Consider the following 144,179-nt stretch of genomic DNA (forward strand, 5'->3'; position numbering starts at 1 on the left):
GGAAGAGCTTCCCTTCTTGTTGGTTTGTAGCCTTTTCCTGGGAGAATAGCGACCTCTAGTTGCTTGTGCTGGGCAGCTGTGAGCAGACAGGGCTTCTGCTTCCTGCCCAGTTGCTTTGGGGTTTATCTCCACTGTTGCTGTGGGCTTGGCCTGGCTGGGGCTGTTCCTCCAAAATGGTGGAACCCCATTGGAGGGGGAGTGGCCAGGAGGCTATTTATCTCTGTAAGGGGTCTCTGTGCTCCCTGCTGCCCAGGGGGTTAAAGTGCCCAGAGATCCCCAGATTCCCTGCCTCTGGTCTAAGTGACCTGTCCTGCCCCTTTAAGACTTCCAAAAAGCACTCTCCAAACCAAAACAACAACAGCAACAATGAGAGACGGAACAGAAAAAAAAAAAGAAAAAAAGGAAAAAACAAGCGATTTTTTTTTCTTTTTTTTTTGTCCTCAGGTGCCGGTCCCAGGCACCCGCTCACTGTTCCTGCTGCCCTGTCTTCCTAGCACCAGGGTCCCTGTCCTTTCAAGGCTTCCAAAAAGCACCCACCCACCGGTCCCGCAGGGAAGGAACGCTCGATATTCTTTGTCCTCAGGCACTGGTCCCAGGCACCCGCTCACCAGTCCCGCCGCCCTGCCTCCCTAGCACCGGGGTCCCTGTCCCTTTTAGGCTTCCAAAAAGCACTCGCATAAAAGAGGAAAAAAAAAAGGGGAAAAACGCGCGATTTCCTCTGTCCTCAAGTGCCGGTCTCAGGCACCCGCCCACCAGTCTCGCAGGGAAAAACGTGGGATATTCTTTGTCCTCAGGTGCCGGTCCTAGGCACCCGCTCACCAGTCCTGCCGCCCTGCCTCCCTAGCACCGGGGTCCCTGTCCCTTTTAGGCTTCCAAAAAGCACTCGCATAAAAGAGAAAAAAAAAAGGGGAAAAACGCGCGATTTCCTCTGTCCTCAAGTGCCGGTCTCAGGCACCCACCCACCGGTCTCGCAGGGAAAAACGTGGGATATTCTTTGTCCTCAGGCGCTGGTCCCAGGCACCCGCTCACCAGTCCCGCCACCCTGCCTCCCTAGCACTGGGGTCCCTGTCCCTTTAAGGCTTCCAAAAAGCGCTCGCCAAAAAGAGAAAAAAAAAAGGGGAAAAACGCGCGATTTCCTCTGTCCTCAGGCACCGGTCTCAGGCACCCGCCCGCCGGTCCCGCAGGGAGAAACGCGGGATATTCTTTGTCCTCAGGTGCCGGTCCCAGGCACCTGCTCACCAGTCCCGCCACCCTGCCTCCCTAGCAACGGGGGCCCGTCCCTTTAAAGCTTCCAAAAAGCGCTCGCCAAAAAAAAAAAACCGCTCCGGTTTCTTTCCACCCGCCGGGAGCCGGGAGGAGTGGCGCTCGGGTCCTGCCGGGCCGGGGCTTGTATCTTACCCCCTTCGCAAGGCGCTGGGTTCTTGCAGGTGTGCTGGATGTTGTCCTGTGTCCTGTGGTCTCTATTTTAGGAAGATTTTTCTTTGTTATATTTTCATAGCTCTATGTGTTTTTGGGAGGAGATTTCCACTGCTCTACTCACGCCGCCATCCTGGCTCCGCCCCCTGAAATTCATTTTTAAGTATGTTTTTTGTCAATGAACAGTATTTATTATATTGGTTTGAGGTACACAACATAGTAATTCTAGTTACACACATTATTAAATCCTCACCCCAACTAGTGCAGTTACTATTCGTCAACATGAAAAATGTTACAGACGCATTGACTGTAGTCTCTGCCGCACTTCCATCTCCGTGACCAACTTATATTGTGATTGAGATTCCTGTGCCGCTGCCTGGGCCTGTCCTACACACACCCCACCTTCTCCTCCCCCAGGGTAACTGCCGTCACTGCTCAGTGTCTGTGATTGTACTGATGTTGTCTTCATCTTGTTTTGTTTTCAGACTCCACATATAACAATTTAGTTTATTGAGCCCTATATAAACAAAGATAATCATTGAACCAAGTAATCAATCTAAAAATCTTTAATGAGATATATTACTTTTTTCATAGAGGTCTTCAAAACCTGGTGTGTATTTGACAGAGCACAGCTCAGATCCACTTAGGCATGTTTCACATATACAATATCCACGTGTGGGGAGTGGCTCCTGTACTGGACAGCAGCACGGTGCTCCACAGGCATAGAGTAACAGAACAGCACCCATGCATCCAGTGGTGTCACCAAATCAAAGGAAGAGAAGCAGTTCCTATTGGGAATAAGAACAGGAAAGCACAGAGGATGTATCCTGTCAGAACTTTTGACACACATTGTCCCATCAGCTTGGACTCTGCCCAGGAACTGGAACTGACTAACATTAAAAATGTTCCACATTGCTAATAATGGAACATCTTTTCTTGATAAAAACTCATACTATCTTATTCAGATCCCACCAGCCCAATAGAATTAGGGTTTGCAATAGATGTTATTTAGTTGTGGAGGAAAAAAAAACCTCATACAAGTTATGTTTCCTGGATTGAGATTTACAAATATATAATTAATGAATCAAATATGTTTAAAAAGGTAACCCAAACTGTTAACCATTAATAGTTAACTATTAATTAACCATTAACTAGACTGAGAGACAATTTTTACTTTTTACTTTTGCTTTATGCTGTGTAAGTGTAGACATTTGCAAGAAAGTTGTGATGAATTAATCATTTTTCTTTATTTTCTGGGGAAAATTATCTTTCAATATGCTTTTGCCAGATAACAACAGATAAAATTCTTCTATTCTGTTTAGGACTTGACCTGAAGAGTTTATAAATAGGGCAAAGTAAAAATTTCATTTAATTAACATACATTTAAAGGCAATTCCCTTTTTTTATATTCTATTAGCATTTGAATATAAGGAAGATATTAAAACATACATATAAAATATGTATAGAACACATACTATCTTATTCAGATTGATTTTTGTTATTTATCCATTCTTAAAGATTTTTTTTCAGTAAAATAGTGGAACATATATTTATAATTTCAATGTTTGTAACTCATTTGAGCTATTGATATTAACAAAAATAACTATTCAACCACAGACTTCAGATTGCTTCTTAACAGGATAAAATCAGAGCAATTCAAATTAGCAACAAATTAACACAATATTTATGTTGTCAATTGCCATGTGAAAAGTCCTAGTAGAATCATTTATAAGCATTCCCCTAATATGCAAATAAAAGTGTGGGTCATTTGATCTTTCTTTTAATAAAACAAACAGACCAGGGTGTAAAATTTATTTTGTATCTTCATATGGATGAAAGAAAATTGTTCTGATTGTTCACTTATATTTGTTCATTGTTTATGTCAAAGTCAAAGTTCTATAGACAAGTTATTTTGTTCTATAGTTAGGATACCAAATATCATGCCATAAGTAAAAAAGTAAATATAAAAATATAACAGGATTTCAAAGATTTGGAATTATAAAAGGACCCATAAGATGATCATGTCCATGCTGTATAACATCATAACATCTAGCAATATGTGGGTGTTAAATTTAAATTAAAAAATCCAGGTCCTCCATCACACTATCTAAATTTCAAACGCTTAGAAACCACATGTGATATTATACGTTGCAGATATAAAATGTTTCCATCATTGCAGATAGTTTTATTGGACACCACTGTTAGCTCTCTTAGCTGACAATGCATTAAAATGTTCATCACATTACTGGACAAATATTAATCCTTCAATAATGTGCTAAAAATTATTGAAATTTTGTTTTCATGGATAATAATACTCAAATATGATATTTCATGAAATCGATAAATACAATATTACCAATAATAAATATAAGAGCACAGAACATTTTTATACTAATTGCATGGAGAAAACAAGTAGATGGAATTCCTGCTTCCTCCAGTTTTGCTCTAGGCATACAAATCTTGTTAGAGAAATATTGCAAACTTTTATTGTTGTTTTGGTATATTGCTATGCCTGTCATCTTATAAAAGTGAGGCCTTATTATTTCTGGGGTCATCAATCCCGAACTAGATGATAGCTTAATGAAAAAAAAAAGGATTTGAGAAGAGGAAGTTAAACCAAGAAGTCAATGGATAAGATAATATTTTCTCATCATTTAAACAGTGAACAGATCAAGGGACAAAGAACATTCCAGAATACTGACATTCTGGAAAAAAGCTGGTATTCACTGCCAGGAGCTAGAAGGGACATTGGGAAGTGAAGGATCACCACAGAGCTAAGTACATATATTTTTATTTGTTTTCCTTGGATCTCATGTAGAATGGGCCAGAAAATCTCAGAAGGCATTTTCCAATTGTTTCATATTTGCTTACTGTTGACCAATAAATGGTATTTACCAGATTTCTTTGCACGACAATGCTATAATTTATTGTAGTTACTGATTTTTTCCCAAAATATTCTGTTTAATTACGTTTGAGCCAAATGTTACGCTCATAAAAATAGAAAAAAATATTGTTTGAATGGAAATAGCAATTCTCAAAGGATATTTACTAAGTTTCTTGAATTTTCTGTAATAGTTTAAAAAGGTAAAAACTGATATGTTTAATATATAACTGGCATTATTTTGTTTTGATTACACTTATGTAATTAAATTCTTAAATGACACTAAAACATAGACATTATGATTCCCTTTTGTAATGAAGAAAAGTGAGGTGAAAATATTGAATAATACCCTTCAGCTAATAATCATGATGTAGCATGACTTCAATGTCCATATATTATATGCTCTACCAAATGGTAATGTGTAGAGGACTGTCTGAAATGGCTGACCTCAAAATCCAAATTAGATGGGGTGCTGGTTGTGAAACACACTAATGTACCTAGGAGCCTGCTTTACTATCATTTCCATTACATTGTCCTAAAATGAAAGCAGAATGGATTAAATTCACATGCCCTATCCTCTCAGTCCTTGAGTAAAACAAGGCAATATTTATGAGATTAATAAACATTGTATAGTGAAATCTTAACATTATATAAAATCATGGTCCTATAAAATGAGACTCAATTATAATTTTAAATATTGTCAAAAAATAATTGTACCTCACATATGAAATAGGGAAGATAGATTTTATTCAAGACTATTACCACAGAGGAGAGAGATTGAGCTCAACTCCCACTCAGCAAAGGTGGAAGAGTTTTACAGTCGTGCAGTCGTGGGCTGAGCTAGTGGAAAAGCTCAGGAAGACCTTAGCAGGAGGTCGGCCAGGCTGACTAAGTATTCTGTGTTCCCTAATTGTCCCTTATAGGAGTCGGGCTACTACTTTCCCACTGTGACTAGGAGACAGGGGAGCTATTTTTGATGATTATATTTAAAAGCGATGGCCCCCAGGTCCTTGAAAAAGACACTCTTGGATTATAAAACTGGTTAAAAGACTCTAGGAGAAAATTTACATCTCAGAGGGGCAGAGGAAGAAATTACAATGGAAACTTTTATAGGAGCTCAGGGGCCTAAAATCACAAAGAAACCTGTTGAAAGTATTGTCAAGCTGAGGGCAGGGTTCAAGTCCTCTTGGTCAATACTTGATATCCACTGTGGCAATCTTTCTTCTTTTTAACTTTTTACTTTGAAATAATTACAGGTTTACACCCCCTCCCCACCTCCCCATAGTATATAGAGTTCCCACAGCTTTTTCTTCAAATTTTCTACTATTAATACAATAATATTAACTACATTAAAAAACATATTTTATTTTTACAAGTTGTTCCAGAAACACCTTTTTTTTGGAATCTAGATTCCCATTTAGCTGTCATACCTCCTTAATCTCCTTATCTCTGTGACAACTTGTCAGTCATTGTGTGAGTCTAGTTGATGACCCTGAGACTTTTGAAAAGCACCAATCAGGTTTTTCTCAGTAAGCTGTCTCTCAATTTTGGTTTGTTGAATGTGTTTTCATATATTTAGTTTGAGGTTGTGCAGTTAGCCCAAGGGGGTCACTGAAATTATGCTGCTCCTTCTTGGTGCATCATATCAAGGTGTACATGATGTTGGTCTCTCTTATTACTGGTGTTCATACTTTTATCACTTGATTGAGGTGGTGTTTGCCAGATTTCTTCACTGTAATTACAATTTTTCCCTTTATAACAAATCAGTATCTTCTGAAGATATACTTGGAGACCATGCAAACAATCCTTTTCTCGTCATGTTTTGCCTGTTTTTAGCAACCCATGATGGTTCTTATCTGCCATAATTATTATTGTGATGTTTGCTAATAATGATTTTAATTTATTATTCCTCCTCTATTTATAAAATTCTGTCATAAGGAATAATGTACCTCTTCCTTTACTATCTTCTGTTTTTTCTTTACTCATTTATTTGAACCATCATATAAGCTTTCCTGAGAGCACTATGCTGTAAAAAATCCACAAATAGCTGAGACAGAGATACCACAGAGATAATCCTGAGATGGCATGAAATGAGATGACGTGTTCCAGGTGTAGCCACTGCCTGATTGCAACTGCGTGCAAGACTTCAAGTCAGAGCCACCAACAGAGCCCTTCCTGAACTTCTTACAGAAACTGAGACATGATGAAATGAAAGCTGTTTTAAGCCACTATTTCCAGTGACATTCAAGTTATACCTTCTAACAGAGTCTTTTATTGGTTAACATATAAAATTGTCTCCCCATCTCAGCACTCCTATTCTTCTTACCTTATATTTCTAACACTATTGCCATGTTTTTACAGTTTTCTTTTTCTTTCCTGTTCATCTCCACTAAAATATAAACTCTCTTTTGATGTAAACCATGAGTTTGGCCATTCTGTTTATTACTGTAGCTCCAAAGTCACTTAGTGGCCACTGAATGAGGATTTATTGAGTGAATAACTGAAAATGGTGAATAAGGGAGGAGCTATGGAGAGGAGACAGAACATAGATGGTTGCCCATAGGTAGACTAAATGAATAATAATGACAACACTACAGAATACATGGTATATGTAGTCACACATTCATGTGTCCAATAAAGCCTGACTTGGTTCCTTCTAGACCATACAAAAGCAGAGCTTTGACATACATTCCTTTCCTTTGTTATCCAAGGAATTTAGGGAAGTTCTTGATATTGTATTCTTCCTGTGAGAACTAAAACAGAACAGAAGAGCAGCTATTTCATGGTAATTCATAGAGAAAGGATGTTGAAATTAATTTGCCTTCTTATTCTCAAAATGATGTTGTAAATGTACTTTTTATTCTTGTTATTTTCCCAAAGCATATGGGCATGATGTGTTTGGAATGTAATTTAAAAAAAAGATGATTTTTTAAATTTGAGTAATGTAGGAAGGGTAAAATAGTGAAGAATTTTCCCATTCCTATAACAAAGGTAGTTACTGCTGGACATAAAGACTTTCCAAAGTTTTAATGTGCTGCAGTCCACTTCTTTATCCATGAAAGGAGAAGTCTTTCCTTGATCATAGAGCTTATCTGAAGCCTAAAAATAAATTTATTTTCTAAAACACATGATCTTCTATAAATGGTTGTCAGTTTTCTATCAATAAGAAATGCCTATTATATTCTTCCTATGTACTGCCCAGAACAATTATAGTATAAGAAAATTGCCAAATGAGAGAGATGTTAAGAAAATGTCAAACATGAATTTTTTATTTTATCCTACCATATTGCAACTTTCTTTCTCTGTACCTCACTGAATTATAAATGTTGAAAGGATTTTTTTGAAACTATTATTTTACACATAAGAAAAATTAACTACATAGACTATCCTTTTTCTGCCTTTTACATGAGAAAGAAATACATGAACTTTATAGTGTTAGTAGCTATTTTTTCTAGGTAACCAATGAGAGAGAGAGAGAGAGAGAGAGAGAGAGAGAGAGAGAGAGAGAGTAAATTCAGAAACAGTCACGTCTGAAGTCCATAGAGTTTTAATGATCCATAATCCTATAGGCTCAATACTTGATTTGTTTATTTACCTGCATTTTATCTATTATCCTGTTGTTCCTTCCCAAACTGAATACATCCTGATTCTATATAACTGTGCTCTGTCTCTGGGATGATCATTGAATGACCTTGTAGGTATTACAGACCAGTAACTAACTTCATTGCCTCCAATTTAAAGGCACTTGTGAAACTCCATCAGTGTAGATCATTCTTATTACTTAAAATTTCAATTGTTTATTACCAGTCTGCATTTGGACTATTTCTAAAAGTTTGTAAGTGATTTGTTGAATCTATTTCTATTTTTTATGTATTTAAAAAAAATATTGAATAAGGGAGTTCAACCTCTTATTTAGGCAGACTTCATTGAGTTGGTAATATTAGAGTCTACTTGAAGAAGAAAAAGATTTTGTATAAAAAATATTTTTATATAAATAATCCAAAACCTTTTAATGCTAAATAGAAATAAACAGATTTTCACTTTACTTATATAATATAAGAATATAGAATTTCTTTAAAATATTCTCATACTGAGGGAGAAGAAAAGATGGCGACATAAGAAGTCAGGCAGACACCTCCTCTCAAAACCACCTGTAATATGAAAATACAGCAAATACAATTAATCCTGAAAGAGCAGCTGGAAAGAAGACTAGGACAGACTGCTTACATCTACAGGAAAAATAAGACCTCATAGAAAAATGGTAAAGTAGCAAAGCTGAGATCCAGTGGGACCCAAACCCTTCCCCAACCCTAAATCACCAATAGAAGGAAGAGCAACAGAGCAGGGAGGGAGTAGAAGCCCAGGACTCCTGAACACCCACACCTGGACATTGGCTGTGGGAGCACAAACACACCTTAAATGGTGCTCTGGACATTAGTGGGGTTGAAAAGCAAAAACAGGCAGAATACTCAGAGAGGTTGAGATTCCAGCCCCTTGTGGAGAACAGGTACCCACAGCTGGCTGCTCTGTGACAAAAGAAAGGTGGGCACTTTGAAAGACTTTCCAAAAGTGAGAGGGCTGTTAAAGGGGCAAGGATTACACAGAGCTTCCTGCTCAGGAGAAAGGATGGTTAGACAAAATCATCCCAGCACACTCAGCCCAGCAGGTTGGAAACTTTGAGGAGCTTCAGGCAAAACATTCCCACTTCTGGTGATGTGTGTGGGCCCCCCCCCACCCATTGTGATATGCAGCCTGCTGCCTCTGTGTTCCAACTGGCACTGGTTCACAAAACTTCTATCCTTGCCATCATGCCAGGCCAGCCAGAGGGCAGCCCTGCCTATGGCAGCTACAGGGGCACAAAGCAGAGGCTACTCCCTGCATGTGTGGCTCGCTGGCTCTGGCAGTGGAGGCAGGCACTGCAGCTGGGAAGCAGGAAAGAGCTCTTTCCTCCCAGCAGGTACTAGCACCACTCACCTGCTACCCTACCATCACTCCAGGTGCTGGGTAGCTCAGAAAAGTAGAGTTTCTGGGCACCAGAAGAAGTTATTATTCCATAAGAATCATTAGCAATATGTAATGGTAAGAGAATCATACAACCCAAAATTCCTCAAACACCACAAAGAGGGCTAAGTGACACTGAAACCACCAATCTCCTTGATACAGATTTCAAAATAAAAATCATAAACATGCTCATGGAGCTACAGAAAAATATTCATGATCTCAGGGAGAACTTCCAGAAACAGATAGAAACTTTGAAAAATACAATATCTGAAATGAAACATACAATGGAGTGGTTTAAAAACAGATTAGTTGAGGTAGAGGAGATGATAGGAGAAGAGGAAATTAGAGAACAGGAATACAAAGAAGATGAGGCACAGAGAGAAAAGTGGATCTCTAGGAATGAAAAAATAATAAGAAAATGATGCCGCTAATCCAAATGGAGCTATATTTGTGTTATGGGGATACCAGAAGAAGAGAGAGGAAAAGGGATAGAAAGTCACTTTGAGAAAATGATTACTGAAAACATCTTCAATCTGTGGAAGAAAATAGTCTCTCAAGCCATGGAGGTACACAGATCATCAAACAGAAAGGACCCAAGGAAGACAACACCAAGATATATAATAATTAAAATGGCAAAGATTAAGGACAAGGACAGAATATTAAAAGCAGCCATAGTGAGAAAAAAGATCATATACAAAGGAAAACCCATCAGGCTGTCATCAGACTCCTCATCAGAAACCTTCCTTGCCAGAAGGGAGTGGCATGATGTACTTAATGCAATGAAACAGAAGGGCCTTGAACCAAGAAGACTCTACCTGGCAAGATTATCATTTATATTTGAAGCAGTGATTAAACAATTTCCACATAAGCAAAAGTTGAGGGAATTTACCTCCCACAAACCATCCCTACAGTGTATTTTGGATGGACTGCTATAGATGGAAGTGCTCTTAAAGCGAAATAGGTGTCAATAGAAAAAATAAAACCACAGAAAAGGAAGTAGACCAATTAATTACTAAACAAATACAAAATTAAAGAAACTACCCAAAAAGTAAGTCAAGGGATACACAAAGAGTACAGAATATGACACCTAATATATAAAGAATGAAGGAGGAAGAAAAGGGAGAAAAAAAAGAACCTTTAGACTATGTTTGAAATAGCATACTAAGCGAGTTAAGTTAGACTGTTAGTACATAAGCTACCGTTGAACCTTTGGTAAGCACGAATCTAAAGCCTGTAATGGCAAAAAGTATCTATCAATCAATAATCTCCCTAAATGTAAGTGGACTGAATGCATCAATCAAAAGACAGAAAGTTACAAAACCTTTCCATCCATCTATAGGCTGCCTACAAGAGACTCACTTCAAACCCAAAGAAATACATAGACTAAAAATGAAGGGATGAAAAAGGCATTTCATACAAATAGTGAGAAAAAGTAGGCATTGCAGTACTGGTATCAGAAAAAAATAGACTTAGAAACAAAAAAAGTAACAAGAGACAAAGAAGAACATTACATAATGAAAAATGTGTCATTCCAACAAGAGGATATAACCATTATAAATAACTGTACACCCAACAGAGGAGCACCTGCATATGTGAAACAAATACTAACAGAATTAAATGGGGAAATAGAATGTAATGCATTCATTTTAGGAGACTTCAACACACCACTTACTCCAAACGACAGACCAACCAGAAAGAAAATAAGTAAGAGAAAGAGGCACTGAACAATACATTAGAACAGATGAACCTAACAGACATCTACAGAACATTTCACCCAAAAGCAACAGGATACACATTCTTCTCAAGTGCACATGGAACATTTTCCAGACTAGATCACATACTAGGCCACAAAAAGCCTCAGTAAATTCAGAAGGTTTGAAATTGTACCAACCATCTTCTCAGACTACAAAGATATGAAATGAGAAATAAATTATGTGAAGAAAACAGAAAAGCCCACAAACACATGGAGGCTTAACAACATGCTCTTAAGTTTTCAATGGACCAATGACCAAATTAAAACAGATATGGAGACAAATAAAAGCAATAACTCAACACCACAAAATCAGTGGGACATGGGAAAGGTTGTTCTAAGAGGGAAGTATATTGCAATACAGTCCTACCTCAGGGAAGAAGAACAATCTCATATGAACAGTCTAAACTGACAACTATTAAACTAGAAAAAGAAGCATATATTAGGCCAAAAATCAGCAGAAGCAGGGACATAATAAAAGTCGGAGCAGAAATAAATAAAATTGGGAAAAATTAAATAATAGAAAGAATCAATGGCACAGGAGCTGCTTCTTCAAGAAAATAAACAAAATAATAAACCCCTAGCCAGACTTACCCAGAAAAAAAGAAAGTGTATACATATAAACAGAATCAGAAATGAGAAAGGAAAAATCACTATGGACACCACAGAAATACAAAGAATTATTAGAGAATACTATGAAAAATTATATGTTAACAAATTTGATAACATAGAAGAAATGGACAACTTTCTAGAATAATACAACCTTCCAAGACTGACACAGGAAGTAACAGAAAATCTGAACAGACCAATCACCAGCAATTAAATTCAATTAGTAATCAAAAAACTACCTAAGAACAAAACCCCTGGACCAGTGGGCTTCAACACTGAATACATTATCAAACATTTAGTGAAGACTTCATACCCATACCCCTCAAAGTTTTCCAAAAAGTATAAGAGGAGGGCATACTTCCAAACGTATTCCATGAGGCAAGAATCACTCTAATATCAAAACGAGACAAAGACAACACAAAAAAAGAAAATTACATACCAAGATCCCTGAAAAACATCGATGCAAAATCCTCAACTAAATATTAGCAAACTGAATTAAAAAATACATCAAGAGGATCATCCATCATGAACAAGTAGGATTTATTCCAGGGATTCAAGGGTAGTACAATATTTAAAAAATCCATCAACATCTTACACCACATAAAGAAGGACAAAAATCACATGATCATCTCCATAGATACTGAAAAAGTATTTGACAAAATTCAATATCCATTCATGATAAAAACTCTCAACAAAATGGGAATAGAGGGCAAGTACCTCAACATAATAAAGGCCATATATGACAAACCCACAGTCAATATCATACTTAACAGTGAAAAGCTGAAAGCTTTTCCTCTAAGATCAGGAACAAGGCAAAGATGCCCACTCTCACCACTTTTATTCAATATAGTCCTGGAGGTACTAGCCACAGAAATCAGGAACAAATAAAAGGGCATTCAAATTGGTAAAGAAGAAGTTAAACTGTCATTCTTTGCAGATGACATGTTATTGTACATAAAGAACCCTAAAGAATCCACTCCAAAACTACTAGAAATAATAACTTAATTCAGCAAAGTTGCAGGATACAACATGAATACACAGAAATCTGTTGCATTCCTATATACTAATGATGAACTATCAGAAAGAGAAATCAAAGAAACAATTCCATCTACAATTGTATCAAAAAGCATAAAATACCTAAGAAAAAACCTAATCAATGACTCAAAAGACTGATACTCTGAAAATTACATGACATTCATAAGAGAAATTAAAGAAGACACCAATAAATGGAAATACATCCCATGCTCATGGATAGGAAGAATTAATATTGTCAAAATGGCCATCCTGCCTAAAGAAATCTATGGATTCAATGCAACCCATATCAAAATACCAATGGCATTCTTCAATGAACTAGAATAAATAGTTCTAAAATTCATATGGAACTGCAAAAGACCCCAAATAGCCAAAGCAATCTTGAGAAGAAAGAATAAAGCACAGGGTGTTACACTCCCCAACTTCAAACTCTTCTACAAAGCCACAGTAATCAAGACAATTTTGTACTGGCATGGGAACAGACCCATAGATCAATGGTACAGAACAATAGAGCCCTGATATAAACCCACACATATGTGGTCAATTAATATACTATCTTTAACAAATGGTGTTGGCAAAACTGTATAGCTACACGTAAGGGAATGAAATTGGATTATTGCGTAACTCCACACACAAAAGTAAACTCAAAATGGATCAAAGACCTGTGTGCAAGTCATGAAACCATAAAACTCTTAGAGGAAAGCATAGGCAAAAATCTCTTGAATATGAACATGAGCAACTTTTTCCTGAACGCAACTCCTTGGGCAAGGGAAACAAAAGCAAAAATGAACAAATGGGACTACATCAAACTAAAAAGTTTCTGTACAGAAAAGGATACCATCAGTAGAACAAAGAGGCATCCTACATTATGGGAGAATATATTCATGACCACATATTCAAAAAGTGGTTAACGTCTAAATATAAAGAACTCAAACATCTCAACACCCAAAAGCTAATAACCAGATTAAAAATGGGCATAGGATATGAACACTTTTCCAAAGAAGAAATTTCAAGGGCCAACAGGCACATGTAAAGATGCTCCACATTGTTAATGATCAGGGAAATGTCAATTAAAACCAAAATGAGGTATCACCTCACACCAGTTAGGATGGCCAACATTCAAATGACAAGAAACAACAAATGCTGGTGAGGGGGCAAAGAAAGGGGAACCCTTCTACACGGTTGCTGGGAATGTAAATTATTTCAACCATTGTGACAGTAATATGGGGGTTTCTCATAAAACTAAAAATAGAAATACCATTTGACCCAGTATTTCTACTCTTAGGAATTTACCAGAATCATGGATTCCAAAAGACATATGCACCTGTATGTTTATTGCAACACTATTTACAACAGCTAAGATATGGAAGCAACCTAAGTATCCATCAGTAGATGAATGGATAAAGAAGAGGTGGTACATACACACAAAGGAATATTATTTAGCCATAAGAAAAAAAACAAATCCTACCATTTTCAACAACATGGATGGAGCTGGAGGGTATTATGCTCAGTAAAATAAGACAGGAGGAGAAAAGCAAATACCAAATGACCTCATTTATTTGTGGAGTATAACAACAAAGCAAAACTGAAGGAACAAAACAGCAGCAGACTCACACAGACTCTAGGAATGGACTAGTGGTTACCAAAGTGGAGGGGTTTGGGAGTATAGGTTGGGAGGGATAGAGAAGGGCATTATGATTATCACACATAATGTAGGGGGTCATGGTGAAGGCAGTATAGCACAGAGAAGACATGTAGTGACTCATAACATCTTACTATGCCGATGGACAATTACTGCAGTGGGGTGTAGGTGTAGGTTAGATAATATAGGTGAATGTAGTAGACATAATGTTGCTCATGTAAAACCTTCATAAGATTATATGACAATGGTACCTTAACAAAAAAAAATGCAAAAAATTATATATTCTCATACTACTTCCTACATATAGTACAAGGCTCATAAACACACACACACACACATATGTAGTATTCATGTGCCAAGGTTAAGTTTTAAACACAAAAAGAAGTATTTTCGAAGAAGATACACTTATTATTTATAGGAAACCTATTTAAAAGCACACTACAAGTTGGCTACATTGTTTCCTGTAAGAGATCTTGGATAAGATTAGTGTTTGTGTATTTTAATTTTGAAATGACTGGTGCATTTTAATTATGAAATCATGATTTTGTTTTTACTGTACAGATAATCTAACAAATTTGTTTTCTGGGCTTTGAGAAGGATTTACATGTAAAATGCTATAGAATTAAAGTGACTTACTAATTTAAGTAGTATGATATATGAAAGTGAGTCGTAAATAGGGTTGAATTCATGACTTTTTAGGAATATTCGCCTTCGTCCTCAATAATTTGTACCTTCCCTTTACAATATCTGCAATAAGATGATGTATGAATTTATTTCTCACTGCTACTGTGACAAATTACTGCAAATTTGGTGGCTTAAAATAATACAAGTTTATTATCTTATCATTCTAGAGGTCAGAAGTGTGAAATGAGCCTCACTGGGCTAAATTCAAGGTTTCAGCAGGGCTGCATTTCTCTGGGGAATCTATTTTCTTGCCTTTTCCAGCTTCTGGCATTGTTTAATTTCTAGGCAATTTCAAAAACAGCAATGGAGAGTAAAGTCTTTGCAAAGGCCGGTGAAACCTTTCTCACATCACAGTACTTTACTCTAGTGTTCCACTTGTACACTTAAAGAAAGTTGTGATTACATGAGACCGACACTTAGAACCCAGGATAATCTCCCTATGTTAAAATCAGCTGATCAGCAAACTTATTTCATCTGCTATCTTAATTTCTCTTGTCGTGTAAATATAACAATTTTACAGGTTCCAGATATCAAGACGTGGGCATGTTTGGGAAGCACTATTTTGCCCATCACAATATACTCTAATCAAAGTTAGTAGATGGAGTATTACATTTATAATGCATGGCTGGTTGTTAAAATAAATTATTTTGCAAACATTCCAAGCTTTAAAAATGTAGAATACAATTGAATTAGTATTTTTATAAAACCCCCTAAATTCTCAAATTAGTTTTTGAGAATATTTCATTTACTGGCATATATGCAATGTAGTAGCTACTCCATTACCTACAAAATATTAGAATGAAGAATCTGAGGTAGAATTTAACTTATGCATATGTTCAATTTACTTGCTAAAATATAGATATTAACTAAAATTTCAATTTACAGTATATATAATTAATTTTAGATAGTTTGAAATCAGTATAGGAATCGAACAGAATTGCTATAATTAATTTTACATATTTGTTTTGCATTTTTGTTGAATATTCATCACTGTTTGATTCTGCATCACTGCCCGCTCTCTCTCTCTACAGTATTTCCCACAAGTCAGCAATCAATCTATTCTTTCAAATTAATGTTACTTCTAACAAGAGACCAAATCAAATAATGGCCAAATTCCAGGAATCTTATTTCCTGTCTCTATATACAGTACTAAAGTTTATTTATGGCTGTAGCACACTGATGGCAGTAAATCTGCTTATTCAGAAAGAAAATAATGGATGTTGTATAAATGCAAACACTTATGGGAAAGTATTATGTGAATACAATTTCTGTTGTGATCTTCAAGGTGAAATATTAATGGACATGTTTTTCTAATAATGTTGCTCATTGAAAAAATAATTAGAGTAAAAGTCTAAATCTATGCCAAGTGTTTATGTTTGTTTGAGGGTTATATTAGTGATGTTTGAGTTGCCGGTACACTAATTTCATACTTCTGTTTATGCAGTAGGGAAGACTAAAGGCAAATTTTGTTCTTTTGATTGTTCTTCACATATTTCAGAAGAATCATCTGATTAGTTGCTTTGGAGACTCTGTTGCCCTCTGTCCTGCCTTATGATTATGTTCATGGCTTATGATTTAATTCAGCTTGTTAGCTTTATTTTCTTAATGACAAATAGATAAACTGGGATGGATATTGCATTTGAAATTATGAAAAAGGTGGTTGATTGACATTGCAATATGTTTCAATTTTAAAATGTGTTGTCTAAAAGTGATTTTGTTTTCCATTTATAGAAAACTTTATTCTATAGGAACTGTCAGAACTTTGCCATATGTTAGCAAATATTTTAAGTTTGAAATTCACAGGGTTGTCAACCCATGAATCTATAACTCTATCCTAAAGAAACATAAAATTATTTGCACAAATGCAAAGATGTCCAGGGCACCACCATTTAACTAGTTAAATTTAACATCAACTTAACTATCTGGGAGTTCTGTGATGGCCAGTATTGTAAATAACCTTCTCCCCATTCTGGCCTTCTTACAATGCATACTATGCACAGACATGGGGTGATTTTCAAAATACATAACTCATATAATCTGCATACTAGTGATTCTGAATTTTTCATTGCATTTAGCATAAAATTAGGTCACATGGCATTATTTACAAAGCCATGCAAGTGTGGACTCTCAACTAACTCTACTACCTTATGTATGCTACCAACCATCATCCCAATCACTTGTGCTCTAGAAAAAAACTTCCATCTAACACAAGCTCTTTGCACTTCCTGTTCTGTTTATTTCCTTTCCCTGGGTCCTTTGCTGACTGGTTTCTCTCATTTTACATGTCTGAACTTGAAGGTCAATGGCCTGGAGAGCCTTTCCATAATCAGCTATGCTAAAGTAATGATTTCTCCTTGTTATTTTGTATCAGATAAAACTTATTTCTTAACACTTATCCATTATAATTTTTTCTATTTGTTTATTTCCTTAATATCTTTTTTAACCTCCAGAACATGCATGTTATTATAAAACAGAATTATCTGTGATTGCACCTGTGTCTCTGATGCCTATGTGATGTTAGGATTATGATATAGAGCTCATTAAATAATTGTTGAAAAAAATATAAATTATAGTTTATAATCATGAAATCCCAAAGCAGTCCATAAAATATTATGCTTATTTATAGATACTTGTATTTGAGAATCTCCAATATATATTATTAAGTAGGAAAGAAAAACAGTTCTGACCCAATAGACAGAATTAATTCAATCAACAAATTTTACTAAACACACTACAGAATTGGTGCTATTAATTTAATTTGAGATGCTGTAGGATTATGAAGAGGAACCAAATTAAACACACACATACAAACAAAAAACACAAAGTATCTTCCTTTATAGGATAAAATTAATTTATATGACAAATACAAAAATCAGTTGCATACAGGCAAATGTATTTACATTATCCACCCATGTATCTGTGAAATGTGTGCCATTTTGTATGTATCTATCTATACAGTAGACAAATACGTAGGATGACATAACCCAAATTATTAAATATGATTACATTCATTGAACCAAATTGGTCTACATTGAAAGATGAATGTGGACTTCAGGTTTTATTCTATATATTGAAAAACTGTTAGGATCATTTTTTCAATGAAGTTAAAACCATGGGTAGTTGTGTCACAAAGTGGCAAAAAAAAAAGGAAAGAGGAGCTGAGTTGGTGACTGTCTTATATTGCAGGGAAAGGAGACTGGAATTTAACTGGAAGCCTGTTAGGTCCTGTTGTGAAAAGGTGTTCTACGCTCAGCCTTGTTGGGGTTTCAGTACCCTAAGTAACTTCTTCAGTACCTTTTTTTCTTACTCTAGTCCTAGAAAAACATTTTCTAATGCTTGGGATGTTGGCCTCCCTTTTGTGAGCTACTGCAGGCTTCTCAATGTCTTCATGTTACAAATAGGACTGAGTTGACTGTATCAAAATGTTTTCCTCATATTCATCATGAAGAATTCCTCCCAACCTGGAAGAATTTTGAATGTATCAACCTCTTTAATGATCTTTCACACGGCTTCTACAGATAGCTCCACCTTTGGAAATATGTGTATTTGGAAATACATGGAAATTAGTTATAACCATCCTTATAGCATCACATCATGTTTTTCTTTATCTTGGAACTAGTCCAGGAACTTGAAATAAGATATGGCTTGAAAAATGTTTTAATACCCTACATCTACCTTGTAAATATGAGATATATGCTAAACGTTACAAAGTAGGAATTTTTTCAACAATAGTCCAGCAAATCTATTATTGAAGCATTGAAATATTAGAACCACATCTCAAGTATGTCATGGCTGGGAAGGACATGCCCACATCCAGCCTCTGAAAGGTGTGATGATCAATGACTAAAAAAATACAAAGGGACAATCGTGATTCTACCAATCAATCCATACAGAATCCTGTGCTTCATATTTCTAAAATATTTTTCACTTCAGAAAATATATTGTTATATTTTATTTCAATTGCACAAAAATCTTATGGTGTATATAAGCTAATATTGATCTAATACTTATTATTTTACTCTTGTTATAATCCTCAATTTATTTTAATTTTGCAGACACAATAAATTAGTAAAAATGCTAATTGACTTAGTTAATATTTTCAACTTAAGCAGAAATAAATACATAATTTTATTATTCCAAAAATCTCTATTTTTCACCATATAATGCACCTTTATTTTAGCTATATATAAAAAAATTCAAAATGTATTATTTAAATATAAATAATGTAGTTATAATTTTAGTTGGGGCTTATTATTTGAAGGATGTACATAAAATAACATCTTTATTTTGATTCTATCAATATCTATATGTCATCAACCAACTGGTCATTCAATAAATATCACAAATAAAAATGCCACATTAAAAAATATGAGCACTGAAATACAATGAGGAAAAAAATCTTTTGACTGATTAGCCATTACATTTTCAAAGATAGTCCTTCAAAGATTTTACTTTTTTTCTCATTCTTGAAAGAAACATTAAATGAAAACTAATAATTATACAAAATTCTTTGATTTGGATATAGGTCTGTGTCTATGTATTTGTGTATGCTTCATTTTTAACTTCTAATTCTGTAATGAATAATAAGACAAAAAATAGAAAATTAAAATTTACACTTTCACAGTGTTTTATTTCTAGAGAACTTGTAGCTTTTAAACATATATGGACTGCATACCTAGAAGGAAATTATTTTGATATGAATTTGTTTCAGTATTTCATTGAGATATTTCATTTGCCTTTAATAAAAATTTGAGTTAGATCAAATTTTGAGGAACATTTAGCATATTTGACTATACTTATGTGCAGAAGAAATAATGTACAATAAACTCACTGTCAAATTAATTTTGAAAAAGTAAGCATTTAACTCAAGCTAATAAAGTTGAGAAAACTGACAAATTAATATTTCAGAGTTAGTGGAGACCTCTATTGCCCACTATTTAAATTATTCTCAAGTCAAACTGCATCAAGTCATATACTTCAAAATAAGGGAGATCTCATAATTGCTTTGTATACAGGATTGCACTATGCTCCTCAGTTAGTGGGTTATTTTTTCTATCTAAATTTTGCTTCATTTTTGTTTCTGTATACTGTAGTGATGTACTGTTAGACTGACCTAGTGCTACCTTTTAAAAGATGATATTTTCTTGTTTCTTATTGCTCTGAAAGAAAGCACTTAATCAAGTCTTCAGTGGTTAAATTTTTATGTTTTAAGTCAAAAAAATACTTGAAAATAGTAACGTTAACGATTGAATATTTACTCAGTTTTCTCTTTCAATATGTTATTTTTATCCCCAAATTCTGCAATTCCAGTTCATATGGAAAATTATTTTTAATGCACTGATACTAAACTTTTTTCACATTATGGGAAATTTGGAACAATTATAATGTAAACTCATAGACATGTTTATAGAAATTATGTACATTTAGAAGATGGATATAAGCCATTAAATATTATGTTTGCCCAATTATCATCAGTGATTGTCTATGAGTAATGAAATTTATTATTTAATTTGTATTATTTTGTATACTTTTCTACATTTTCCAAAATGGTTGTGCTTTTTATGTATCAAAACATAACTACTTTTCTTGTTTGATGTAAACAAATTAGTAATCAAAAAGTAATTGTCTTACATTACTCACAGCTTTTCAACAATGTATTGGCATTATTTATTTCTCATAGCACCTTTGACTGGCATCATATGTAATTTAGAATATCCTACTGCTCTCAAATGTACCTAATTCAAACATTTTTCCTTTTCTGAAGACAGAAACTTTTCCTGCTTTCCCTGTTAAAAAATGCTTCTTCAGTGCGGATGGAGAGCAGCATTTTTCCTATATAATATCTCTGAAAATAAACATAACCTCCTTTAAGGACACAAACAAAAATGATTTCCAAATTTCTACTAGAAACTTTTAGGTATTAATTCTCTCCAAATTGGAATGTCATATTTTATTAAGTGAGTTTACCACGTTCTCCCACTTTTCATTTGTCTCCCTTTGTAATATGTCCCTGGAGTACCAATGGAAAAAGGAGTCATGAGAGATTTAAACTGAAGACTGAGATCATCATTACACATTGGTGTTAGTGTATTAGTTTCTAAGGACTGCTATAACGAAATATCACAGAGTGGCTTAAACAGGAGAAATTTATTGTCTCACCCTTTTGGTAGCTAGAAATCCAACATCAGGGTGTCCACAGGATTGGTTTCATCTAAGGTCTGTGAGGAAGAATTGATTCTATGCCTTTCCCCCAACTTCCAGAGGTTTGCTGGCAGTGTTTGGCATTCCTTAAACGCTTCCTGTAGAAGTATCACTCCAGTCTCTGCCTTTGTTTTTCCTTGGCACCCTCCCTATGTAACTGCCTGCTTCAACATTCCTCTCTTTCATAAGGATACCAGTCACAATTGGATAGGAGTCCACTGTACTCCACTACAACCCCATCTTAAACATTTTCAACAATGCTATTTCCAAACAAGATCACATTCTGAGGTATTTGTGGTCAGGATTGCAACGTATGAATTCTCAATATATGAACACAATTCAACCCACAACATCTCCTAAACCACCATATCTCAGCAATCAGCAGAAGATTAAATAGCTTCCCTTCACCTTGGAACTTTTATTTTGATTGGGGCAGAGAACGATGCAACAATGAGCAATAGATATATAAAGCAAATATAACAGCACACAATGTTAAGTCTCTTGGAGGAAAATGCTTCTGGAGGAAGGGGAAGGAGATTCCAGGAGTGCTGCTATAGGAAGGGCAAGCAGGAAAGGCCTCTCGGGGAAAATATCTGAGCAGAGGCCTGAGTGTGGTGAGGCTGTGAGTGCCGGAAATCTGCTGGAGGACAGGAGCATGCTGGCCATGGTGAGTCAGCAGAAAGGAGGCTGCTGGGACCAAGAGTGGGAGCAGGAGCATTTGAGGCCAGAGAGGTGAGCAGGGTTAAGCAGGGTCACATGGGCCCTTAGAGGCCATGACTGGTAATTTCCATTGCATTCCCCATGAGAAGAGAAGTCCTTAAAAGATTTTAAGCAGGGGATGATATAACTTGGAGAACAGATTTGTCGGGGTAGGGGTGGGAGTAGGGAGTGGAAACGCACAGGCAGGGGAGTCCATAAGGAAGCTCTTGGTGCAGTCCTCGTGAACCTGACAGAGGCCAGGACTCATAAAAGGATGGCAGTGGATGTGGTGAGAAAAGTTAGAGATGAGACAGCTCATTATGATTATATGCTGATGGATTAGGTGTTGAGTATGTGAGAAAGATATGAGTCATTTACAAATTTGGGGCCTAATCAACTAGGTGAATGATACCACCAGTTTCAGAGATATAAAAGCCTAGGGAAGAAGTAGACATGGAGGGTAAGTCAATGCCACATACGTGTGATATCTAGGACACATGTAAATAAAAACTTAACATCCATTTGAACATGTCCTATCAGATTGAAGAATTGAAGCCTGAGTTGAACAAATTAGCTGCCTGAGTCCTGTGGGTCCACTTTATAAAAGTAGAAGAGTACAGGATGGATTTACCAACATTATCATTTAGGGATTTCTAAATATGTAAAGTGATATAATTTTGAAAATATTTATTATAAAATGACCAGCATCAGTTTATATATCAAGACAATTGTAAATTCTTATGGGAGATTTGTTATTGAGTTATTCTGTGTGGTCTTTTATGCTGAATTGTATCAGTGAGGCTATAGTCTTCTATAATCTAATAATCATCAACACTTTCATTACTACCACCAAAATCCAAAATGCTAATAGATCTCAGTGGTCCAGTCTCTGTGCCCTCTTTGCTGCTTTCTGAATATACCAAGCATATTTCTTGGCAGGACCTGTGCACTTGATGGCATGTCTACTTGTAAGACTTCCCTTGCCCTCCACAGCTCTCTGTTGAATGTTGTCTCTTCTGAAATGTCTGCTATGACTATCTTACTCATAGAAGATACACAACAGTGCACTTTCTTTTCCTGGCCTTGCTGTACTTTTCTATATAGTATTTTTTCCATTGGCATATCTTACACTTATTTAGGTTTTGCTGGTCTTACTAAAATGTTAACTCCATGCCGACATATTTTGTTTCTACTATAGCACCAGAGCTTAAAGAATAGTTGGTGCGCACTAGGAGTTCTAACCTGTGAACACTGTTGAACTTATACCAGCTAATCATAATGAAGTCAATGATGAACTCAACCATCCTTTGCAAACATACTTAAATTACAGCAGTTTCATCCAGCATGCATTTAATAAACTGTCTTTATTAAAATAACATTTATTATCTCAAAGTTGTAAGGCAAGAGACTTTGGAATTATTAATATTGATCTTTCAATGTCATAAGAAAAGACTTAGCAAACAGACAAACCCTGCTTCATGATGATAAGAAACAGAAAATGTAGATTCACATATAATAATGACTTGTATGTAAATATTTCCTGATCTTCTTTGTTATCTAAACATGTTTGATTTTAATTTAGAGCTTTTTTGCATTCTCAAATGCACTTTTATACTTTAAAGATCCTTGCTTCTAAAGCTTATAGTTCTTCTAAATTTAATTTTCATCAATGCTATCTTGAAAATAGTTAATGGTTTGTGGAACACTACTTTGTCATATTATATGTCTTGATGCAAAAATAAATATTGTTGTAAAGAAGAAAACATAAGTTTGGGTATCCATTTCATGATATATTATTATCACCAAATTACCTTTCTCTTTCCTCCTACTAGTAAAGTAGGCAATTATGTGATCAACATCTTCTTTTTTATTAATCTGCTCTGTTCATAGAAATCAAGGCTTATTAATTGTTCTTCTCAACCATTTCTCATTATAAAGTAGGTGAGAAACATAAGGTTTATATTGATATCAAATTTAAACTTTTTAGTTCCTAATATTAATTTTAGAAAAGAGAATTATAAAACCATCACAAAATGGCAAAATGCATCCTCTATCAACTTCAACTCTCATTGAACATTCTGATGAGTTTATTATCTTATTGGCCTCTGTGTGAAAAGTTACCTTTGTCACAATTGCATATATACAAAAATATAAATGCTTTGAGTATATACTTTACATGTATTTAGCTGAGGGATAATCTATGTCTATGCCAAAGTAAACTATTTTCCAAGTTATTATTATGTCTGCTCAGTATGAGATGAGCCTGATTAAATTTTATCCAGAAGTCACATGAATATTTTGAACTTTTCAACTTTGTAAAAATATTGGCAACTCTTTTCTTGGAGTAAGAATCTAATGTGGTGATTTCAGTTTTAAAGAATTACTAATGCATCACAATTTCACATTTTCTCTACATTGCCTACAATTGACAAACAGAAGGAGGAATAAAATTGCTGATTGCATTACTAGGGCACATTTACTCCTGCATTTCAGAAGAAATTTAAGTGTGTGGACTAATTTTTAAACATATTTATTGAAGTAAAGAGATTCAAATTTATAAAATTTCAAGAACATATATTTTTGGTTCTTTGTCTACTTTTAAGAAAGCAATCCCTTTTGGAAATAAAGATAAACGATAGTGGCGTGAGTGGTGAGACAGAGACTTCATCCTAAAACCACATATAATATGAAAATATAATTGATATAACTAATCCTGAAAGAGCTACAGGAAAGAAGGCTGTGCCAGACTGCATAAACCTGGAGGAAAGAACAGACCTCATGGGATAAGGGTACCATACCAAACCATGACCTGGCAGGAGTAAAGCCCTTCCCCCACCCCAGCTCACTGACAGGAGGAAGAGAAGAGGAGCAGGGAGGGGAGTGGAGGCCTGGGACCGCTGAACACCTAGCCAGGGAGATCAGCTCTGGGAGCATGAACCTACATTGCATGGTGCTCTGGTGATTAGTGGTGTTGGAAAGCTAAGACAGGCAGAATAACTGGAGAGACTGAGATTTCAGCTGCCTGTAGAAAACTGGGATCCATATCTGGATGCTCTGGATGGGCAGTCTGAGAGACTTCCTTAAAGCAAAAGGACTACTAAAGGGGCAGGGATTACACAGAGTTTACTGCTCAGGAAAAAGGACAGGTAGACAAAGTTGTCTGGGTGCACTCTGCCCAGCAGGTTGGGAACTTTCAGGATCTTCAGGTGCTCCATCCCCCTGGTTGGCTACACAGCTCCAAGAGCCCCCACCATTATACACAGCCTGCTGTACCTTCCACCCAGGAAGCCTTCACTTGGCTTGCAAACCGACAAAGCCTGCTCTGGTATCAGGCAAGCTAGAGGGAAGCCCCACCTACAGCAGCTACACATGCAAAGCATAGAGGCATATACCTGTGTGTTTGGTCCACTGGTTCTCGCAGTGGAGAAAGGCATAGCAGCCTGGAAGCAGGAAACATCTCTTTCCTCCCCCCAGGTACCAACATCGCTCCCCTGAGACCCTGACATCACTCCAAGGGCTGAGCACTTCCAGAGAGTAGAGCTTCTGGGCACTAGAGAGAGCCATATACAAATACGAAATGTCAAAGTAACCTGATTCAAAGCAAAATCTCACAAGCACCAGAATAACACTCGAGTGAGACTGAACTAACAAACCTTCCAGAAAGAGAGTTCAAAATAAAGATCATAAACATGCTCCTGGAGGTACAGAAAAATCTTCAAGAACTCAGGAATGAATTCAGGATGGAGATCCAATTGTTGAGGAACAAAATGGAGGGTTTTAAAAGCAGATTAGATACAGTGGAGGAGATGATAAATGAAATAGAAATTAAAGAAGAGGAATACAAAAAGCTGAGTCACAGAGAAGAAAGGATCTCTAGGAATGGAAGTATGCTGAGAAAACTGTGTGACCAATCAAAATGGAACAATATTTGTATTATAGAGGTACAAGAAGAGAGAGAAAAAGGGACAGAAGGTTTCTTTGAGAAAGTAATTGCTGAAAAGGAGATGGTCTCTCAGGCCATGGAGGTACGCAGATCTCCCAACACAGGGAACCCAAGGAAGACAAAACCAAGACATATAATAAGTAAAATGGCAGAGATCAAGGATAAGTACAGACTATTAAAAGCAACAGAGTGAGAAAAAAGACCTCATACAAAGGAAAACCCATCAGGCTCTCATCAGACTTCTCAGCAGAAAACTTATAGGCCAGAAGGGAGTGGTGTGATATATTTAATGGATGAAGCAGAAGGTCCTTGAACTAAGAATACTCTATCCAGGAAGATCATCATTTAAATTTGATGGAGGGATGAAACAATTCCCATATAAGCAAAAGCTGATAGAATTTACCTCCCACAAACCATCTCTACAGTGTACTTTGGAGGGACTTCTATAGATGGAAGTGTTCCTAAGGGTAAATAGCTGTCACCAGGGGTAACAAAATCACCCTAAAGAAAATAGAACAGTTAATTACTAAGTAAATGCAAAATTAACTCAACTAATGCCAAAGTGTACAGAATATGATACCTAATATATAGAGAATGGAGGAGGAAGAAAAAGAAGGTGAAAAAAAAAACCTTTAGATTTTATTTGTAATAGCATACCAAGTGAATTAAGTTGGAGTATTGGATAGTAAGGAGGTTACCCTTGAATCTAAGGTAACCATGAATCTAAAGCCTTCAATGGCAATAAGTACATACGTACAGATAATCACCCTAAATGTAAATGGTCTGAATGTACCCATGAAAAGACATAGAGTCACTGAATGGATAAAAAAAACCAGACCCAACTATATGCTGCCCACAAGAGACTCACTTCAAACCCAAAGACATACACAGACTGAAAGTGAAGGTATGGAAAAAAGTATTTCATTCCACTAATAGGGAGATAAAAGCAGCAGTTGAAGTACTAGTGTAAGACAAAATAGACTTTTAAACAAAGAAAGTCACAAAAGACAAAAAAGGACATTACATAATTATTAAGGGATCAATCCAACAAGAGCATATAAACATTATAAATATCTATGCACCCAACATAGGAGCACCAACATATGTGAAACACTAACATAATTAAAAGGGAAAATAGAATGCAATGCATTCATTCTAGGAGACTTCAACACTCCACTCACTCCAAAGGACAGATCCACCAGACAGAAAATAAGTAAGGACAAGGAGGCACTGAACAACACATTACAACAGATGGACCTAACAGACATCTGCAAAAGCAGCAGGATACACATTTTTCTCAAGTGTATATATGGAACATTTTCCAGAATAGACCACAACTATGCCACAAAAAGATCCTCAATAAATTCAAAAAGATTGAAATTGTACCAACCAACTTCTCAGACCACAAAAGTATGAAAGTAGAAATAAATTATGCAAAGAAAATGGAAAATCCCACAAACACATGGAGGCTTAACAACATGCTCCTAAATAACCAATGGATCAATCACCAATAAAAAAAGAGATCAAGCAATATATAGAGACAAATGACAGCAATAATTCAATACCACAAAATCTGTGAGACGCAGCAAAGGCTGTGCTAAGAAGGATGCATACTGCAATACAGGCCTACCTCAGGAAGGAAGAACATTCCCATAGAACAATGTAAATGCACAATTAACAAAACTAGTAAAAGAAGAACAGATGAGGCCTAAAGTCAGTAGAAGGAGGGAAATAGTAAAGATTAGACCATAAATAAATAAAATCAAGAAGAATAAAACAGTAGAAAGAATCAATGAAAGCAAGAGGTGGTTCTTTGAGAAAATTAAAAAAGTAGATAAAATAGATAAACCCCTAGCCAGACTCATCAAGAAAAAAAGAGAGCCTGCACACATGAACAGAATCAGAAACGAGTAAGGAAAAATCAGTACAAATACCACAGAAATACAAAGAATTATGAGAGAATACTATAAAAATTACATGCTAAAAAACCAGAAAACCTAGAAGAAATGGACATCTTTCTAGAAAAATACAATCTTCCAAGGATGACTCAGGAAGAAACAAAAAATCTGAATAGACCAATTAACAGCAAGGAAATTGAATTGTTAATAAAAAACAATCTAAGAACAAAATACCTGGTCTAGATGGTTTCAATGCAGAATTTTGTCAAACATTTAGTGAAGACCAATACCCATCCTCCTTAAAGTTTTCCAAAAAGTAGAAGAGGAGGGAATACTCCCAAACTCATTCTATGAGGCCAACATCACTCTAATACCAAAACCTGACAAGAACACCACAAAAAAGAAAATTACAGACCAATATCCCTGATGAACATAGAGCATAAATACTCCCCAAAACATTAGCAAACCAAATTCAAAAATACTTCAGAAACATCATCCATTATGATCAAGTAGGATTTATTCCAGGGATGCAAGAATGGTACAACATTCGAAAATCCATCAACATCAACAAAAAGTAGGACAAAAACCACATGATCGTCTCCATAGATGCTGAAAAAGCATTTGACAAAATTCAACATCCATTCATGATAAAAACTCTCAATAAAATGGGTATAGAGGGAAAGTACCTCAACATAGAAAGGCCATATATGACAAACTCACAGCCAACATCATACGTAACAGCGAGAAGCTGAAAGCTTTTCCTTTAAGATTGGGAACAAGACAAGGGTGCTCACTCTACCCACTTTTATTTAAAATAGTTCTGGATGTCCTAGCCATGGCAGTCAGACAACACAAAGAAATAAAGGCATCCAGATTGGCAAGGAAGAAGTTAAACTGCCCCTGTTTGCAAATGACATAATAATTCAATAAAGCTGAAGGATATAAAATTAATACACAGAAATCTGTTTTGTTCCTATAAACTACTGATGAACTAGTAGAAAGAGAAATCAGGAAAATAATTCCATTCACAATTGCATCAAAAAGAATAAAATAGCTAGGAATAAACCTAACCAAGGAAGTGAATGACCTATATACCCTGAGAACTACAAGACACTCATGAGAAAAATTAGACACCAATAAACAGAAACACATCCCATGCCCATGGATAGGAAGAATTAATATTGTCAAAATGGCCATCCTGACTAAAGCAATCTACAGATTCAATAGAATCCAATAGCTATCAAAATTCCAAAAGCATTCTTCAATGAACTAGAGCAAATAGTTCTAAAATTCATATGGAACCACAAATGAGCCTGAATAGCCAAAGAAATACTGAGAAGGAAGAATAAAACTGGGGGCATTATGCTCCCTGACTTCAATCTCTACTACAAAGCCACGGTAATCAAAACAATTAGGTATTGGCACAAGAACAGGCCCATAGACCAATGGAACAAACTATAAAGCCCAGATATAAACCCAAGCATATATGGTCAATTAATATATGATAAAGGAGCCATGGACATACAATGGGGAAATGGCAGCCTCTTCGACAACTGGTGTTGGCAAACTGGACAGCTACATGCAAGAGAATGAAACTCGATTATTCTCAAACCCCATACACAAAAGTAATCTCAAAATGGATCCAAGACCTGAATGTAAGTCATGAAACCATAAAACTCTTAGAAGAAAACATAGGCAAAAATCTCTTGAATATAAATATGAACAACTTTTTCCTGAATGCATCACCTTGGTCAAAGAAAACAAAATAAAAAATGAACCAATGGGACTACATCATTCTACAAAACTTCTGTACAGCAAAGGACACCATCAGCAGAACAAAAAGTCATCCTACAGTATGGGAGAATATATTTGTAAATGACATATCCGACAAGGGGTTATCATCCAAAGTATATAAAGAACTCACACACCTCCACACCCTAAAAGCAAATAACCCTATTAAAAAATGGGTGGAGAATCTGAACAGACAATTCTCCAAAGAAGAAATTCAGATGGCCATCAGGCACATAATAAGATGCTCCACATCACTAATTATCAGGGAAATGCAAATTAAAACCACAATGGGATATCACCTCACAGCAGTTAGGATGGCCAATGTAGAAAAGACTAAGAATAACAAATGCTGGTGAGGATGCCGAGAAAGGGGAACCCTTCTTCACTGCTGGTGTGAATGTAAACTAGTTCAACCATTGTGGAAGAAATATGGAAGTTCCTCAAAAGGTTAAAAGTAGAAATACCATTTGACCTGGGAATTCCACTCTTAGGAATTTACCCAAAGAATATAATTTCTCATATTCAAAAAGACATGTGCACCCCTATGTTTATCACAGCACTATTTACAATAGCCAAGATATGGAAGCAACCTAAGTATCCATCAGTAGATGAATGGATAAAGAAGAGGTGGTACATACACACAAAGGAATATTATTTAGCCATAAAAAGAAAAGAAATCCTACCATTTACAACAACATGGATGAAACTAGAGGGTATTATGCTCAGTGAAATTAGTCAGGCAGAGAAAGACAAGTACCAATGATTTCTCTCATCTGTGGAGTATAACAATGAAACAAAACTGAAGGAACAAAACAGCAACAGACTCACAGACGCCAAGAAGGGACTAGTGGTTACCAAAGGGGAGGTTCGTGGATGGGTGGGTATGGAGGGAGAAGGGGATTGAGGGGTATCAAGATTGGCACACATGGTGTGGAGGGATCATGCAGAAGGTAGTGTAGCATAAAGAAGGTAAATAGTGACTCTGTGGCATCTTAGTATACTGCTGGGCAGTGACTGCAATAGGGTATGGGGGGGACACTGTAATATGGGTGAATGTAATGTTGTGGGTAGTTGGGTACTATGCAAATCACCACACCCAGTTCATGTTGAAAGTTAACAAAACGGAGTTTTTATTAGCCAGCTGGTAACTGCTCCGGAGAGCAATTGTCTCAGAGCAGCCCCGAGCTCTGTTATGTATAGCTTTATAAAGCCTAAAACCACATCCTGGTTGGACTGGTTCTCATCTGTCTTGGCTCCAGTTTAGATCTGTTTTTCAGTGCTTTAGAGAGTGGACATCCTGTTGGACTAGAACTCAAGACGAACAAGGGCAGGTGGGTTCTGTGAAGCAGTTACACAGAAGCTGAAATAGTGTAGTTAGGGTTGTTTTTCTCAAGAAGTTGGTACGGCCTCCAGGATGTGAGGACCTAGTTAACAGCTTTACTCAATCTTGCCTTTGCACTTTTTAGCCTTTCTTGTTCAGTTTGATTTCTTTGCTACCATAGTAGTAACCACATTGTTTTTCATGTGAAACCTTCATAAGAGTGTATATCAATAATACTTTAACAAAAAAATGTCAGATGTGCACTGAGTCTATTCATTTGTGATTATTTTAAGTGACAAATCCTTTACAGAGCTACTGTGATGCTTATACTTGATAAGCATCTTGAAAAACATGTTTTTGCCACTAAACTGTGTTTTAGGTTCATGTTTCATTTCTTGTCTATTTGGACACATTTAAGAAAATATTCTTCCTTAAGGGGAATAGCTATATTTCTGAAAATTATCCTGTATTAAATGTCATGTTTTAGAATCAGATGAAAGTTTTATATCACTTGTGCATCTTTGTCAATGTTTTCAATTTCTACCAACTACCAGTGTTGAACTTAGGTTTGCACACTCGAAGTTCTATCCCTAAGGTCCTATAGAATATATCGTATATTACATGGAAATGTTCCTCCTCAACACTTTCACTGCGATTGATTTGAAAGTAAAAAAAAAAATTTATTTCTAATTCTGCCTTAAATATTTCAGTGAGTTCCATGAAAATATTTGTAGCCTAGGGCCATTTATAGGCCTGTTAACTTGATTAATGAGTTATTAAAATGTGTGTAATGACTAGACAGGACTTTCAAAAAAAACATCATTTATATGTGTTGAGCACACAACGTTTGGTTTTAGTTTCATACAATAAAGAGAAAGTTCTCCAGTTATAATCTCCTCCACAGTCACACCCAGCTCCTGAAAGACATTCTAAGAAACTAAGAATGTCTCTCTTCCTTACCCATACAATGCTCTTTGATTCTCCTAAAGCTGTTTATAATCTTATGTAGATCAATGATTTAGTAGTCATGGTAGTTAAAAGTTCATTGTAATATCTCTACAGAATAATAGGTACATATTTCCAGTATAATTAACTATATTTTCCTTAAGTTTACATGTACATGTACATATATACATATACATATATATATATTTATTAAATGCATACTTTTCCATGATATATCTTTTGGATAGAAAATAATGAATCCACTTTTCAAAAATTCTACTAAAATGTTATTAGAAATGCAGGAGGTTTATAATCATCTAATTAATTGATAAAGAAAGAACATTTCCTGTCCATTCTGGCAAATCTTTCCTTGGGGGCAATCACTTCCCGTGAGTTGATGTCCGCCTGACTGCTCGTCACCTGAGTAAACGCTCTCATTAGGGGAAGTCTCACTGCTCAGTCCACCTGTTATTCATTAGAGCCTGTAAAGTAATCACCACAACACACTGTGCAAGGGCCACTTCTTTGTCATCTGTGTGGGAGTTCCTGGAGTAAATGAGGCACAAGTGATCACCCTCTTGTCCTCTCACGCCTTGTGCTTTGGCTAATGCTTACCAATATGGACTTTCTGAAATATGCCTTTGTACTGTACATACTGTTTGGGGATGGGGTCCACTTTTTCTCTGTATCTAATCTGTTTTAAATTTAAAAATTTTAAGATGTTTCAGTTTAAATTTTGAGATTTATGTAAGAAATCTGGACTTAAGATACGATGAGGAATTTATATTTTAATTTTTTTCTCAATGCGTTCAGTAAACATTTCTTGATCACCTAAAATGTGCCATGCACTGTTTGAGATCACTGTGACCGTCAGGGAATTCATCTGACTTAATGGTGGAGGAAAAAGGAGGAGGCAATTATGACTCTGATGTTTGAAATGTACTGACAGTGTTGATAACCACTGAGGAAAACAGCTTGTTTGGAGGGGTGAAACAAAGAAACTATGTTCAGTTTTGAGGTTTATCTTGAAATGGCATAAGGTCACATATGTGGAAATGAAAATTAAGTAAATGATGGGTGGTAGTTATATGTATTTGTGGCTCATCATATAATATATGGAAGTACTCATATTTATTATTTTCCATATCCCAACACCATTCACTTCTTTTTACCTCTATTAAATATTTTAATGTTCACCAAAATCCTGTAGGGTTTTATTGTCATCTCAATTTTCCAGGTGTGGTAATTAAGGCACAAATTGTGCCAATTCCTCACATTTACAAAGTTAATGTATGTTGGACTAGATTTGAATTTAGAAAGTCCAGTTCCATGGCCCACAATTTTACCTAAACCTACACATAAACTCTTTAGCAAGAACAAGATGCTTTAGAATTCTATTCTTTATAGTTTAATTTTCTTGGAATAAACTACTGGAGCAGTTGTTTTCATAAATATTTTTAGCATTTGACTTCTGCTTAAAATCTTTTTCAAAACTAATAATTATATGGCAGAAAAATATCTGGATTGCAGAGTATTTTAGAATGAAGGCTTTGGGTATTTTGCTTGAGTTTCAAAGGAAACAGACCCAGGTTGCCTATCTATGGATGTTCTGATTTCTGGTGAAATATCCATCTAACCATCTAACTGTTGGGCTTATCAGTGGACCAGGGGCTCATGCTGATCATGGCTGCCAAGCTATAGATGAGTGGTGGGGTAGAATAAGAACTGGGCTGGTTATTTGAAAAAATACCCAAAAGTAAGAAATAGAGTTATTGAAGCTACTTAAATATTGAAGCTACTCAGTTGCAGTACATAGCTAGTGGGTGGTCTAGCCAGATCGTTTTTATGTCCACCTTTTCTATAGATGTCTCCATGTTGGCAGGGGTACACAGTACAGAAATAGATCTTGGAAGGCTAGGTAGCATAGTGTAATGTTAACCTCAAGATAACTAGCCTACCAGGTCTAGGATGTAGGCTGTGCTAATTAGTATTCTCTGCTTGGAAATTGTATTCTACAATGTTTAGCTTCAGACCAGCTGATTTCTTGAATGGAAGAGAGGTAAATTTGTAAGATGTTCACAACCACTTTTCAACATGCATTGACACTGGAGAGATTGATTTACAGCAAGAGAAAAAAAGTAATAAATACAATAAAAAGTGTAAGCAAGAAATAAAAAACAAGTCATTCTTGGGTTTTTATTTTTCATTAATTTCTGTCACTACCAGAATATCCACCTTGGCTGCACTGTTTCTTTCCCTTACATTATGTACACCTCTATACTTTTATTCTTTTCTTTTTTTGAAAAACTTAGAATTGATTTCTATTACTTCAGATGAAGATGCCCAACTCTTACCTCAATACTGTTAGGAAATAACAAGCTGATCAAGATTGGATATATCAGAAATAAAGCTTGAAATGTGTATTTTGAAGCTGTCAGAAAGGTCAAACTCCTATATTCTTTGGGAAATAGTAAACAAAGCAGAACTATAAAGAGTAACGTTTATGTAAAACATTTATAGAAATTAAAATTCTAAAAGAACTAGAGTCTATCCTGAAGTTAGTAAACATTGAATTATTAAAATTAAATTCTTCTTCTCTGCATTGAAAATATCCTGAAACTGCATCCATACTCTGTAGTAGGCAAGGGAATAAATGATGGAATAACTCCTGTTAGCCAACAATCACTAAGCAGAATCAGAAAAAGTGTAAGCCAAGAGTTGGAGAGATGTATTTTACATGTTGTTTTATATGCACACTGAGATATTACAGGACTAACATGCATTTGAATCAAAGCAAAGGAGATGGACAGAAAATATCTGCTATTTTGACCCTTACTTGATAATATCTGACACCATGACATAGTGTCAGGTTATTATCCATGACCTCAAATTGTCAAATGGATTAATATCTGTGATTGATGTTGGAGTGAGTTTGTGAAATCAATTGAAAAATCTTAAATTGAGGTTTAGTGAATGGCAGAAACTTTTGGTTACAATTTTGACTTTGTATTAAAAAGAAGTTGCAAAACAATTGCAAAAACAATACAAAAGTTGCAATTAAATTTTTTTAAATAAAGGAAATTTGAATCAATTTATGTGTATGTGTGTTTGTGTGTATTATGTATATATGTAGGCATGCATATTGCTTGGAATAGTGACTCACAACAGTATTTCAATGGTCACACATTTCAAAGAATCTATCTAGCAAAGAAGGGATACTGTTGAGTTGTAAGTAAAATATACTTGTAAGCAGAACCCTGATATTTAGTGAAACCAAAATGATAAGTAGCCAATTTTCTTGGTATGATGAGAAGCTCAATTTGATTAGTCCAAGATGTACTTGGGTGGTTTTGAGAAAAAGGATGATGTCTGGATAATGAGCTGCTTGTTCCATTAACCAGGATAATTTTGCTTGAATAATTTTGCTTCTCAAAATGAGAGGGTAGAGAAGTCTGGAAGTTCTACATATGAAAAAATTTTGGCCCAGCTCCCAAACTCGACCTGCGTTTGGTTGAGTAATTGGTGAAAAATCCATCCTCTCTGAATGCCACAGGAATAATCATAATTAAGCAAATGGAAGGGAAAGTTCTCCAAAGAAGAGAGCAGCTATACCAATTTGCACCCATTTGGAGATTTCAATTTAGATTTAGACACTTAAGTGGAAGGATTAGAGGCAAGTGCTAAGCTATGGATCACTTTCCCTTAGCTGAAACTTTAATTTCTGAAGTTGTTACTGTGAGTCACAGAAAACATCTCTTTCTTTTAGTTATGTAAGCATTTCTGAAGACTTCCCCTACCCAAGAGGAGCTCTGAAGAACACAGTGTTTCCTACACTGAATATTTTAGAGGTGGAGTAAAGGACACTGAAAGTGGGGCTATCACCAGGAATAGAAGAGTGAAAGAATTAGACTGATATACAGACCTACACATTTACTCCTGGCATCCTTCGTGCGTGTTATAGCTGATTCCAGTGTGAAAACCACTATGAGGGAAGAGTTTGAAGGATGTAATCAGATATTACAGCTAAATATGTTTTTTCTCTAACATTCATTTTATCAAATAATTTGAGTATCACAGTGTTTGCTGAGACTAAGGCAAAAATTTTACTAGGAGAGTGGAAAATAAGGTGTGGAAAAAAGTGAACCTAAGCAGGAAACAAAAAACTGTTATTGCATGTATATCTGTACTGTCATTGCAGATTTTTACTTTAGGGATATAATTATGCTTTTGCTGTAACAATGCATATTAGACATCTAGATAGAAAAGAAAAAGTCCAGGAAAAATTTACATGTAAGAGACATAAGGAAAGAAAAGCAATACATCAAAGAAATAAAATGATGGGGACTTTCCTTAGCTTTGGCTCTGAATGCCACTGAAATCAGTTAGGCTGTTGAAGGCCAATATTCTGCAGTAGAAAATAACTGAATGGCATGTGAGAAGATAGTAAAGGAGAGGAACTGTGGTGAGAGAGTTACAAGTATGAGTCACAGGGAGCCTAGTTTATGTGAATATTTAGCACTAGACTTACTGCAAACAGCTAGCACCCTTGAGAATTTTGGTCTAATTAGAAAAATGATCAAAGCAGATTTGCAGAAGCTGGTGTCATACTAAATCTCCACACCAGCTCTGCTTCACTCTCACACTGTACAGAAGATGAAAAAGCACAAGGAGAGGCCACAGTTTGGAAGAAAGGATGCTGACTGATCTTGGCTTTGGATTTCGTGTGGGGCTCTATGATCTGTGGGTGATGGAACCCAGCCTGTGTGATTGGCCATCATGGCCAGGTGATGCTGACAGCACTTCATGACGCATCTGCATGTACCAAAATGTCATGTTCTGTGATTCTTTGATAATATTGAAATGACTCTGAATGATGAAATAAATGATCAGTTAAGGAAGAAATGTATGTTTCCAAAATGTAATTCATTTATGCATTGTACCAGCAATACATTAGTAATAAATAGTGATCTTCATTTTAAATGGTAATCAGAGCTATTTTTAATTCATAAGGAAATAGATCATTCGTTTATGTTCATTATATTATCAGGGCTTACAGGTCTACAAACATATTTGAGAGTATATAAAGGTTATTTAATGCGTGTGAGTAATTAAAAATAAAAAGAATATAAAATCAAGGAAAACAATGTAAAGAAAAATTTTAGGTTGAAAAATGAATATGGAGAAAATAGTTAATTGTATGCTATGTGAAAGTGAAGAACATAAATTAAAATGTGTCCAAGAGCAGCTTTGAGAAAGGTATGTAATTTCTATTGAGGAAAAGATTTGAAGAGACTCACAGGAAAAGAAGAAATAAATCATGTCACTATTACCTTTTGTTTTCAAAACACTTTCTTTTTCAATCATTTTGGTTAATTCAAGATTACACTTTAAAAATTTTTCTTTTGTAGAAACATAAACCCCCTTGAAGTCAGTCTAAATATTTACCTTGGTCTATTCAAATGGATGATTTTGGTGATTTTTCTCAGGAAGTAGAAATGGATTTGCTATATATTTCTATACAAAATTCACATATTTTGTTTGAATTTTAATAGAAAAAGAAAGAGGTTTTAAAGTTTTATGTAGAAATGTAAAATCAGGACTGGGGAAATAATACTCTTAATATAATTTTATAAGTAACTTCTTCAATTATAATTAAGATCTTGATTAAATCCATATTAAATTATTAATAGTCATCTTCAACAAGAAATTTCACATTTTCTAGAAATGATGGTAGTGATTTTTTCCAAAAGAAACTGGATCTAAAAGTATCTTCAATTTTATTTTGTAATGAGGAGGTATAAATTACCTATATAGTAAAATTCATCACAATACAATTATTTTTTCATAATAATATACAATGTTTCTTAGAACTATCTTTGTTTTGTGGTAAAGAATAAGGCTGATTTAGTAATATCTTTCCGAATTTTCTGTAGAAGAAAATAAAAGCATTATTGAATCAAAATTGTTTTTCAAAACTATCTTTTTCCCACAAGTAATTGGATTAAATCTTTGAAAACGACTGAACCTAAAATCACAACTATTCCAAAAATGTGAACTTAAAATATGATTGTTTGTTTAGGAGTCTATGTTCTCCTGAATATAGGTAATCAAACTCATAAAATATTAATGTATGATAGGATATTCAGATTCCAAAGTTCTGAATATTTCATAGAATCATTTATGAAATTCCCACATTTACATGAATAGAATGTGATCAAATTAATTTTATAATCTAGTTAAAATGTGATTGATGAAATGGTAATATGATGTGAAATCAGCATTTTCATACTGGTAATATTGTATATCAGTCATTATCCAATCTCCATACTTAATAACATTAAATTTTTGAAGTCTGAAGTTTGGGTCTGGATTGGAGTTTAGGTCATCTTTTAATATGGCACACAGGGAGCAGACATCTTTTTAAAATATCACATAATATTTGAAGAAGTGAAGGATAAGCCATGGGATAGTAGTACGGCACCGAGAATACAGCAAATGATCTGGTAACATCTTCCTGTGATGACAGACAGTAGCTGCACTAGTGGGGGGGGAGGATTTAGTAATATAGGTAACTGTCGAACCACTGTGTTGTATACTTGAAACTAATGTAAGACTATATATCAATTAAACCAAAGAAAACCAAACATTCAGGAAAAAATAATGGAATGGACAAACTTACACAGCCAAGAGGAGCTACAGAAAACATGACAATTTAATGTAATATGGTATCCTTGATGGGTTCCTATAACAGAAAAAATATTAGTAAAAATAAAGGAAATCTGAGTAAAGTAATGGGGCTTTTGTTAATAATAATATACCAACATTGGTTCATGTGTGAAAACACACCATACTAAAGTAAGATGTTAATAACTGGAAATATACGGAAACTCTACTATTCTTGCAACTTTTCCATAAGTTGAAATCTATTCTAAAAAGAATTTACTAAAAAATGTTTCCTAAAAAATTAAAATGTAATGGGCAGATTAAGTAGAAGAACTACATAGTATAGCCCTAACTGAAGGATAACTAGCTAAAATATAACTAATAATTAATAATGAATCTGAAGACAGATCTAGGAGTTTTATAGCAAAGAGATTGAAAAATTGAAACATTATATTGGAGGGTATAATTAACAGTTTCTGAAATAATTTTTAACTAACTCATTCTTTCAATAAATTTTAATGTTTTCTGGATTTTTTTATCAATAAATTTTAATGTTTTCTGGATTTTTTATAGGCATAAAGGATATAAATTTGAAAAAAAAAATTCTCACCTTCTACAAGTTCACTTTAAAAATTGTGATAGTAGAATATAAATAATACATTTCATAAGATATATTTTTTTTTTCTTTTTTTTTTTTATCGGCCCTGGGTCCGAGGATTAGGCTTCTGGGCCTGTTTGTCTGCGTAGCTCTCATGTTTCCATTGGACATGTATCTCCACCATCTAGTCCCACTCACCAAAGTATCCCCAACAATCTCTGATGTCCACATTGCAGTCTGCATGGGACATAGCTGGTTTCTCATTCACTGACACCTTGCCTTACATGGAGTGCTCTAAAGCTTGACAAGAGTGGTTGCATAAATTGCAGACCACCACCATTCTGCATTCTCTCTTTAACTCCTGTTATCGGTTTAGTCCTTGTAGGGATTTATAGTGGGAATTTGATGTCCAATTGCTCTGGTCCATGTACTGAGCAGGCTACCCTTCTTCCACTGAATTTTTTTTATGCCTTTATCAAAAATCAGTTGGCCTTACTTGTATGGGTCTATGCCTAGGTTCGCAATTACGTTCCACTGAACTACGTGTCTAGCCTTCTGTCAATACCAAACTGTCTTGATTATTATAGCTAAATAGTAGGTCTTTTTTTTAAGATAATTATTTTACATTGAAGAGTAGTTGACACACAGTATTACATTAGTTTCAGGTGTACAACACAGTGATTCAACATTTATGTACATGATAATTCTAGGTACCAGCTATCACCATACCAAGTTGTTACAATATTTTGACTACATTCCTTATACTATACATTACATCCCGGTTACTTATTTATTTTACAATTGGAAGTGTGTACTTTTTTTTGTGTGTGTGTGAGGGCATCTCTCCTATTTATTGATCAAATGGTTGTTAACAACAATAAAATTCTGTATAGGGGAGCCAATGCTCAATGCACAATCCTTAATCCAGCCCAAGCCTAATTTTCATCAGTCTCCAATCTTCTGAAGCATAACGAACAAGTTCTTACATGGAGAACAAATTCTTACATAGTGAATAAGTTACATGGTGAACAGTACAAGGGCAGTCATCACAGAAACTTTCAGTTTTTATCATGCATTATGAACTATAAACAGTCAGTTCATATATGAATATTCATTTGATTATTATACTTGATTTATATGTGGATACCACATTTCTCTCTTTATTATTATTTTTAATAAAATGCTGAAGTGGTAGGTAGATGCAAGATAAAGGTAGAAAACATAGTTTAGTGTTGTAAGAGAGCAAATGTAGATGATCAGGTGTGTGCCTGTAGACTATGTGTTAATCCAAGCTAGACAAAGGCAATAAAACATCCACAGATGCAGAAGATTTCTCTCAGTAAAGGGGGGGAGAGGTTCTAAGCCTCACCTCTGTTGATCCCCAATTTCTCACCCGATGGCCCCCCTGTGAGTGTGCCTGTCTTAGGTTGTTCCTCCCTTGAGGAATCTTGCCCGTCTCTGGATAACCAGTCATCTTTCGGGGCCATACAGGGAAATGTAAAGTTGGTAAGTGAGAGAGAAGCCTTATTGTTTGAAAAGGTTAGTTTTTTACTTCTTTGCATATTTATGCCCTGTGGCTTCTATGCCCAGCATTTGTCTTGAGGAATCTTTACCACTTGGAAGAATTGTGATACACAGCCCCCCACATGCATCCTAATCTTAATACACTCCTTCTTCTTCCCCCCCCTTATCCCTCCCTACCCACCCATCCTCCCCAGTCCCTTTCCCTTTGGTACCTGTTAGTCCATTCTTGAGTTCTGTGATTCTGCTGCTGTTTTGTTCCTTCAGTTTTTCTCTTATTCTTATAATCCACACCACACTACACCTGTAAATTCGATATGAGGCATGAATTCTATTTAGGGGTTGTAATTGGGAAGGAAGAAGAAAAGCTATAGAAGTAGCAGGTGGAAGAAAACATGGGAAGATTGATTATTTCTTTGACATATCTTCTGTAGAGTAACTTCAGCATGTATAGGTTTTAAACTACTAATTAAACTGTACACACACATTAACATAATAGGAGTACAGTTACATATCCAAAGCATACCTATAATTACCAGCCATCTCCAGTGAAACCAAGAAAACCAGTTAGGCACCTTAGATATTTGTGAAAACTTATCTATGATATGGTGGATATTGTCCAAGTGAACTTGAACAGTCTGAGAGAAATCAGACAAATTAAAACAACCCATTCCTGGGGACTGTTCACATCCCATATGTTCTTTTAACAGTAAATAGTCTGTAGTTGTAAGATTTTGGAGCACTACAATTTGCACTTCTCCTAATTCTTGGTTGAGTTCCAACAGTGTAGATCCAGTCAAATTTGTTGTTTTACTGTATGCACAGGCCAGCTTAGATATCTCCTTCTTCTTTCCCATGGCAAGTCCAGGAACCGGTGGGATGTGTGCATCTACACCTGTAGCAGTGTGTGGATCTTTGTTGGGGTTTTTTGATGATCATCTTCTGGCATGAGTCTTCCAGAGAGTGCTGATGTTGGAAGTTCTTTTTCATATCATATCTTAGTTCATTTTTGGGGTACCCAAATTAGGCTATGATCCTCTGTATAAACACAAACAAACCCTTTGCCTACACTTTTATATGCCCTTTATACTATTGTGTAGAACTCATTGGAGGTCACCACACAGGAACTGCTTTTTTTTTGTTATCATTAATCTACACTTACATGATGAATATTATGTTTACTAGGCTCTCCCCTATACCAGGTCCTCCCTATAAAACCCTTTACAGTCACTGTCCATCAGCATAGCAAAGTATTGTAGAATCACTACTTGTCTCTCTGTGTTGTACAGCTCTCCCCTTTCTCCCAGCCCCCCCATGTATCCTAATCTTAATACACTCCTTCTTCTTCCTCCCCTTATACCTCCCTACCCACCCATCCTTCCCAGTCCCTTTCCCTTTGGTACCTGTTAGTCCATTCTTGAGTTCTGTGATTCTGCTGCTGTTTTGTTCCTTCAGTTTTTCTCTTATTCTTATAATCCACAGATGAGTGAAATCATTTGGTATTTCTCTTTCTCCGCTTGGCTTATTTCACTGACCATAATACCCTCCAGCTCCATCCATGTTGCTGCAAATGGTAGGATTTGCCCTTTTCTTATGGCTGAGTAGTATTCCATTGTGTATATGTACCACATCTTCTTTATCCATTTATCTATCGATGGACATTTAGGTTGCTTCCAATTCTTGGCTATTGTAAATAGTGCTGTGATAAACATAGGGGTGCATCTGTCTTTTTCAAACTTGATTGCAGAATTCTTAGGGTAAATTCCTAGGAGTGGAATTCCTGGGTCAAATGGTAAGTCTATTTTGAGCTTTTTGAGGAACTTCCATACTGCTTTCCACAATAATACATTCCCACCAGCAGTGTAGGAGGGTTCCCCTTTCTCCACAGTCTCACCAACATTTGTTGTTGTTTGTCTTTTGGATGGCAGCCATCCTTACTGGTGTGAGGTGATACCACATTGTAGTTTTAATTTGCATTTCTTTGATAATAAGCGAAGTGGAGCATCTTTTCATGTGTCTGTTGGCTATTGTATTTCTTTTTTAGAGAACTATCTGTTCAGTTTCTCTGCCCATTTTTTAATTGGGTTATTTGTTTTTTGTTTCTTGAAGTGTGTGAGCTCTTTATATATTCTGGACATCAAGCCTTTATCAGATTTGTCATTTTTAAATATATTCTCCCATACTATAGGGTACCTTTTTGTTCTATTAATGGTGTCTTTTGCTGTACAGAAGCTTTTCATCTTAATACAGTCCCACTTGTTCATTTTGGCTCTTGTTTTCCTTGCCCAGGGAGATATGTTCAAGAAGAGGACACTCATGTTTATGTCTAAGAGGTTTTTGCCTATACTTTTTTCCAAGAGTTTAATGCTTTCATGACTTACATTCAGGTCTTTTATCCATTTTGAGTTTACTTTTGTATATGGGGTTAGGCAATGGTGCAGTTTCATTCTCCTACATGTAGCTGTCCAGTTTTGCCAGCTCCATCTGTTGAAGAGACTGTCATTTTGCCATTGTATGTACATGGCTCCTTTATCAAATATTAATTGACCATATATGTCTGGGTTAATGTCTGGATTCTCTAGTCTGTTCCATTGGTCTGTGGCTCTGTTCTTGTGCCAGTACCAAATTGTCTTGATTACTATGGCTTTATAGTAGAGCTTGAAGTTGGGGAGTGAGATCCCCCCTACTTTATTCTTCTTTCTCAGGATCGCTTTGGCTATTTGGGGTCTTTGGTGTTTCCATATGAATTTTTGAATGATTTGTTTCAGTTCATTGAAGTATGTTGCTGGTAGTTTCATAGGGATTGCATCAAATCTGTATATTGCTTTGGGCAAGATGGCCATTTTGACGATATTAATTCTTTCTAGCCACGAGCATGGGATGAGTTTCCATCTGTTAGTGTCCCCTTTAATTTCTCTTAAGAGTGACTTGTAGTTTTCAGAGTATAAGTCTTTCACTTCTTTGGTTAGGTTTATTCCTAGGTATTTTTTTTTTGATGCAATTGTGAATGGAGTTGTTTTCCTGATTTCTCTTTCTGTTGGTTCATTGTTAGTGTATAGGAAAGCTACAGATTTCTGTGTGTTGATTTTGTATCCTGCAACTTTGCTGTATTCCAATATCAGTTCTAGTAGTTTTGGGGTGGAGTCTTTAGTGTTTTTTATGTATAGTATCATGTCATCTGCAAATAGTGACAGTTTAACTTCTTCTTTATCAATCTGGATTCCTTGTATTTCTTTGTTTTGTCTGATTGCTGTGGCTAGGACCTCCAGTACTATGTTAAATAACAGTGGGGAGAGTGGGCATCCCCATCTAGTTCCCGATCTCAGAGGAAAAGCTCTCAGCTTCTCGCTGTTCAATATCATGTTGGCTGTAGGTTTATCATATATAGTCTTTATTATGTTGAGGTACTTGCCCTCTATTCCCATTTTGCTGAGAGTTTTTATCATGAATGGATGTTGAACTTTGTCAAATGCTTTTTCAGCATCTATGGAGATGATCATATCTTACTTTTTGTTGATGTGGTGGATAATGTTGATGGACTTTTGAATGTTGTACCATCCTTGCATCCCTGGGATGAATCCCACTTGGTCATGTTGTACAATCCTTTTGATGTATTTTTGAATTTGGTTTGCTAATATTTTGTTGAGTATTTTTGCATGTACATTCATCAGGGATATTGGTCTGTAGTTTTCTTTTTTGGTGGGGTCTTTGCCTGGTTTTGGTATTAGGGTGATATTAGCTTCATAGAATGAGTTTGGGAGTATCCTCTCCTCTTCTATTTTTTGGAAAACTTTAAGGAGAATGGGTATTATGTCTTCTCTGTATGTCTGATAAAATTCCGAGGTGAATCCATCTGGCCCGGGGATTTTGTTCTTTGGTAGTTTTTTGATTACCGCTTCAATTTCGTTGCTGGTATTTGGTCTGTTTAGATTTTCTGTTTCTTTCTGGGTCAGTCTTGGAAGGTTGTATTTTTCTAGGAAGCTGTACATTTCTCCTAGGTTTCCCAGTTTGTTAGCATAGAGGTTTTCATAGTAATCTTTAATAAGTCTCTGTATTTCTGTGGGGTCCATCGTGATTTTTCCTTTCTCATTTCTGATACTGTTGATTTGTGTTGACTCTCTTTTCCTCTTAATACATCTGGCTAGAGGCTTATCTATTTTGTTTATTTTCTCAAAGAACCAGCTCTTAGTTTCATTGATTTTTGCTATTGTTTTATTCTTCTCAATTTTATTTATTTCTTATCTGATCTTTATTATGTCCCTCCTTCTGCTTACCTTAGGCCTCATTTGTTCTTCTTTTTCCAATTTCAATAATTGTGACACTAGACCATTTATTTGGGATTGTTCTTCCTTTATTAAATATGCCTCGATTGCTATATACTTTCCTCTTAAGACTGCTTTTGCTGTGTCCCACAGTAGTTGGGGCTTAGTGTTGTTGTTGTCGTTTGTTTCCATATATTGCTGGATCTCCATTTTGATTTGGTCATTGATCCATTGATTATTTAGGAGCGTGTTGTTAAGCCTCCATGTGTTTGTGAGCCTTTTTGCTTTCTTTGTACAGTTTATTTCTAGTTTTATGCCTTTGTAATCTTAAAAGTTGGTTGGTAGGATTTCAATCTTTTGGAATTTACTAAGGCTCTTTTTGTGGCCTAGTATGTGATCTATTCTGGAGAATGTTCCATGTGCACTTGAGAAGAATGTGTATCCTGTTGCTTTTGGATGTAGAGTTCTGTAGATGTCTATTAGGTCCATCTGTTCTAGTGTGTTGTTCAGTGCCTCTGTATCCTTACTTATTTTCTGTCTGGTGGATCTGTCCTTTGGAGTAAGTGGTGTGTTGAAGTCTCCTAGAATGAATGCATTGCATTCTATTTCCTCCTTTAGTTCTGTTAGTGTTTGTTTCAGGTATATTGGTGCCCCTGTATTGGGTGCATATATATTTATAATGGTTATATCCTCTTGTTGGCCTGAGTCCTTTATCATTATGTAATGTCCTTCTTTGTCTTTTGTTACTTTCTTTATTTTGAAGTCTGTTTTGTCTTATACCAGAATTGCAGCACCTGCTTTATTCTCTCTGTTGTTTGCATGAAATATCTGTTCCCATCCCTTGACTTTAAGTCTGTGCATGTCTTTGGGTTTGAGGTGAATCTCTTGTAAGCAAAATATGGATGGGTCTTGCTTTTTTATTCATTCTATTACTCTGTGTCTTTTGATTGGTGCATTTAGTCAATTTACATTTAGGGTGATTATTGAGAGGTATGAACTTATTGCCATTGCAGGCTTTCAGTTTGTGGTTACCAAAGGTTCAGGGTTAGCTTCTTTATTATCTTACTGTCTAACTTAACTCGCTTGTTGAGCTATTATAAACGCAGTATGATGATTCTCTATTTCTCTCCCTTCTTATTCCTCCTCCTCCCTTCTTCATATGTTGGGTGTTTTTTTCTGTGCTCTTTTTAGGAGTGCTCCCATCTAGAGAAGTCCCTGTAGGATGCCCTGTAGAGGTGGTTTGTGGGAGGCAAATTCCCTCAACTTTTGCTTGTCTGGGAATTGTTTAATCCCTCCTTTATATTTAAATGATATTCGTGCTGGATACAGTAGTCTTGGTTCGAGGCCCTTCTGTTTCATTGCATTAAGTATATCATGCCATTCTCTTCTGGCCTTTAGGGCTTCTGGTGAGAAGTCTGATGATAGCCTGATGGGTTTTTCTTTGTAGGTAACCTTTTTTTTCTCTCTGGCCTCCTTTAATACTTTGTCCTTGTCTTTGATCTTTGCCATTTTAATTATTATGTGTCTTGGTGTTGCCCTCCTTGGATCCCTTGTCATGGGAGTTCTGTGTACCACCTCTGTGGTCTGAGAGGCCATTTCTTCCCCTAATTTAGGGAAGTTTATGGCAATTATTTCTTCAAAGACACTTTCTATCCCTTTCTCTCTCTCTTCTTCTGGTACCCCTATAATGTGGATATTGTTCCGTTTTGATTGGTCACTCAGCTCTCTTAGAATACTTTCATTCCTGGAGATCCTTTTATCTCTCTCTGCATCAGCTTCTCTGCATTCCTGTTCTCTGATTTCTAGTCCATTAATGGTCTCTTGCATCTCATCCATTCTGTTTTGAAGTCCTTCCAGAGCTTGTTTTATTTCTGTATTCTCCTTCCTTAGTTCTTGCATATTTCTGTGCAAGTCCATCAGCATGGTGATGACTTTTGTTTTGAATTCTTTTTCAGGAAGACTGGTTAAATTTATCTCCCCAGGTTCCTTCTCAGGGGAAGATGTAGCAGATGCCAAAGCTGTCTGGGTTAGTCTTGTCTGGATCATATTTTTTGCCTTTTCATGTTGACAGGTGCTATTGACTGTTGTCTGGGAGGGCCAAACTTTTCACTTGTTACTGGCCTTTCTTTACTGGGCCAACTGTGACCCCTAGTGGCTTGTGTTGGATAATTGCGTGTAGACTGGGTCTTTGTGTCTTGCCCGGCCGATATGGAGAAAAGTCCCTTTCTGAGGGCGTGGTCTGCTTTAGACTGCTTCTCTGCTTTCACAGCACCTGGAGGGGTAATGGATATTGGGGTTGTTTGGCTGTTTACCTCCATGAGGGGTCTCAGAGCTGTTGCCCAGGTGGTTAGTGCGCCTGGTTTTCCCTGTAATTTCCAGCCACTGGGCTGTGACCTTTGTTGTTTCCGTCCAGCTGTTATGTCCCTATTCCTTTAAGACTTTCAAAAGGCACTTGCTTTTCTTTGTCACAGGGGCATCAGCTTTGGAACCTGCTTAGAGGTCTTGCTGCCCTGTTTCCCTAGTTTCCAGCCCTCCATGCATACACTGTGTTTGCGCTCTGGTGTGGGTGCCTGGGACTGGGTGTTTAGCAGTCCTGGGCTCCATCTCCCTCCTCTGGGAACTGGGGTGAAGGGCCTCGGATCCCGCTGGGCCGGGGGTTGTATCTTACTCCTTTCACCAGGCACTGGGCTCTCTCACGTGTGGATGTAGTCTGGCTGTTGTCCTGTGTCTTCTGGTCTCTCTTTTAGGATTAGTTGTATTTGTTCTATTTTCAAAAATATGTATGTTTTTGGGAGGTGATTCCCACTGTCCTACTGACACCACCATGTTGGCTCCACCCATCTCATAAGATATTTAATAGAAATAATAATACATATTTATGTGAAAGATTTTAACTAAAACATTAAAGAAAACACATTTGAAAACTTCCCATTTGAACTAATGGCCTTAATACATGTAAGTGCCAGATCTTCTTATAGAGATCATTCATTTTTTAATAGATATATTGTCTCTGTCTTATAACTTATTTTAGAAAATGATTCTAAGAGCTTGATTAACTTAATACAGTTCATTTTCAGATGTGAATAATTTATAGCTATTTCACCAACTGGGCAGAGTTCATTAAGTTCTATTGATCTTGTGGTATAATTGTATATGTAATGATTAATACAAGAAGTTCAATTATCAGTTTTTAAACAAAGAACACTGCCATACATGTATTTCATAATTAAGAGACTGCTTTAGTACTTGTGTAGGTTTAAGTGATGAAAATAACCAGGTAATTGAGAAAAAGATATTGTTAGAAACTGTTCAGTAATAGAAAGTTGATAATTCAGTGAATGATGGTTGCCAACTATATTCTTATTTCTGTTTTGCTTCCAGAACAGAAAATATTTGCCAAGCTGATCTAAGTTTGTGCTGATTAATTTGATAAGATGCTGTATTTGGAATCAATTCCATAATATATTGGAAGAAAGAGAAACACAATCCTGGGGATTATTTATCCAAATGGAAACAATTAACACGGTCATGTAGATCACCTAACATATGGTGCTACCTAGTGAGAAATCATTTCTTTTTTCATATCTATTTAATTTATATGGACGTGTGCTTGGGAAAGAGAGAATGATGGGGAATTTGAAGATGAGCATTTCCCATAACAAAAAGGAATATGTTTTTTACTATTACGAGGAAAATTTTTATCAAGTAAACCATTGTTAATAAATTGTATAATATCCTAACAATTTTTTTGTTGTTCTTTTTGTATTTTCACATTCTAACTATAAATCACTTGATGTAAGGTTGAAAAGTTATACTTATTTAGTATCTTTACAACCTACGAAAAAATGTCTTTCATGAAGTAAGTGATCAATAACAATCTGAGTGAATGAAGAAAATAGCAAAGAAGGAATGAATAAATATATGAATGTTATGCAAATGATATATTTTGGCTTAAGTGAATAAATTGTTATAGGTTTAGAAACATGGAATGATTTATTCCACAAAGTAATTATCTTTCAAAATAAATTGAATATGAAAAAAAATATTTCAAACCTGAGACAATCATAACAATAATAGCTAACATTTATTGAATGCTGTCTATGTCCCACTTACTCTTCTAAAGACCATACACAATCAGATTTAATTCTGTGTATGAATCTATATGTAAAATTCAAATTTAATTTTGACTTATGCTATTATTATAATTTGTAGGTTCTCCATACACACAACTACATTTGTATATATCTCTTTCACTTCTAAGAGAATTTAGTTACTCTAATAATGATGTGTCACTATAGCCATCTAATACTCTGTCTCCTTCTTTATTATTTTAGTGTATATTGTGAAGATATTAAAACAGAAAGAACAGCTACCATCTACCAGGTATGCTTACCAAAAAAACATTTACTTTAAGCTGAAAGATTAAGATTTACAAAATGTTTTGCTTTAGATATTAAGATACTGGTAAGCTCTTCTTGTATTTCTCTTTGTGTGTGTTATAGTCAATACATAGGTGAAACTAAGATACACAGAGTTTTCCCACTTGAAAGATTTTCAAAGTAGTCTTCCATCTATTGGAACAGTTTAATGTTTGACCTGAAATCATTCAGAGCAATTAATTTTATTATGTAGACATTTCTTTCAGTTTGACCAGGACACTTTGTTCTTTGTTCTACACATTACTCTCCCAAGCCTTTCTTTCCAAAGTGATAGAACTGAGTAATTCTCTGTGTAGAAGATATGTATTGAAGGTGTCTTGTGCTTCTATAACTTTGGTTCAGCTCGTGAAAGGTAAAGCTACTTTTAGTCTGTTTTGGAAATATTCTTTACAGAATATTGTTCCATCTCTTCTCCATTTACACTGAAAAAGTAAGCATGTACCATAAAAGCATTCACTGTTCAGAAAGTAAATACATAGCAGTGTAAAATTACAAAGAAAATGTTTACATCTGTACTGGACAGAATGATCTTTCAGAAAAAAGTACTGTATTTTCTGGTAATTCCAATTTTCCTCCCCTTTCTATTTGTAAGACAAAATAGTTGGATGAAAAATATGCAATCTCCTACATCTGATGAAATGACTTAGGGGGAATAATTCTAGAGGAGATGTAGGGTGTGTGTGTGTGTGTGTGTGTTTGTGTGTGTGTGTATGTGTGTGTGTGTGTGTGTGTGTATAATGAAAAAGAGCTGGGAGTGACACTCTTAAGAATGCTGATTACAATGCAATGTATGTGGAACTTCCGTGCTTGTTCAGCTGTTTTGAGTTACAACCTTAAGTCCTATTACATCTCATGTAATAAGATGCCTAAGAAGAAAAAATTCTGAGTCCAAGAGGAAACATCATCTACTTCTCAACAGTTATATTTATGCTGATGAAGGCTTATTATGTTTTAAGGCCATTCTATCTTAGAATAAGAGAATGGATCTTGCTTCCATTTGTAAGTATCTGGCATAAATAAATACTTTATGTAATTGAACTTTATGAATGGAAAATGGAAAATGGAAATTGTCTGACATTAATTATTTAAGGAAATCCAAAATCTACTTACAATTTCTATGTATGTTTATATGTATGTATGTGCCTGAATCTTTATCTGCATCTAAATAAACATTTAACCCTGTCTTTCTACCTATTTATCTATTGCCACAACTTTTACATTGTAAAATCAAGTGGAAATTCTCTTAATCTTTTATCATTATAGTTAGATCAAGGCATTTAATTGCTCTGGAAGACCCTGAAATAATTACATATCCAAATAAATGAAACTTAACCAGAGTGAAACTCAAAATTTTTGGTCAATATTCTTTATCAAATATCTACTACATATTGGTAATTCTGTGGTTTAATGCTTTAGTTTTGATTATTTAATATATTGAATGGATATGTTAATCCATCAAAATGGCATTTGCTGAGCCTGATGAAGTAATATATCATTCCATTCATCCTTTGTCCCCTAGACAAATGTTCTTCCACTATGATTTTGAGTACACTGAAGATGGTTTTAAATATGATTTTTCAATAAACTAAATAAAGAAGTAATAGCACTGGGTACAGCATAGATCTTATCATCTCATTCAGCTTTTCTTCTCTTTGGTTTATTCAGCTTTTGTGGATTAAGGCTACCTCATGGGAATAGAAGCCTTAGGTTATATAAATAAATATCTACACAGGTTATTAAATTTAATTTGCTTTAGTGATTCCATCTTATGATATTTTCAGAAAGGAAGTTACGCTAACACGCATTATTATTACTTATAAATAATAACTAGTGTAATGTTTAGCATATATTAGGATGACAAATCAGAATCTGTCAAGATGTACAAATACATCAGGCAATTTTTTTAGTGATACTGAATAAAAATGCAGAGGCCTATATATGTTTTACAGCTGTTTTACATCTTTTTAAAAGATGCCTTATTTTGTTAGATCTTTCCTTAAACACCAGTATTTGTTTTTGAGTTTTAAATTTCATCAATGTAAACATCAAATAGAAATGAGAGCTCCTGATTTTGTGTCACAAGCCTTGTCCTCCTTTATCTTGTAATTCCTGGGGTTAGAAGATGCCTTGCAGAGCCAGCCCCCCTATGTCTCTGTCTGTCTCTAAGAGAGACATACTGCATATTGCAGGAGTTTTAAATGACTACAGATTCCACTGTACATAAATACACACACATACATGCACAACTACAATCTTTCATATGTTTACTCACTCACCAAGTAATCACATTAACTGTTTTACTTGTCCTTTCATTCTTTCAACCCTTCTCTCACTGTTACATCATATTCTGTTCTTTTCCTTTAACAAGGGGCTAGATAATGTAGAATCTCAAGTCATTTTCTCAGTGGAAATGAACTTATGACTGTCTTGCAATTTTCCAGGTAACTTTGGTTCTTATATTTTAAGTTAAATTTAAAAGAGAATTTAGTTGGACACTTAACATACTCAAGGGATAGATTAAGTATAAATCTAATGTAACTTAATCATCAAGCTTCCTAATGTTCAGGGCTTCCTTCCAAGACCCTGTGAATGGCCCTTAAAAAGTGTTCATATAGTCATATGTTTTTGTAAAATTTACAAAAGTAAGGCATTGTCATCTCAATCCATTATCTCTTTCCACTGTGAATTTCCTTCCTCACAATTTCCTTCCCATGGGTGAAGTTGAATTGGCCTTGAACATTTGGGGGAAACTGCCGACAAAATTTGAGTTTACATTTATTTGGGTGAGATGCATATACTTATGCACGTGTTTTGCATTCTCCTTCACACGTGCAGCTGAGTTGCTACTTCTCCTAGTGTAGAATCTGCTTTGGGGAATATTTTAATTTCCCATGATTTGGCTCCTATTGATGCATAATAAACATAGAAGTGCTTTTGTTTCAGAAAAAGAGAGAGAGAGACTGAGAGAGGATGGGGGTGGAGGGAGAACATAAAGACCAATTGAAACAAAACAAGCATCTGTGTTCCATTTTTTGATGAGTACTGTGGTAGCCATGAGGATGTGCCCCTTAGATTTCTAGTTGCAGAAGGTGTGATTGACTGAAGCGTCCGGCGGTTACACTTTGAATTCCACACCATCATTTGAGCTGGAGGCTCACTTTCCCCAGACTGCTCCCAGCCAATGACTGTGACAGGGATATCAAGACATTTGTAGAAGACGCAGAACCATTCCGACAAGCAGCTTTGGCTTTGTGATTCCCTGGACAGCCTTGTGGAAATTTCTCTGCAACTACCATGCAATCTAAGAGGCTCCTATCCCATCTTCCTTTCTTCTCCAGTTGGGACTGACTTGCATAATTGTCTGACACTAACCCTATTTTTTTCCTCACAAGTATTTCCATAATAACTTTCTTGCACATTTATCCTGTCTTGGCATCTGCTTCTTAGAGCACCTGGGCCAAAACAGGGATCATATGAAACATAACTTACCAGAATGTTTGGAGTTTGAGGGCACCAACCTAGAGCAATATCACAAAAACATTAGGATGTCTAAAATAGCTCCCATAAAAATAAATTTTATAGAAATTTATAGCATTTTTTCTGTTTGACAATAGCTTTAGTATTTATGTTATCAATACAGTGTGACAATACTGAAAGAAATTTTTCTGAACATTTATAAATAAAAATAAACTGTGATCTACAATGCTAGAAGAAGAAAGTAGATCAGGTTTGTATTTTCCCTTTATAAAATCATTATCATGTGATATCATTTAAGGGATGTAGGTCCAAATTTTATTTATGTGTGGGGGTATATGACAAAGTCATGTCAGACATTCAATTGATAAAATTATTATATTGCTTTAGTGTTTTTTATTGTGGTATTCATTAGCTTTTACAATTTTGCAAGAATTATACTTTTCTAATTCTAAAATGTTTTATTATACCTAATATTTTATTCTTAAGTTTGTGTTCTGTTTCTCAAAAGGATCCCTCAAATTACATAGTTTTCAGATGCCACAATACTTGAGTATGTCCACCCCACCCTCTTCTGAACTGGGAAGGGGAAAAGAAAGTCTAAGGCAAGGGAAAAATCACATCTTTAACTAATTATTGCCTTCCCCTAAATTAGATGGGTCTCTGCCTCACTTTGAGGAAGAACGGAAGGGAAGGGAAAATGTTGTTTCTGCTGTTGCTTCTAATATGTGTTTAGTGGTCATGAGCAAGAGATCCTTTTTGTTGAAGTTCATGTCAATTTATTTCATCATGGAAAAATGTTTTACTTGGATACTCAGGATGTAGTATTATATTTGAATTTCATCACTGTTCATATGTACTCTTCTTTCTTAGCATTCTTATATTTTTATTCACAGATTTATTTAAGATAGTTATGAATTATAATAATCCTTTCCTAAATAAAATGCAGAGTGACATTGAAAAATAACATTTTCCCAAAGACATGTCATAGTTTCATTAACATTTTGTTTGATGAGATTATTTATGTAGGTTGATTACTTTCATCTACATTTCGTAATGCTAACTCTCTTTACTTTGACTTTCTCCTTTTATTCCCCCACATTTTCTCCATGAGTCCCTATTTTATTTTTTCCTCACTCTATTTACTTTTATACAGTTCTCCCTCTGTTGCTCTTCCTATCTTATCTGTTCCTTTTGCTTCATTACTGATTTCTATGTCTATCATCTGGATCTATTTTCCTGTGAACTTGAGAATTCTCAGTATTCAAATCAAATCCTTAAAGTAGCATTTTATGCTAAGTCCACTTCTTTTATTATCCTATTTCCATTTGGGAAATCTATACTTGTTACCCTCTCACCTTAAATTCCTTATTGCTTAATACCTCTACAATATGTCTATTCATATGCACAGGAGAGTTTGGATAACTGTTCTCTGGTATTTATATCTATCTTTATCTGTCTTCTTTTATTTCTACCATGTAGAGGAAATGTAATTAACATTTTTGACCTGTTGCTAACATTTTCCTTTATTTCCTCTTTTAGCTAAAGATATCAGCCTTTTCATCGTTCTCAATGGAAGTCTAACCTGAATGCCAGAGAAAGGCAGTGTTTTCAACTTGACAACATTAAGAAGAACTATGTGAAAAGAGAGACAATAAAAGGCCGACAACCGATACTGGTCAAATGGAACACTCTTACAAGAATTGAACTCTGCCTACTTAGATGTCTTTTATTTTATTTTTTCAGCAGATCTTAAATAGTAGTCCTTTGTAACCATCACCTAAATAGTGCCATGATGTTTTTGCTTTGTCCACGGGAAAAAAACAAGTCTGACAAAATAAATATGAATGTTTATTTTGCAAAGAGAACAAAACTGACGACTTGCAGCCTGAGTTTTTTGAAATGCTTTTTCTATTGGTCAGTGGTTTTCAGTTGCCACCATGTAAAACTGTCATAAAATCCACAATACCCTTAAAACATACTGTCATATAAGTTTGTATTTTTAATATTAACACCTAAACACATTTACAGGGTCACTTATATACACTATTAAACAAGATGTTACACTAAGCTACAGAAATACAGTTAATCAAACAGGATTTATATTCTCCAGAAAAAAAGAAAATAAAAAACAGAAGAGAAAATTAGATTTGCAATTAAATATTTAATTTTTTGGTGCTATTGTAAATGGTATTGCTTTTTAAGATTTGAATGCAAGTATTCATTGATAACATATAGAAATACATTGATTTTGTATATTGACTACATCCCGCAATCTTGATAAACTCATTTACTAAATCTAGGAAAATTTTTACATAACATTTTTAGAATTTCCTACATAAACTATTATGCCATCTGTGAATAGAGATACTTTCATTTCTCTTCCCCATTATATATATGTGTGTTCTTAATTTATCTTGTTGAACTAGCTAGGACTTCCAGAACTATGCTAGGAGTAACCAGAGCGAGTATCTTCGCCTTATTCTCAGTCATACAGGAAAGCACCTAGTTTTTTTTTATGTCAGTATGGTGTTACATAGCTGTTGTTTATTAGGTTAAGAAGGATCTCTTTTATCCTAGTTATCTTTCATCTTTCTAAGAAAGCTACCTTCTTTACTGTTAGGTAATGTTCTTCTCTACCCATGATTATATTCTTTCAATCTGTTTTTTTTTTTTTTGTGATATTGATTCAGCTACTCTTTCTTTGGTTAGTGTTTACATGTGATTTCTTTCTCCCTCCTTTTCCTAGTAATCCATCAATATATTTGTGTTTAAAGTCATTTTCTTATACATAGTATATTGTTGAGTCTTTTTTTATTCCAATATCATAACAATTAACTGTTGTGTTGAGATCATTGGTATTCAATGTGATTATTAAGATTTGATTAAAATTTACTGTCTTGCTATTTCTAATTTTTTTCAATCTACATTTTCACCCCTTCTTTTCATCTTTTCCTTGTGTTCAGTGAATATTTTTAAATGAAAATATTTCATTTCCTCTATTGAATTATATTTGTAGTACTCAAAAAATGTTTTAATGGTTTCCCTCAGATTAAAAATATGCATATATTCTAAATCAGATTACCATCAAATAACATTATATAATTTCACTTGTGGTAAAAGATTTCCTGCAACATTATATCCTCAATTTCTCTGTCTCATCTATTCCAAAGTCCTTATTTTCTATTTTCACTTGTTGTATAGTAAGAACACAAAATACATTGTAGTTTATAGATTCTGTTATTTTTAGAGCAACTAAAAAATAACAAAAATATTATTATTTTTACATTCAATTATTCTCTTTCAAGAACTCTTCATTTCTTTGTATGGATCCAATTTTCAGTAAGGTAAATCAGATTTTTCTCAAAACAAGTTCTATAGTGTTTATGGCACTGTATTCCCATGAATTTTATTTTCTAAGAATGTTCTTATCACAACATCATTTTTGAAAGATATTTTTATTAAGTAAAGTATACTTTGGCAGGTTTTTCTTTTCCTGTGTTTTGTTGCTGTTCTTTTAAATGTCTGTTAGCACTTTCAAGTCTCAATCCATTATCTTTGGCTTGTATGCTTTCCAAAGAGAAATTGGCCTAATTTCTGTTGCTGTTCCTCTTCGTATGTTTCTTCCTTTTTCAGTGTCACCACAAATGTCTCTTCTTTTTGTTTTGTTTTCAGTAGTTGGAATGTAATTTACCTCGATGTGTGTGTGTATGTTTATCTTGCATGATGTTTTATGTCTGTACTGTGGCATCTTGTTGCTGATTTTGGAATATTATAGGCCATTATTTCTTTTGCTGATTCTCTCTCTCTTTTCATTCAGCAATTGCCATAATGCATTTGCTAGAATGTCTGCTGTTGTTCCACTGCTCTCAGATGTTCTATTCCTGTGAGGAACTTAAGCTACTACAAAATTACAAGGAATAGAGACTTCCCTCATCTCTGATACGAAGTTTAAGTTTAGGGGTGTAGGTAAAATTGCATTATTTCTGGAATCTCTTGCTTGGCTTTAGTGCATCTCCATATCAATAGGTAATTAAATGGGTGAGTGAGGGCCTATCTGGACCAGAGAAGTTGGGTGGAGCTCTCTTTTCCGTTTCAACCGGGTGGAGAGAGATGCAGGACAACTGCTTGTAAGAAATAAATGGGTTTCTCCCACTTTATTTCTCCCTTTGACTGATTTTGGTTTCAAAGGTATTTTGCTCTGGGATTTTCACCGTGGAGTTCACGGAGATTCCAAAAAACCACCTTTATTTTCTGTAATAAATAAAAATACTCACCAAAAGCTATTATATACACAGTTACAGTGTATTACAGAGAAAGAATTCAGGTTAAAATCATCCAAGGAAAGAAGCAAATAAGTATCATATATGGAACTTCTCCTTGAGCTGGGAAATGTTACTCTCCTGAAATCAATGTATGACAGTTGGCACAGAGTACTGCTATCCCGGGAAGCTCCCTGAGAACCAGTTTTCAAAATTTGTGTATCTGGGCTCCATTACATAAGCATGACTAATTGATTGATCATCCACATCATTGATCTCAGTCTCCAGATCACTAATACTGTGTAATACATAGTCTTTAGGCAAATAAAGACAGGACATCTGGCAGGACCTTCCAAGGGCCTAGAGATTATCTCTGAGAAGCTAAGGGCAAAGGCTAGACTGCTCTTTAGAAAAGGTTACATTCCTTACTACACAATTCGGTTTGCTTCTTGTTGTTTTCTTCTTCTTTCTTTTTCTTTCTTTCTGTCTTTCTCCTTCCTTCCTTCCTTCTTTCTTTCCCTTTTTCAAATTCAAATGGGTATTTCTATTAACTTCTCTTCAAATTCATTATTTTTTTTTCTCTAGGCTTCGTCAAGTCCACTATATATCTTTGAAGCATTCTCCAACTCTTGTTATTGCGTTTTTCATTTCTAACATTCTCTCTGATTGTTTATGTAGGTGCCAGTATCTGCTGAACTTGTTCATCTGATCCTGAATGTTATCAGCCTATCAGACCTTTAACACATCTCATAGTTATTTTGTGTCATTTATCACTTCTAACATCTATGTTTACCTGAGCACGGTTTTCTTCATCTCTTTTTAATGTATTGTTTTTCTTTCATATGTCTCATTATTATTTGTTGAGTGTATTTGTATAGGACAGTAGATGTTGAGGTACATAGTGTTTATGCAAAGAAATAGGCATGTTTTCCTTTCTGTTATTAGTTTAGTGTGAAGGTTCCCATTTGTCTAGTTAGAAGTTGGACTAAGTTTGAGATTTACTATTGCTTGACAGTATCATAGCCTCTGAATTTCTGTAGAGATACTTTTTGTTTAGGGTAGAATTTTTGTTTACCTCCTATTTGATTTTGAATTTTAGGTCTTCCCTTTGTGCTGTAAATCAGGGAGGGCTTCTTGAACCCTTTTTTTTCTTGTCCTTCTACCAGAACTGTTCTGCTTTAATTTGCTATATGAATTTTCCTACTTTGGCCTGGGAGGTTAATGTTGGAAAGGTATGTTTTCTACTGTTCTGATTAATCTTTCATTTTAGGCATACACTCTTATCTCTGGGTCTGGAGTGTGCAGATATTTCAGTCCCTCTGTCACTCCCCTGGCTCCAGTTATAGGCTATCTAATCCTGACTCTTCCCCAAGACTAGAGGTTATTTTCTTCCTGTTCCTTTGTTGAGCTGCACGTGGTTTCTGCTTTTTACCTCCAGTTCTCACACCACAATAATCTTCGCAGAACTCTTTCTGACCTTTTCTGTAAGTGTCCAAAGTGGATTATGGAAAAACAGCATGCAAGAGCATGGGGATGCCTCTAATTCACCTGCCTTTCCTCCCAACCAGGGTTGTTCACTATTTTTCCACCTAAAACTTGGCCATCTCCAATTTGTCAACTATTTTAGCTATATACTTCTTATTGGTGCCCAACAGCTTCTACCTCAGATGAACATACTGATTGCTTAATGGATTCAGCTATCTGATTAGTCTGATGAAAAGTAATAAACTTCCAGTTAGTCAGGATCATTTTCATTAAAAGAGCAGAAACAATACTCCTTCTAGCTCTTCATTTCCTGGAGTAAAACTCAGAGCAGAAATAATCTCTTAAATTATTAAAAATTGATATTGTGATCTGAAAATAGATGCAGAAAACTTAGCTAACATAAATAAAGGAACTACTTTCCCTGGTAGGAACAAGATAATATTTCTCATCATATCATACAGTCCTTTTTTGTCCCTGATATGAATTTTGGAGACAGCACAGAAAGCAAACAAAGATATACCAGGACACGAGGGATTAATTTTAACATCTTGATAGTAAAGTTGTTTGATTTCATTAGCTCTAAAATAGTGAGGGAGGGAATTCAGTCATTACTAGGATTGGGTCTTACAGAGAAGTTAAACACCAGCAGAGGCCATGGTCCCCTTGTGTGCACCACTGAAAGCAGATATATGCAGTCAAACCATAGGCTAGGAAGAGTTCCATCAGGTTTCTGGGTTGCTATACCCTTACTTGAATAAGACATCAGATTAGCCTGGACTTTATTAGGTTCATCTACTATTTCCTCTTACTATCTTGACTTCTTAGTCTAGACTCAATTTTGTGCTCTCAGAGTTAGGGTTCTATTGTAGTCTTCTTCTGGACAACTAATTAAAAGTTGATCTCAATATAGAAGCCGTTTCTGAAAACTGTAAGAAACAAGACTTTAGAAATAAAATATCACTTAAGGAAAATCTGGTTCTACAAATTCAAATTAAATTTGGTCAGGGTGAAAATTTATCTAAGAGAAAGATCCATTTCACAAGTCTGTGACTGATAGAATTTTCCGAAAAAAACTGAAGGAGAAACACAAGCCTGAGGGATTTGTATGACAATAATCTGCAGCTGCTTTTGTCCTCAAGGAGATGAAATGAAAACAGGAGAGTGATTGGCCTCTTAATGAGAAGATTTCGAATCAAGGTCATACTTCCATGTGGAGGGAAAACATTTTTAAAACAGAGACATATTGTACTTCCCTGTTCCCTAACCACCATCCAGCACAGAATTGTGCCTCCGGATCCACTGTTGTTTCTCTGCCCCAGAAGGAAATCTCCAGGAGCTATTTCACTCAGAATATCTTAGTTTCTCATTTTCAGCTTTCTTTGACTGATGGGAGCTACTGGTGGGACATTAGGGGATGGTAGTGTGGCTATGCATCCCCCCCAGTCTGTCCTGCTTGGTTGTAAATCTAGCAGTGGCTGGGTTTTTCCCCAGCCACAGCATCTTTTAGATGGTTTCCTGTGACCTCTCCAGCCTCCACTGGGTTCCAATAACTTCTAAATAGGATCCCCTACTTTTTCTATCAAGCTTAAAGTGATGACTGCTTTCCATTGTTGCTTGCCCAAAGATGCCTTGATATCTTTGTTGGTTAACCTTACCTATACTTCTGAAAATAACCCTTTCTTTAAATTCCCATCAGTGAAACGCTTTTGAGCACGCTGCTGATTTCTTCTAGGACCTGGACTGATACAATCCTCAAATGTCAGAGCCTGAATTTGACCCCAAGCTGTGCGGATCAAGAGTTTGTTCTTTTAACAGTGGACTATGAAAGAAGAGGGAATAGCATCATCACTTTAACTCGAGGACCTTTTGATTCAGTGTCTAATTTATTTGCCTGAATTTTTTGTCTTTTTACTGTATCAGCTCGTTTCTCAGAGAATACCTCCTGCTTACTATATTTTTTAAATGTAAGTACCACTTGATACCGCAGTTCTGTCACTTCATCTCCTCCCTGAACTCTGCATCTGTGTTATAACCACAGCCAGCCCACTCTGGCGATAGGAGTGCTGCTTTCACATTCCTTTAAATGTAAGAATAAATCCCCTTGGAGGATAAATGAGAAAGGATGTCCTATTATACACCAGGTAACACTATTTTATATTCCCTGGAAGTAGCTGCTGAGAGTTTTTAACCAGTAGGCTACAGTATCATGAAAAGCCTTCACAGTCATCTTTAAACAACATTTATTCTTTATCTAACAGGTGTATTTTTAGCTCTCTACTCATAACTCAGAAATAGGAGTTACATTTCTACTTTAGAATTCCCAGTAGTAAATTTTAGCACACTAAACTTTCTCTGACACCTCTGATTTTTATGTCACTATTATTTTTATAGCCTGGCCTTTGAAGAGACTGATAAGTCTAAGGGACTTTGGCCTCTCATGCCATAACATATGTTTAAAGAGATAACTTGTTCTTAAAAAATATAAATTATTTTAACTGTAAGAGGATATTTATCATATGAACTATGCCAAGATTTTTAAACTTTAAAACCACATTAAAAATATAAATTTGTCATACATACACACACATACATATATATATGTTTTCTTCAAAATTAGTAAAATAACCAAACAATATAGTAAAGTTAAAAAAGTATGTTTAGCATTTGAAACTATTGTAAATGGGCAAGTTTGAAGGTTAGATATTACTAAATGCTATTAATTCCATGAGACTAGGAGTATGTGGATCATGTCTTAACCTTCACATCTACTAGTGGCGGGTGAAAATATTAGTTAACAAGAGGAGAGAAAGATATATTACAAGTTCATTAATATCTGTTCCAATATTCTTGTCTGATTTAGCTTTCAAGACAAGGCCCTTTTTTACTTTATCTTCAGTGCCACCCCAGATGATCTCTGTTGCCCAGCATTTTGTGGGATGCCCACTTTGAGAAGGATGGCAGGGCCTTGAAAGGGCCTTTCAAGATATAACCTTTATTTCCCTTTTCAAAACCAATCATGTCATTCAGTTCTAAATGCAATTTGACTGATGCCTTAAACTCCAACCATTCAGATTATTCTAGCACAGGGCATGTGCTAACAAGGAGTGGTTCCAGGTCTTATAAGAGAGATGAAAAGTTCTCCTCTTAATATATTCATTTAAACTGATACAGAACATTAAAAAAACAAATGTTACAGAGGAAACATTGGGTCATCCTTTAAATTGCAACAGAAGTGTTCCAATAAGCATGTCCCCATTGAAAAAACAGTCCAATTAAATTGGGGTTGGGCTCAGAAGTTTGCATTCTTGACATAGTTTAGTTTTAGTTGTTGCTGCTACATAATTTAGTTTATTGATAATAATTTGGGGAGGATTTTGAATTAGAGCTTCATTTGAATAATTTCATATTGTTTTCTATGTATATTTTGGAAATATAATTTTATATTTGCTTCAAAACCCAACTGAATTTGAATTAAACACAGTTTCTCCATAATTTAGACTATCTCATTTCATAAACATAGTTCCCAATATTAGTGACTGGAATTGGAAAATCTAAGGCACTTCTGGTTTTTATTTTTCCAGGCTAGAGATAGAGTAATCACAGAAACTACTTGTGGTTGCAAAATAGCACTTAACCATTATCGAGAAGTAAGATGTATTTATATATCTTCCATTAAGCTGAATTTAAGCTCAGGAATTTTTTTTTTTCTCTGATGCACACCAAATCTTACACTCATACACACAAAATAAATGCAACTTGGAGTTTTGTGTGTGTGTGTGTGTGTGAAAGAGAAAAAGAGAAAAAGAGAAGGGTGGGATAGAGAGAAGTTGATTCCTCAGGAAATGGTGGAAATAATATGAAATGGTGGATCAAAATTGAGTGAACAATGGTTTCAGAAATCTCATCATATAACAAGAAAAAGAGGATGTTCATAGCAGATAAAGAAGCTATGAAATGCCATTGTCTCTATTATTTCAATATAGCACCTGTGAATAAAATAATTTGCCTGTGATTCATAAAAATAATTATGTCCAAACACAAATCACATTTAATGTAAAGTTTTATGATGCACAAAAAAGGAAGCATTTTTAATAATAATCTCATAGGGGAAAAAAGATGGTGACATGAGAAGTGAGGCAGAAACCTCCTCCCCAAACACATATAACATGAAAATACAACAAGTACAACTAATCCTGAAAGAGTGACCTGAGGACTGCAGAACAGAGTGCCTACATTTGGGGAAAAAAGATGTCATATAAAAAGGGTAAAGTAGCAAAGCCATGGTCAGGAGGGATCTGGGACCTCCTTCCACCCCAGTCCACAGGTGGGAGGAAGAGAAAGAGAGCTGGGAGAGAGTAGAAGCCCAGGACTGCTAAACACCCACCCCTGGAGATCTGCTGTAGGAGCACAAACCAACATTACATGGTGCTCTGGAGATCAGTAGGGTTGGAAAGCAAAGACAGGCAGAACACTTGGAGAACCTGAGATTCCAGCCATTTGTGGAGAACAAGTACCCACATCTGCCCCCCCTAAGACAAATAAAAGGTGGGCACTTTAAAAGATTTCCCAACAGTGAGAGCAGTGCTAAAGGGGAGAAGATTACACAGAGCTTGCTGCTCAAGAGAAGGGACAGGTGGACAAAATCATTCCAGCACACTCAGCCCAGTAGGTGGGGAACTCCCGGGAGCTTCAGATGCTTCAAATCCCTGGCTGGCAATGCAGCTCCAAGGTCCCCCACTGTGACAAGCAGCCTGCCACTGCTTCCTCCTGGCAGGTACCAGTTCTTTACACCAGCTGCCCCACAATCATGCCAGGCCAACCCGAGCATGGCACTGCCTATTGCAGCCACAGGGCCAAAGCACAGAGGCTTTTCCCTGCATGCTTGGCTCACTGGACCTGGAAGTGGAGGCAGGTGCTACAGGTGGAAAGAAAGGAGAGAGCTCTTTCCTCCTGACCACCTGCAACCCTCACCATTGCTCCAGGTAGTCAGCATCTCCAGAGACCAGAGCTTCTGGCCCTAGAACTTCTGGGCACTTGAGAGCACCACATACACAAAATTATTATTCCATAGGAATGACTAAAAAATAAAATGGCAAAATTCTGTCCAAACAAAATACAGGAAAAGACACAAGAAAGATGGTAAGTGAAACTGACATCACTAAACTACTTGATAAAGATTTCAAAATAAAAATTATAAACATGTTCATTGGGCTGCAGAAAAATATTCCAGATCTCAAGGAAGACTACAAAAAAGATAGAAACTTTGAAAATGCACTATTTGAAATGACACATACACAGAAGGGATTTAAAAGTTGATAAGATGAGGTACAGAAGAGGGTAAATGAAATAGAAATTAGAGAACAGGAAAACAAAGAAGCTGAGTCACAGAGAGTAAAAAGGATCTCTAGTAATGGGAGAATAATGAGAACTGTGCAAACAATCCAAATGGAACAATATTCACATTATAGGGGCACAAGAAGAAGAAAAGAGAGACAAAAGAATAGAAAGTGTCTTTGAGGAAATAATTGCTGAAAACTTCACCAATCTGGGGAAGGAAATAGTCTCTTAACATGGAAGTGCAAAGATCCCCCAACACAAGAAACCCTAAGAGGGCAACACCAAGACATAAAATAATCAAAATGGAAAAGATCAAGAACAAGGAAAGAGTATTGAAAGCAGCCAGAGAGAGAAAAAAAATCACTTATAAAGGAAGCATCATCAGGCTATCAGCAGACTTCTCAGAAGACACCTTAGAGTCCAGAAGGGAGTGGCATGATATATTTAATGCAATGAAATAGAAGGGTCTCCAACCAAGAAAACTCTACCTGGTGAGATTATCACTTAAATTTGAAGTAGAGATTAAACAATAGGCAAAAGTTGAGAGAATTTACCTTCCACAAACCATCTGTACAGTGTATTTTAAAGGGACTGCTCTAGATGGAAGTGCTCCTAAGGCTAAATAGCTGTCAGCAGAGAAAAAAAAAAACAACAGTAAAGGAAGTAGACCAATTAATTAAATGCAAAATTAAATCACTTACAAATTTAGTCAAGGGATACACAAAGAGTAAAGACACAAAATATAAAGAATAGAAGAGGAATAAGAAGAAGGGGGTGTAGAACCTTTAGACTGTGTTTGAAATAGCATAATTAGTGAGTTAACATAGGCTGTTAGGTAGTAAGGAAGCTGCCCTTGAACCATTGGTAACACTGAATCTAAATTCTACAATGGCAATAAGTACATATCTATAATCACCCTAAGTATAAATGGACTAAATGCACCAATCAAAAGACAATCAAAAGACATAGAGTGGAAGAATGGATAAAAACACAAGACCCATCTATAGGCTGCCTACAAGAGACTCACTTCAAACCCAAAGACATACACAAACTAAAAGTGAAGGGATGGGAAAAGATATTTCATGAAACTAACAGGGAAGAAAAAGCAGGAGCAGGATTACTTATCAGACAAAATAGATTTCAAAACAAAGAAAATAACAACAAAGAAGGACATTACATAATGATAAAGGGGTCAGTCCAACAAGAGGATATAACCATTATAAATATCTATGCACCTAACACAGGATCATCTACATATGTGAAACGATACTAACAGAATTAAAAAAGGTAATAAAATGCAATGCATTTATTCCAGGAGACTTCAACACACCACCTACTCCAATGGACAGATCGACCAAACAGAAAATAAGTAAAAGACAGAGGCACTGAACAACACATTAGAACATACGGACCTAATGGACATCTACAGAGCACTCCATCCAGAGCAGTGGGAAACACATTCTTCTCAAGTACACATGGAACATTTTCCAGAATAGATCACATACAAGGCTACAAAAAGAGCCTTGTAAATTTAGAAGAATTGAAATTGTACCAACCAGCTTCTCAGACAACAAAGGTATGAAATTAGAAATAAATTATGCAAAGAAAAAAAAAGCCCACAAACACCCAGATGCTTAACAACACGTTCTTAAATAGTCAATGGATCAATGATGAAATTAAAACAGAGTTAAGCAATATATGGAGACAAATGAAAATAATAACAACATCGCAAAAATCTGTGGGATGCAATGAAGGCCATGCTACGAGGGAAGTATACTGCAATACAGGCCTACCTCAGAAAAGAAGAACAGTCCTAAATTAACAGTCTAACCTCATAATTAATGAAACTAGAAAAGAAGAACAAGTGAGGCCCAAAGTCAGTAGAAGGAGGGACATAGTAAAGATCAGATGAGAAATAAATAAAATTGGAAAAATAAAACAATAGAAAGAATACATGAAACCAGGAGCTGGTTCTTCAAGAAAATAAACAAAATAGATAAACCCCTAGCCAGACTTACCAGAATTACTATTGTCAGAATGTATATTCTGCCTAAAGCAATATAAAGATTCAATGCAATCCCTTTCAATATACCAACAACATCCTTCAACGATCTGAAACAAATAGTTTTAAAATTCAGATGGAACCACAAAAGACCCCGAATAACCAAACCAATCCGGAGAAGGAAGAACAAAGCTGGAGAGGTGATACTTCCCAACTTCAAGCTCTACACAAAGCCACAGTAATCAAGACAAGTTGGTACTGGTGCAAGAACAGACCCATAGATAAATGGAGAGCCTACATAGAAACCCACCCATATATGGCCAATTAATATAGATAAAGGAGCTATGGATATACAATGGGGGAGAGACAGCCTGTTTAACAAATGGTGTTGGCAAAACTGAACAGCTACCTGTAAGAGAATGAAATGGGATTGCTGTTTAACTCCATACACAAAAGTAAAGCTGAAATGGATCAAAGACCTGAGTTAAGTAGTAGAAGTAAATAAACTCATAAAAGAAAACATAGGCAACAATTTCTTGAATATAAACATGAGAAACTTTTTCATGAACACATCTCTTCGGGCAAGGGAAACAAAAGCAAAAAAAGAACAAATGGGACTACATCAAACTAAAAAGCTTCTGTACAGCAAAGGACACCATCGGCAGAACAAAAAGGCATCCTACAGTATGGGAGAATACATTTGTAAATTATATATCCAACAAGGAGTTAACATCCAAAATATATAAAGAGCAGAATGCCTTAAAATCCAAAAATTAAATAACCTGATTAAAAAATGGGCAGAGGATTTAAACAGACACTTCTCCAAAGAAGAAATTCAGATGGTTAATAGGCACATACAAAGATGCTCAACATCGCTAATCATCCAGGCAATGCAAATTAAAACCACAGTGATATATCAACTCACACCAGTTAAGACAGCCAATATCCAAAAGACAAAAGACAAGGAGCAGCAAATGCTGGCGAGGATGCAGAGAAAGGGAAACCCTCCTACACTGTTGGTAGGAATGTACATTAGTTCAACTATTGTGGAAAGCAATATGGAGGTTTCTCAAAAACCTAAAAAATAGAAATACCATTTGACCCAGCATTTCTACTCTTAAGGATTTACCAGAATAAAACAAGATCACAGATTCAAAAAGACATATGCAACCTATGTTTATCACAGCACTGTTTACAATAGCCAAGATATGGAAGCAACCTAAGTGTCCATTAATAGAGAAATGGATAAAGAAGAGGTGGTACATACACACAATGGAATACTATTCAGCCATGTGAAAGAAACAAATCTTACCATTTGCAACAACATGGATGGAGCTAGAGGGTGTTATGCTCAGTGAAATAAGCCAGGAGAAGAAAGACAAGTACCAAAATGATTTCACTCATTTGTGGAGTTTAATAACAAAGTAAAAATGAAGGAACAAAATAGCAGCAGACTCACAGACTCCAAGAAGGGACAGGTGGTTACCAAAGGGAAAGGGTTGGGTAGTGTCGGTGGGGAGGGAGGGAGAAAGGGATTAAGGGGTACTATATAGGTAGGTAGGTCATGGGGAAGGCATTACAGCACCTGGAAGTTAAGTGATACTGTTATATCATCTTACTATGCTAATGAACAGTGACTGCAATGAAGTTGGGGTGACTTGATAATACTGGTGAATGTTGAAACCACAATGTTACTCATGTGAAACCTTCATAGAGTTGTATATCACTGTATCTTAATTTAAAAATTAGATTTTCATAGTACTTGAGAATGTTATGAGATTATTGAAAGAGCATGCTTGACGCTAGTTGTAAAATAAGATTTTCAGTTTCTTCTTATTAAGTATATTTTGACTCTTTTTTATGCTTGGAGTCACTGGTTTTGAAATATGCCTATAAAATAAACTGCATTAATTAAAAATAATAATAATGATAATCTCATAGATTGTATTAAAACTTTTCAACTATAAACTTTGACTATTTTAAGTACTTATTGTGTATTTTTTCTTCATAGCAGATGTATTGCTACTATAAGTTTTAAGGACAGCATATTTATCAAATTGCAAACTGGTATACTATGATATATAACTGTGAAATTAAATACTGATTGAGATATTTATAAACAACTGCAACTTATTAGTACTTTTTAATAATGTTTTACACTATATAAAATGTACCATATATTGTTATGCATTCATCACAGCTACTTTGTTAGCTATTCAAAATAGAGAGGCAGTCTTTAAGAAGTTTACTGAGTTGTCATGGTCTCACAGCTCTAATAAGATTAGACCATATGCCTGTTCTTTATCACCTGCTTAAATGGCCCTTGATACTATCTCACACAGAATGACTAAACATATATACTTAGTAATAGTATCACTAAGAAGATACCATACAAAGTTTTGCAACATGAGAAAATTTATTGGCTAAAACCAAATTCAATAAATCTATATGGGAAAATACATATTTTCAGGTAAAAATTATCATCATAATTCATTCAGAAAAGATTTATTAAGCAATTATGATGTGTTAGGTACCATTGTAGGTAATAAAAATACTACAGAAACAAATCAGATACAAAGATCTTTGCTTCATAGTGTTTCTAGCTAGCGGAAGAAACAGACACAAGAAAAATTCACATCTATTTATGGAGGATAGCGGTAAGTGATTAAAAACTAATAATAATAATAATAATAATAATAATAATAATAATAATAATAATAATAAAGCGAACAGGGGGAAGCTGAACTGTAACCAAGAATGTCCAGGATGTTACTAAAAGGTGTATTTTGAGTAAAAACTTATAGCAGTTGCTACCTACACAGATAACTGGTGAGTCAGTTTACCTGGAGAAAAGAACCAGAAGGAGATACGCATTAAGACACTGAACGGCCCTGGGTTATGCCATTGTGAGGGCTTGCTAGGAAAATCTGAAATCCATAAACCAGGCCATAAGGAAGGGCAGTTGGTATTTCTTCTTCCTTTGGATTGTCTCACTCTGTTCCTAAGGTCTTTCAACTTGTTAAATTAGGTCCACTCAGATCATCTAGAATAACCTCTATTACTTAAAGACAGCTGATTATGAACTTTAATCACACCTACTAAATACATTCAGAGCATCTACTAGGGTTGTATTTTATTGGCTAACTAGGCACTGTAGCCTCACTGACCCTCAGACTGGGGGTAGAAAGTTCCAGGCGGAGGGACAAGCCAGTGACAAGGTCCTAAAGGAGCATGCCTACCACATTTCTGGAAGAGCAAAAGGCCCAATGTGTCTTGTGTGAAATGAGTGAGACAGAACTGCGGGAGATGAAGTCAGAGGGATAACTAGCAGCTGGGTGCATGTTAGGTCTTGTGAGTTGAGCTTTTACCCTTAGGGAGATGGGCAGACATTGCAGGATGCTGAGCATAATGGATATGCTCTGAGGTATATTTTATATCATCCTTTTGGCTACTCTGTTCTGTTCAGATTAGTCTAAAAGGAGCAAGGAGAAAAGCAAAGAGAGGTTAGACAATAATCCACCGTGGTTGAGAATAGCGTGGAGTTTTCAAATTATATGTTGAAAACAAGAGCCATGAACATTTGCTTATGGGCTGGATGAGGAATAAGAGAAAAGTGATTACAATATTCTGGCTAGAGCAATGGGAAGAATAGAGTTGACATTAACTGACAAGGGCTTTATGGAGAGAATATCAATAGTCTGCTTTGTTTTTGTTGCACGTCATATGTCTATTAGATATCCAAAATGAGACACTAAATTGGTGGTATGGAGTTAAAATTATGGATCCAAATTGAGATTTATCATCTCATAGGTGGTACACTTCTGATTTATTGTTAAAGATTTACACACAAGCAGTAATTTGAAATGTTATATTATATATGAAGAAACAACAAAAAGAAAACATTCATAAGCCAGACTCAGTAATGAATAATATTACATTTTTGGCATGCTTCCTTCCAAATTTTTTCTTCTTAATTATGTGAAATCATAGGATATATGAATTTTCTAACATTAATTTATTCCAAAGTACATGTAAACATTTTCTTTGATGACTGCATAATATTCTGTTCTATATAATACATCCTCAGATAATGTTTTTCATTTATCTTTTTCTTCACTCTGTTATAAATATTGCAGCAATGATCATCCTTGCATATTGTTTTACTCATAATTATATATTATCAAAAAGATGTTATATAAATTTAACCACAATTTTCACATACTCACTAACTGGCAGAAAAGTTTGAAAATATATTTTATGCTAGTGTTTATCTGAAATGCTACTTCATATGTAAAGATCAATACTTTAAACAGTGTGTTAAGTAATAAAAGCCCAGAGAGCAGAAATGATGTGCTGTAAATGAAAAGAAATAATCACTTTTCAGAAAACTTAGCCAATCTGAGATGATTAAAATAGCCTGTTTACTACTGCCAAAAAATAGAGTTATCTGTGTAATTTAGATGACCTACTTCCCAGAAGAAAATGAAAAAATCTGCTTAAATATGTGTGTCACCTGAGATAGGGAAAATGATGTTTAGAAACTTTTTTATCTTCCTATTTTATGAGAAGAAAAGTTCTCAGACATCCTCAAACTTATTCATACAAGACATACAAAAGGTGTAATTCTCAGCATGCGAATTTGTGAGCTTTGTCCCAGAGTGAGGAATTTCTACTTTTGCAAAATGGCAGAAAATGTCACATTTGACAACTGCTCACAGAAATCAGTTTCACTCAAAAGAGGTTATTTGTAAAAGAAATTCATACACATACTAAGTCCTGCTGAAATCTAAAATGAGATTGAAAACAAACCTTCTTAAGCTGCTCTAGACCTTTTCACACTATTGCTCTCTTTTTCTACATCATTAGTGTTCTGCTTTTGCTGAATAGTTTTCCTTACTCTCCTAGCTGCTAGTTACTGCCACTTTGATCCTTGCAGTAAAGTATCTAATCTGTAATGACTCCGCTTAACTTGGTAGTTTATCTAGGAAATTCTTCTTTTTCTCAAAATTAAAATTAATATTTTAGATCCTTATTAGTATAATGGCACTGGTGTTCTCTCATTAACCAGTGGAACTGCTTCAATGAGATTATTGCTAAATGAGCAGTGGATGAGCAAAGGATTGCTTCTGAAATAATTTGTTACCTACAATCCACTGATATAAAAAGAGAATATTTCCTCAGAAATTAATAGTACTAAATGAAAACAAATGCAAAATTTATTAATATTTAATTGTGCATAGAAATATATCCATTAAAACTACAGCCTGGAAAGTTAGCTTACTGTAAGTATAACTAAAGTTGAAAATCAAACTCATACATTTAAAAAAGCAGTCAGTTTAAATAGATATAAATTCACTAGTAAAATTTTATTCTCAAGTAATAGTTATGCTAGATGCTACAGAAGTTGATCTCACTCACTGATGATATATCTGGCTTAAAATGAGAAAGCTTCCAAAATTGTAATTCAGTTAAATGTGTCTGCAAACTATCTCAAAAAATAAGGTGAAACTGAACTAATTTTCAAAAGCTAAATCAATTGTTAAAACAGGAAATAATAAGTACAATTACCCCAGCTACCAAGGTGGGCATACAGACTAATCAATATTTTCTTGGGCTTGGATGATAGTCACACATTAATTATTAGTGCATTTCGATTCCTCCAGCGGTTTACTCTATAGGGTCCATACATTTATGGGACAAAACAATAATGCTATGTTTTTAGAAAAAATAGTCCTCTCAAAATGAAAACGTTTGATTTAGTTACTAAAATAGGTTTGACCCCTTTCTAGAGGCAAAATTTTCAACAGGAGAAAGATTCTAGAGTTTGTTAACAATGCTATGAAAAGCAAAGCAAGAAATAATTTTAATGAAAAAGAGAGCACATGCTAGAAAAAAGAGTACAGAAGAATTGAGAATCTTTCAGTTTTTGAATCTCAATGAATTGCTTACCTCAGCTGGTCAATTTTTCATCATCTGGAAATGAGGGAATTGGACTCAATACTTTCTAGGTCTCTTTCCAGCATTTAGGTTTGGTAGTTCCATGAAAACTGAGATGCTGTCATTCAAACATCCAACAGTAATGGGCTGAGATAGGAAAGCTGTGATGGAGATTAAAGAGGTGGGGAGTAGGCCTAGGAGCTGCGTCTTGACCCGGAATCTGTGCTTATTCACCAGGCTATGCTTGGGCTTGAGGGGGATAGTATGGCACCCATTACACAAATATAAGTATTAACAGAGCACTCCATCATCTTTGGAATGTGGAGACATATTTTTATTGCTTTCAAGAGTGTTGCAACCACTCTTCCAGGGTTATGTAGCTGTTCAGGATTGTAGCCCTTGAGAAGGAAGTTCAAAGTAGAAATGAGGAACCAAGCCAGGTAAAGATGAACAGAACAATTGTAGTTCAAACATTGATTCAGGTGATTGTTAGCCATAAAGTCTTGAGCAAATTACTTTCCCTTTCCAGACCTCAATATGCTCACCCATAAAGTGAGTATAATAAGATCTACGTTAAAGTGGTGCTGTGAAACTCATGAGAGAGAATGTATGTGAAAACATCTAGCATAAGTCTTACAGGTGGATGTTTCTTAAATTTTACTGAATTCTCAGCTTCTTTCTCACCCTCACCACCTTGTCCACTTCTCATAGAGGTCTGTAAAATGTAGTTCATAAATATCTCTCATATTTCCCCTTCTCATTCATTTCCACTGCCAAATAGTTGAGCATGAGCCTTCATCATCTATTATATGAACTGATGAAATGAACCCCAACATTTTGCCTTCTGTCTTTCTGTCTTGTGATATAGTCTCAACTCTGCAGTCAAAATTACCTCTCTAAACTGAATACATGATCATTACTCTCCTCTGCTTAAAAATTTTAGATTAGGAAATAAATACCAATCCTCCCTCTTCAACCCTTTCTTCACTCTTTAAATAAATTTCCACATAATTCACCTGTATGTCAAGTTCATCATCTTTAGCTGTGTTAGGATTTTTTATATACGGTCTCTGATTTTCCTTCCAACATCCATATTGCTACCGTAGCTTCCACACACTCCACCCAACCTGCACTTTATGAGTACCCTCTAGTCTTTTGTATAAACATTTGTCTACATCTGCCATTATTTCTGCTGTTTTCTCTGTAGTTCAATCCTTGTAATCTTCAAGATTATGTCTCCATTGTTGAGCCTTTGCTGAAACTCCAAGGAAAATTATATGCATTATAAAAAGTGCTTAGATTACATTGCAATTTTTGACTTACATTTTTCTCTCCCAGAGGTTTCAGAGCTTCTGAGTCTAAGGGCAGTTTGGTATGCCTCTTTACACTCCCAAACTCTCCTGTGCCCATTACTGCACTGTGTATCATTAGGTTTGAAACTATTTTTTTAATGATGTATTAATTCTATGAAAATTTTTATGGATATAATTTCCTTATTTTTTAAGAATTTGATTGGTAGTCTTCAAGTATGGTTTGTTTGCTTTTTCAAGTAAGGACTTATAAGAGCCTCATGGAGGAGAGGATAAGGCATTTCAAGTCTGATCAAGGAATTAAGCATCAGTTTTATGAGTTCAGGAAAGACTATATACTAGAGAATTTGCAAAAGCATAGAATAATGTTTGTTTACCTTTACTAAAAAAAAAACAATATAAAAAGCAAAACCAAAACATTTACAAACCTCACTGAAACCACCATCCCCTACAGGTATGACCTTATGATTCTGTTCCCTTCAGGCCTCCCCACTAGGTACTCAGTGCTCCAGTATGGCTTTTACTATAAACTCATTTTATAGCAATAAATAATCCCTACATTTGTAAAAGCAATACATTTCCTTCATCATTTTACACAATGGAATACTTTTACTATCTCAAATATCTCCTTTTCTTGCCTTCTCTGACATCAAGTTTGCCTGTATTTCTTTGCACCTCTCTGACCAATGCTTCCAAAATTCTTTGCTGACTCCCCTTTTATATGATTGCCTGAATAAGGGCTCAAACATGGCCTTTTTTTTTCTTATTGATCTAAAGTGATTCACAGTTCACAGCTTTACTTATAATCTACAAGTAGATGATTGACAAATTCATATATTTTTCTATGATTTATTTTCTAAGTTATATTCTAGAATATTCTAGGATATCTTTTTATTTTTTTACTTTTTTATTTTTTTGAAGAACATTATGTTTACTAGGCTTTCCCCTACCCCAGGTTCCCCCCACAAACCCCATTACAGTCACTGTCCATCAGCATAGTAAGATGTTGTAGAATCACTACTTGTCTTCTCTGTGTTGCAAAGCCCTCCCCTTTCCCCCACCTCCCACATTATACATGCTAATCATAAAACCCCCTTTCTTCTTCCCCACCCTTATCTCTCCCTACCCTCCCACTCTCCCCAGTCTCATTCACTTTGGTAACTGTTAGTCCATTCTTGGGTTCTGTGATTCTGCTGCTGTTTCGTTCCTTCAGTTTTTATTTTGTTCTTATACTCCACAGATGAGTGAAATCATTTATTTGTCTTTCTCTGCTTGGCTTATTTCACTGAGCATAATACCCTCTAGCTCCATCCATGTTGTTGCAAATGGTAGGATTTGTTTGCTTGTTATGGCTGAATAATATTCCATTGTGTTTATCTGCCACATCTTCTTTATCCATTCATCTACTGATGGACACTTAGGTTGCTTCCATTTCTTGGCTAGTGTAAATAGTGCTGTGATAAACATAGGGGTGCATCTGTCTTTTTCAAACTGGAGTGCTGCATCCTTAGGGTAAATTCCTAGAAGTGGAATTCCTGGGTCAAATGGTAAGTCTATTTTGAGCATTTTGAAGAACCTTCATATTGCTTTCCACAATGGTTGAACTAATTTACATTCCCACCAGCAGTGTAGGAGGGTTCCCCTTTCTCCGCAACCTCACCAACATTTGTTGTTGTTTGTCTTTTGGATGGTGGCCATCCTTACTGGTGTGAGGTGATATCTCATTGTGGTTTTAATTTGCATTTCTCTGATAACTGGAGATGTGGAGCATCTTTTCATGTGTCTGTTGGCCATCTGAATTTCTTCTTTGGAGAACTGTCTGTTCAGCTCCTCTGCCCATTTTTAAATTGGATTATTTGCTTTTTGTTTGTTGAGGAGCGTGAGCTCTTTATATATTTTGGATGTCAAGCCTTTATCAGATCTGTCATTTATGAATATATTCTCCCATACTGTAGGGTAACTTTTTGTTCTATTGATGGTGTCCTTTGCTGTACAGAAGCTTTTCAGCTTGATATAGTCCCACTTGTTCATTTTTGCTTTTGTTTTCCTTGCCTGAGGAGATATATTCATGAAGAAGTCGCTAATGTTCACATTCAAGAAATTTTTGCCTATGTTTTTTTCTAGGAGTTTTATGGTTTCATGATTTATAATCAGGTCTTTGATCCATTTTGAATTTACTTTTGTGTATGGGGTTAGACAGTGATCCAGTTTCATTCTCCTACATGTAGCTGTCCAGTTTTGCCAGCACCATCTGTTGAAGAGACTGTCATTTCCCCATTGCATGTCCATGGCCCCTTTATCTAATATTAATTGACCATATATGTTTGGGTTAATGTCTGGAGTCTCTAATCTGTTCCACTGGTCTGTGGCTCTGTTCTTGTGCCAGTACCAAATTGTCTTGATTACTATGGCTTTGTAGTAGAGGTTGAGGATGGGGAGTGAGATCCCCACCACTTTATTCTTCTTTCTCAGGATTGCTTTGGCTATTCGGGGTCTTTGGTGTTTCCATATGAATTTTTGAACTATTTGTTCCAGTTTTGAAGAATGTTGTTGGTAATTTCATAGGGATTGCATCAAATCTGTATATTGCTTTGGCCAGGATAGCCATTTTGACTATATTAATTCTTCCTAGCCAAGAGAATGGGATGATAGGATATCTTTTGTATATCTAAAACATAGCATTTTTAAAAGGTGAATTATTGGTTTCTTCTCTCAAATCTATCTCTCTATTACCTAACCTAATCTTCCACATCTTATTACTGGCATCACTACCTACTGCTTGCCAGAAGTGAAAAGTTATTTATGTTTCTCCTTTACCTCATCTTGCTTCCTTCAAAATTAAATAATGTTGATTCTGAATTGTATATTCTCTCTGCCTTAACAGTAAATAGTGGCATTTGCCATAGTAAGAGATTCTAACTAGATCCCAGAATTTCAATCTTTACCATTTTCCACAGAAGCCAGAGTGACAATCTTAAATAAATACCACTTAAATTGTATCTCTAGTGCTTAAACATCTTCAGAGAATTTCCATTTAATTATGAATAAAACCAAAATGTCTTGCTCTAGTCTACAAGGTCCTCAAGGATCTTATACTTCCTCAGACTTTCTGAGGAATCTTTCCTTCCACTTTCTGTGGTCTCAGTTGTTTTTCCCTTCCCTACCCTTAGTCACCTTTGAACTTTTCCTTGCTTCAGGGACTTCGCACAGTCTTGCTTCTGCATATTTTCACCAAAGCTACTCCTCAGTCATCTTTCAGATTTCTATTTAAATGAAGTTTACTCAAAGAAACTTATTTATTGGTCACCCTAATTAAATTAACTTGCTCTCTTTATTCTATAACTCAGCAATATTCCAATCACTAATTAAAAATGTAATTTATCACTTTATAAATGTTTCCTTTTTTTGTCTGGTTGAAGAAGAGAGGAAAGCAAACAGTAAAGAGTTTTTTATATTTCTCCAAAATAATGAGAGAAAATAAATACTTCAAAACAAGAATATCTGTATTTAAAATAAATCTTATCTCTTCCGCATAACCATATTGGCTACTGACTTTAGACCAAGCATTTTATTTGTACATGAGAACAGTAATGCAAATGAAAGATAAGAATAAAAGTCTGAAGGCATATTAATAATCATAGGCTCTGCATGCTCTCAAGAGTTAGCCAGTAGGCTATGGGGGGTATTTACAAGGATATTTTTTATTGTTAAATCATGAGAAAACTACAACAAAATATTGTCAAAAAGATTAAATTGAAAGATACTTCTGGAAAATCATTTAGATTAAAATGTGTGGTATAGATTCAGTTTGCATAAAGTTATGCTTATTTTTATATTTAAATGTTACATGACTGAAATCAGGAAGAGAAGAGGCTAAACAAAGTTGGAATTTCAAATGAAGTTCCAGACTTAACCTGACCCTCAGGAAGCTCTGGAGAGTAGATTAGACCCCACAGTTTCATCTGTTTAGAAGAAAAGGAGTTGGATTTTCTAACCCCAAACCTGTCAGTGTTTGGCTACAGCCACTCTGGAGGAATGCAGGTGGGTAAAAAATTCCCAAGCACTTCTGGATTTTCATATACAGGCAGTTCCATTGCTCAAGGGCATTCACGTGAAGAAACTTATTAAGTGCAAGCTCTTAGCCATGAGGCCCTCAGAGCCTGGTGGAGGAGCTTGGACCTGGGGGAATGGTCCAAGGGGATGGAGGTCAGGGAAGAGGGCACCAACAAGGTCAACTCTACAAATGTTCTATTAAAATAATAACTTTTCATTGTTTCCTATAATACCCACTGTTAACTGTAGGATCTGAATTAGAAGTGCATTTTAAAATACTGCACTTAGAGAAAAAAACAATACTTAACCTACCCAAAGTCAAGTCAAAATGTCTTACATAATCCAGGACTGACATATACATAATTTACATATCTGAAGACCAAATTTTGTCAGTGAAGTGCCTGGATATTGTGCAACATGGATTGATTTACACACCTGCCAGAAAATCATTGGAGACACAGTTAATTTGTAGAGGATATATGTGTCACTTCTAACAAGACCATTTAGAATATTCTCTGAGGCACTCCAAGTTAACTAGGATACTTTATGTTGGTGTTGTTTTGAGAAATTATTCTGGTCACCATAACAGGAGGCTTATCTGCATTTTAATAAAATTATGTCTTTTAGGGAAAAAAATAAACATTTTTATTTATAAGCATACTAAATATGCTAATTAGGGCTTTTCTAAAAAAAATGTAACATTAAAGCAGTTTGAAGTCCCAATCCATGATCTTCAGGAATAGCAGATGAATTATTACAAAATCATTAAGTCATTTATTTATCCAACAAGTAATTAATCAAATGCTAGCTATGTGTTAGGCAATGTACTAGGTCTTGGAAACATGGAGATTAACAAGTATATTCTCTCTTCATGGGATTCACAGTTCTTGTGTCTTATCCCATTGTGTATTTACCATAGTAGTGAAATATGCAATCAAATGACTGGTAGGCATTGGTTTTATAGATAGCCATATGCTGAATTACTCAGAAAAATTACAAAATACATTCACGTTGCTTTTTAATGCTAGGTTTCAGCATTTTATTCCAGTAAGGTACATTATGTCATATTCAGGCAGGAATTCATCATTTTAAAGAAAATATTATTAAAAAAAGGACTTCTTACACTGGGAACTGTAATTTTTATCACAATTGTCAATCTTCCCAATGTGTGAAACATTTATCTATAGTAGCAATAATGGAGGAATTGTTTAACCAAGGAATTTATAATAGAGTGAAGAGATGTAAAAATTTATAATGTAAGAATATAAGGTGTAAGAATGTTGAGTGATGAAGAGATATCATAAAATGAAGAAAAAAGTTATTTACTATAGAATTTATTTTAGTGCATGGAAATTGGCCCCACTATGTGAAACAAATTAGAAAAAACATAAATATAAAGAAAAAAGCTAAAATAAATGATGAAAATTTATCACCAGAGAAAAATAAGCTTAGACTTTTGTTGAAAGATCTTTTAAGACTTCTCTCTATATGTGCATCTATTTTTTTCCAGAAAAAATGGGATTATACTATGCCCATAGTTTACTAGAATGTAGTTTTAATTAGAAACATAATGTGAAAAGTACTCTTTTCTTTAAATGTAGTCTACATAACTATTTTTAAAGGCAGTCTATGATTCCGTTTCATGAGAAAATAGTAATCTTTACAGGCAGTTAGTTGAGTTCTAAAGGATTTTTGTATATTTAGGTCATATAACATATTGCCAAAATTCTCTGTAGAAAGTTCATTATAACTGACCTCTTCTCAGTATTACTAACAGTTATTTCCTCACATTCTGCCAGTTCTATGTTTCATTAATATTTTCAATCTTAGCTTTATGTGTATATGTATGTATTTTTGAATTACTTATAACTAACTAGGGCATCTTTCTGTTCCTTATTGATCTTTATGACATGTTATTAAGAGTGCTGACAATCAAATATGCTCCAGATAATGTGCTTTTGGACATCATTTGTATTGCATATGCCAAACAATTTTAATATATAACTGAAATGATAAATTTTATATTTTTTAGTTTATGTTTTCACTGTTATTCTCAGAAGATCATTTACTAGCTCAAGATTATGTAAACATCAATCTATATATTTTTACTAAACTGTATGATTTTATAGTTCATATTTTTTGCTATTTTTTCTTTACAATAAGTTAATCATGTGTATCAACATCTTTTACAAAAATATACATTCTTTCTACTCAATGATATAACTTATTGTACCTGCATCATAGTGCTTTGAAGATGGTAGCTTACTTATCTGTTTTACATAAAGTGGATTAATTTTCCCCTTTATACAAATTACAAATTTTGTAAATCTACTTAAATACATTCATTTTGTGGATTAAGTTTGACATAATTTCATTAAGTATCCAGAAAATACCCTGGGGGTTTTGATTGAGATTAAACTACATTTATAGAATAGAAAAACTGACTCCTTTAAAAGGGACATGGCATAAATAGCCATCACTAGAGTTTTAGAGCTTTCTTTACATGTTTAATAAGCATTTATTTAACATTTATGAAAAAAACTATACATTTACTGATGCTCTTCAGAGTGGATGATGTCTTCTTTTTATTTTTCTAACTGGACATTCTTTGAATATGTGAAATTTTATTTTTAAAACTTGCAGTTAATTATTTTATTCTATTCATTTATTATATTCTTTGTTTTCTCACTTTCCAGATATTTTTGTGTTTTGTTTATTTTAAAGAAATAATTACATGATCTACAAATAGGATTAGTTATTTATTTTTTTTCTGATATGCACCTCTCTCATCCCTTTGCATTATTTATTTCAAGCTTAATAATTTATTTAAAAATGTTAAATAGTAATTATATTAACAGACTTTTTAATAGTTATCCTGATTTAAGGGAAATACTGCAATCCTTTCACCATTAATTAATGTGATTTCTGTTAATTTCAGATTATTATGCAATTAACTAAAGCATGATTAAATATACAGTTAACTATAAGTACTATAACTAGGGCTCTGACACAGATTTTCAGTTTTCTATTTTAAGTAATAGCAAACATAGCTAACATTTATTGAACACTTATTATGTTATAGGTATAGTAATGAACACTTACATACATTTATATTTAATATTCACAATAAAGTTTTTAAATAGATAAAACATACACTGAAAGACATGAGAGCTGGGATTTGAATTCATGGTTCAGAGTCCTTCTTAGAAAAGTGATATGCTAAGTGTTAGTGTGTAGAGTAACTAATTCATCTGTAGTTAAGTGGAAGAACCTCTCCCATGTTTTGACCAATATTCCTAAAGAGGGCATTAATGGGAAAGTGAATTCAATTTCAGATGTGCCAATTTGAACATCTCTGGAATATGGATGTTGTGGATAAATGTAAGTTTTCAACCAGAATTCTTGCCTGGCCTTGACAGTGACATGCACATAAGGGCTCATTTGCACATGAATGTGATGTTTACCCACCAGAGCCACGGATCCACCACAGGATTGCCAGTCAGGAGTAAGAAGTGGAGAGCAGCCATTCTCTCCTCCCCTCAATTCCTGGTATCTGATTGGTCAGCTCCCTGCCAGTCACCAGGGACCCACACATGGAGTGACTCCTGGAAGACGGGTGAAGAAGAGCAGGGGTAGGAGAGAGAGCACGGCAGGAAAGACAGACTGAGCCATAAGAAATAAACCTTTAATCCTCAACCCTTGCCTTCCTTTGGTCTCATAAGATTCATAGAGAACTTGCCCTGGGTGGGGAACAACCTTCCTTCTGGAGCCACAGATGTGAAAAACTCTAGTGAAAAATGACATATATTGATTTGACGGTCAGGAGAAAAATCCCAGATGTATTAGGGCTCCGTCAGTTTAGCTGGGCAGGCATTTCCCATGTTGAGTCATGCTGCTGTTTGACCCAGGTCTGCTGGCCTGCAGGGAACATGGAGGCAAATACTGAGGAAACAAGCAACGTCTTACAAGGCACCTGTTTTGTTTGAATATTTTTCAGGCTTCAAGGAAGACAGAGGGCTTTTTATTCAACAAATGAGGAGAGTACTGAGGGCTGGACCACTTTTCAAGCACAGAGACTTCAAGGAAATCTGCACCTTCAAAATTCTCATGCGGATATTTTAATCCTAAGTGTCAAAGCGTCACTCATTTTTCACATGGTCCATGATTTTGAAGAGGAATGACAGCCTTCTCCAAAGTTCACCATTCTTACAATTCAGTGTATTGTACTTTTCAGCTTTATCTGTCCTCCAGCTTTAGGAAGAGAGCGTCATTTACCACCCTTGAAATTTGGGGTACTTAAAGAGTTGCTTTTAAACTCCAACAGTCAAAGCTTTTTATTAAAGGCTATGGTTTCTTTTGAAACACATTTCTTGCAAAAATTTTTGAAGCTATTAATATTTATTTTGGGTCAGTTCCATGTGTCAATAACCGCTTTAATGACATACTTCTCTACAACTTTATTTTTCTGCTCTCTTAAGCCTATACTTCTTTTTCTCAATTTAAAAACAACTACCTTTCGACTTTCTGGAACAATAGAGGGGTAAGCTACACCCTTAATCTTAACATTGACAAGAGAGATTTTACTGTGCCTTTATTGATCCAAGTCTTTTTTAAACCCCATTTCTTACTGTTGGAATCTAGCAGTACTCTGCTTTTACAACTCTGTAAGGTCACTTTCATTTCTGCCTTGGAACTCAGCCAACTTTTCTTCTGTCAACTCTTTCTTGTAATAATGTGGTAAAAACAAGTGTGCTAAAACAGCACATTCTGTGATACACACACACACACACACACACACACACACACATACATATATATTATATACGTAAACAGTTCTTCAGCTGGAGCTACAAATTTAGCAGGCAGAACTTTGCCTTCAGACTTATTATAGGGAGTTCTTTAACAAACGGCTTGCTGCGGCAGACAGAAGATTACCATTTGTCCAGCTCCAGATATCTGTCCTTAGTAACTATTACTGGTTGCAAAGCCAATACAACAGATATTAGGGCTGTTTTTTTTTCCTACTTTTTAGTAATAGCCCATTGCAGGTACTGTAGTTGTTTTTCTGTATTTGTTAGAATAGGCTATGCTGTGTTAGCATTAAATCCCAAATTATGAGCAGCTTAATAAGATAATACTTTATAAGATAATTCTCATGGAGTTCCTATCATCTGAAATTATGAAATTTGGTACACAACTTCTCTGAGAATGTTGTGGCAGAGAAAGAGGAGGCATACTTGGTCCATTAATCAGAATTAGTCAGATTGCACCAGGCTAAACTTGAAGCTCTGAGAGAAAAGAGAACATAAACATTTGTTGAGAGTTATCTATCTATGCCTCATCTCTTTCTTTCTCTTCTCTCTCTCTCTCTCTCTTTTTTTTAGTGTCCTGTGATTAGCAACAGTTCAAAGAAAGAGAATAAAGTTTTCAGAAAAGTCCAAATGCTTTCCTTTCCCAGTGCGCAGTCTCTTACGTAAATGCTTGTAACTCTTCTTGGAGTTAAGCTGAAAAGAAGATATACAATATACAATTTTAGGAGTGACATAGAGTCTTTACTTAGGAATCTGGGCTCCCTCTATTTTCAGGGTCTCCGGGAATGAAAAATAGCTTATATTGGGGCCTTGTTGATAGGCTCAGAATCTTCACTGTGATTATACAGTGCAAGGTTCTATTTATCAGACATAGATATAGGTTTAGATGCAAATACCATTGACCCTTGAACAACACAGGTTTAAATTGTATGGAACCATTTATATATGGATTTCTTTCAATAAATTTATTGTAAAACTTTTTGGAAATTTTCAATAATTTGAAAAAATATTTTATTTTCTCTAGCTTCCTTTATTGTGAGAATACTGTATACAATATATATATATAGCATATAAAATATGTGTCAATCAACTATTTATGATATCCATATGGCTTCCAGTTAACAGTAGGCTATTAATATTTAATATCTGGGGGAGTCAAAAATTATAGGAGGATTTCTGATGGTGCAGGAGTTGGTTCCTAACCCTTTCACTTTTCAGGGGTCAATGGTATTAGAATTTTGGTAAGCTGTTAATCTATTTAAAATGAAGGCCAATTGCAGTCAATATGAGACCATTAAAAGGTTTTCAAACAAGAGAAGGTTAATTTACACCAAGTAAAGGGAGATGCTTCTGCCAAAAAGGCTTAGAGGATTTGTGAGCCCATGGTACCTACAATACTCCAAAGATTACGTTCTTATTATCAATCTTTTTCTCAATTATTCACCTAATTTTTATATAAGTGATTGGATGATGATAATTCAATTTAGATTATAATCTAAATATAATCTACATACATATAATATTTTAATTTACAGGATCAAAATGTGCATCACATATGTTGTTATATCAGGTTCATAAGGTAATAATAGATAAAAACTAGTCTCAAATTCCCATGATTAAAGGTATATTTCCTAAAACCATTTTTGGTAAGAAAATATTGCACAATTAGTTTAGAGTTAGAGGAGAGAAACCATTCTATGTATTTCCTTCAAAAGGAATACAATAGAGGGAATGACATACTTACTAAATTTCTGGAGGGGCTGAAAGAGCAGAAGTTGGATAAGGCTGCCAGTAGGCTTTTAAGTAATAGCACGGAAGTAATAGCACGGAAATCTATATGCAAGATACAAGGAAGTTGCCTTTGACACTCAGAATTTAGAAAGCTGCAGAAAATACCTACTGCAGTCACAGCTGCTGCATAATCCTAAAACTGCTTCCTGGCAGAGGAAAATGGAGTCTGGCTGGTCTCTGCCAATACCATGCTTGCCAAAAAAACCTTGCCTGTATTGCTGCCACTGCCAGAGGCAGAAACTCATCTCGCTTCTTCTGTTTAAATTCATGTAAATACATCTTACTGACAAACTGTAAGTAACATCCAAAACCCAAGAGGTAACATAGAATGGAATAAATCCAGATTGCAAGTAAGCACCAAACAGCAAAGTGTCAACATATTTTGGAGAAGTCAATGAGTCTGAGGATTTGTTTGTAAGCTAAGGATTTAGTACCTAGGCCATTGGTGACACCAGCCAGAGCAATTTCAGTGGATGGATGAGTGGAAAAACCAAGGTGCAGCAGAAAGCTGGAGATGAGAGAGGACTCAGTGACAAGAGATGATCATTTCAAGAGACTGTGATGACATGAATGACAGAAGATATTTAATAGTTCAAATGGGGCATGAAATTTAGTTAAATATTTTTGCCTCTCCCCCCTACTTTGTTTATCCTTATTTTTTACCTTCCCTTCTCTATCCAAAAGATAGGAAGTGCATTTGAAAACATTTATTATGAGGTAAAAAAAGCTAGTGAGCTAGTGGGAAAAGAGAGATGTTCAAGATCATCTGGAGGGAAGAAAGAATTGATAGAGCATTTTTTCTGAGGAATTTAGAAGTTTAAAATTTAACAGTGAAGTTAGAAGAGAAAACTTAACTTTTGTTTTTTTTTAACTAGTACTGCTAGTCTCTGCCCTCCTGTTTTTTTCCGTAAGTATTGCTTACATTACCTTGAGCCCTGTGAGGGGAAGAATCCTGGATCACTCCGCCTTCAGGCAGTACACAACTGTTTTCAGGTTGAGTTTCCTAAAAAAAATCGTAATTGTGTAGAATTCAGTGTATTATGCGAGAGGCCTGTGTTTAATTATTTATCATCCCACTTGTTTCCATTCCTTCTGTCACACGGATCTCTCCAATACTGATGATTTTCATTTACATTTTTTAAATTGTTTTCCTATTTTGTGTCTACTATTCTTAAAGATTGGAATAATATTCTAGTTCTAGCCAATTGCTACTATGAAGGCCATAATATTTCATAAATATAATACTTTATTTCAAATAATGCCTAGATTCTAATCCCTTTATTTTAGCTTTTTCTTGTAGATTCCCTGCACCTACTAAAAACTGATGAGTTCGAGAATTTAGAAGTTTGATTTTATATCAAAAGCAGTATCTGAAACCAGTCTTTCTCTTAACCTTCTAAAAAAACATTAAGTAGCAGTATAGCTACCAGAAATGGTTTGTTTTCTAATATATTTTTTATGAACTCTGTATTTTTATTTCTACATAAAAGTTTTACAGTGTCATGATTCTCAGAAAGGTATTTGTGACTATAATTTCCTAAAAATCTCAGTTTGAAGGTGTGAAAAGCCATCTGGGCTAGTGTCAGAGACTTTTTGTCTGCATGTGTAACTACCTCTGTGATCCCAAGTATATAATTTAATTTCTCCGGAATTCAGTTTTCTGGTGTTTAAATGATAATAATATATACTTAATCTTCCTTCAAGGTAAGTTATCAGTGTGGGCAGTAAAATGAGTTTGTGATCTCATTCTCTAGACAAAACTCACTGTCATTTCCACCCATGTAAAAGAAAATTAAACCAGCATCAGGTCATGAGCTAAAAGAAAATGTCATTCTGGGTTACTGAAAAGATGAAGACAGAGATATTGTCTTGTGACACCTGGGGACTGACTGTTGTCTCTCTTTGGATGAGAATGTGGCCTTGTTGATATTACATTGGTTTCAGATAAAAGGAGAACTTGATATTTCTAAATCCTTAAGTGAAAAGTAACATACATTGTGAATGTCATTTCTTCTGATATAATGTTCTAAGCCCTGATAAACAGTGTATAACAAAAGTTATGTTGCTTTGTCAACTCTGGCAAGTTCTCTCAGTGGAGAAGATCAATAGCAGCTGTGCACATAGTTAGGGAATGTGGCTGCCATGGAGAAGCAGCTTCAATTATTAGTATATTTTCTTTGTTGTCACTGCACAATCTTTATTTACTTTTTAATCCTTAGCCAAATGAATTGGCTATGGCTGTGTTTGTTTGTTTTTTCTGCCAAAACAAAACTTATTTAAAATACTGCAGTCAGAAATGATATAGTTTGACATAATAGAAGTAGATTTTGAAAAATTGAAAAGTGTGTATATTCAAGACAAACCATAGACTATTAGGGCTGAATGATATTCAAGAAGAATCAAGAGGCTGTTTCTTTAGTAAGTTTGCATGATATTTTTTTAAAAATTTATTTGGGTACATTATATTTTGAAAAAGTATTTACGGTCCTAATAGTGAAAAAATAATATTGTAAGGAAAAGTATTTTTATATGAGATTTCACCCCAAATAGAAAACTTCCATGATATTATAAGGAAAGTGTATTTTTGACTGCTTTCTGATCATTATGAAACACTGCTTCTCGCCTTTTGGTTGAATACCTTGAGAAACATGGTCCAGCATGTCTCTTTTAGGTGTGTATCTTGAAATATTTCTATTGAGAAGATTTCAAGATTCAGTCTTGGAGGCCTTAAGATGCATCCATCCTCAGGGATGTAATGCATTACCTTATGGTCTGGAGAATCTCCTTTTCAAATTTTCACCTCTATTCTTGGGACATCACAGCATGTTCCACTGCTACCTCAAACTCAGTCACTGGAGAAGATTTAGTAATCGACAGGCTACTGTGTGAATAGATGTACATAGGTTCCCTCATGAAAGTCACCAAGGCAGGACTTGTCATAATAAGGATCCATCTGCAGCAGAACTTTTAGGTTTCTAGGAGAGTCAAGATTTTTGTGACAGATTTGAAAACATGGGAACTTCTGAACTAATAATAGAATGTCAAACTGTCATTAACTCCACCCACTATTGTTACAAATGCTTCTTGCAGGAGATCATTCAAGCTAATTTGATAATGATTTAAACATGTCCACCAGTCCACACACACCAATGGTTCAGTTATAATTTGGATTATAACTTCTGCGTGAATGAATACACATAATTTGAAGGTAATATGTCTTTATTTTTCCTTCACTTCTGCAAAAAAGTTGTTATTATGATATGCTACTTTGTCCCCTGAGGGTGTCAAGATTCAATAGAGTGCTTTATGTGTTATGTTTTTTTCTTATGATAAATTATAAAACTACATTATTGAATTCACTAGCAAGTTTGCCTAGTTATAGAATACAAAATGCATCTTTATGTTGAAAATCAACATTAAGTCAACATATTTTTGGCAATGATATACATTATTACTGCTATGAATTTATGAAATTAGAATAAATCAAGATATGCTTTATGCAAACTAGATGCTGTAATAGTTTTTTGTTACTTGTATTTCCTTTTAATAGATGAATAACACAAGAAAAAGATATTAGGTGAATTTTAAAAGGAACATCATACCAATTTTTGATTAGGGAATTAAACTGTTCTGAAATTTTTAGTAGTGGTTTCAGATTGAATTATTGGAAAACATTTTTCTTGCCTTTCTCAAAATAGTTTCATCAGTTTTTCTAAGCATATTGCTATTTTAAATTTATTTTCATAGTTGACATTAGTTAAAAGTACTTGAAAAATCAGACAATACGTAGTTACAGACAGACTAGTATTTACAAGAATGTATGCTCTATGAATTTAGAGCACATGAGTTTAAATCATATCTTTGATTCTGGACATATTACTTTAAACTTTCTATATCAGTTTTCTCCTTCATAAATTCAGGATAATCATACCTACCTCACTTTATTTTTGTGAAGATTAAACTGATTCCAAAGAATGTTTTTGCACAGATGTTAGCATATAATAAGATTTAAAGAAATGTCATTTAAAATCAGTAAGAGTTTGTGGCATGCAGTTCTTATTTGATATTTATTTGTTGAAGAATAATGAACAAAATATGATTATATTGAATTTTAAGCTATTTCACATTGGTATTTCACAGAATAGGTAAATAAAGTCTAATTTTATTTGGTAAGTATTACATTTCATGGAAAATTCAACTTTATCATGTTTTAATTTCTTATTAGGAATGTACAAGTAAAGATGATCAAACATTTTCATTACATATAACTGGCATCTGTTGTTCACCTGTCCCTTCATCACACTGTTGGGTGTTTGACAGTTTTACTGTCTTTATTTTTTTCTAGCTTTATTGATGTATAATTGACACATAACATTTGTGTACCATGTTGACTTGATGAACTTATATGCTGTAAATGATTATTACCATAACATTAGCTCATACCTGTATCACTTTATAAAAGTACAATTTCTTTTTCGTCATGGGAACATTTAAGATCTACTCTCACAGCAACTTTCAAGTATATAATACAGCGTGCTATACCATTAGGCCTCTATAACATATTCATATTCATCCTATAACTGCAAGTCTATACCCTTTGACCAACATCTTCCCATTCTCCCCACTTCTCTTTTCACCTTTGGTGAGCACCATTCTGCTCTGTGTTTCTAACAGTTCTGATTTATTTTAGATTCCACCTTTAAGTGATATCATACAATATTTGTCATGTTTTTTTCTTATTTCATTTAGTGTAATATCCAACAGTTCCATCCATTTTGTCACAAATGTCAGGATGTGCTTTTTTCTCATGGCTGAATAGTATTCCATTGTAACATATATACCGCATGTCCTGATCCCCCTGTCCATGGAGGGACTCTTAGTTTGCTTCCATATCTTGGCTATTGCCTGCATCCACACCTCTGTTATGGCCTCATAATGGATGTATCCTCACCACCACCTCTATAGAGAATTTGGCCATGTGGCTTGCTTTGGAGATGACATGTGGCTGAATGAGCACAGGCCTTAAATCTTAGATGTTTTAACTTTCCATGAAATAAAAAGAGAAAAATAGACATGGGAAGCCTGGCAGACCCACCTGCCCCTCTGGCCTAGAAGGAATGGGAGGGCCACACCAGCCTGTACGGACTAAAGCAGAGTCGCTTTAGAGTTCAGGTTGTTCCAGCAGAGCCCCAGCTGATTCACATGTACATTAGAAGAAGTCATTTTATTTTCTTAATCTACCAAGTTTTGAGGTGGTTTCTTACTTGGCATTTATAACAAATATTTCCTAAAGTTTATGTGCATAAGAATGCCTTGTGTTTTCGTATCTTTAAATTGACTGGAAAACTAAAAAAGTCGAAATAAGTCACAGAAAAACAATGTCATAATAATCTTATGCAAACACAGACAATTAAAAGAAATGACTTGCATTTGCAAATAGACTTATTTATAATGAATGAATGATGTTTTCCTCTAACCAATATTTAGCAGAAAGGAACTTTCAGGTCATAACCATGTATGAAATATCTAGATGGAATTAATGACATATTTAGTGGAACAAGAGCTGCTTTATAATATGGTGAGAGCTCAGTAATTCACTGAAAGACTATTGAAAGTATCAGGTAGAAAATACGGGACTTGGAAAAGGTAAGCGAGGATTAGCTTTTCAGAGCTAATTGTCCACTTCAGAGGACTATTGTGAGGATCAAAGAAGATCATGTATGTGAAATTTCATTGCAACCTGTAATGTGTTATTTGATGTAAGCTGTGAAACATTGAGAAAGCCGTATCTGACAACTTTAGAAAGGTGTTTTTTGAGTTTGCGTGACACGGTTATATGTTATGGAGTTTAAACTATGTATTTTAAGAAAACTAAATACTCAGAAAAATTATTTATGTATGCAAGTATCTTGGTTTTATCTTGAAAAAAGGACCTAGATGTTTTTATACTTTTTAAAAATTATTCATTTTATAAAATTATTTTTAATAACTATTGACCAGAATTGAGAGCAGCTCAGGTTTTTCTGAGCCAGAATCATTAATATATATGCTATATATTTGAATACAAATTTAGGTAAGTCCTATGTGAGTTGTATATTATAGATAATCATGAATAGCAGGAATTCCCTGTAATTTATCTAATACATACTGGAATGGCTATAAAATTACTACATTTTTAAAAATTGGCAGCACTATTAATGACACTAATGATAATAATTTACATTTCATACCAATTTTTTTCAGGGAAGCTTATTCAGAATATGTCATATAAATACTTCTGCCTGAATATTACATAAAGGCACTTAAATGAAGGAAGATGATTTCTTCAATTAGATAAGTATTTCCATCAAAATGTAGTAATTATTTTATACTGAAAACAATTTCAGGTATGAAAGACCAATATTATAGTTAAAGCCATGTTAATCAAAACAATTTGTTGAACTATTTTATGTCAATGTATACTACATAGCTGCATATATTTTTTCAGTTTTATTAAGTTATGTCAAGGTGTTTGCTAAAATTATCACAATGAAATTTACAAATTTCTTTTCTTCAAAAGTGAGTCATTTATACAATTTCTTAGTACATAATGTGTAGAGAGTGATCTGACCCAGAGAAAGGAGGTCATGTGAGCCCTGGGGCAGGGCAGAGCTGGGGTCATGTTCCTGGTTATTTCTGTGATCCTGGTGCAGTAACTGAGGAATCTTTATTTTAAAGGGCAAAATAATGTAATTACCTTACATGGATATGAGAACTAGGTAAGGTGATTAAAGTTTAACAGAACTTAACAAATGTTATTTGCATTTTTCAGAATAAAAACACCAATACAAGATCAAAATGTTTGAAAGTCTTTGGAAATAAAGAAAACAAATTCTTTGAGGCCTCAGCACTTAGTGTTCCCCCCTATCCTGAAAATTATTTCCCCAGATAATCGTACGGTTTCCTACTTTTTATCAGTGAAGTTTCTGTTTAAATATTACTGTTTTGTAGAATTCTTTCCACCAGCCTTCAAGGAATCTCCCCCTCTTCAAAGCCTTTCTCTAGTTTACTATCTTCTTTCACTTCCTTCCTAGAGTTTATCACCATGTCAATCAATTTGCTTGGTTAGTGTTCAGCAGACAATGAGATCTTTCAGGAGTAAGTAACTACTCTTATTTCTATACTTCATCTTCAAGCTTATGATGTGGACAAGCATATAGGACCTCAACATTTGAGAATGATTACAGATAAGTCTATCAGAAACTACACAAATATACTAGTATAACTAATTTTCCATGAAAATACCTTTTGGAAATTGCTTGTGCATCAAAATGGATAAAGAAGATCAAAATATTACATGAAATTGTTATTTTAATCTAAAGTAAAATATTCTCATAAAGTTTTTGTGTATGATTGTGTTAATTGGCTCAGGATGACAACAAAATAACACAGACTAGGTGGCTTAAACAAGATATTTTTCATCCAGTTTTGGAGGCTGGGAAATTCAAGAACAAGGTACAGCTGATTTGGTTCCTAGTGAGGGCTCTCTTCCTGGCTGGACAGAAACTCCTCTTTCTGTCCTCACATTCTCATGTGGCCTTTTTTCAATACACTCTTCCATTTCTTGAGACCAATAAACTTGTCGTGAGGACCCATTGTTTCCTGTTACCTTCCTAAATTACCTTAAAACCCTAATTACCTTCCCACAGCCAGATCTCGGTATACCATCACATTGGGCAATAATGCTTCAGCCTATGAATTTAGTGCAGGGGGTAGAGGTCACCTGAAGGGACAGCATACAAGCATTCAGTGTGTAACAAAGATCAAAGTGTTTTCACAAGATTTTTCTATAAAGTCAAATACTTTCATGAGATTTTTGTGTAAAAGCTGAGTAACCTGCATATACTATAAATTATTGCTTTAATTTCACCAATATATATTACATATTTTTCAATGCCAACTATTAATTCTTAGATTTTAATTGAAGGTACATTTAAAACATTAAAATAATTAAAATTTTATTTTTATTGCATTGGCATTTCCTGGATGGTAATAATTTTATGTTTTAAAATTTGGGAGGAACTATTTATTATAGAGGTGACAGACCACAGGTGGGTAATTCACAAGAATTATAAAAGACTAGACTATCTACTTGATTTATTTTATTCTTAAACACTTAATCAGACATTCATAACCAGAATAAACTGCTAAGGAAAATTAAACTCCATTAATTCTTTCAAGGCCAAATTAGTGATCACTTCTACCAAAGAATTATCTAAGGAACATATGAAAAATTCAGATAAGTTTAATTCAAATTTTCTATTAAGATGATCTCCAGAGATCACCATCTTACAAAATAAAAAATATAATTTATATACTGAATGTATAAAATGAAATTCTATACACCAGCAATAAAAAGCCCATTTATTTGAATGAAGAAATAAGATACTTTCACAATATTCTGTTAGACTGAAATTCCATTTGTTCCTATCATTGCATATTTTAACAAGAAACTAAGTTGCAATTTTAAATCTCTTACCAATTTAATGACAAAATTAGTCAATGGGAAATGTACTTAAAATAATGGAGAACATGGCTGTAACTCCAGGGGGAAAATGTTTTCCCAGCCTGGGGCAAAATACCTTTGAAACCAAAATCAATCAAAGGAAAAAATAAAGTGGGAGAAACCTGTTAATTGCTTACAAGCAGCCATACACTTCTGCTCTCCCTCCCAATCCAGCTGCAAAAAGGGACTGCACCCCACGTTTCCAGTTCACATTTGCCCTTGCTCCCCTTGTGATTATCTATTGATACGGCGATGGACTACTTCTCTCCACCCTATTTATATGGAGATGCATTAAAGCCAGGAGGTTCTGGAAATATTGCAATTTTACCCACATGACACATCCTAACTATATCAAATAAATGAGATTCAGTATCATTTTCAAGACATAATCTTCAAAACAGTAAATTTTAGCTCTCATTTAAAATATAAATAAGCAGACAACAGTTTATTTTGTATTCAAAATCATTACAAGCACAAATTTGTTACATACACAGAATTGTTGAATAAATGGGAGAAAAACAAGTGCATCCTGAATTTCATTTCTCTTAAAGGTACTTGAGTTATAATTAAGTTTAATACCTTCATTTGGAGAGAATTTAAAATATCAAGAATGCCTCATAATCCCTCTGTAAGCAATAGCTAATGCCAATCTTTTACATTAAGTTTAGGTAAATCCCAAGTGAGCTATGGAAAAGTAATTTGGTTTCTCACGACTTAATTTCCTGTTCAGTAAAATTAGACAGTTGTTTTAGATCCTTTTTACCTTTAACATTCCGCAGTTCAAAATATAATAAAGCAAAATTCAAATAAAGTATTCGAATTCAAATTGGGGACATAGAGAATTAAGAAGGAAATAGACTGGTTATAAGGGGAGGAGAGGCCCAAAAACCTTATGCTTTCAACTTCTCTTAAAATTATTGAATATTATAAGCAATGTTTAAATATGTACCCTGGATCAATTTTATATTCTTTATGATCACTAAAAGGCCTTATTTTCTCAACATCCCATGTCTCATACACTTAAACAAAATTTTAAAAGTATTATTTGGAAATAATTTCAATTGTACAGAAAATGGCAGGAAGAAAATGTGTACCTTTTATACTTAATATAAAATATTTACCTTTTATTCCTTATACCTTGTACACCCTTTACTCAGATTTATCAACTGTTAACATTTATCTCCCTTTGTTAATGTATATTTGTGCTCACTCACTCTATCTTTCTGCAATAGTATGTATCTTTTTTTTTTTCAAAATGAACTTCTGACAATAAGCTGCATATATCATGGCCCTTTTTTTCTATATACTTTCTGCACATTTTATAGAAACAAGAACATTCTCTTACATAATCACAATATAGTTAATCAACTTCAAAGTATTGAACTTTGGTATACTACTCTATATTTTACTATTATATTCTAATTTTGTTGACACATTGATATTCTTTTCTCCCCTCCAGTATAGATCACATATCCCATTAAAGTGTCACTTATCTCTAGTACCCTTTAACCTGAAATATTTGCACAGCCTTTTTTCTTTTTCTTTTTTTGACATTGATGTTTTAAACAGGGTAGTTCTCCCAAGGCCCCTCTCACTTTTTAAGAGAAAAATATTCTTCATTTTGATTTTCATTTTGTTTGATGTTTCCTTATGAAACAAAATTATATATACATATTCACCTGTCTTCTTAGAGCTTCACTTCGTGAAGCATACAATGACTGTCCACTACTTACCTCTTATTTTTAATTTTGATTTTAAAATTGTCAGGCATCCACTGTCTGTTTATACTATACTCACTGTTTTTTCTCTTACAATCTGCGGCAGAAACAAAATTTAAGATCATGCAGATATCTCATTTCATGTTAAATAACACCATCTCTGTTTTCAACCACTGACTACTGTTCTTCCCTGAGCCAAGCCAATCTTTACTGCGATGGTTACAAAAAGGACATTTCAACTAATTCTTCCATATTTAAGAAGGACCACTCAGCATTCCACTCTAAGACAGAATCCTCCCTCATCTCCATTTATACATTTATGTATTTATTATTAATATTGATTCTTTATTATTCAATTGTTAATAATTGATTATTTTCATGTTCAAATTGGCCCGTATTTGGCACTTTTGGACTAGCTGTATTTTTCTTATGATATGTACCATCATTTTATTTTCTTTAACACTTTTTTCCTTTTTTGGCATAAAAAACTCTTTCAGGTGTATCTTGTTTCTAACAGACTCTGCCATCAGCCACTTCTCTCCTGATTTCTTCTTAAAGAATAGTGTTAGAAAACAATACCTGGGTGTAAGGTGTGTTCATTTTGACTGCAATGCCTCCGTTTCTGGGCTTTTAACAGAAAAAGACAATCTATGCACATAAATGCATACATGTACAAATATATACACACATATTTTAGAAATCACAAGCTCATACATATACCACCAATTTCCGTTCTAGTCTCAAGAATCATTTTTGCTTTTCCCCATTTCATATGTGTATGTCTCTTCTTATTCAGTGAAAACCTGACTCCTGACCGTATCAACACATTTACTCACTGGATCAATCCTATAAAATGCCTAAAATGTTTTCAGAGTTGCTTCATCTACAAAAACATATTTACTAAAACAAGCTGAGGATTTGTTTGTGGCCTCCCATCTTATTTTATTCATAGGTAACTTAGAAGATTTCTTTCTTAAGTAAAAAGACTTTCTTCCCATCTTTTTCTTCCTCCTCCTCTTTTTCCTTCTCTCTCTCTCTCTCTCTGTTTCTTCCTTTCTTCTATGTGATTATGTTATTTATTTGAAATATAATTAGGATCCCTTGTTTCAATTAAGTTTTCTTAAGTCTTCTCATGCTTGTTGATTTGAATATGTAGAACACAATTATGCTTGCAAAAATCAAAACGACACAAAAAGTTGTACATACCTAAGAGTAAGAAGTCTTACTCTTTTCCATATACCTTCCACCTTTTTTAGGAATCCAGCTCCTTTGTTTTCTTGTTTATCCTTCTTGTGATTCTTTTGGTAAGAGTCAGCATACATGTTTATGTGTGTGTATATCTATATATAAATATACTGTATCATAGTACAGTGTATAGAAGGTCTTTCCCCTACACCCAGATGATAGAAGGATTAGGTAAAATTTATTTTAGGAAATACTTTCTATTTTACTTTATGAATGTCCCTTTAGGATCTCTGCAAAAGACATTTAAAGGATATGTATGGATTGATTCTGATATTTTTCTTAGGCAAAGTTAGTATGCAGTGTGTTCTTTTGCATTTTGCATGTTGTATTCACAATATCACCTAAAACTCACGCTGTATCACTCACTTACTGTTTTTTGTAACCACATTGAACTCCACTGTTTATCTATCATATTTTATTCTAGGGTCTCCTATGCCTGTACATTTAAATAGTTGAAAATATTTTGTAATTACTTATAAATAATAATACAATGACTAGCACTGTGCAGATACAATTTTTTTTAATTTTAGGAGTGTTTTCAGGGTAAATTACCAGAAGCAGGAGAGTTGGATTGAAGGGTATCTGCCTGTTATAAGATAACTTATGCCTCCTCCCCAGTTCATGTGTTGAAGCACATCTCCTACTACCTTAGAATGTGATTATATTTACAGATCTAGTTTGTACAAAATGATTAAACCACTAGGCCCTAATCCAATATGATGGGTCCTTATTAGAAGAGGAAATCTGGATAAAGAGACATAAAGATGTAGGCAAACAGGAAAGACCACATGAGGACACCATGAGAAGATGGCCATCGGCAAGCCAAGGAGGGAGACATCACGTGGCCCAAACTTGTGTGCCCCTTCCTCTTAGACCTCTAGCCTCCAGAACGGTGAGAATAAATTTCTGTTGTTTAAAACACCTAATCTGTTGTATTTTGTCATGTTAACCCTAACAAACTAATGTATTGCTTATGTACTTTTGTTAAATATTAAAACAGTACCATCCAAGGAAGTCATATTATTTTGCATTTGCACAATGTATGAGCTTGGCTCTTTTCCTCCAAACTCACTGAGGAGTAGTTGTTGAAGTTTTTCACTTTTGTCAGTTGAATGGATAAGAAGTGATGTCCCAGGAGTTTAAATTTTCAGGTCTTACTATGGGTAAAGTTGAACATTTTTTCATGTCTTAGTTTTATATTTGTTTCAATTGTGTATATCTTCAGTCAAAATTTCTACATGAAAGTTTTTTTTTCCCTTTGATTTTAGAATGTTCTTCCTATGTTAGTGACATTGATCCTTACCTGTGCTAAAAGCACAAATATTTTTTCCTACTTTTTCACTTGTCCTTGAATTCATTTATGCTGTTTTTGCTTTGCAAGTTATTTATATAACTATAATTTATATAGTCAAATTTATCAATATCTATTTCATTGAATTTAAACTTATCATAATTAGAAGGGCTTTCCCCTATACCCAGATTATAGAAGGAATAGCTACTAATTTATTTTAGTAAATATTTTTTATATTACTTTATAAATGTCCCTTTAAGATCTCTGTAAAGGACATTTAAAGGATATGTATGGATATACATATGAGTCTGATTTCATCTTTTACTACATGTTTATGTATTTATCCCAACACTGTTTATGAAAAAGACCAACTTTGCTGCAATGATTTGGTATTACCTTAATAATATATATATATTATATGCACATATAATGTAGGTATATTTCTATACATTGTCCTGGAATTTCTTTTTGAACTTTTACTATCCATCAATCCTATACTCTTTTAATTATAAAGGTTTAATAGAATGCTGTGAGGACTGATTTCCTTACTGAACTTTTTCTTTCTGCTATTTTCCAAGCTAGTTTTGTGTGTTTATTTTCATTATGAATTTCAGTTTTTACTTGTTAACCTTTATAAAAAAGCTCCTAATGATCATATTTAACTTACACATTAAGTGACATCAGGAACTGACATTATGATGTGGCGATGATTTCCTAAATAAAATCAAAGCACGGTTTTGCTTTGTTGTGACTTCCAAAGTGTTTTATAATTTTCTTCGTATTGGGTTTAACATTTCCTTTAAAACATATTACTTTTCTATTTCCTCTTTTTTGTTGTTTATCTATTTGGAATTTTTCCATTATAGCTTCCAAATGATTTTCATTTGTGTATATGAATTCCTCTATAAATTCAATAAGAATTTCATATTCTGCTACCTTGTTGAATTTTTTAACTCATTTTAGTTAATTTTACCACTAAATCTCTAGGGATTCCCATGTATACTCTCACATCATATACCAATAGAGAGTTTTATTTTGTTCCTATTTCACGCTTCTAGTTGTTTCCTCTTGCCTAAACTCTATTGGTAACACCTATTTATTAAATATTGGTGAAGATAGTGGACATCTTTACTTTGTTCTTAATCTTAGTGTGAAGAAAATATATTTTTTCATTCTAACGTAGTAGGTAAAATAATTTTATAATAAACCTTGGTAATAACTCCCTGAAAAAAAGTACCCTATATACAAATATTACCCTGTTATTACCTTTGTTTTAGGGCATATTTTATGTGTTGTTTGCAAAAGGAAACTAATACTCAAAAACTTGTGTAAGGTCCAAAAATAAGTAAATATTAGAGATGAATACATTAGTTGCTGACCTTCCATATTTCATAATGCTGTCACAATTATTTAATCACATTTTAGGTTGAATTCCCATATTTCTTGTGTCTTCAGCTTTTTCTTATTTTTTCTTTATCCTACTGCTCTTTGAGTAAACTGTCTTATGCTTATATATCTAGAAATTTAGGAAAGTGAAGTTATACTCAATTGTCCTTTTTTCCTCCTGCTTGAGGAATATAAATTAGCTTAAGGACTGACAAAAATTTAAAACTGGGGGGTGAAGGAAGTGTTGTATATAAATGCACAAAGAAAGAAGTGAACTCAATATTGATATAAAATATTGTTTTTGTTTTTGTTCACTTTAGGAATTAAATATTATCTAAATTCTTATTTCCTCCCTAAGTCCCAGTATTGTCCAAGACTTTCAGGTTTGTTCTCTAATACTTTCTTAGAGAAAAATTCATAGATTTGTTATGGTATATTAAATTGATTTTCTATGGTGTTTATGATGCAATAAAATATGAATCTATATCCCTTATACCTAGCAAAGCTAACTTTAAAATTAAGATGGGATAATAGAAATGAAATATGATTTGAATTAATCAATAACATAGGCAAACTAATTTGGTAATCTGGAGTAACTGACAGATTGATTTAGTAAAATCAATGAATTAATTGAAATTTTCAAATGATTGGTGTACAGCACCTTTAAAATGGTATGAACCAAGAAAAACAAAAAAAGGAGAGTTTAATATTTCTTACTTCATTTATAATTTAAACACAACTGTTGATATTGCAGAAAGCAAATATTAAGCTTTACTACTCTAAAAATAACCATTATCTTCTTGCAAAGGAGAAAAAAGTATTACATTCACTGCCTTTATTCATTATTTTTAAATTTTAAATCTTGTTTCACTTTTAATGTTATTTTTATTTCCATATCAAGGTAATGCTAGAAGTGCAAAAATGCATTAAAACTTTTCCATCTTTGTATCTGGAAGAGATAAAATAACAAATAGATGTAGAAAATAATTTATCTGAGTCCCCAACTCACCACATTTTGATATTTTCTCTTTAATGTGTAACGTGAATTTGGGATAACCTTTGTTGAGACCTGCTAATTGGGTGTCATTTTGAAATGCATTAAATTCCTTTACATAACTAAATGAAAATATTTTATGGGCTACATTTAGCAAATTTTGTGGCATGTAATATGTTTTGTCTTTTAGGCCATTATAAGTCATTTATGAAATGGAATAAAGAATAATTTTAGTTGAATATATGATCATAATTAGAAAACTAAGTGATTTACATTTATTTTGCTTTTAAAATATTCACTTTGCACATGTTTAGCAAGAACAGAAAATTTTCTTTTACATAGAAGCATGGTAAAGAAAATGTCAAAACATCTGAATAACTTCATCCACTTTCCATTTCTGCAGATCCAAATGTAAAATACTCCAAACAGAAAGTCAACCTTTTTTTTCAATATAATGGTTTGAAATTTTTGATAAAATATGAATCATCCTTCAACAATTTTGATTAATATTTCTATTTGTTATATCATGAACTATATATTTGCAGGCAATAACCATTTCAAACTCAATTTAATCACCATATGCATGAATTCCAATAGACAATAGCCATTTTGATATTTTATTGTTACAATATTGTCAGTTACAAAATTAACTCCCATAATGACTATTTGGAAATAACGTAACTATAAAAGTGCTAAAACATCATTAATGATGTTAATTATTTTATACCACTAGTGTGTGATTCCACTTTTCATGAATACAGTGTGACATTTTCTTGAAGTTAATCTCTACGTTGTGTAATGTTTATAGATGGCTGGTCTATCTGTGGAGTTTCTCTTCTTATCAAATAGTTGAAGGCCAATACAGTATTAAGTCCAGGTTTAATGGTTTCTTTCTGATGTGGTTTTCCCCACAAAATGAAGAATAGCTCTACTAAAATTCAATTTGGCCTGTAAACCAATTTCAACCCTTTAAACATTCCCCAAATATCTGCTAAAAATATTTCTGCTGGACTCTAAAAAAATATGGCAGGGTAGGAAGGCAAGGCAAAAACCTCCTGTGCAAGTGCAAAACTATGCAAGTTTGGCACAATATTCAAAAATCAATCAAGATCGTATGCCACATCAACAAAAAGAAGGACAAAAATCACCAAATCATCTCAATAGATGCAGAAAAAACATTTGACAAAATTCAATATCCATTCATTATAAAAAATCAGCAAAATGGCTATAGAGGATAAGTATATCAACACATTAAAGGCCATATATGACAAACCCACAGCCAGCATCATCCTTGACCGTGAAAAGCTGAAAGCTTTTACTCTAAGATCAAGAACAAGACAAAGATGCCCACTTTCACCACTTTTATTCAATATATTACTGGAGATCCTAGCCACAGCAATCAGACAACACAAAAAAATAAATGACATCCAGATTAGTTAGAAGAAGTTAAAAACTGTTATTGTTTACTGGTGACATGATATTATACATAGAAAGTCTTAAAAACTACACCAAAAAACTAGTAACTGAATTCAGCAAAGTTGCAGGATACAAAATTAAAACACAAAAATTTGTTGCATTCCTATGTACTAACAACAAAATAGCAAAAACAAAAATCAGGAAAGCAACACCATTTACAGTTGCATCAAAAAGAATACAATACCTAGGAATAAACCTAACAAAGAAGTTAAAGAGCTTTACTCTAAAAACTACAAGAGACTCATGAGAGAAATTAAACAAAACACCAGTAAATGGAAATACATCTCGTGCTCATGGGTAGGAAAATTAATATTGTCAAAATGGCCATCCTGCCTAAAACAATCTACAGATTCAATACAATCCCAATCAAAATATTAACAGTATTATTTAACAAACTAGAACAAATAGTTTTAAAATTCATATGGAACCACAAAAGAACCCGAATAGCCAAAGAAATCCTGAGAAAGAAGAATAAAGATGGGGGATTATGCTCCCCAAATTCAAGCTCTACTACAAAGCCACAGTAATCAATACAATTTGGTACTGGCACAAGAGCAGATGACAGATCAATGGAACAGAATCACGATCCCAGATATGAATCCACACATATATGGTCCATTAATATATAATAAAGGAGCCAGGAATATATAGTGAGGAAAAGACAGCCTCTTTAACAATTGGTGCTGGCAAAACTGGACAGCTACATGTAAGGGAATGAAGCTGGATTGTTGTCTAATTCCATATAAAAAAGTAAGCTTGAACGGATCAAAGACCTGAATGTAAGTTATGAAACCCTAAAACTCATAATGAAAACATAGGCAAAAATCTCTTGAATATAGGCATGAACAACTTTTTCCTGAACACATCTCATTGGCAAGGGAAACAAAAGCAAAAATGAACAAGTGAGACTACATAAAACTAAAAAGCTTCTGTACAGTAAAGGACACTGTCAGCCAAACTAATAGGCATTCTGCAGTATGGGAGAATATATTCATAAATGACTTATTCAATAACGGGTTAACATGCAAAACATATAAGAGCTCATATGCCTCAACACCCAAAAAACAAACAACCCCATTAAAAAAATGACTGTAGGATCTCAACAGACACTTCTCCAAAGAAGAAATTCTGATGGTCAACAGGCATGTTGGTTGTTAAAAGATGCTCCACATTGCTAATTATCAGGGAAAATCAAATTAAAACCATAATGAGATGTTACCTTATACCAATTAGGATAGGCAACATCTAAAAGACAAGAAACAACAAATGCTGGCAAGTATGTGGAGAAAGGAGAACTCTCTTACTCTGTTGGTGGGAATGTAAAGTAATTGAACTGTTGTGGAAAGCAATATGGAAGTTTCTCAAAGAAACGGAAAATAGAAATACCATTTGACGTGGGAATTCCACCCCTAGGAATTTACCCAAAGAAAACAAAATCTCTGATTCAAAAAGACACAGGCACCCTAATGTTTCTCACAGCACTGTTTACAAAAGCCAAGATATGGAAGCAACCTAAGTGTTCATCTGTAGATGAATGGGTAAAGAAGAGGTGGTGCATATACACAATGGAATATGGTTTAGCCACATAAAGAAAAAATATCCTACAATTTGCAACAACATGGATGGAGCTAGAGGGTATTATGCTCAGTGAAATAAGCCAGGTGGAGAAAGACAAGTACCAGCTGACTTCACTCATTTGTGGAACATGAAAATAAAGTAAAACTTAAGGAACAAAATAACGGCCAACTCACAGACACTGAGAAGGAACTGGTGGTTACCAAAGGGGAGAGGTTGGGGAGGAAGGAGGGAATTAAGGGTCACTATAATTCAGAGACACAATAAAGGTAGGACCTAGGGAAGGCAGCACAGCATGGAAAAGGCAAGTAATGTCTGTGTAACATTCTAGTATGCTGACAGACAGTGACTTCAGTGGTGGGAAGGTGAGGACTTGATAATACTGGTGAATGTTGAAACCACAATATTCATGTTGAAACCTTCATAAGATTGTATGTTAATTGTACTTTAAGTAAAAAATAATATGTCTTGTGGGGTTTTTTTTGTTACTTTGAATTCTTCCAAACCAGAGTCAACTTTTTTCCCTTTCTGTCTTTTTTTTCATATCAATAATATCTTTTAAAAATTTAAGTAGCAACCTTCTTTAAAATGGCTTCACTTCAAAGCAGTTTCACATAACATGTAAATTCATGTGATTAAAATATTCACTATAGTTCATTATGTACATGTGGGATTTATCATTATTCATATTTGTTAGTTGATAATGAAACATGCTGAAAGTTTGCATTTCCATTTGAAAAATTTGCTTAATAAAAATTTTTGTTCATGTTTAACCTTAATAAATTGAAATAGGCTGAAAATTCTTTATCAGTTATGTTTAATTGGGTATTTTGTTGGTCAATATTCAGTATTTGACAGTAAAATTATCCCTCTATGGACTTTTGTTATTTTGCATAGCTTATAAGGGTGTTATTGAAAGAAGAGCTATTACATGTATGCAGCCATTCAAAATATTACTCTCATCTTTCCTTTTATATAAAAGAATCAAATATTCATATTTTCTAAGAATCATAAATGAAAAGTTATGGAATGGAAATACTCAAGAAGCTTTGGTCTGAATATCTGGACTCTCATGTTTTTCATATTTGTCCAAAGACTTTCTAGAAATAATTTAAGTCATTATTTTATACCATTTAAAAAACATTTTAATATATTGTTATAAAGTGAGCAAAGATATGTTGATGTGCCCTTCATGCTATTGCAGCTAACTTTAACCAATTAATATCTGTATTTATTTATATATTAATGTGTGATTTTTCTCTAATGGGAATTTTAAATTCTTAAAAAAAATTCAAAGAAGAGCAACTTAACTCCTTTAGAAGGGAATAGGACTATAGTTGTTCTCAGGGGCAGGGTTTGGAAACTATAAACTGTGACAATATTATTTCAGCTATAAATGAGCCTTCATCTCACCAAAATAAATGTTTCAAAGCTAAGCTATTGCTAAATTATTTGGTTGTGTCAACTTTTTATATATTAGGAAACAGCTTACTTTGTCATTTTTATATTTTTAGTAATTGAAACAATATGAAATGATTCCACATTGCAAGTGGAGTGTACATGCTTGATAGATACATTCACTAGCTTCAATTTGTCAAATAGTTAAGCATTAGTTATTAAAGAGAAATATTGTTTGTCTTTAGAGAGAGGGAAGATGAGCAAAAAGAAAATTAATGAGGCTCCATTTCTACATTTCAGAATTATTCAAAAGTGGAAGTCTTTCTTTATGGGAACCTGAAAAGTCTTCTTTAAGGATGTAGGATTTAACTGGCCCTTGAACTCTGGAGGAATTTTAACAAATGTACAGGGAAGGAAGAGTCCTCCAGGGAAAGGAGGGTATGGAATGAATAAAAGGGTAAATGTAGAAGAAAAGTACAAGGTAAGGACAAGTGGGTTCATGTACCTAGATTTTGAGTCTGTGAGGAGTAGTAGAGTTGAGTGGCTACCCATTTTGGAAAGACAGAGGTTAGATTTTGGATTAATTAAATGCCAGTCTGAAATGGTGGGAGTAGATGATGGAAGAACTACATAATTTAATTAAAAGACAGGGAATTGTCACTGGTGAGCTTTATTTCTATTAATCCAACAGCAGCATATACAGTGAGCAAGAAAGAGAAAGTATGAAATTATGACATAAAGTTGAAATTATTATTAGGAGCAAACACTATGTGTTTGAAATTGAACTCCAGTGAATAACACATTTCCTCTCTGGCACTGCACTATTTTAAACTGTGCTTTAAAATAGAACTGGTTTCAATGTCCAGGTCTTCCTAGCTACCTCTTGTGTGTTATTTATCACTCATATGTCACTATATATCTAATTAGTCCCCAATAAAATAGTGATAGTTTAAATCTTTCTGAGTTACTGTAAAGACTGAATGAAATGGCAGTTGCCTTGTGTTTTAGATGCAGTTAGCACTTTATGCTACATTAACCTTCCCTTTCCTATGAAACTCAAGGTATGGAAATTTTATCCATATTATGAAGGGGGATTTTACCACATAGGACTTCTTTGGAAATTGTCATACACAGAAGGGGAAGGAAAGTAAATATGGGCTGAATCACATTTAGTTTTATATATGTTTAGTATTATTTTTCATGTTTATTGCTTCTTATTATCTAATAACAGTTACACCAAGGGAAGAATACATTTCCTTTGTCCTAGTTACATTTTTAGTGTGTGACTTCGGAGTAATGCAAAAGGGAAGTTGCAAACGCAAAGGTAGCTTCAATTTGACCTTCTTCATTTAATCATATATTGTTCTTCCCCTGGATTTTATTTTCTTCATGATAACTCACTTTTCTTTTAACCTAATAAATAATTGTTTTGTTGCTAGAGTTCACCTGCATTATACTAATTCCATGAATACCAAAAAACAACGGAACTGCACACCTGCAGAGTGACAGGAAGTTGCTCAAGCAGACAAAATATTTAATTTAAAATAATCAAACATAATTTGCTACTAAATGTCACTGAAATGTAACTTTTACTGACTTTTCATCTTTCTTTAACATATAGAAAAATAATTTGAGATCCCAAAAGAAATGTAGTCAACTAGGAAAGGACTGTTTTGTCTTAGGTGTACCATTGTAAACTTTGGTGAATCTGAGGAATACACCCAATTTATCTATTCTCCTTTTCCCCTAATTTGTCATTCATTTTATGGCTAACATCAGGATCTGTTAGTCTTTCTTTCTTAATTGTGGTTACTTCTGGTTTTTTTGTTTTGTTTTTTTTAACTTACATGTAAGGAAATAAAAATGAGACCTCCTGGTACTTGACATTATATGTGCAAATATCTAAGGCCTTGACTCTATAGCTGGCATATAGTAAGAACAAAAAAATCCCACACTCTATCATTTTTCAGCCCCCAGTCCTAATAACTGAAAATAAAATAAAATTACTGCTTGTTAAGATCTGAAAGTAGCTCCTCTTCAAATAAACAAGAGACAAAATAAATCAGGAGCTTAAACATGGAAGATATGTATAGGTATATAAGAAACCCTTTCAATCAAACCAAAATAAAGTAACATCAAAAGTCAAACATTCACTTCCTTTCATTCTGTAAATCACACTACCACAAAAGGTTTATCCTGCAATATATATTCATAAGGTACAATAACTTAAAAGGTGCCATTTCATCATACTATTCTGTAAGTTTCCAAATCATTAGTTGAGTGTTAGAAAATATTTGTGTGTTCATTCTGATACTGCTATCATTAGCTGAGTTATACCCTCTTAGCAATGACTTAATAAAGGGAAACATCCACTTTGTGTGACAACTATTCAGTCCCTAGTTCTTCATTGCAGTAAGAACCGGGTGCTTATGCTTCGTAGCCAGGTGCATGCCTGAGTGTCGGTGCTTCTCCCACGCCATGACAGTGTTTACGAACAACGCCAGGTTGCCTTCCCAGCTGTTTGCTCCATATACTGCTTTAGGCTTCTAGATTACCTCCAAGGTCTACCTCAACTGTGCCAGCACTACTCCCATAATCATTGACTATTTCTGAGGTTAAAACAAAGCTATTAGGTGACTTGTGACCTCAATTAATAGATAATCTTATGTACATCAGTTATTCTTTTCTTATGGTGGTGAATCCAATATCACTGTTTGATGAACTGAAGTTGAGTATATTAAAATATTTTCTAATCTTTGAAATTTATGAGGTGTCTATCCATCATTATCTCTATTATCAACTAAATCTAACTTGTATATTATAAAGCCACTTATCAAAGGTTGCCCTAACGTCTTATGACTTGAACTAATGTCTTGATATGAGAACATACATTATTAATTAGTTTTATATTTTATTGCAGTGATTAATATTTGCAAATAGAATAAAAATATTTAAAGATTTAAATACTAACCCAACTTGTTCTATAGCTATTTTCAATCTAGTGGTTGAATATTAACCTTGTATGTATGTGAGAAAAATGTGAAAAGGAAGGGGCATGCAAGATTTCATAAGCAGGAAAGTGAAATGATAGGCAACTGTTTTATGAGTAAAAAAATGTTTAAACAATTGGCTTGGAATCTAAGTCTGTGATAGGTAAAGCTGTAAATCGGGTATGTTTACCAGATTTACTTATCCTTTGTACAAAAGGTAATGTAAGAAAAGTACATCATTTGTAAATTCTATAAGATTGTTATATAATTCAGTAAAAAGTCTGATTTAAAATATTGCATTTCATTTATCGAACAAATTGTGTTTACAGTATCCTTGTAGCCCTTTTCCCTTTTTTTTCAGAATCTGAAAATTAAATATCTGAATCTCTGATTAAATATATTCTTCTTTGGCCTTAATTTGTTTTCCTCATTGGAATTCTTAATGTTAAATGTCCAGTTCTCAAGTAAAACTCTGGCTAATGAACTACAAAGTTAGAAGCAATTTAGCTACCTTTATTTTACATTCCAAGTAATTTTCCTCCTGAACAGATGCAAGAGTTTTTAACTTGAATTAGAAGTTATAATTGAAAACATAGTTATTAATACACAGTCTATAAATGTCTGAGAAATTAATAATTGTTTTGATTAAACTATACTCATGTAGATGAATAAATGAATAATTTCAGAGTTAATCAATCAACCCACACAAAACACTATTATAATAACACTTTAAAGTCACATATGCCACAGAAGATTTCTAGAAAAAAAAATCTATTCTCAAAAGAAAATATCAATGAAATCTCACTTACAATACATTGTCATATTATAAAGTAGTATTCTGAGATTCTGCGACTGCCTGGTTTGACAATGCATAATTAAATAAGGAACTCAATGTGATATTTTCCTTTGAAAATGAGAAAGTATATATTTCCTGTACACTTGCAAGGAATCCTTTTTAACAGTACATTGACTAGATAATACACATGCAATAAAAATAAATTACTTCTGTAATACCTGATTGAAATGTGATCTTTTATTCTTTTTTAATATAAATAATTCTTAGTTACTAGATAAGTAAACTAAAGACAATTTACAAAGTTGAAGATAAAAAAACAACTAAAAATAGAAGTGAGATACTTATTATTTGTATGAATCCCATTGTGAAAGGGAGAATAGCAAAAAAAATGTAAATTTTAGAGGATGATATTTTCATTAAAATTAATCATGACTCTTCTTGGTAGTTAGCTCACTCAAAGTGGTAAGTTTGACTGCATGGTCAACTTCACCACCTAATTGTATATGAAGAGGCTTACTCTAAATTGTAACTTACCATCAGTATATAATCTCATGTTATATTAATATACAGTTCACATGATACCACTTTGATTTATTCATTAATATCTCTGTTTTGAGGATGAAAAAACTGTGGCTAGAGATAAAATATAATTTTCTCCATGGACACAAAGCTAGGAAATGCTAATAAGAGAATTCATATTCTAAATTAATATTGAAGTACATGAAGCATGTGGCATAAAGTTTTATTTTAATAAAATTGTAAATAATGTGAGAAAATCCAAAATAAAAATTGACTTTTTTAATATTAGGTAGTCTGCTGATGATAAGATTACAAAAGGCATTTCAAATAAAATAAATTAATGTAGTTAAGTTTGTGTTTTTGTTAAAATATTAATAACTGAAATAGTGAAAAACAAATTCAATTATATATTTTTTGTGTATGAGCAAAGGGATTTTTTCAGTAGATTTTGCATATAGTTTATTTTGAATAAAGAAATACAGAAGTTAGGACGCAGACCATGGACTCTCCCATGTTTATGGAATTTGCAAAACATTTTAAAAATACAAATTTCTGGTGTGGGATTCACATATAAATCATGTATAAAAATCAAACGAATAATCATATCTGACTTGATTGTTTATAGTTCATGATGCGTGATCAAAACCGAAAGTTTCTGTGATATGACTGCCCTTGCACTGTTCACCATGTAAGAACTTATTCACTATGTAAGACCTTGTTCACCATGTAAGAACTTGTAATGCTTCAGAAGATTGGAGACTGTTGAGATATAGGCTTGGGGTTGATTAATGACTGTGCATTGAGTTCCCTATACAGAATTGTATTGTTGTTAACAACCATTTGATCAATAAATATGAGAGATGCCCTCTCAGAAAAAAAAAAATACAAATTTCTGGTTTCTACTGAAATTTGTCTCCTGTATGTTAGGCTGTGTTGGTGAATCAAATGAGTGCCTAAGTTTAATGACCTCAATAAAATCTGCACTGTAACAAAGCACTTGAGTCCTTCAGCGATATTTTAAATTTTTGCTGCTTTACAACTGCAGAAAAAAAAAGTTTAAAGACTATTCTGCTTTTGAAAAGCTCTGTAGACAAATAGTTTCATTTGCAGTTCATTGAAATGATCATGTAGTTTTCGTGTACTTTTGTTCATCTGACTCTTGTGTCTTTGAGGTCTAATTTTCCCTTTATGTGACTTAATTTAATGTATCTGAAAGATTTTATCATTGTTCCATAATTTCTCTTGATTTCAGGGCAATGCCTTCAGTTCTAACACTTGTTTTCATATAATAGTGTCTCTTCTTACCCCACCAGACACTTTCTTTTGATAAAGATAGTCAATACTAGACCCAACTATCATTTCTTAATCATTTACTATATGCCAACATCTGTTTAGGTTCATTTAAAAAAACGGGTCTTTTTTTGTATTCAATTTCAAAAGAACGAAAAAAAAATGTTCAGAGTTTTTAACCATTAATATAGCGTTGAGAACATTTATGATTATATGATCAGTACTTTAATGGGTGAGATTTCACCCATAATTCTTGATATTTAAAAACTAGACAATACATTCAAAAGATTTAGAATAAACAACTAACAGATTACTCAGTAATTTGAGTTGACTACTATATTAAGATATAATTCAATTATGTAATAAAGGTTGCCAGAAAAATCAATATCATTTGGTTAAATGAACCGGTTCATATTATTCAGGATGAAGTAGGTGATGCTGTTTATCTGTCTTATACATGTCAGAATAAACCCAGTTTAGTATGCTGTTTTCCTGATATCATATTTTAAGGAAATTTGAGAGTGTTTTAGAAAGGTTTTCAGGTTATTTCATGCAAAGAAAAATAAAATTTTCACTTAGATTCAAAAATTATATCATTCAAGCATAAAAGCCAGATTTAATCACAATTTTTTAAAGTATGTATATTGTGCTTATGTGTGAAGACATATATGTATGCATACATGCATATATCTAAACTATTTGATATTCTTTTATACATGTTTGTTTATTCATTCAATATATACATAATACACTTCTTCAATGTGCCAGGCACAACATTAGGTATGGATTGTTAGAGGGATAAGCAAAGTAGGCACAAATTTTACCATCACGTATCTTGTAGGGAAGATGGATGATTAAATAACACAATATTTGAGTCAATGTTTGAAGGGGTAAGCCTGAAAATGTTCTAGAATTGGTAGGAAATATCAAACCACTGATTCAAGAATTCCAATAAATCCCAGGAAATACCAAAGAAATGCATATCTAATTCTATCAAAATTAAAACTGCAGAAAGCAAAAACAAGAGACTATCTTAAAATCTATGAAAGGAAAAGACAAATCACCTTCAAAGGCAGCATATTAAGAGCTGACTTATCAATAGCAGCCATGTGGTGAAAGACAATAATTGGCAGACTATAATTCTATACCCAGAAAAATGATCCATCAATAATGATGTTTTGAAATAATGAAAATAAACAGTTTTTAGACAAAAGAAAACTGAAATTGCTTATAGCAAACCAGCATTGTTGGAGATTGTATATTCTAAAGGAAGTACTTTAGCCAGAAGAAAAATCACACCATAGCAAGATCTCACAACCTCAGCTTCACTGACATTTTGGAACCTATGATTCTTTGTTGCAAGTTGCCTTGTGCATTGTAGTATGTTCAGCAACACATCTGGTCTCTACCATAAGAGGTCAGAAGCACCAACAAGTCATGTCAATCAAAAATGTCTTCAGATGTTTCCAAACAAATACCTTGTAGGAGATGGAATCACTCCCTTGCATAAAGTATTGCCTTAGAGGTAAAGTCAATGTACAGAAAAGAACAGAGAGCAAAGTGCTAAATGTCATGATAACCTTGACGAGATGCATGGCTATTCACTTAAGTGCCATCTACATATTTCATACCAAGATTCTGAGGGACAATAGTGTTTATATTTTTATGCTGCTTCAAAATATGTAAAATATAATAATCCACATTTTCAAATTTGATTTCCTAATTATTCCTAATTATTTCTAATAATTTCCTAATTATTCCTAATACATCAGGTATTTTGTTAATTAATATGTATATATATTAATATGTATATGTATATATGTAGGTATATATACTATATATATATATATATACTAGAAAATGACAGTCAATAGCTTACATGTATGGTTACTGTGGGACATGACTCCATGATTTTCTCTCTAGATAGTCTATTGCATTACATTATGCCATAATATGTGGGTAATTGTCACTTATCATTTGTCATGTTTTTTATGCTACCTTATATTAACTGGTTTAAATAGATGCATATATATATATATACACCAGATGGATATAGATAGATTGATGATTGGCAGAAAGATAGATGATAAAAAGATAGACAAATACATATTTATATAAATCTAGAATCCAATCTATCCTTTGTAAATATTATAATTTAAATGATGCATTAGCCAGGGTTCTTCAGAGACACAACAGGTTGTGGAAATGTATAAAATATATAAAAAGATTTCATGTAAAAACCTGGCTCCTCCCAAGATCATGGAGGCTTGACAAGTTCAAATAATGCTGGGGTGGAGTGGCCGTTAGACAATCAGGGAAGAGCTGCAGCTGGAACCCAAAGGGAGTCTTCTGGCAGAATCTCTTGCTCCGAGGAGCTCAGGCTTTGTTCTAACAAGGCCTTCAGCGGGTTGGATAAGTCTCATTCATGTTATGGAAGGTAATCTGCTTCACTCAGTCCACTGATTTTCTTTCTTTTTTATTTAAGCATAGTTGGTATAAAATATTATATTGGATTCAAGTATACAACATAGTGATTCAACAGTTATACATCTTAAATGTAGTTAGTATCTGTCAACAACGAAAGGTATTACAGAATTACTGACTATATTCACAAAGATATACTTTCATCTTGTAATCAATACATATTATGATTAGGTTTTGTGCCTCTTTAACCCCTTCACCTATTTCACTCACTCATCCCAACCCCTTCCACGTGGTAACCACCAGTTCCCTCTCAGTGTCTCTGTCTATTGCTATTTTGTTCATTTTGTTTTGTTTTGAGATTCCACATATAAGTGAAATCATATAATTGGTTGTTTTTCTCCATCTGGTTTATTTCACTTAGCATAATACCCTCTAAGTCCATCCATGTTGCTACAAATGGCAGGATTTCTTTTTTTTAGAGATGAGTAATATTCCATTGTATATATGTACCACAACTTCTTTATACATTTTTCTATTAATGGATACTTTGGTTGCTTCTATATCTTGGTTATTGTAAATAATGTGGCAATAAACATAGGGGTGCATATATCTTTTGTTTTCTTTGGATAGATTCTTAGATGTAGAATTACGGGTCATATGGAAGGTATCATATGGGTCATATGATGTTTCTATTTGTAGTTTTTTGGGGAACCTCCATGCTGCTTTCCATAGTGGTTGTACCAATTTAAATCCCACCAACAGTGTACAAAGGTTCCCATTTCTCCATATTCTTAGCAATACTTGTTAATTCTTGTCTTTTGGACAGTGGCCATTCTGACTGATATGAGGTGAAATCTACTGTAGTTTTTACTTGCATTTCCCTGATGATTAGTGATGTGGAGCATCTTTTCATGGTCCTGTTGGCTATCTGCATGTCTCCTCTGGAAAAAGGTCTACTTAGTTCCTCTGCCCATATTTTAACCAGTTTATTTGCGGTTTTTATGGCATTGAAGCATATGAGTTTTTTACATGTTTTGGATATTAACCCCTTATCAGGTATATCATTTATGAATATAGACCACCATAATTTAGGTTGTCTTTTTGTTTTATTGATGACATCATTTGTTATACAGAAGTCTTTAGTTTGATGTAGCCCCACTTGTTTATTTTTGCTTTTGTTTCCCTTGCCTATGGAGATGTGTCCAGAAAGAAATTACTCATGCTTACGTTCATGAAGTTTTTGCCTATGTTTTCTTCTAAGAGTTTTATGGCTTCATGTCTTATATTTAAGTTTTTAATACATTTGAGTTTACTTTTGTTTGTGGTGTTAGAAATAGTACAGTTTCATTACCTTCCATGTAGCTATCCAGTTTCCCAACACCATTTATTAAAGAGACCATCTTCTTCCATGGTATATTCATAGTTCTTTTGTCATCTTTTAATTGACCATATATGCATGGATTAATGTTTGGGCTCTTGATTCTTTTCCATCGATCTATAGGTCTGTTATTGTGCCAACTGTGTAGTATAGCTTGAAGTCAGGGAGTGTAGTACTCCCAGCTTTGTTCTTCTTTCTTAAGATTGCTTTGGCTATTTGGGGTCTTTTGTGGTCCTATGTAGGATTATTTGCTCTAGTTCACTGAAAAATCCCATTGGTATTTTGATAGGAATTACACTGAATCTATAAATTGCTTTGGGTAGGATGGCCATTTTGACAACATTAATTCTTATCCATGAACATGAGATAGATTTCCATTGATTAAGATTTGAGCAGAAATGAGAAACTATCAGCAAACATTAGCCTCTAGAAGGGATGGACTCTGTCCTGAGTTGGGACTGAAAAGGATGAATGACTCTGAGAACAAATAGGTAACGATTGAGCACTAGAGGAAGCAAACAAAAGGACATTGGAAGTTCTTTAGCAACATAAATGGCAGAATTCTTGTCACAAAAGTTTCATTAATGAATAAATTACCTGACACTGTAACCATAGATAAGGAACCCTTGACAAGCACCTCTTATTTGAACCTCCAACCAACAACATCCTTCTACTATAGATGGTCCATGAGAATGTAATTTTTCATAAATGATTTCATCAAAACAATCTCTAAGAATAAATATGGGGGAAAATTATATTATCAGAAGAAACATTGATCAGGAAGAAAAAGAAAAAATAAAATAATTGAAAATATGACAAGGTATTATGTACAAAATACATTGTTTTTTCAAAAGACAGAAACATTAGGTGATAGCCCAATGGCAGGAAAATGTGAAATTTGAATAAAATATTTCAGTTATTGTGGCAGATTATATGCCTCAAGTATGGTTGCAACACTGCGTTTTGTCCCATATGCTCTTCTAGAACTTCAACACCCCTCCACTGTGAAATAAAGTCTTTGCTCGTCCCTGCAGACCCTGGCTGATTCTCCTGAGTGTGTCTGCTACTAGAGTGTCTCAGAGGTGAAAACATTTGACTTCTGAGGTATCATAAAAATAAATATGGTTGCTGTCTTTAATTCAAAGTTTTTTCTTGGGATGCTTGCTTTTGTAAACCAGGCACCTTGCTGTAAACCCAGTTCACGTGGAGGTGAACTGAGACCTTATCTGAACTCTCAGGTTTCGGTCTGGTGAGTGAGCCTTCTCTGAAGGGGTCTTTCAGCTCCAGGCAAACCACTCCAGTTGATGCCAGGTAGAGAAGAGAAGAAGGTGTCCCTCCAAGTCCCGCCAAAACAATGGATTTGGAACAAAATGAATGATTACTGCTTTTCCAAGATTTCAAGGCTTAGGGTAGTTTCCTATGTATTTATTGATAGCTAAAAATTTGAAGAATGGAAGAAAAAGAAATTATTTCAGAAAAAGAATTACAAAGATGACAAGGAACAAGAGGAATCACTGAAAGAATATTAAGGGACATAGCATACAGAAATAAAAGGTAGGAAAATGAAAATGAGGTAAAGCAATTAGTAGGAGTAAAGAGAAAATAATAGATACAGAAGAAAAGCAAAGGGACAACATATGTATGATTGGAATACATATGCAATGCAAAACTAAGTTCCATACTAGGTACCTGTGAATATCAATAAAGAAAAGTCAGAACTGAGACGTATCATCATAGAATTATTGGACTCTAAAGATAAAAAGAGACTTTTTCCTATATTTTACAAAGGGATCAACTTATTAAAAGGGAAAGAAAATCAAGTTAGCATTAGAGTTTAAACTTCAATAAGAAGCAAGCAAAAAGATCTGTAAGAAATTAAAAGAAAAATGAGCCAAGTAGAATTTCAATCACTATGACAACCTACATAATTTTGAATGTTTAAGATCTTGGGGAATTTTGTTCCCACAAGCTCTTCTTTGAAAGCCTTGTAGAATGAAAGCTTCAAATTATTGGAGAAGCTATGGCACAGTTATAGAATATATTTAACTGTTGAACTAACTCTAAAAACAAAGGTGGAAATAGGAATGATAGGCAAATAACCAAGGAGTGTAACAGTGTCATGTCATGTCAAGGGACCTGCTATTAGTGTTTATAGACGAGGCACATTGAGATGATTCCACAAGGCTTGCATCCACAACTTCAGAGAGGATAAAAAGAAAAAGCTAATTATAATAAGATTTGCTTCCAAGCCTCCTCTAGTGACAAGGGACTTTCTGATATTTTGTTTGGAGGAAAAACTCACACAAATTCTGCAGAGCTTCCTATCTTAGAGTGCATTATTTATAGATTCATTGGAAGTTGTTTTCTAGCATAATTTGATAGAGCAGGCCAGGAAGTCATGAAGAGACTGGAGCAGTGCAGTGTCCTTAGGAGACATCAGAAGGGCTACCCTCTCTCTCCCTGCCATAGCCATTACCAGATAGCAGATTCAGCTTTGAAACAAGTGAGTGGAGAAGGCTGAGAGGTGCACCAAAAATGTGTGGTGCTCTGAGAGAAAATCCTCTTATAATGCCACCTAGAAAATCCTGAGGTTTTAGGTAACGGGTTCTGGTCAAGAAAGGCAGCAAAAGAGATGTGTATGGAAGGCACATTAAGCTCAAGTCCCTGCACTCTGAAGCAGCATTTCAGGGCCTGATCCATTGTTCAATTCCTGGATCCTGAACAGATGACTGAAATAGCTATTAGGGAGACAGATGGTTTTAGGAAACATATACCATTAGGTGTCAGCCCAACCTGTGAACTGGTGGTTAGTGCTAATCTGGTATAATTTATGTTCGAGGCAGTTATGCCTGCTCTCTAAAGGTCATGGTGTGCACCACCAATTAGTAAGCAAACAAGTGCACATGACCAGGCAACACAAAAAGTAGGGGCAGTGTTTTTCTTGGGGGGGAAACTTACAGAGAAACAATGCAGGTTTAAATTCACCACATTATGGGGAGGTAGTGCTCAGCAACATAAGGATCAGATGTTAGACCTTGAGATTAGAACCTCTGTGCATAAACTCTAGGACTCACACATTGGAAGGCTGATGAAACATCACCTCATCCCTCAGCATGATCACAAATAAGTGCAAACCTTGAAGCACAAACCTGAATAATGGAGTAGAACTGTGACTTCCTATCCTGTTCTTCTGCTTCATCATTCATGGTAAAAGAAACACCACAACCCTATCCTGTGTCCACAGATTGGGGTTCAAGTATTGTGGTTGCAGCTGTATGACACAATGATTCTGGGGGAGGCTTTGATCTAGCAGCATTCATGGCTTCAGCGCTTGACAAAGTTAGATTGCATGAAGCAGTTTTTGGTTTCCAAATTTGCTTTTCCACTATGAATCATCTCAGCTTCCTCTTTGGAAAGGCCTCCTCAAGAATATTAGTCTTTGATCAGTTAATTTTTATCCCTTAAAACAGCAAAGGTGAAGTTCTGGTAGCTAAAACAGAGGACACATTCTCTCAGCGGGACAGTTTTTATTTCTTGCTCAGACTTAGTCATAGGTGGGCTCTGCTCATTGCAGCTCAGTGACTCAGACTGATGGTGATTCAGTGGAGACTTTTCGTGGCAAGATGAACCAAATAAAGACTTGCAAACTTTGTGCCAGAAAGTTATACATACCGTTTATGTTCATAGTTCATGAAAAAAATCAAGTCACACAACTAATCCAAACAAATAAAAACAAGCAAAAAAAGACTTATGATGGTATCTCACAGAAGTTTTAATTTCCTGATTTCTAAAGAGGTTGGGTATATTTTCACACATTTTATTGGCCAGTTGAATTTGTTCTTTGTGAGGTAACTTTTAAATTCTTGCCCATTTATCTATTAACGTCTCTGTAATTAAATGGTCTGTCATTTTCCAATTGATTTGTAGGATCAATCATCTATCTATCATCTATTATCATTTACCTACCTAGACAGAGATATTATAACCCCTTTGTTGATTGAAAAGTCCTACAAACATATCCTGTAGGTCTGTGGGTTGTCTAAATACTGTTTATTATTGGAGAAGTGTCCTTAAAGAACAACTTATCAATTATATTTTCATCTGTTTCTAATTGGTTAGTACTTCTTTGCTTCTCTGACAAATTAAGAAGCAGAAATTAAGCACATATAGAAATCTACAAAATATACTGAACAGTACTATTAATTTATATTGTAAAAACTTGAAGGAAAGAAAGAAGAAAAATTTATAAGCCATATTTTGTTGCTAATAATAGGGAACCAAGAGACATTGTTAAGAAAAGGAGTGGACACATGGTTTTATATTAAACTATATGTATACAGTTTATCACAAGAATAAAAATACTTTTCTAAAGATCAGAAATGCTACATAGAAAAGAATGTATGTATATTTATATTTAAATGTTCTACAGTAAAAGACTACTTTATAAAAAGAATAAAGGTAAATTAATATGACAGAAAGGAGTCCAAATATATCATTTGTGCCATAAAAAATAATTTATGTTACCTCCCTTATAAGAGGAAATTATTTTCAGATTGGCTTATGGGTCAAAAACTTATTGAACATGCCATACCAGAGATACACCTAAATTAACTTATCAAGGAGGCTTGGGAAAAAATAGATGAAATTACATTAAGGCAAAAACTAAATGTAAAAAGAATGAGGAGCAAAATACATTAAACAAAACAAAGAGGATTCACAGTTAAAAACTATATTTCACTATGAAGGTGTCATCACCTTTTCTAAAGAATTCCACAGCAGAAAATTTCTTCTGACATAAATGATAAGAAATGCAATGATAAATAGATGGAAACATACTGTTAACAGGTGACTTTACTATAATTTACTTAGTCCAAGAAGATAAAATATCAAAAATTAAATAGGCAATCAAATACCTGTATAATTAACAAAGTAAAATTTCAAGGTTTATAATAAATTCTCTGTCACAATAAAAGTTTTCTATTTAAGTATTTTTAGAGAATTCACAAAAGCAGTCCAATATTATTAAGTCACAAATAAATGTATGACACAATGTGCAAGATGATTTCTTATGACTTAAATGTTCTCTTATCTACTCTGGTCCTAGTAGCAGAGAAGATCTCAGAAACTCCCTTTTGATAAATTATTTAGTTTCTAAGTTTTCATTATTAAAAACTTATCAGAATTTAAATAATAATTATTATTTACATTCTAAATAATTATATAGAATTCTAAACAACTCTAAATAATTCTGAAGACAGCAAAGCAATGTATAATGTATCTCTTTAATGAAATATTAGAGGGTTTTGATAGAACAACAGGTGTGAATTAATGACTGATACATAAAAAAAGAAACAATTTGGTTTTTAGGGAGGAAATCATTTAGAAGTACTTATATAATATTATTAAAGGTTTCATGTTTCGATTAAAAGCAGTATAGAAAAATTTTATATAAAAGGTCCTCAGTAAAAAAAATATTAGTACAAGTTGATGAAAAGTTTTGGATATCTGATGTACATAAATAAATTAATTAATTAAGTTCTTAAAGACATTTCTATTTAATTTCCCCAAGTGAGTTGAGGGAAGAAGTGTTTTAAATATATTGCATTAGTAAAGTAGGAAATTAAGCTAATATCTGTCATACCTCTGTTTATGATTATTTCATTTACTAAAACTAAGGAATATGGCCTCATATTGAATAGTAAGATAATGATATCTTGCTCCTTATGGGCTGAGTTTCTGAAATTTTAATAAATATCACTGAATATTTCAAGTTCATCTACTTCCTTATCACTTTAAATTATTTTGGAACCACTTAACTGTCTTCAAAAAGCAGAAATATGATATAATAGTGCTTTGAGTACAGTGCATTCTGTCATTGTTTCCAGGAACTTTCTGGTTGCCTGCCAGATGTCCCTGTAACCAATCGTGTAGAACTGTGAGGAGTCTGAGACTTTTTACCTTATTAGCAGCTTCTGTGCACCAGAAGGAAATGCCATTTCTATTTTCTAAGAATGCTCACTGGACAAAAATCCTTGCAAAGTTTGTCTGGAACACAGTCAGTGCCTCTGCTTGAATGACATGAAGAAATACGACAGACCCATGGAGAACTTTCTCACAATATGAATCCTGCATGCCCCTTTTATTCACAGCTGTGCATAAGGTCAATATCACTGTTAAGCATTAAATACCTTTTGTATGCTACAATTATACTAGAATCATAGAGACCATTCTTCTATACAATTAAATTTTCCATTAATTATATTTCTGTGTATTATTTCCAAAATAATGTACTTTGTGTTTTTAAAGATCTAGAGGCAAATAAAGCACAGTATTGCTTCATGTGGCTTACAGTTGAAAATGGAGAATATGACACATCATAAATAATAAACCTGGAAACATTACTACAATTATACTAGAACCATAGAGACCATTCTCCTATACCATTAAATTTTCCACTAATTATATTTCTGTGTATTATTTCCAAAATAATGTACTTTGTATTTTTAAAGATCTAAAGGCAAATAAAGCACAGTATTACTTCATGTGGCTTACAGTTGAAAATGGAGAATATGACACATCACAAATAATAAACCTGGAAACATTTACGTGAATAAAATTAAATGAATAAAAAAAGAAAGAAAAAAGAAGCAGAAAGGTAAGTTTGCTACTGTTTGGAGTGATCAGGAAGTTCTTCATGGTAAGACTAGCCTTGCTGAGGTGAATGATGAATACAATTTTGATTGAGAGAGCAAGTGGGCCAGCTTTCATGTAGAGGTAACAGTATAAGAAAAATCCCTTTTCATATTTCATTATTTATATAATCTTTTTTTGTGTGGAAGAGTTCATGGAAGAGTTAAATGTATGTTTTTAAATATCAGTGTAATATTATGTTGTGATATTATAATATCAATCACTAGAAATGTATGTTGTTCCAATATAGAAATATCATTGTGTAGGGCAGCTGACTCTGCACTTCTGATGTGGTTGAAAACATGAATTATTTTTACCATTTATTCTTCAGTTTTCCCAGTGTTTCTACTTCAGTCATAGAGTCCACAGTTTGCAGATGGAAGATGAATGCTCGTCACTTTAATTAATTTCCTAATTAATAAATACTTCTTTATTTACATTATTTTTACCCTCTGTAAATACAATAAGTCCATGGTAATTCCATTCATTATTTGTTAATTTTTCATTTGTATGTGAAGTTGGCTTGAAACTGTAGTCTGAGGAATCTTTTTCTTTCTCTAGTACTTGTGTCTTTAAATGTGGACTAGTATACCTTTACTACAGTTATGCTCACAGGGACACAAAGTGTAGGCTTTTGCAGTGCAAATAGATTCTATGAACAGCAATTTTGATAAAATAATTTGTGTTAAATTGACTTAATTTTAAAATAATAATTATGCATGAAGGAGGTAGTGAATAATAAATGCTTTTCTCTGACTATAGATAAAAACGTAAGTGAAGACATAACTTAGGTATATAAAAATAAAACTGTAAGAAAAAAACAAGTAAAAACTTAAAATAACAGTGCATTTGGAACTTACTGGTAATGTATGAGTTTCCACCTTATACTTGTCTAGTTTCTTAATTCATATGTTTACCAACAATAACCCATATGTAATGATAACTGTTAAAACATGTTAATAATTAAGAATTAAATATTACACAAGATATTTCATTTCTTTTTGTGCAGGGTTTTCAAATATCACATACAATAGTTTTCTGTAGAAAAGAAATATGGATCTAAAAATACCAACAATTTAATATATTTTCAGAGAAAATATATGATCTAGTAGAAAGGCTATAGGATTTAGATTTTGATTAAGCTAAATTCCAGTTCACTTTCACATTTGCTAATATGACAATAGAAATATGTTTCATTATTGTCTCATTTATATATTCACCACAATTGCTTAATAAATAGGGAATAGAGTACATTACATTTCATTCAAGGACAACAAACCCTTCCAGTATTGGGGAAGAAAGATAATTGGTATGTAATGCACTAAAGCTTAGTAAACTCTCCATTTGAGAATAGAAGGTATTCCTTAGGTAAAATGAAGACTTTTACCTTAACTAGTAAATCTTCCTAGAAACAGAAGTAGCTAGACTGTGATCTGAGGGATGCAGAGATACTAGTCATATGTACGTGGAAATGAGAGAGTGTGAAGCTGTCAGAATAGTTCACAGAACATTTCCTTACATTCTGTGACAAGGAGGCTCTAGACAGGCCTTATCAAAGGACTTAAACTTTTAGTTGGGAACTGCTGAAGGATTTCACACAAAGTGCAACAAATGAAATATCTCACTCTAAATGCAGTGTGAAGAATTATAAGAAAGGTTATGTCCGGAGATGTGGACCAATGAATTAAGTTAATACCAGTGAGGAAAGAAAATACATAAATTGGAGAAATGTTAAGACTCACATAGTTTACTTCTCACTTCTTTCAGGTTTTGCCAAGGTTTGCCTTTACTATTTAAGCTAAAGTTGTATGCACACACACACATACACACCCCACTTTATCCTTTTACAATAATTCATTGCTTTCTTCATACTATCTTCACCTAATGTGACATTATATATGTGTTCTATATATATCTATATATACATACAAACACACCTAGATAGATAGATAATAATGTCATAAATATTAGTTTGTTTATTGCATGTCATTTGTAAATAGAGGGTAAACATATATCTTTTTTAATTACTGATTAACCTTTTTCCTAGATTGGTACCTGGGGTAAAGCAGCCACATGATAAATAATTGTTACATAATTATATTCCGAATGAGAATTCATGGAATTCAGTAATAGATGACTTTCAGATTGTCTCATAGTCAAACTAGGTGAATGAGCAGGTAACATAGGAGAAAATGCATATTTAGGTAGATGGTGATGATGAGTTCATTTTAAATGGTATACCATTTAAACTCTATTTCATTCATGTAAGATGTTAATAATAATAATATCTACCTTTAGAGTTATTATAAGGGCTAAATGAGATAACACATATAAAGCTGGGTATCATAATCCTAAGAATATATGGTCTCTATTTAGATTATTTTGATATAAATCACAAATTCTGGTCCCATTATTTCAGATACAAGTCATCTAAAATTTGTGAGTATCTCTTTAAATCATCTGTGAAATATGAGTTTCTCAGAATTGTTGCTATTGTTAAATAAATTAATCTATGATAGGTGCACTCTATATGCTTTACAGATTGACAATGTACAGAAACCAAAATCCCTGGCACACAACAGGCCTTTAAAAATGTGTTTGTTTAATGACAACAACAACACAAAGCCCCAACTACTGTGGGATACAGCAAAAGCAGTCTTAAGAGGAAAGTATATAGCAATCCAGGCATATTTAAAGAATGAATAACAATCCCAAATGAATGGTCTAATGTCACAATTATCAAAATTGGGAAAAGAAGAACAAATGAGGCCTAAGGTCAGCAGAAGGAGGGACATAATAAAGATCAGAGAAAAAATAAATAAAACTGAAAAGAATAAAACAATAGCAAAAATCAATGAAACCAAGAGCTGGTTCTTCGAGAAAATAAACAGAATAGATAAGCCTCTAGCCAAACTTATTAAGAGAAAAAGAGAATCAACATGAATCAACATAATCAGAAATGAGAATCGAAAAATCATGAAAGACCCCACAGAAATACAAAGAATTATTAAAGACTACTATGAAAACCTATATGCCAACAAGCTGGAAAACCTAGAAGAAATGGACAACTTCCTAGAAAAATACAACCTCCCAAGACTGACCAAGGAAGAAACACAAAAGTTAAACAAACCAATTACGAGCAAAGAAATTGAAACAGTAATCAAAAAACTACCCAAGAACAAAACCCCGGGGCCGGACGGATTTACCTCGGAATTTTATCAGACACACAGAGAAGACATAATACCCATTATCCTTAAAGTGTTCCAAAAAATAGAAGAGGAGGGAATACTCCCAAACTCATTCTATGAAGCTAACATCACCCTAATACCAAAACCAGGCAAAGACCCCACCAAAAAAGAAAATTACAGACCAATATCCCTGATGAATGTAGATGCAAAAATACTCAATAAAATATTAGCAAACAGAATTCAACAGTATATCAAAAGGATCATACACCATGACCAAGTGGGATTCATCCCAGGGATGCAAGGATGGTACAACATTTGAAAATCCATCAGCATCCTCCACCACATCAACAAAAAGAAAGACAAAAACCACATGATCATCTCCATAGATGCTGAAAGAGTATTTGACAAAATTAAACATCCATTCATGATAAAAACTCTCAGCAAAATGGGAATAGAGGGCAAGTACCTCAACATAATAAAAGCCATATATGATAAATGCACAGACAGCATTATACTGAACAGCGAGAAGCTGAAAGCATTTCCTCTGAGATCGGGAACCAGACAGGCATGTCCACTCTCCCCACTGTTATTTAACATAGTACTGGAGGTCCTAGCCACAGAAATCAGACAAAACAAAGAAATACAAGGAATCCAGATTGGTAAAGAAGAAGTTAAACTGTTACTATTTGCAGATGATATGATACTGTACATAAAAAACCCTAAAGACTCCACTCCAAAACTACTAGAACTGATATCGGAATACAGCAAAGTTGCAGGATACAAAATTAACACACAGAAATCTGTAGCTTTCCAATACACTAACAATGAACCAATAGAAAGAGAAATCAGGAAAACAATTCCATTCACAATTGCATCAAAAATAATAAAATACCTAGGAATAAACCTAACCAAAGAAGTGAAAGACTTATACTCTTTAAACTACAAGTCACTCTTAAGAGAAATTTAAGGGGACACTAACAAATGGAAACTCATCCCCTGCTCATGGCTAGGAATAATTAATATCATCAAAATGGCCATCCTGCCTAAAGCAATATACAGATTTGACGCAATCCCTATCAAATTACCAGCAACATTCTTCAATGAATTGGAACAAATAATTCAAAAATTCACATGGAAGCACCAAAGACACCGAATAGCCAAAGCAATCCTGAGAAAGGAGAATAAAGTAGGGTGGATCTCACTCCCCAACTTCAAGCTCTACTACAAAGCCATAGTAATCAAGACAATTTGTTACTGGCACAAGAACAGAGCCACAGACCAGTGGAACAGATTACAGACTCCAGAAATTAACCCAAACATATATGGTCAATTAATATTTGATAAAGGAGCCATGGACATACAATGGCAAAATGACAGTCTCTTCAACAGTTGGTGCTGGCAAAACTGGACAGCTACATGTAGGAGAATGAAACTGGACCTTTGTCTAACCCCATATACAAAGGTAAACTCAAAATGGATCAAAGACCTGAATGTAAGTCATGAAACCATTAAACTCTTGGAAAAAAGCATAGGCAAAACCCTCTTAGACATAATCATGAGTGATCTCTTCTTGAACATATCTCCCCGGGCAAGGAAAACAACAGCAAAAATGAGCAAGTGGGACTACATTAATCTGAAAAGCTTCTGTACAGCGAAGGACACCATCAATAGAACAAAAAGGAACCCTACAGTATGGGAGAATATATTTGAAAATGACAGATCCCATAAAGGATTGATGTCCAGAATATATCAAGAGCTGACACGCCTCAACAAAGAAAAAACAAATAACCCAATTAAAAAACTGAAGGAACAAAACAGCAGCAGAATTACAGAACCCAACAATGGACTAACGGGTACCAAAGGGAAAGGAACTGGGGAGGATGGGTGGTCAGGGGGGCTAAGAGGGAGGTAGAAGAAGGGGGGTATTAAGATTAGCATGCATAGGGGGGTGGGAGAAAGGGGAGGGAGGGCTGTACAACACAGAGAGGACAAGTAGTGATTCTACATTTTGCTATGCTGATGGACAGTGGTTTTTAGGGGGGACCTGATATAGGGGAGAGCATATTAAACATAGTATTCTTCATGTAAGTGCAGATTAAAGATTAAAAAAAAAAGAAAGAAAGAAAAGGGGGATTACTCCTTGATAGGATAAAACAATTTGTAAATCAGAGATTAACGCATGCTTTAAATATACTTAATGTTTATCACTTAAAGGGTGTCAGATGATCAGCTATGGAGGTACTCTTTTCTGATAATATTTCTTTCTCTTAATAAAAAAAAAAAAAAGCAGTTCCTGTGTGCTGACCTCCAATGAGTTCTACACAGTGGTATAGAGGGCATGTCAAAGTGTGGGCAAAGGGTCTGTTTGTTTCTATGCAGAAGATCAAGGCCTAGCTTGGCTACCCAGAAAATGAACTAAGATACGATATGAGGAGGAGCTTCCAGCATCAGCACTCTCTGGAGGACTCGTGCCGGGAGATGATCTTCAAAAAGCCTCCACAGGGATCCAGGCGATGCTGTGGTTGTGGCAGCGTCCACCCCACCGTTTCCTGGACTTTTCATTGGAATGAGGAGGGAGATGTCTAGGCTGGCATGTGCATACAGTGAGACAACGAATTTGACCGGATCTGTACTGTTGGAACTCAATCAGGAGTTGTTAGGGGTGCAAGTTGTAGCACTCCAAAATCTTACGACTATAGACTATCTACAGTTAAAAGAACATATGGGATGTAAACAGATCCCAGAAATGGGTTGCTTTAATTTGTCTGACTTCTCTCAGACTGTTCAAGTACAGTTGGACAATATCCATCATATCATAGACTAATTTTCACAAATGCCTAGGGTGCCTAAATGGTTTTCTTGGCTTCACTGGAGATGGCTGGTAACTATAGATTTGCTTTGTTTATGTCACCGTATTCCTATTATGTTAATATGTGTGCACAAGTTAGTTAGTAGTTTAAAACCTATACATGCTTAAGGTACTTTACAAGAAGATATGTCAAAGAAATAATCAATCCTCCCATGTTTTCTTCCATATGCTACCTCTATAGCTTTTCTTCTTCCTTCCTAATTACAACCCTTAAATAGAATTCGTGCCTCATATCGAATTTACCAAATATCATAATTCCTCCAGGTGGTAAAGATACCTCGAGACAAGTGCTGGGCATAGAAGTCACAGGGCATAAATCTGCAAAGAAGTAAAAAGCTAACCTTTTCAAACAATATGGCTTCTCTCTCACTTACCAACTTTACATTTCCCTGTATGGCCCCGGAAGATGACTGGTTAGCCAGAGATGGGTAAGATTCCTCAAGGGAGGAACAACCTAAGACAGGCACAGTCGCAGGGGGGCCATCAGGTGAGAAATTGGGGAACAACAGTGGTGAAGCTTAGAACCTCACGCCGTCCCCCCTGTGTTGAGAGAAAGCTTCTGCGTCCGTGGATGTTTTATTGCCCTTGTCTAGCTCGGATTAGCACATAGTCTACAGGCACACACCTGATCATCTACATTTGCCCTCTTAGAGCACTAAACTATGTTTTCTACCTTTATCTTGCATCTACCTACCACTTCAGCATTTTATTAAAAATAAAAATAATAATAATAATAAAGGGAGAAAGGTGGGATCCACATATAAATCAAGTATAAAAATCAAACGAATATTCATATTTGACCTGATTGTTTATAGTTCATAATGCGTGATCAAAACCGAAAGTTTCTGTGATATGACTGCCCTTGTACTGTTCACCATCTAAGAATTTATTCACTATGTAAGAATTCGTTCACCATGTAAGAACTTGTTCGTTATGCTTCAGAAGATTGGAGACTGATGAGAATTAGGCTTGAGATGGATTAATGATTGTGCATTGAGCATTGACCCCCCCTATACAGAATTTTATTGTTGTTAACAACCATTTGATCAATAAATATGAGAGATGCCCTCTCAAAAAAAAAAAAAAACTGAGGGAACAAAACAGCAGCAGAAGAACAGAATCTAAGAATGGACTAATAGTTACCAAAGGAAAAGGGACTGAGGAGGACGGGCGGAAAGGGAGGGATAAAGCCGGGAAGAAAAGAAAGGGGGCATTACGATTAGCATGTATAGTGTTGGGGGGGCACAGGGAGGGCTGTGCAACACAGAGAAGACAAGTAGTGATTTCACAGCATCTTACTATGTTGATGGACAGTGACTGTGAATGGGATGTGGTGGGGGGGACTTGGTGAAGGGGGGAGCCTAGTAAACATAATGTCCTTCATGTAATTGTAGATTAATGATACCAAAATAAAAAAATAAAAATAAAATAAAATAAAATGTGTTTGTTTACCTTCTTCCCTTAGGATAAAATTCATCAGAGGAAAAACTAGGACTCATTGGTTACATTTCTGAGTCCTCATATCATGCTTGATTAATCCATAAAATACACAACTTTGTTTTTATTTCATTAAAAGGGAAAAGTAATTCCAATTTAGAAAAGTTAACGTTGGAAGGTTACACACAGAAATATAGGCAATGAGTCATAACATGATTTTGAAGAAAACTATTGATGAAAAGAAGCATCTTCAATCAAAAATTGCCAAAATGGAGAATAACATAACTCAACTCCATAGATGTGAATTCCATATGGTTTGAAACAGCATTTCTAGTTAAAGAATTTTACACCAGCTGGCACTTTATTCATACATGCGAGGCATCCAGGAAAAGCTAAAATTGCAGCAGTCTAAATAGAAAGACCCCAAAGACCTCATCAGTAGCAAGATAGGAAGGAGGGTCCTCTTGGGAAAAAAACATCTCCACTGTCACAGCTGGCACACTTGATGTGAAAAGAGATACTATTTCATGATTCGTTCTTGAATTCCTTTGCATTACTGCAGAGTGAGCCAAAAATAATAAACTGGTAAAGAAAAAAAAAGCAGGCAACAGATGAAGGTGATTGAAGTATATCTCAAGTAGATACTCTTTTTCTTCCACTGCAGTTTTAAGAATGTTTAATACAGGAAAAACCAAGGAGGGTAAAGTAAACTTGGCAAAGCAAGGGTAAAAACTCATACGAGGAGGAACAGTTTTTCGAACGTGCCATTATTGCATTCCATCAGCGTATCACAAATTATTCAATGATTGTTCATGATGATTAAAATAATCTTACCTATTTTCTCCTCTGAGGCATACATCAGTGATGAACACCTGGAATCTGGAAGGTTTTAAGCAAATTTTGCTGCAGCCTACAGGATATATACATATATATATATATATATATATATATATATATATATATATATATATATATATATATGGCATGAATTAAATATGAAAAATGAAACATGCAATCTTGACAATTTTGTATGGTACTCATTAAATTAATAACTGCATAGGGATAATAGATTGAGATCTATTACAAATAGATTCAAACTGTATGTTCCAAACTGCGATTTGACTGAGATGTTGGTGGCTTTATAGCACTGCAACAACAGTATAGCAAGATAATTTAATTATTTGAATAAAATCAAATGTGTTCTTGCCAAATAGAAAATTTTAGGAATACTAAAAACAGCAGAGACAAAGAAAATACCTTTATGTATAATAAAGCAAGGACTATTTGATTGTATTTTTTGTGTGATATTTTGATGTACATGTTTTTCCTCAAAAAAACACAATTATAAGACATTAGTGACAATATGATTCAAATTCTACCGACAGGCAGTTTTTATAAAACACTGAAAAACAGGTTTAATAATCAATAAACTAATAACGAAATGACCAGGTTGATGTCATGAGGGGCTCAGTGGTGCTTGTAATTCTCTATTTCTTGATCAGCTTGGTGCTTATTTGCGTTTATTCCACTTTGAGAAAATTCATCAATTAGTGCACCTTTCTTTCTGTACGTTATGCGCCAATAAAAATGTTTCCTTTTGGAATCACGTTTGGTGACCAGCATCATTCCCTGAGGCCAGCACAGAACCTGCCACACAGCTGAACCCTGCCTCTTCTTTCCCACTCATTTTATTTATTGTTTGTGAGACTTTTCTTACAAACTTTCAAATTCAACCCTCTATCTAAATATCTAAAGTGTGTTTTTGATATTTTACTAAAAATTGCCAGGACTTTCATAGCATTTGGGTTGGCAGGTTACTAGGGTGGCTATGTTTCAAGAAATAGAATCACCCAGAATGTGCCTGGTTTGGTTTTCTTTTTTTTTTTTTCTTTTTTCAATCTTAATTTCACTTAAATTTGCATACTTGGAGCTCTTTCAGCCCAGTAAAATTTCCTTCAATTTTGAGTGTGATTTTAGCTTGTATCCCAATTACTCCTTTGAAATACCGATAATTTCCAGATGGCTCTTTGTTCCTTCGTCTCTCCTCACATAATTTTCAGCTCTTTGGCTCATTCCTCTACACTCCTGAAGAGACCCTCAGTACGCTCTTAAAATCAGTCAGTAAAACTTCCATAGGCTTATTTTATTCTTTATTGCCTCCAATTTCTATTACACTTCTGTGTCTTTAGTTTGATTTCAATCTTTCTGTCTCATCCAGATTTCTTTTGCTCAAAGACTGTTCTTTTCACATGACATTGTCTTGCCCCATTTCCAATTTTTCTGACAAGTTAAACAAAGTATTTACATAAAAATTTAAATTCCTAACATATATGACTATTAGGACTATTTTTTAAATCTCTGTTCACAACCACATCTTATTTGAAAGTGTCATCTTATTTGAAACCTTCAAGGAACTAATATAAGTCTGCAAGTCAAGTCACATTTCTGCTTCTGACAAGTCTGAGATCTCTATATGAGTGTCGAAATATGTTGATTCATATATAAACATTGGTCCCTGGTCTTGGGCAAAAAGTGAAAGATTGATTGGAATTTTCCAAACTTCTTAGAGCAGAAATGATTGTCTCATAATCCAAAATATTGTTTGCTTGCGGTTTTGAAACAATTTAACTCTTTCTTTCCTTACCTATGTATAAACACCAGATTCACACAATGAGCTTATTTCTTGCAATTAATTTTTAAAACTGACTTAGGTTTTCATCTTTTATGTATATTATTTTAAGGTTCTTCAAGGATAAATTTAGAATGCAATTAGTTCAGCCTCAAATTTTCTAACCAAAAACTGGTTTTTACTCAAAGTGATTCTTAATTTTTTATTCAATCCCATAGCCAAGGTTCTCTATAAGCTGCTTCCACTTGCATTTGATTCCTTATGGAAGACACTTCCCTCCAATAAAGATAAAATTATTGTTTTCCTTCTCATTTCACCTGAACATGTTCAAGTCTGTATTTACAATTTACTTGGATGTCGTCCCATTTGCATTGCAAAAATCAAGATTTTATCTTTTTTCAAGGTAATGTTGAATATGGATAACTTTCTGTAATAAATTTAATTTATAATGAATGTTATTTCTCCTCTCTGAATTCCTAAGGCCTTTTGTGTATACTACACAATCTTGCCTTGCTTTATATTATAGTCATTACACTTTTTTTTATCTATAAATGATAAAAAGGTCAATAACAACAGGTATTTTTTATTTGCACATTTTAAGCTCATCATATACGAAATGTATACATTTTGTATACATGTATATATATTTATGTATACACGCATATATCACATAGGTAAGTCTAGATAGGTAACAAGTATGCATAGGTAATAATGCTTTATTTATCACACTATACATTGCATAATATAATTATTTCTGTAGGTTTAGTTAGTAATTTTGTAGAATGAGTTTTTTCCCTATTAGAGAAATAAGTCATATTAAGAAGTAAATTTAAATTTCCTATATCTTTATAAAATTTAAACCTGTTATATGTCATTATCTCTATTTCTTTCAAAAAATCCTATGTGGTTTATGCCTCTAAATGGCTGAAAAATGGGGCTTCACTTTTAATCTGAGACAGAGTAGGGTGATGAAGTCGCCCTGGTGTTGTGGCAGAACTGTTAGGACACAGCTATTTATATAAATCCAGGGATATACCCAGGCCATTTCTGAAAGAACCTAAAATTAAACCATTAAATTACCAAAAAAGCAAATATATGCTAATTTAATATTTGGTTCTCTGTATATCACTAGAGAAAGAAACAGGGATAAAGCAGAGTGATGGATGGAGTAAATCTCCTGTGTGTTTGCTAATCTCAGAAAGAATAACAAAATATCTTTTCATTCTCTGTGAATTCATTTTATTTCAAAAAAAGAAAATTCTAAGAACTCCTTGATGCTCACTGATATAAACTATTATATTAATGAGGCTGCTTAATTATACATTTGTTCTATTTTTACTCAAGATTTGGGAAGATGAACCTAACTAGTTTCTGGGCTTTTTTATTCTATTATATTAATAGGAATGGACATATTTTAGACATTGAAGAATTAAGAAAGATTTACTGTGTAGTCCACAACTTAACCCCTTTATTCAGTTTCAGACTAAATAAAATATTTTCCTTAAATTCCTATTTTTTTCTAAATAATTAGGATATGCATATACTTGTTTATATATTAAAGTTCATTCCTAAGTAAAGATAATTGTACTTGAATGACAGCAGTTTACCTTTAGTGGCTAACTCAGGTCTGATTTTTTTTTTCTAATCCCTTAATTCTTTCATAGAATTACAAAAGTCTCATGGACCTGGAAAAAATTGACTAGGATGGACATTAATGATATCAAAAATTAGAAGTTTGATATAATATAGCTGGGCATTAGGAATGGTGAATCAGGGATATTTGCAGGATGAACTACTTAGAAAAAAAAGTGGTATCACATTCAGCATTTGGCAATGTCAAAATTGACTCACCACTTCTCCACTTCTATTACAAACCAGAACAGTGTCCATGTAATTTTGGGAAATGATGGTATAGAGGAATGAATGGGAACCCAATCTGGGTTAAAAGCTTGGTAATTTCAGCTCAGTGACATTTTACAAATTACTTCTCATTTTAAAGCCTAATTGTTTTATGGTCTAAAAATGGATATAGCAAAACTGTCTATCAAAAACCTTAATATATAATGTTTTAGAGTACATAAGTGCTGCTAAATGAAAGTTAGTTCCATTTCCTTTTTGTTTTTTTTGCCTTTATACAACATGACTTATTAAATTCTATCCTTTTGGTTCTCATAAGGAAAACCCAGGGAGTGGAAGAACAAAACAGGAGAAGGGAAGGTGTTTGGGACACATGTTAAAAAATTACTGATAAGTACTACTCTCTGGAAAGTAGTAAAAATATGCTCTTTACTTCAAAAACATTCTTATTTTTTTATACTGTCATGAGAATTATGTTGTGTAAAATAATTTTAATGGGAGATCTAAAGAAGAAGCATTACTAAATTTACCCCTAAAATTCACACGACCACTTTTATGGGCTCTCCTTCCATCTACTTGAGTAGTCGCCGCCCCACATCTGTTATTCTCAGCATAAATTGTGGTATCTAATATATGAGCGATTGTATCGCCAAAATAGTAACAGTGGAATTCATCATCCATTCAGAGCAGACATAAGGAAAGCCATGAAGTACAATGGCATGTTCAATAAGAAGTTTTGCAATTTAAAGATAATGATCTCTCCATACTTTTGTTAAACAGATTGAACCCAAGGCTGGTTGGCTTTGGTCTTTTTGCATTATGCAGCAAATTTATCTTTCATGCCCCTTCAAGGAGCATCTTCATTTATAATAATTTGGAAGAGAGGATTTCTGTGTCCCCTCCAAACTCAGTTTTCCTGATGTACTTCATAGCATTACTCGCCAGCACCACTTGGGCATCTGCTTACCTTCTTGAAAGTCCACCACAGCTGGTTTCTTGGGATAGGCTGCAATGGTTGTCTCAGGCCTCAGAGAGGATGGGGTATGAGAAATAAGCATTTCTTTCTTAATCACCCCATCCTGAACTTTTTGATGCCCATTTGTTATTACCTTCAAATCATCACTACATAAAGCTATCATATGTGAAATGTTCTTATAAACCACTGGGAGAGATAGAGGAGGTTTACAACATATTTTATTAGAGAACAAAAGTACTTATATTTGAATATTTTTAGTTCTATTTTTCTTGGCCATCTATGCCATGAGATCCATTCTCATATTTCTAGAGTAGTTTCTCTTTGTCAAGTTCTTTCTCTAAGTTTCAAGGGCAGCTGTTCTTTCTTTTCTTTTCTTAGATTTACAGTAAGAAGAGACTTCAGAAAGTGTAATATTGAAAAAAAAAACAAACCAGCAATATCACCTTATCTATGTTCTGTGACTCACAATCAGGAGAGAGGGATTTAATTTTCAAAAGCAAAGGCTTATGAAGATGTTTTCTTAAGTGGCAGAGGTTCAAATTCAATGTTATATGTGATAAAACACGTTATTTGAATTCTCAAAACCATAGTTTCTCAACTATAAAGTGGAAATAATGACTCATCTCAGAGTGTAGTGTTGAGAATTAAGTGAACTGATGCATGTTAAGGACTTAGGATAGTCTATGTTGCATAGTAAGTCTTTCATCTTAGTCATTACTTTGTTACTGGTGTTCACTCTGTCATTCACTCATTTGACAAACATTTATTGAGTCTTAGCTATGTGTCAAAAACTATTTAGGAAGCTATACAATAAGTGAGAAAAGATAAAGCCCCTACTCCAGTGGAGGTGGAGAGAAAGAAAAAAAAAAGAAACAAAAACATAATTTCAGTTAGTGATATTACTTTGAAGAAAGATGAAATGCAGGCAGGGTCGTTTTCATACTCAGTGAGGGCACCTCAAAAATGTCATTTGGGTAAAGATCTGAATGAGAAAAAAGTAAATACAATGTAAAGATCAATGTGGAAAATAATTCAGGTAGAAGGGACTGGAAGGGTGAACATTTTGAAGCTGTTTAAGAGCAAAACGTTTCAGTAGCCTAGACCAGAATGAACAAGTGCTTAACGTCGGAGATGAGGTCATAGAGCATCTGTTTGCTGAATATGATAGCAATAAATACACATTTTTGTCATTGTCATGAGACTGACCAGAGGGTTTTGAATACAGAGTTACTGAGCTATTTTAGACTGTTGGAGTGTCTGTGGTAGTCTGAGTTTAACAGATTTTAGAATATAGCAGTAGAGAAGCAGCTTTGTGGATTAGGTTAATTCTACTCTCTCAGGGAAACAAAATACCAAATTATCAGTGAGAGCTGAAGAGAAATATTTGAATATTTAAGTAGAGAAGAAAGATTTTGAAATAATTGTCTTAAAGACAGTTGACAGGGAAATATACTAAGTATTCTGGATATTTATATTTGATCAGCACGGTTTTGAAGTTTCCTCATAACTCGGGTTTAGGAACAAACCAGGAGGTAGAGGGTAAGGTTAAACCAGGTTTAGTGTTTTTTCACGTGATTTTGAGGGAAGGAGGAAGGGCCAAGCAAGTTAAGGCTGAATGCAATCAAGACAGTATAATTTTATGCTTTGGTAAGGAGAAAAGAAACCTCAGTAAAAAGAAATAATAATTTGGTGAAATTAGTAGATTAAAATGTGCTGATACAGTGAAAGATTGTTGGAAAGACATTACTAGATTATGTCTATCCAAAATTTTGGATGTACTGGTCAATGGATAAGGTCTTGAAATGAGGATTTTTTTTTTAATGTGGCACAATTATTGAAAATGACTAGATACAGGGACTGAAAATTTAATGGATATCCATCTGCGTAAGTGCTGAAACTATTACTAAAATAATGGCTTGATTTTAGTCATTTACTATTATAGCTCCTCATTTTCCTCTCAACCATTCTATCATAGATATATGATCTATCTAAGGACCCACTTATAAGACAGATTTTTAGAGGCAACTGAGTCTTTAGATATCTTCTAGTTCAACTCTTTCTTTCTTAACACAAGAAGAATCTGAAATAAATTATGCCAAAGAATGGTGTCCAATAATATTTCTCAACTTTTCCCCTAAACAGAACTGTGTGTCTGGGGTAACAATATCTACTGGTTAAAATACTCAGATTTTCCTCTTCCCTATTAAGCAGGACAGCAATGTGAGGGATCTCTAACATACAAGATACAAGCGAAAATAAGGAATGAGAACCAAACATTATAGACCCACCTGGCATATGTCCTTTGGGCTCTTTCATTCCTCACTATTTTCCTACCTGGCATTCAAAATAAATATGTGGTTTTGCAACTAAAAGTACTGTATTCATATATTAAGAAGCTCAGTTCATCAAGATGGAATGTCTCTGAATCACTGATGGGTTTCACAGAGCATCTCTATAAACTGCAGATTTCTTTTTATGTATTAAAAGTATAACCTGTCTGATAGTTAAGGAAGGAAGGGGAAAAATGTTTCCTCTATCCAATTAGATTGTAGGACAAAGGTTACAAATCTTTCCATATAGATGTATTCTTTTCTATCTTTTTGTTACAGACTGATCAACTCTTATCAGTTAATCCATCTTCTGTGGGAGTCTAATAAGAAGAAAACTCACAAGAAATAATCAGCATACTGCTTTTCAATTTTTTTTTCCCATTTTTTCTGAATCCATGAGCCACAAATCAGCAACCTTACAACCACAATTTTTGTGACAGCATAAAAGGGGGTTTGACCTTTTCAGCCTGCACTATTTGGGTCTCCCTTGACTAAAGCTACCTTTATTTTTCATTGTAGTTTCTGTTAATTACAGCAGACTACTAAATTCTAATAAATTTACAAACAGAGTTACAAAATTTCTCTTACATAATCACTCAATTGTGAAAACAAATAGATTAGTTTTTCACATATATCAAGAAAATCTTGAGGGAGATTAGGGAAAAATAAAACATTTTGCAACTCGTTTGCAATGAATAGTAAGAATTATGTGAGGAAATTATTCAAAATAACAGTTTGCTTCTTCAAAGCAATAGGATAATCTGTTTTGCTCCAGTCTGCCAAGACTGAGTCTTATGTAATATAATATGGTAGGACTAAAAATTCCATCACCTTTACCTGATAACTTAAACAAGGGGATGTCATTCCATCACCTTTATTCTATTGGTCAGAAAAAAGTTATTGGTTCCTCTGACAGCCAAAGGCAGAGAATTATACAAAAACACCACTCATTGCAGGTTATTTTATAGTACGTGCCTTACATACTGTTTTCTAAAAAATCAAAAAAGATCTTCAATTTTCAAAGTAGATAGAAAAACTATAGATTCTGTATTCATCATTTATGCTTATTTAGATACTTAATTCTTAAAGCAGTTAAACTAATTTCTGTATGTTTAATTTGTTACGCAGATTATTTTTAGAACTTTGACTTTTGTATTATCTCACTTGGTTCAATTGTCCATCTTCTACTCATAAGAATAGAGCATGTTTTTAATGTTAGAAACAGAAATTTTATGGGTTGATAATTAAAGTAAAACGTTAAGTACATGCATTTGCCTTCTTTTCCATACCAAGTCACATGAAATGTCAGAAACAAGTTTGAAGAAAAAGCATAATGATATTGGCTAATAATAAAGGAAGTCCTTGAAGATAGCAGAGAAGATTGATTTAAATTGACACAGAACCAAAACAAAAACAGAAGTGATGAACATGCATGAGAAGTTCATCTTCTTTACTATCATTTTCTCCTTCATCTGTGAAGAGGAAACAGTGTTACAGATTGAGTTTGTTCTGGTCCCACCCCAATAAAGAATAGAAAGGCAGAGACAAGAGTAAAGAAGCAGAGTGAAAGTTTTATTTGAATATGCTCCTAGGAAGAAATGGTCCACAGTCAAGGCAGACAAAGGCATGCTGCTTATTGTGAAGCTGCTTTCATGAGGTTTTGGGCAAGGCAGAGAAGTCCTTGACTGACATTCTTTGGCCCTGGGGGCTTGATCTGACTTGGGGATTGAAGATATGGCTGCACTCTGAAATTTTTATCTCAGAAAGTTTTTTCATCGGTGAAGTGCCTGTACTTTGAAGTGTTTTTTGTTTTGTTTTGTTTTTTAAACTGGCAGGTGTCTGTGCCCTTCAAGTCACTTTCAGTCCCTGTGGCTTTATTTTATTGATTTTCTGAGTTATCTCTGGTTCTCTGGCTTTATCTGAGTAACTACATGAGTTCTTGCAGTGCCCCACCCTCTTCCCACCTAACATAAAGAATCCTCAAATTCACATGCCATGTGTGTGGTAGCAACTACCAAACAATAGTGAACAAGTCATAGACCTTTGGCAGCCCTACCCACATGCACTGACCAGCAGTTGTTTTCCCCTTGTCAACCCCACACCTATTCCCAATCCACGCTAACTGCTCACATTTGTTTTATAAATAAAACTCCATCTATGAGGAAATTGAAAACCCAACACTTAGAGAGAGAAGAGCAGAACCTGAAGTAATCCTGGATCTCAACAAAACAATAGTGACAACACTCAACTACATACATAAAAAGAAAAGGAAATCTTTAATATTTGCATACTGATGACAAGTGTGCTGCTTTAGGCCACAGGAAACACTAGACACTTCCCTTGAGGCAGGGAAACAGGAGAGAACTCTGGGTAGCTAATGGTTACTAGAATGAAATGACAGCTTCCATCAACTACACAGCTAACTTGCCTGCACTTCTAGAACCTCACCTCAGCCACAATCATGAATGCAAATGTCTGTATTTAAAGTTTTTATTCTCTGCCAGACAAATGGAGATTATCACATAGGTGGTTCATTTTACTTTCAGGGATTTACACAAAGTCCAACTCATAAAAGAGACTCAAAAATATTTATGAAGTATCAATATTTAAGGAAAACCAATACCATAAACTTAAAAAAAGATCCCAAATCATAATAATTTACTAATGAAACAATAAGGAATCAAAAGGATACTTTTTTAAAAGTATGATAAATCTTTCAAAAAGGTTATTTTAATTGAATGAAAAGAATCAAGATTCAGGGATTAAGTATATAACAGAAAATTTAAAACTCAAAACCAAATATTTAAGGAATGAGGAGTCACATCTAAAATTGAATGATAGAAAAATTGAAAATATAAATGAAAAATATTGAAAGGGTATCTTGCTGTGACCCTCCTTACCCAGAACAACTCAGGAGACACAGGCCCATGCAAGAGATTTTATTATCTGAAAGAGAGAGTGCCTGCCCCCAGAGACAGTGAGCAGCTCGTGGGTGAGGAAGCATGTTTTTAAGGAGTAGGGGTAGGGTGTGTTCTGCATTGGTGATTGGATCTTAAGGGGTGGGGATTTTAGCTCACCAGAATTTGCTTTTATTTCCATCTTTTTCTTTTCTTAATTGGGCCTCTAGGGAACCGGGTATAGAATCTCATTCTCTAGCTACTTCCTGCTGGAAGGGAATGCAGATTCTGGGGTTAGTGAGGCCATTGCTGTAGAGTTGGGGAAGCATGGGCATCTTGAGATGATTTGTGATGTCATCTAGCTGGTTTTGTTATTCATCATGAAAAGGCCTTGATAGTCCTGGAGGAGTAACTGGTTGATAGTATGGTTAGAAATTTTCAAAATTTGATTTTGAATGAATTCTTGCAATAGGTTAATGAAGCAGGGAAGGAAAAGGAGAAGAAGAAGAATAAAGGTAATAGGAGCTAGGAGGGGCAGGAGCCAATTGAAGGGGTAAGGGAACTGATTGTTAGGGAATTATTTTATTATCTGAAAGAGAAAATGGCTGATCCTATCCAACACACTTTTGCCCATAATTAGTGGAGTTTCTAGGAGTTTGAAGGCTTTTTCACGGAGGTGTTTTGAACCATCCCAAGCAAGACCAGATTTGCTGGTGTAGAAGCAGCTTTGTTCTTGGAGTAGGGCACATATGCTGCCTTATGCAGCTGTAAGGAGGTCCTGTTTGGGTTGTAGAGTAGATTACTGGGGGATCTGTAGTCTGTGGAGTTGAAGGTATAAGTGGTCCCATTGGGATGGAGGAGAATCGTGAAGAATGCATTTTTGATGTCAAGGATGGAGAAGTAAGTAGAAGAGGTGGAGATAGTGGAAAATAAAGTATAGGGGTTAGGGACTACTGGATGGATTGGAATAACAGCTGCAGTGATAATTCTTAAATCTTGAACTAGCCTATAAGAGCCATTATTAGGTTTTCTGATAACCAGTATCAGGGTGTTGTAAGAGAAATTGGCTGGTCATAGTAGCCATTTTTTATAAAAGTTCCTGGATAATTGGCTGCAGGCCCAGTAAACTCTTGAGGGGCAGCAGGTATACTGAGATTGAGAGGGAAAAGAGGCGGGGCCTTTAAGTCTGATCATTACTGGGGGGGCAGGTGATGATGGGGGGGTGAGGGTGTCCCAGACTACAGGGTTGGCCAGATGGGGTGGCAGAGGGAAAAGAGAGGGAGGTGGGTCTGGAATGGTTTGGAGGGCGAGTAGAAAAGGGATTGAAGGCGAGTCGGGGTTGAGGTGTGGGCCAAAGGTAAAGGAGATAAGAGCCTTTAGTTTGGATCAAAGGTCTCTTCCCATAAGAGGAACCGGACAAAGGGGAATCACTTAAAAGGAATGAGAGAGGGCAATGCCTCTAAAGATGCAGTGAGGCATGGGAGTTTGTAAAGGTTGATAAAGTGTGCCCTCTACTCCAACTATAAAGGACTGTGAGAGGGAGGTAGGTCCCCAAAACTCCTTCAGGACTGAGTAGGTGGCCCTGGTGTCCAAAAGGAAAGAGGTGGGCCTACCTGCTACCACAATGGTTACCCTGGGCTCCTGTAAAGTGATGGTAGTGGTCAGGTGGAGGAGTCCCAGGCTCCCTCAATCATCAGTTGCCAGACCCAGAAGGTCTATGTGTAGAGGAGTGTTAGAGCTGGATGGCCTGGCACCTCTTGGTGTGCGAGGACAGTCAACAGCCCAGTGTCCCTCCTGATGGCACTTAGGGCATGGACCAGGGGGCTTCTGGGAATTTGGGCAGGTTCTAGCATGATGACCCATTTGACCACATTTGAAGCATGGACCAGGAGGTCCTCCTGGCTGCTTCCTAGGAGGTGAGGATACCCGAGCACCAGTGGTTGGGATAGGTTGAAAGGCCATAGCCAGCATTTGATATTTTGTTTATGGGCCTTTTCATCTCTTCCATTATATACTTTGAAGGCCACTGCCAGGACTTCTGCCTGAGGAGTCAAGGGTCCTTTCTCTAGATGTTTAAGTTTAGCCTTAATGTTGGGGAAACTCTGGGTGAAGAAGTAGGTCATTAATAATTGGCTCCCATCTGGGGTCTCAGGGTCTAGGTTTGTATTTTGCAAAAGAGCTTTGGTGAGGTGGTCTCGAAAAGCAGAGAGATTCTCATTTTTATACAGAATAACCTCTTAGAGTTTTTCATAGTTAATGGCTTTATTGGCTGACTTCCTGAGACCCACCATGAGGCAGGTGATGAATTGATCTCCAGGTGACTCCCCCTGATGTATTATAGTCCCAATTAGGGTCTCGGTCAGGAACCGCCTCAGCACCTATTGGATGAACTGAAGTAGTTTGGTGAACCTCATCGGCATGAGTTCTAACCTGTTCCCAGACTTGCCTACTCTCCTCGGGCAAAAGTGTGTTGGATAAGATCATGTGAATATCATGAAAGGTAAGATGATATAACTGAGTTAGGTACTGGAACTCTTTTATGTAAGTAGCTGGGTTTGAGGTGAAAGAGCCTAATCTTTTCTCAGTTTGAGAGGTTGGAGAGAGAGAAAGGATGTGGACCCAGATGACACCCTCTGTACCAGCTACTTCCTGTAGTGGGGCTAGGATCTGGGTTCGAGAGTGAGTGACTGGAGGGCTTGGCGTGGGACTGGGTGAGGGAAGTGGAACTGGTTGTGGAGGAGGAGTAGGAGCTGTGGCTCCTGCAACAGCACTAGGGGAGCTGGGAGGGATGAGATTTTGATCTTGCAGAGAAGGAGGTTGGGGCAGGAGATGAACTGGTGGTTGAGGGGGAGCTGTTAGGGGTTTAAGATCAGTAAGGAGGAGGTTCATCAGCAGGGTCAAAGTCAGAGGACATGATGGGAATTGGTGGGTGGTGAGCTGAAGTTTTTTAGAGTGAGGATATGTTTAGGATTGCAAGGGAGACAGAGAGCAGGATTGGTTAAGAGGTAGGAGAAAGCCTGGATATATGCGATCTCTTTCCATTTGCCCATGCACTCACAGAAGTTGTAGAGAATTTTAGGATCTAAAGAGCCATTGGGAGGTGATTTAGACTGATTTTCCAAGGAATATTGTGGCCAGATCTCATTACAGTAGCAGATAAGCTTAAAAGGTTTGAGGTCTGGAGTGAGGTGGAGGGGTTTTAGATTATTGAGTAAGCATCCTAGTGGTGAATCTATGGGAATGGAGGGGCCAGATCCCATGGTGAGAATGAGACCTTTCACAAGTCACTGAGGTGTCCCATAGTGATTGAGAAGGTTGTGGAGAAGGCCAGACACAATTAGGGGGTTGTCACCACCTCTAACTGAGCAGTGGAGGCAAAAACGCTGAGGAGGTTTGATACCTAGTACCAGGATTTTGTTAGATGAGAAGGGTATCAAACCCCAAGGGGTAGAGATTCTCACTGTGTGAAAAGGTGGAAGGTGAGGTCAGGTTGACTAAGGGGATCAACCATGACTCTGAAACTCATGGTTTCGGTGCCCCTGTCCCGGAGGAGCCCTTGGGGGTGCCGGACACTCAACAGTCACTTCCCAGGTTCCAAAGAGACATTTAAGTCAACCATGAAAGGGAGACTCACCAAATCAAAGGCCGGTGTTGGGCGAGAAGAAGAGTGACCCAGGAAATGGACAGTGAGCCCGTGGAGGAGGATTGGGCAGTGAGGGCTCCCAAAGCAGCTCAGCTTCCTGCAGAAAGAGCAAAGTCAATGGGAGGGCCTCATCTGAAGTCATGGAACCAATGAAAGGATATCTCACCGTGACCCTCCTTACCCCAGAATGACTCAGGAGACATGGGCCCAAGCAAGAGATCTTATTATAGATTTTATTATCTGAAAGAGAAAATGGCTGTCCCCAGAGAGAGGGAGCAGCAGCTTGTGGATGAGGAAGCACGATTTTAAGGAGTAGGGGTAGGGTGTGTTCTGCATTGGTGATTGGATCTTAGTGGGTAGGCGACCATCTGGTTGGTAGTGATTGGATCTTAAGGGGTGGGGGTCTAAGCACACCAGAATTTGCCTTCAAATATGTATAACATAAAATTGATAGCAAAAAGGAAGTGCTAATGACAATATTAACAATAAAAGCTCAAAATTATGTTTACAGTTAAAAAGCCACCAATAATATAACAATTGTGCATTTTCATGCATTAAAATCTACTAAAATACTTAAACCAAAACTTCTAGAAATACGTGAATAAATGGATAAATTTACCTTATAAAACTTTCATAAATTCACAGAGAATAGTTAAAATATAAGGAAGACAACAGAGAATTAGGACAACACAATAAACACACTTAGTCTAATAGTTACATATAGATATGATATTTACTAAAAAAAATTAACACAATTTTTTAACAGATGTGAAAAAAAAAATTTTTTTAATGCCCGAATACTAAATAAAAGACACTCCAAAAGAGCATCTGAAACATAGGCAGATACACATTTCTGCTAATAGACTATCAGGTTGAATACTGTGTTTTTTGCTCCTTATATTACTGTATAATTTTGTTTTATTTTCATTATTATAAATGTGTATCACTCTATTTCTTGTGTATTGATGTTTAAATGAAAATAAAAAGAATGAAACTCTTGGAAGTAGGGGAAAAAAAAAAACAGAACACCTTTTCCCAGAAGTATATTATCTTTCTCAATTTGCTCTCTTTTGAGGCATAAAAGGTACCATTGTGGGTGTGGGTAAAATTTTAATATTTCCAGAATCTCTCACCTGGCTTTAGAGCATCTGCTTATCAAGGGATATTTCAATGGGTGGAGAGAATTAGCCATTTACATATCAATAGGTAACCACAAGGTGTTTGAGGGTTTATCTGGATGGGAGAGGTTGGGTGGGGCTCTCTTCTGCTGCAGCCTGGTCAAGAGAGAGACAGGATGACTGCTTGTAAGAAATAAATGGGTTCTTAAACTTAATTTCTCCCTTTGACTGGTTTCAGTTTCAAAGGTATTTTTGCCCCAGGATTTTCCCTGAAGTTACAATGGGCTTCATTAAGAGAATATTATTTAGATATACCAATTTAATTTTGTTATTTTAATAACAAAAGAGTATTTTGGGACTTCAATAGAATTTGGTGCTGGTAGATAATTGATTACAAAGAAGATGGATTTTTAAATTTCAAGTATAATTTTTCAATTGAATTCATGATCTTTAAAGCAATAGCATGACATGAACCTGAACATTATGGAAGCCTGGTTCCCCCGTACGTTTTGTACAGACTCATATTTTTTTAATTTTGTTATTAATCTACAATTACGTGAAGAACATTATGTTTACTAGGTTCTCCCCTTCACCAAGTCTCCCCCACAAACTCCATTACAGTCACTGTCCATCAGCGTAGTAAGTCGTTGTAGAATCACTACTTGTCTTCTCTGTGTTGCAAAGCCCTCCCCTTTCCCCACCCCCCACATTATACATGCTAATCATAACACCCCCTTTCTTCTTCCCTGCTCTTATCCTTCCCTATCCTCCCAGTCTCCCCAGTTCCTTTCCCTTTGGTAACTGTTAGTCCATTCTTGGTTTCTGTGATTCTGCTGCTGTTTTGTTCCTTCAGTTTTTCTTGGTTCTTATACTCCATGTATGAGTGAAATCATTTGGTATTTGTCTTTCTCTGCTTGGCTTATTTCACTGAGCATAATACTCTCTAGCTCCATCCAACTGGAACAAATAGTTCAAAAATTCATATGAAAACACCAAAGACCCCGAATAGCCAAGGCAATCCTGAGAAAGAAGAATAAAGTGGGGGGGATCTCACTCCCCAACTTCAAGCTCTATTACAAAGCCATAGGAATCAAGCCAATTTGGTACTGGCACAAGAACAGAGCCACAGACCAGTGGAACAGATTAGAGACTCCAGACATTAACCCCAACATATGTGGTCAATTAATATATGATAAAGGAGCCATGGACATAAAATGAGGAAATGACAGTCTCTTCAACAGATGGTGCTGACAAAACTGGACAGCTACATGTAAGAGAATGAAACCGGATCACGGTCTAACCCCATACACAAAAGTGAATCAGAAATGGATCAAAGACCTGAATGTAAGTCATGAAACCATAAAACTCTTAGAAAAATCATAGGCAAAAATGTCTTGGACATAAACATGAGTGACTTCTTCGTGAACATATCTCCCTGGGCAAGGAAAACAAAAGCAAAAATGAACAAGAGAGACTACATCAAGCTGAAAAGCTTCTTTAAAGCAAGGGACACCATCAATAGAACAAAAAGGTACCCTACAGTATATGGGAGAATATATTCATAAATGAGAGATCCAATAAAGGGTTGACATCCAAAATATATAAAGAGCTCACGCACCTCAACAAAAAGCAAATAATCCAATTAAAAAATGGGCAGACTCATATTTGAACACATAACTGCCTTTCAGTTCTTTTTGTAACATCATGATTAACAATTTGATTTAAAGGAGCTCTTCTTAAATGTAGATATAAGACTCCAGAT

General features: G+C 34.7%; 1 long non-coding RNA gene across 1 annotated transcript; it reads right to left on the bottom strand.

Annotated features, from left to right (window-relative positions):
• Positions 1 to 2,034: 2,034 nt before the first annotated feature.
• Positions 2,035 to 72,036, bottom strand: LOC140845923 (uncharacterized). The gene is made up of 3 exons (XR_012124839.1): positions 71,806 to 72,036; positions 40,811 to 40,899; positions 2,035 to 2,204 (listed from the first exon to the last, which is right to left on the bottom strand). It is a non-coding gene; the product is annotated as an uncharacterized lncRNA (long non-coding RNA).
• Between the last annotated feature and the right edge of the window lie 72,143 nt (positions 72,037 to 144,179).

Source organism: Manis javanica, chromosome 14 (genome assembly GCF_040802235.1).
Source record: "Manis javanica isolate MJ-LG chromosome 14, MJ_LKY, whole genome shotgun sequence".
Lineage (NCBI taxonomy): Eukaryota > Metazoa > Chordata > Mammalia > Pholidota > Manidae > Manis > Manis javanica.